Consider the following 140,080-nt stretch of genomic DNA (forward strand, 5'->3'; position numbering starts at 1 on the left):
TTTATAATTGTTATGATTTTCCGGAATTGGGTTTTTCATCGGCAAGGTTCCGAATCTCTGAAGTCTCTAAATAGTCGGCGAGTTCATCTTAATTAAGATAAACCTAGAGTTTTTGCTTTACGACCAATCTAGATTTATAGAGCCATCTGGATGGAAATTTATTTACTTGGTGAATGAGTTGACATAGGAATACATAGATATAATAGTTTGTATGCAGTAGAATCCAAATTCTAGCTGCCTGATGCCCCTGATAAACTTGATGATGATTCACTAACAGTGATACTAAATTAGTTGAAATCAGTTGAAAAAAAAACGATCTTCTCTATATGTGATTAACTTAAAAAAAAAAGATCTTGATAGTTTCTCATTTGAATTAAATTTCTATACATTCAATATATCTCACGCATCTACAGCTCATAGGCATGGGAATTATTGAATCAGTTATGCATCAGTTCGTATAGAACATGTGATAGTGTGTTACTTCAAACAATGGAAAAGTAGAAGCATTTACATTCTAGATTTTCTAGTATGGTCACAGGAACAATTATACAGTGTTTTCTTCATCACTGCATGTCCTCATTGAGAATGAGAAGCTCTTACTGAGAAATTGTTCTCCCTTGCATTTATTTATTTATTAATTCTGGGAACAATTATAGTGTCGGCTCGCTTAGCCGAACCCAGCTCATTATTGACCTATTCACTATATACTAAAGATGAGTCTATACTTATCCACAGTTTCGGCTCACTTAGCCGAGTCCAGCCCATTATTGACCTATTTACATTACTTAGAGTTTGGTGCAGCTGTGTCGTGGACAAAATTGTTTTTGAGTCTGCTGTGCCCAGAATTACTTTTGAGTATGTAGCCTTTTATCTTCTTTAACTCATATTTTGTTTATTTTCTACTATCATGAGATAACGAAACCCAGAATATTTTTCAATATGAACAAATCTAAATAATAAGGGCAAAGAGTAATCCAACAAGAGATGCCCCTTACTTCTCTCCTCTTTCTTCCCTCATTACCCAGATCGATTACCATAAACTAATTAACAAAGAACATGAGCTCTCTCATCTTTCTTCCTCCACTAACCAGATCACCATAAATTGGACTCATAAGAACACAAGGGAACAAGGATGGTGGAGGACTGTGAACAATCTGAAAATCCAAAATTAATCAATACCAACAAAGAAGGATCTAATTCAAGAACCCAATACTTTATCATGACACCCAACATGCTCAGTGAGAAATAAGTGCTATTAAAGAAGAGATTTAATTCAAATAAATTTAGTATATGGAAGAGAATTCGGTAGACCCAGTGAGAAAGAGAAGACATAGAACTGTGCAGGGACATCTTATATAAATTTGATTGAACATTGAGGATATATTTGGTAGTTTATAAAGTTTCATTTAAAGTCTATGCATCTCCGCAAAAGCAAAAACAAGAAGCAACCCATACCTAGCTTTTGAAATCCAGCTGTTGGGAGCAGCACTTCTACCCAAAAGCATCAATTATGGAGTTACCAAACACCGTTTGTTTCACTCATAATCAGTGTTCGAAATATCGGATATATCAGTCGATATATCGCCGATATTTAGAATCCGATACGATAAGGGCATATCATACCTACTTTTTCTATTCATTTCTTGAAAGGTTTCTCAATATACATATAAACATCTTTAATTGTTCTCATACTCATAGTTGCGCGCGTTTTTATGCAGCTATAACCTACATTTTATTTCATACCTACGTTATGTTTCATAGTTGCTTTTTCATACTTGTTGGCTATATACTAAGGTTCCACAAAATATATGAATCATGCTTAACCACGTTTTGGATTGCAGAGCTCTTGTAACAGTGCTTGTAAAGAAACTAATTATTAGATAGAGAATGATCGAGATGATGGATGAAAGAAAAGGTAATATATAGTATGACTCTCATAACCAATATGTTTGAGTAAAAAGAACGCAGCTATGAGCCTATTGAGTAGTGATTAATTAAAGATACGTTTACATGCCAAACAGAGGAAACATGGAAATCTTAATTCAACTACAGATCCTCGAAAATCTAAATTTTAAAAATGTTATGAAACATAGTGTAATCCTCCTTTGGCATAGTCCCAAATGCGGTAGACGAAACTATAGACTCAACCCTCCCAACTTAACTTTTCATGGGGTCATTTGTGTCTCTTTTCTTCTCTCAACCTCTCCTCCCAAACTGTAGCGGCGGCGGCCTGTGAGAATGTGTGGCCGGTCTGGTGGCACGCCTTTCCGGCGTGGTCGTTGGACTGGTAATGGTAGACCTCGTGTTCCTATGTGTGGTGGTTTTGGAGTTTGTTTCGCCGAGGTTTGGGAGGTGCGAGGGTGGATTTTGTCGACGCTGTGTGGGGAGGTTTCGGTGGAAAAGGGTAGGGGGAGGCAGATCGGAGGCGGCCGGTATCGGAGTGGTTTTCAAGGTGGTCTTCTACTTCGGAGAGGGTGGGGTTGGTTTTGATTTTGTTTGGGGTGCTTGGTCCTGATCTAGCCTTCTTGATTATCCAAAGACAGATTGAGGGGATCAACATCAGGATTAAGAACTTGATAATGAATCATGGAATAAAATTAGTTATGTTCAATGATCATTGCCCTTTGAAGTTGCTTTCGGGTGCTCCCACAAGGCTTTCATCTATGATTATTATGTTTAAGAAGTTTAAGGCAATCAAGAATGGTTTGCAACAAATGGTGATTAGCCCAAAGTGGGATGATTATAGATTAGATGATCAACTTAAGGCAGCTAGGGTAAAGGAGATGTTGTTGGATGATTTAATGTGGGATGATATTGACTACATTCTTGCTTTTACCGAGCCTATCTATGAGATAATTAGAAAGGCGGATACCGACAAGCCTTATCTTCATTTGATGTATGAATGGTGGGATAATATGATTGTTCAAGTGACAAATTATCTATAGGAAAGAAAGAAAGAAAAGAACTTGAAGAAGAATCTCTCTTTTAGAATGCGGTTCATAAGGTGTTGATGGCTCGATGGACCAAAAGCAACACACGTATCTTCATTACTTGGCTCATTCTTTAAATCCTAAGTTTTATTTGTTATCTATTTTAATTAGTGCACTTTATATTCTTGTTTAGTAATTTTATAAAATATAATCATATTTCTTTAATTGGTTAGTAGAAGCTTATATATATATATATATTTATATTTATATTTCAATGTTTAGGTATTATAGTTTGGAATGGCTTAGTGAAGCTACTCATTGTGTTGCCCCCTACAAAGATTTGGAGATTACAAGAGAAAAGAAAACATGTCTCATGCGGTATTTTACCGATGAAGATGAGAGAAGAAAGGTTAACATTGAATTTGCCAATTTTTCTATGTGTCTGCAAGAGTTTGGAAGTTGAGATGCTATGAAGGATATATACTTATTAGAGCCAATTACATGGTGGGCAATCCATGGAGCTTCGGCACCTACTCTTCAAAGTATAGCCTCCAAGGTTTTAGGTCAACCTAGTTCTTCATCTTGTTGTGAAAGAAATTGGAGTACATACAATTTCATTCATTCTTTAAAGAGGAACAAACTACTCCCACAAAGAGCGAAAGATTTGGTATTTGTGCATACCAATCTTCGCCTCTTATCTATGAAAAACCCAATTTACAATAGCAGTACAACTCTTATGTGGGATGTAGGAGGTGATCAATTTGAATCCTTGGAAGACTTGAGATGACCAACCTTATACTTGATGAACCACAATTGGAGGGATACTTATTTGATAATGTTGATGATGATGATTTTATTGAAATGGAGAACATTGGAGTTTGAATGAACATTAGAGTTTGAATGAAGTTATTAACTATCACCAAATGAATTTTATTATGTATTTTGTTTAAAGTTTGAAACTTTGTTAGACTTGTATTTGTATTTGATATTTGAGATGATCTTGTTCTAATTTAATAAACTATGCTACTTATTTTTTAAAATAAGGTATAAATATTTAAAATAATATTTAATTAACGTGTCCAAAACGTGTCTGTATCCAATAAAAATTTCATTTGGCGTGTCCACGTATCGAATTGTGTCCAATACGGATACTCGTGTCCGTATCTGTGCTTCTTAGAAAATATACATATAATGAAACTCATAGGTTTAACATTTGTTACACTGTGTTCCAAGGTAAGCCAAAAACAGCCGATCAGTCTTGAGGTAATCGTCACTATTTCGGTGGTAGAGATATGTTCTTCCAGTCTTGGTTAGTTTGATGGATGAAGTATCAACATATGTTTATTAATTTGAAATCAATATGCTGCGTAATTCAATCAATTCAAAAAAGCTAAAAGAGAATAGAACAATCATATAAGAGGAAGAGTCTGATTATATTCGATTGAGTTCTCCACATGAACAAGACAACAAAAAGATATCTTCCTCTAATAAAAATAAATGAGGAAGTAAATGGTTTATTCTAATAACATGTAGCGAAATGCTGGCAATTTCATGGTTATATTCATGTTCCTGTTGGAGGGTAAAATCTCGTCGTTGACTTCGACCTCCAATTAAATGTAGACTAGAGCGGAAGCGGATCAGGAATCATCTAGGACCTTCGAATGTCCGTTGACTTGATCTGGCGTTGACCCCTCACTTTCTTCGTCACCACTTAATTGATGGTTGAACCTTTGGCGTCGCTTGAGAAATCGTCGAGGATGAAAATAATGGGGAGGGGTACCTTTAGAAAACTCTCTAGCTCTCAAGTCAGAATTGTGCTCAAGACTATTTGGAATAGCTCAGATTGAATGATTACCTTGGCATCTCCACCTCCCTTTTATAGGTGTTGATAGGTCGGTAAGCATTTACTCTTCGACAATTTCAGACTCATTAACTTTCGTCGGTTACACTCAATTAATCACCGACAAACATTTATTCGTCGACAACTATGTTGCATTTACTTGTCGACCGTTACGTAACATTTATTCGTCGACCGTTTCGGTTTCGTATTAACTTTCCACTGAGCATTCATGTCACCTCTCATTAATTCTTCTTCAACCATCATTAACTTTTTAGACGACTTAGTCCAAATGGAAAACTTTCAAGTTCCTTTGTTTCTCCTACAATGTCATCAAGTACTAAAATACATATAGTAATATGTTCTAACCTTATTTAATCTTTGGGTCAATGCTGAGCTCTCCCATGACATCAGTTTGTCCCCTTTTCAAAGGTGTTTCATTCATGCATACACGTGGCGATAGCATTTCATCGTAAAAATTGTTTGTTTGTCGGAGTTCTCTTACCCATCGATAGACTTGTACTCACTAGTTGACGATGTCCTTAAGGATATTGATAAGCTTTTTCATGCCTACCAACGACCTTTCTTCTGCCGACGCGGCTTTCAACGATGCACATGATATCATTGACCACGTCTTTCAAGTTAACCCTTCTCATTAAAGAGATCGTTGACCATGCTTGCGAGTCTTCCCTCTTAAGATACAATCGATAAACACTTTTGAGCTCCTTTAGATATTGCTTTTGAACACTAGAGATATCGTCATCAACGCGTTTGAGCTCTAAAGATATCTTCGACAGCGCTTTTGTGTTCCTAAACCTGTCGACAACACTTTCATTCCCCACAACTCGTTGACAGTGTTTTCAAGATCTAAAGACCTTGTTGACATGCACATCGATCTCGAGCTAAAACCTCGTCAACATGCACCTTACTATCAAGCTAACAAATTCATCGACATGCACCTCGCCCTCGAGTTTAATAACCCCGTTGGCATATACATCACCCTCGAGAGCTTTCACACACTGGTCTTTCTTTTAACTATCAACGAAATTTATTTCCACAAAATCCAACTTCTCTGAAAAATGTGCTATTGACGACTTTATATCATAGTTTTTCATTTCCTCCTTTTTTTGTTTTTTGACAAATACTTCATCCCTTTCGACGAGTGATTTCCCTTCACGTTTTCTGATTTCGTGCTTCTGTTTTTCTTTCTTGGACCTAATAAAATTCATTCCTCTTGTGATGCCATTCAATGACCCCTCTTTGAGATCCTTTGGTCGACAACCATTAAGCCTCGTCGACAATTAAAATGTCGATGGTACTTTTATATCATTAGTTAGCTTAGGTTGCATCGAACACTCCTCTTTTACCCACGGGGAATCTCTCATTGCCCACCTTTTCTTATGGTGCTTTCTATATCTTACATGGCCCCTTGTTTTCCTTTGTCATGCGAAAAATTCCAGACGATGAAGGAAAACAATCACAATGACACACCCCCTTACCACATGGAGAACACATCTCAACGAGAAAATGTGGCACGATAGTTCAAACAACCACCCGTTTGTTTCATCAAATGGTTATCAGTCTTTCAAGGTTGGCCTATCAGCCTTTCAAAGATCGGGCTATCGGCCATACAAGGTCGGGCTATCAGCCATACAGGATCAGCCCATCAGGCATACTGGATCGGCCTATCGGGCAACAAGGTTGGCCCATCGTGGGCATACAAGGTCAGCCCATTGGACATACAAGGTCGGGCTTTCAGCCTCACATATTCAGGCCATCGACCATATGTCATTGGTTGTCACATTTTTCATTCATAATGTTCGCCTCATAGTAAAAATAATGAACTTGCCCCCATACTAAAATGAACCCTAAAATACCTTATTTAGAGAAAATGTTCATCTTTAACTTACGTATATGACGAATCTTCAATGTGGCCAGTCAACGCATGCACATGTTGCAAGCTCTTACTCTGTCTCAAACACGATTGACGACACCTTACTTGTTATGGCTACGAGTCTTACACATGATTCTAGCCCCACAAAATGTTGGCCACCGGCTCATTTTGTGTTACTGGCTACATGTCCGTTTATAACGTTATCATTTAGGTTGCCATCCTGACTCATGATTCTCGCCATATGCATTGTTGGCCACCAGCTCAGTATATGCTCTCAGCTACATGATCCATTCACAACGTATTCATTCAAGCGACCATCATGATACATGATTCTCGCCATATGTACCGTTGGCCAACGACTCAGTACTTGTTCTTGGCTACATGTGTAATTCTGGTAGCGCACAAGGGCATAACAGTATGTCAACTATCGTTAATGCTACTCGAAGTTACCATCGCTAATATTTCTTACATTTTTTATTCGTCATACTTTCCACAATTATAAACCTCATGCCCCATTGTCTCGTAAATAACATAATATGAAAGTTCTCACCGTAAAAATGTTTTTTATCACTCGAGTCAAAATTATTTCGTCACTCCATTCATAAGCAACAAAAAATGGATTCCATAAAGTGCAGCGGTTACAAGCACATTGAGGTCCATTTCATCACCTCCAGCGGTTGCAAGAAATGAGATTCCATTTTATCCAACTTCCGCCATCACTTTTTAGGGAAAATTGTTTCTCAAAGACAGTGCCAATTGTTGGAGGGTAAAATCTCGTCGTTGACTTCGACCTCCAATTAAATGTAGACTGGAGCGGAAGCGGATCATGAATCGTCTAGGACCTTCGAATGTCCGTTGACTTGATCTGGCGTTGACCCCTCACTTTCTTCGTCACCACTTAATTGATGGTTGAACCTTTGGCGTCGCTTGAGAAATCGTCGAGGATGAAAATGATGGGGAGGGGTACCTTCAGAAAACTCTCTAGCTCTCAAGTCAGAATTGTGCTTAAGACTATTTGGAATAGCTCAGATTGAATGATTACCTTGGCATCTCCACCTCCCTTTTATAGGTGTTGCTAGGTCGGTGAGCATTTACTCTTCGACAGTTTCAGACTTATTAACTTTTATCGGTTACACTCAATTAATCACTGACAAACATTTCTCCATCGACAACTATGTTGCATTTACTTGACGACCGTTACGTAACATTTATTCATCGACCGTTTCGGTTTCGTATTAATTTCCCACTAAACATTCATGTCAACTCTCATTAATTCTTCTTCCACCATCATTAATTCGGGAGATCATTTTTATAGCCCCCACAGTTCCCAATCTCATGAAGCAAGTCTAACATCAACTAATACTTAGAGGCTCCATTTATCAAAGCCATTATGTCTGGTAACATTAGGGTCTTTGCTGTGTTTATATAAGCTGATTTTGCTTCTTGGTGAATCCCAACTGGAATTTTCATTAAACAATGTATGTAAAACATTAATCAGATCACAAGACAATTCCCTAAATCACAGACAATAATATGGAAAACATTGCAGAGTCTTGATTAGTATGTCAAGTAATGAGTAAATTTGCATACCTGATTATGTTCAAAAGGATCAACAACACTGTATATACTATATAGTACTTGTCAAGTAATGGAGAAATGAAGTCAATGTAGCTTGCTTCTCGGACGGTTTTTCCGGTGAGGATTATTCAGGTGCTTGGTTCTTTAGGCTTATGGATCTTGATGCTCCGGGGAAGACGCGTTTAGGCCCTTAGGGCGATGTAGTTCTGATTGGGTTGGGGCTGGAATTGTTGCCGATGGGCTTCGGTCAGAGATCTCAGTCTTTGGGTTGGGTTTGTGAATTTGATCTCTACTGGAGACCCAGAAAGTTACCGAATATTGAATTTTCATGAGGACTTTTCATAATTACCCTGTCAATCTATCAGAACAACTAAATACAGGGGTTACATGTAACGGTATAATAATTAAGTAAATGCATAATCATATATTAAAATTAAATAAATATATACTGGCCTGAATGGAAACAAATAATGGATTTGACGTGGGGATAATATCAATGGCCATATTTGGCATCAGGTAAGACCATATTTGTATAGAAACAGAGTGTGCACAATTGTCCCTATTATCATCCGAGTTCCTTATACAGAACAGTGAAACATGTCGACCCTTGCAGTCCCAGCACAAGTTCCCTCTCCGGCCGAAGACTCCGAACAGCTCAAAAAAGCCTTCAAAGGTTACTCCCTTTCGTTTTTAATATCTCACATATCGATTTCATTTCCTCTGCTGATGCTTAATAATTGACCTAGTCACCGATCTTGTTGTTAGTGATGAACACGACGTGAACGATCTGATAATGCTTTGTCAATGTTCGGATCATCGGTGTTTTGTGTTTCATGTACGTATATGAAAATTGAAAATAAAATGTGATATCTTCAATCTGAATATTAATCCAGTCTGTACGTACTCGTACGTTGATTATATCCACAGAAGATCGATTATGCAAATTAAGATCGATAAAGATGTTTGTAGCTACTTATAATAACATGAATTGATGATGATGTTTATATGTGCCATGTATGATGTGAGGATAATAAGTCGTTTAGTTGTTTCAACCAGAATGTATCGTGCGTTTGTATCATTAAATTGATCACTTATGTTTTAGTTATTTCATTTCACCTAAACTTTGAAACTTTAATTGATCAATTTGGATTTCAAAGGATGGGGAACCAATGAGGACTTGATCATATCCATCTTGGGGCATAGAGATGCTGCTCAAAGAAAGGCTATCCGGATATCCTATGCCGAAACTTATGGAGAAGATCTTCTCAAGGAACTGGACAAAGAACTTTCAAACGACTTTGAGGTGAGTTTTGTTGTGTTGTTAATTTCTTTTGCAATGTTGAGCCGATTTGACTGCATGTTTTAGCGATGAGATAATCTATTCTGCAAAGACAAGGCAGTACATACATTAAGCTGGTCGATCAGTTTAATCTTTCAATTGTTCATCGTTGGATTAGAAGCTTAAAATTCACTAGATTTTTTAAGCTTATTGTTTAGGATTGTAAGAGGAGACTTGTTTTCCATTTCTCAGAGGATTGTTATGCTTTGGACTCTTGATCCTGCTGAGCGCGACGCATTTTTAGCCAATGAGGCAACAAAGAAGTGGACATCAAGCAATCAGGTTCTTGCTGAAATAGCCTGCTCTAGATCTTCACATTGCCTACTTTTGGCAAGGCAGGAATATCATTCTCGTTATAAAAAGTCCCTTGAAGAGGATGTAGCGCATCACACAACTGGGGACTTCAACAAGGTACATCTTTTTTAATAAAATTCTTTCAGCCTAAAACGGCTGATTTTTCAATCAACAAGTTTAATCTTCTCCATGTTTGTTCAGGTCTCCATTTATATTTGTGATGCCTTGCTGAGCAAGTTAATATGAAGTTATCATATCAGAATATTAGATCTATCTGAATTACCGCCTAACTATGCTCCTCTCAGCTTTTGGTACCTCTTGTCAGCTCATATAGATATGAGGGAGATGAGGTGAACATGACTCTGGCAAAATCAGAGGCTAAGCTACTCCATGAAAGGATCTCCAACAAAGAATACAATCACGAGGAGATCATCAGGATCTTGGCTACACGTAGCAAAGCGCAGATCAATGCAACTCTCAATCACTACAAAAATGAGTTTGGGAATGATATCAATAAGGTACGACAAGTCGGTTTCTATTACTATTACCCAGCCAGGCATCATCAGAAATCTTTTCCAGCTCCTTGCATGGTTCCCTTATGAGCTTAGCAAAAATGCTTCAAATAGCACAAAAGGCTGTTGTAATCCAGAACTTTTAAGTAGTTTACTTGGTATGATATAGAAATCAAAATGCTTAGCCAAACTCAGGACAGTTCTTAAATTTTAGTGGATTGGACTTGACGAGTGTTTCTATTATGCAGGACTTGAAGGCTGATCCCAAGGATGAGTACCTTGCAATACTAAGGTCCACAATCAAGTGCTTGGTCCGCCCTGAGAAGTATTTCGAGAAGTCTCTTCGTCTGGCAATCAACAGACTAGGAACGGATGAAGGTGTTCTCACCAGAGTTGTTGCCACAAGGGCTGAAGTTGACCTGAAGATTATAAAGGAGGAGTACCACAAGAGGAATAGTGTCACCCTCGATCAAGCCATTAAGAAAGACACTCGTGGAGATTATGAGTCAATGCTACTGGCCCTGGTTGGACATGAGAATGCTTAAACCGGCCAGTAACCAGTACTGTCTTTTGAGGACACATTATAGTTTATGTGTTCTGATCTGTTGTGTGATCTCTTATGTTTTATGCATCTTTGAGTAAAAACTATCTGGGGAAATATGACAGTACAGATTCATATTTAAAATAAATAGTTGCCTTCAGTAACTTGAATTTGTTAAAGTAAATGGAGAGCCTTCGGTTAGCTATCTATCCTTGTTTTCAGTACTTCAGGGCATCTTTCTTGCAGCTCAAGTTACTGACTGTGTAAGTTATAGCCTTTTAACCATCAGTGCATTGATGCTGAGGATCTTTGCTACTCTTGCTTTAAGTTTTCTAGGTGAATTTGCATTCTTGCCTTTTCTTGGAAATTCTTGTGTATCTCACATTCACACAACAGAATATAACTGGAAACTATAACAACACACAAGAGCTGGTACCTATATATAAACTATCTCAACTTCAACAAAGCATATCCAGGCATCACATTTATACAACATTGAATCAGATATCCACAATCATAACAGTGGAATATCCTACATCAAACGTTGTGATCAAGATAAAGACACAAAACAACAGAATGATGTATTACATCATAAATAACTGGAAGCAAAAACTCTGTTATAACTGCTTCAGACTTCTTAATGCCTTCCAGAAAGCCAAAAATTGCACACTTCACCTGTGAATCATAAGACATGTAAACAACCATATCTCATATCTTAGCAAAGAAGCCGAAGACAGAGGAGTTATTAGTAATAAACATAGAGAACAACAACACTTCTTTCGCAAAAACACATCACTTCTTCAGGAGGTCCTTTGTGAAAATCCTCTTGCAGTATGGGCTGTGGCGTAAGATAGTATGAGGCGTAACTGCTTCAACCAGTACAGCATGAAGAGGGCCCTGGAAATGAAGCGAAAGATTTAGGACATATGAGAACCTCATTCATAAATTACTTGGAGAGATGTGCTTTTTGTGAAAAAAAAATTACAAAATTGAGGAGATAATTGGAGATGTTAGTTACTAACCTTGGTAACAGAAAGAGCAGATTGAATCACGTAGTTAGCGTAAGGGTCTTGCAACAGCTGTTCGAAGTGAGAAACTGAAAGCAATTCATGTATGACTTTCACTCGGCTTTCTTCATAGTGCTTGAGGCACTTTTCAACTACATGACTACTGCATTTCTGCATGGAGAGGAGTACAAAGTGTCCCTTCAACTGAGAGATCAATCTGGCCATGACAGATGGGATCTTCAGCTCTAAGACATACTGAACAACATAGTTTCTGTGGCAAATAAAACAAAATAAAACCATACTGCAGTCAGAGAAACAAACAAATTGTACATAAAAGAAAACAATCATGAAATAGAACAGGCATATGTAGGATTATTTTTTATGAGGCATATCTAACTAAGATTACTATCATGTCATTGTAAGGACAGAATATTAGAATTTTTTAGAACCTCAATCACTCTGCTATTTCTAATCTGTCACCAATAAGCACGAAATATAAATTTATAAGTGATTAGCCATGTGTGCAATTATCTTTTACTTCTGAACCAGAGTAATTGCTGGTAAACAAAACTTCTACTTCCTCAAGAAAAAGAGTATTATACATATGCAACTATTGTGGATGATAATATCATTTTTGGGGGTTTAACATCCAGCAAAGAAAACTCAAGATCATTACCCATAACGATCCTGGGAAAGAATAAGCCCATTCCTTGAAACTTCAGTGAGCAGCTTATCTCGATGTCTCCCACTGGCATGTGCAATGCATTTTTGTAGCACACAACATCCATGACGCTGAGTTGCAATCTCAACACAAAATCTTGCAGCAGCATCAAATATAAACTGCAAGAAATGATTACCAAACAAATGGACGTTTAGTGCTAATTCTTTTAAACAGATCAAGTACTTATCAGAAAGCGTTTAACCAACAATCAAACATTGTTGGACTTCTGCAAGTTAGTTTCAGTTTGGTTAATGCTAGTTTATAGTTTATTTGAAGGCATAAAATCACCTCCTGATAAGTTTTTTTTGAATTTCCATAATGTGAAACATACACAACATAGGTCATCTATTTGAATTTATCAAGCATTTCTTTACTTGATTCCTAACTATGTAGTTTTTAGAGTTTTCAGATGTCAGTCAAGCTCTGTTATGTTTGTGTTTAGCTCTAAAACTCTTCTTAGTATGCAGGCCAATAAAGCACAATTACCAATCAGTTAATTGCATAAGGAAAATATCTGACTTTTCTTAAGAAAAATTAGAGGGAAATATATCTGACAAATCATGGACATTTAATGTACCAACAGGAGATCATTTAGTTGAAGTTCTTGGTAACATCTTGGAAATAACAGAGGACTAATTGATTTAGTAAGAAAAACGTTTAGATAAGAACTAAAACAGTTCAACAATCAGACACAGTTATCAAGTACTTATGATTCAAGTATTGATGATTCAGTGGATAGGTTATTGAGCATATCTTGACAGTTGCACTAAAACTCCCCTCCCCTCCCCCCCCCCCCCCCCCCAAATGTTACATACAAAGTTTGGACGTCTGACAGCAGAAATTAAAAAAAATTATAATATATATCAAATTGTCAAATGTTATAGGGTGATAAAAAGCATTAACTAGGGAAGAGTTACTGAGATTGTTTATTAACATATATTGGTTTCTTCCAGGTAAATGATCATCAATAGGTTAGAGTGCAAGGTTAACAAAGAAACATAACTAAAATAGTTGGCCATAAATTGTCAGGACACAGATATCAAACCACAAAACTTTTGGTTTAGCATTTTGATTATTTCTTTTTTAGCTACGCCAAGCTTTAAAGGAACATTATTATCATCTCATCAGATGTTACACAATGAGTATGCATTGGCATTACTGGTTACTGGTTACATTTGCATTAGACAGAATAAGCATTTGAAAAACATGCCAAGCTCGAAATTCACTTTGCCAGATACACTGCCTATAGCAAATTGATCACTTGACAGACTATCATTTGCATGTTAATCATCCTCTAGAGAAAATTGTTGACTAGAATTCACCTCAGAAAACACACACACAAGGTTACCACATAATATCTAATTATTACTGAAGCTATTTAGCTTTTGATATATGAACAATCAAACTAACAAGAAAACATACCCTGTTTGCTTCGATGCTGAAGCAGTCCAAGCAACGCTGTACCACATGATTGCCATTTGGATCCTTAATTAGATTAAGAAACCCACATTCAAGGGATGCTATGATCAAAGACACTTGTTTCCCATTATCCACAGTCTCGATCAACTTCTGCACCACACGAGTACTGAAACCACAACACCAGTCATATTCAGTGACAAGGAAGCAGTATTAACATATACTACAGTTGACATAACAACAATAAGTATAGTATAAAGGATATACCCATGTGTGTCCAAGGAAACTGTCACAAGCTGTCCTGGTTCTTTGGTCACCTTGAGTACAAACTGCATTCTTTGCTGTTCATTACACATATCCAAGAACTTTTGCATGAGGTAATTGCCAAACGGGTCTGTCATAAGTTCAAGAACATGATTGATAATCCTATCAAATATCAGTTGCACATCTTGGCGGGTTCCCTCATCGAGCATTTTCTGTAAGAAGCGGCAACCATGCTGATCCTTTGCTAGGAAGTATATGTATCCCTGGACATCAGTCAGTGAACCCAAAGCAAGCACTGACTTCAGGGAGTCATTACTGGTCTGACTACATTCATTTCCACTATTTCCTCCATTGTATGAATCCAAATCTAGTCTAGAGCTTTTCTCTCCTTCTGTCCTCATTGCCATCTTACTGCAAGAGCTCTTCTTGTTAGCCTTTGAAGACTTGCAACCCTTAGTGACACCATGATGTAAATGTTTTCCTTGTACAGCAAGACTATCCTCACCTCTAAAACCCTCTGGGTGCCCTGCACATTTCCTAGTTGGGTTTCCTCTAGTCCTTTGTTTTATCACTGGATGATAATTATGTGAGCCATTATCCACGCACAGCTGAGCAACCGAGGGGAACTGAGGGGAGCTCATCGGATACATAAGACCCTTACCGCCATGAGAATCTGTTCCACATAGCTGTGAGTAAATAAATGCATCATCAAGGTAAGGTCTGGCGAGATTCTCTACTTGAACATTCCTGTTATACCAATCATCTCTCAGCTCCTTTCTTTGCTCCAACATGTACTCCATTTGGTTCTTCACACCACTAGGACCACAACACAAAGCACTAGCTTGCTGCATATGATTTAGAATACCCCCCATTGAATCACCAACAACATATTCTGGCCCCAACCCAAGAAACTCAGGCTCCACATAACCATTAAAACCACCCCTACCACCATAATGAGAGGACTGAAAAGCTTCAACATCAAGCATATTATTCCTAGAACTTTCAAACAACCCATAGTTCTCAACACCCCAAGGAACATTACCCCCTAAGAAACCACCACCACCACCAAGCCCAAACCCATTTGGGTCTCTTTCAAACCCCCTCCTCTTAACACCACCACCCTCATACTCATCCCCAATATTCATTCTGTAAAAACTCTCAGCCAAACCCAGATCATCCCCCAAAATCTCATTGAAATGAGACTCCTGTAGCTTGGAGTCCAACCACAGCCCTCCTACATTCATGTAATGCTTAAGAGGTGCATGACACTTAGCCTCCTCAAATGGAGAATAAGGAGAGCTGTCCCCAGAGGAATAAAACCCATTTGAGTAAGAACTTGAAGATGAAAACTCAGACTGCAGAGAAGCTCTGCTAATGGGTGAACCACTCACATGGCTGTGGTGGTGGCTAGGCTGAAGCAAAAGCTGAAACAGATTGGAATTACAATAAGGATTATTTGGGTTCATGTTGTTGCTGTTGTTATCAGTCTTCATGTTCAACATCACCACAAAAAACCACAACACAGATGTGACAACAACACACTCTATACAACAACAATATCAAACTAGGGTGACACAAAGGTCACATATTTATACAAAACCCAGATTCAGATTCCCAAACCCCCACGTCAGGAAAACGATTCCACAACAAAAGGGTACTAGTATCAAACTCAAGAACAGAGGACCAGAACCAAAGCACTGATTTTTATGATGGGATTTCAACACACACACATTTTCAGTGTTCCTTTGTAGATTTTGGTGATCGGTTTTTTTTTGTGGAATGAAAAAAAAAGGAGGAATGGGAAATCAAAACAGGGTCTTGAGGCCTCTCTCACACAGTAGTACACTGCTCTCTGTCACCATTAAAATGAAGAGTCTTGCCACTACTGCACAGAAGAACACAAAAGCGCAGAGAGAGAGAGAGAGAGAGCTCCTGACTAGGCCTATATGTATTTTGCTTACCAAAATTTTTATTTACTGTTGGAATTTTGTTTAAGTTAAACAAGGGTAGTGATTTTGCATAGTAAGAAATATTAAACACTGTTTAGTTATGTGGGAGTATCAACTTCGTAAACAGAGAGTTCTAAACCTGCAACTAATCGGCTTGATTTTCTCGGATTTTGAATAATTCTGGGTTGGTTAGTTTGCTATTTACTGTTTTACCTTTCTGACCGCCTCCCTGGGCTATACATTTCTTTGTCGATACGTTTTTTACCGGAAATAGATGGAGGTAAGTTTTGGGTTTCAGGGGTATGTGACAGTTTGGATTGCAGCTAATAATAGCAAGTGATAGCTTCTTCAGGGTGCGTAACCAATTTTGATTTTCTTTTTTCAGAAGACTCGAGGAAAATTACCATCTGCGGGTGGGGTCCACTTTTGAAAATGGAGGATTCTAATTGGTTCTAAGAAGTTGGCTTCTAGAGTTCTAGTGCAACAATTTCTAATTTTTTGGCTATTGGTGAATGAGATGAAAGAAATGACTGAATTAAGAGGAGAGGGAAGGAGACTATCTTGAATCAAAGGTTCAAGAGCTTGAGCTGGAATTTGGGTTATGATCTTATCTAGGAGAGGCTAAATTGATGGAACTTATTGTTTGAATAATCCGTTATAGTTGGTTTCACATTCGATAAATTATCAATTCTAATAATATGTTTTTGTTCAAATTTCCTTTCTACGTATTTGTTTAACTAATAAGATGAGCACATTTGCGCTATTAATCAAAGTAAACTAATTTAATTGAAGTATGTTAGTTATCTTTGCGTTGCTCTTTTAGCTCAATTTTGTTCCAGATTTTACGATTTTATATAATTATGAATTATCTAATTTCCATTAAATGTTTGTCTCTTTCGAGATGTGTTTTTTACTCCATAAAAAAGTGTGTTTTTTACTACTTGGGTTAACAAACATAACTCATGAACTAAATTGGCTACATTAATATCACTTGAACCTAGCTAAAGAAGTAAACAACAAAGAAGAGTATTTACCCCAAAATAATATATGGTCATATCCGGAATTTTCATATATGCCTAACACTGCAAGTGGTGAGGTTGGAAGTAGCTAATATTTTGCTCCATCTGAATTGGTCAGTCTTCAACAGGAGCATTATGAGCAGCCATGAGCCCATGAAGATTCTGAGCCTACCGTCCACTCTTGTTTTTATGCCTACAAATAGGCCATATCACACCTCTTGCTGCCACAGTTTTCCAGTGTCTGATCAGCTTGAACCACCTCTGGCTCTGGCACACACAGATTTCTGATGCACATTTCAGCTTTAAAGATTTTTTACGCACTTCTAACTTCAAATGCAGAACTTCCTAATGGTAAAAAATTTCTATTGCATTTCGGGTAAAGATCTTGGGTTTTACTCCATTGTTCTGCTTGGGCGTTAGCATGGAATTAAGGCAACAAAAGAGTCAACCAGTCTGAGGCTCTGAGCTCTGACATTGCTTCTGTGACTAATGTCCCCTATATCGCAGCCTGTGTAGCAGACTGGGCAGCCTCCTCCAACTCCATTTTTTTTTGTTTGGTTATACAGTTTCTTCAGAGCTCTTGCTCCAGGTAACTCCAAAACATTTTGAATCTCAAATAAAGATCCTAGGGACCCCTCGGTGATGCTACATTATTTCAAACTCTCACCAGGTATTTCTACAACCACTGTTTTGTCTGCAAGAGTGAATGTAACATAGTTGTCTCTGCAAGAGTGAATGTAACATAGTTGTATAGCATTAGTCATTTTAAAAACGGTTGTTCTATAATTTTGGAGCAGTGGTGCTCTATGGTTGATGGTTAATAGCAACAATGCTTTGGAGCACTACAATATTGTCTCAAGGAGAAGGAGACGGTCTTCAGGAGTTGGACACTGAAGCACAAACAAATGATGCAAAATCGATGATCATGAGCTCAACAAATGATGGATTAAATTAAACCCAGGGAAACAGTCCAAGCACTTCATTAAGACAAGCACTGGAAGAATTCATAAATATGGACACAGACAACCCAATTAGCAGAGATAGTCCATAGCTCTAAGCAGACCCCATTTATAACCTAAAACATGACTCCATGAAAAATCCACAATGAAAAGGTCAAATTATATAATAACAATCCTCCACCACTAAAAAGAAAAAGAACAAAACCAGAAACCATGTGATAAAAATATCCAAGTTAGACCACCTAGCATGTTAAACCAAGGCAATGCTGCTCTCACCACCAGGAGGTTTGCGTACGCCACCCAAGTATTCTCGAGCCTCTGCCTTCCCGTCGGCAAAGATGTTGCTGCCACTCATCTCCCGCAGTTTTGCCACACTCAATGGTTTCTCAGCAGAGGACGGAGGAACATCGCCCTTGAATATATCGTTTCCTGACAGCTCAGAAAATTTCTTCTCATAAATCTTCTTTGCCGTCTTGGACACAGGTTCCTCACCTGGTATAACATTGATCTGACCCCCACCAGGCTACAAAAAGAAACCAAATTAAGAATCAGTTACATGCTTATAAAATTGGCACAAGAACACAAGAATTCGGATCAAGAAGTCAAACAATTCACTCACTTTAGACACTTTAGCAGACTCATATACAGGTGTAGTAGGTTCTCCTATTTGAATGCTTCCTTTCAAGGCCAGTTGTCGTGGAGCGGTAGTTTCCCTTGGTACAATTTCAGGAGGAGGTGCAAATATGTCATGCCCACTGAGCTCCTTATATTTAGAGTCTGAAAGCTGCTTCTTCAGCCTTGCCTCTGCCTCTGCCTCAGTTTCCAAGGTTCCACTCAGCTCTCGCAGCTTTGCAACTTCAGCAATTGTAGTAGGCTTTTTAGGAGCAACACCCTCTTCCTCACCAAATGAGATATGACTGATTCCAGCAACCGCTTGCTGGCATTTGACACCATCAAAAAGACAAAGTCACAAAAGGGTTTTGTGCCAAAATGACACGCCATACTATACGATCTCCATTCTTTCATTGTTCATATATGATCTAAGATATAGTAGACAATCGTAAATGTAGCACGTATTGATTTGGTACCTGGTACAGTCGGATTCCGGGTTTGCTATTTGGTGTAGGATTAGCACTGCCAGGTTCTGAAGCTTCATCATCTGCTCCACCAGCAAAAATGCCACTCCCCGTCATCTCCTTCATCTTGTACCCTGAACAAGGCTTTCTGGACATTGCAAAGTGAACAACGTTAAAACTCTGATAATTTTATCTTGAAATGGCATAAACTTTGACCGATTCAACTTCTGCTTTGAAACAAAATGGCATAAACCCAATTCTTCAACAATATTAAAACACAATTAATTCTAATGTAAAACATTAAAAATAACAATCTAATCATATTTGGAAAATTAATTTCTGAGATGTGGAAAATCACATCGGATTCAAAAATGATAAAATCCATCAAATTCCCAATTTTTCAACGGTCAAAACACAAAATTATATTCCGGATAATAATTAAACCCGTCCTAGACTCTAGAAGACCAATTTCCCCACCAAAAAATTTCAAATTTCAAATTTAAATCAAAGCAAAATGACAAATTATCCAATTTAATAAACATAATTCCAAAAATAAAGAAAACTAAAGTTCTTCAGAAACATCAATACATGGAAAATAAGCAGATCGATCACAGATCATTAACAAAAGAACACTCAATCTTCCAGTTCTAATCACATACTTTCTTTCAGAAGAAGAAGATGAATTCAACAACAAAAACAAATTGCAGGTCCGCTAATAAGTCCACTGAAAACCCGAAAAAAAAATCAAAATGGGATGAACAAGGTGAGAGTAGCCGAATTAGAAGACGCAGATCTGACCGTTTATTCAAGCTCTCGACCTCCTCATCCGTCACCTGACCGCCAAACACCACTTTCCTGATCCCATCCGACGGCTAAACACCAAATCAAAACCAAACCAAAATGAGTAATCCTCAATGAAAGCGTGTCTAATAATAGCGCCGTGAGAGAGACTCCAACTGGACTACCTGGTGAGGCCTCGAAGCGGAGCGGGCCGCGGAGGAGGAGAGGGCGGGGGAGTCGGCAATCGGGGTCTCGGACCAGGTGAGCAGATCCGCGGTGGACGTGTGGGGCTTTCTGACCGGAGTGCTCATAATGCGGGGGTGAAAAGACGGGAATGGCCTCGGGTGAGGGGAGGATTGTGGCTCTGTGGTGGTGGGTTTTGTGGGGATTTTAAGATGGGGGGAAGAGAGGGGAAAGAGTGGAGTTGAAGGGAGATAATAGTAGAAGAGAGACTTGGAGTAGAACTCTACTCTCAGAGCTGGTTTCTTAAAGAAAAGAGAGAAAAGATGTGAAACCGGGTCGGGTTTTTCGGGTTTTGTGGAAAAGACGGAAAAGCCCAGCGTTGGGGGGATTTTGAATCTCGTACCGCGTACGGGATAGGCTGAGACCGGTGAGACGCGGCCACGTCGACGTGGAAGTTACGGAAATGGCCTTGAGGTGTTTGGAGTACGTGTGGAGTGGGGATTGGGTAGAGAGTTTTAGGGAGGGTTTTAATATTTAAAAGGTTTTTGAATTGTGGAGATAAATTGCGCGTGGGATTATCAACGATTTTAAGGAGATTATGTTTTTTTTCCCAACGGCTTTGGATTAATTTGGTGATATTTTTGTTTTTGTTTTTGTTTTTGTTTTTGTTTTTATTTTTGTTTTTGTTTTCGTGTGAGAAGATAATAATGGAATAGAGGTTGTAATTATCAAATTATGTTCACCGGCTTAGAACAAAAATTTGAATCTTTATTTTAGTTACTAACAAAGAACAATCGTATGGTAGTAATTTGTCGATTGGATTTTTTTTAGCTCTATTTTTATTTCAGCCTATAGAACTAGGGTGTGGCTTTATCTTGTCGACTAGTGACAATGCTCGAATAGGGCTCGAAGAACTTAGTTTTTTGTTTGGTAAAACGTTATAATCTCCGACGTACATTGTTCTTGTTTTCTTAATATTTAGCTTGAGTGTTTAGGCTTTGTTTTTTCCTAAAATAGTGCTTAAACTCATTTTAGGACGTGTGTGTATATTATGTCTATGCGTTAGTTGTTGTTATTTATGAGGGTATTGCTAATTTTTTTTATGAAGGTGCACCAATGGTTGAATTTGAATCGATACTTAACTTTGAAACGTAACACTTCTCTAATGATACAAATAGTAACATTTTTGTCTATTACTCTTATAATTACTCATTTCGTGCAATACTTAATTTGTAGAGCAACCCTTGTTTGAGTTGTTTCAATCATGCTGATCGAAACTAAAATATTTAGTCTCTTAATTATCTCTGATTATTTTTGCATAGATTGCAATCACTTGGTGATCACGTTACATGTTGGAAACTAGAAGACTCTAGCAGACTTCTTGATCTCCTATTACTAAAGCTCCTCGTGATAGATCTAAGCTCATAAATTCGCAGATATCATAGCAAAGTCAAAAGTCTTGCTTAATTAGCAGAACTGCGGCTTCGTTCCATAGATTACAGATCGTACCAGAGACACATGCCCCCAGCTCATCTTTTTCCTACAGGATAACTGCTCCCTTTAATCTTTTGATCTTTTTCCCCAGAAGAAAATGAATCATAGTTTTTCCAGGTCTATGCTATCCCTTGTCCATGTGAGACATCCCCCCAACAACACCAATTAACCCAAATTAAAGGCCAGAGCAATTCCTCTCTCTCTCTCTCTCTCTCTCTCTCTCTCTCTCTCTTATATTTCCTTCTCTCGTAGGTCATACCCTTCATTCGTGGGTCACGTCCTGCCAGATTTTCACGTGTATATCTTAGCGTAAAGCCTCTGTTATATTCCTGTATTCTTTTTTAGTTTCTCACCACCCCCACCTCACCCGGTGGTTCTCTATTCTAATCCCGGCCAGGGTGCTTTCGTCATTTACTTTCGTCAATGGATTCTATACGGCGTTTAGACGTAATTGTCAAGTATCCGTTACATACCTTATACGGTACTCATTTCAAAATTTTGGTGTGGCAGAATTACAGATGTGGCCTCTCGCCAAGAACTTTAAAAGGAGAAGGTGCGATCATGAATGTGGCCACCCTCTTCGAATTCAACACTCATCAGTCATCACCCCGGCCATGCCCAGCTCAAAGCCTAGTAACTTGATGTCTGTTTTTCTCATCATTATCTACTAGATGTGTTGTACGAGTTTTATTGAGTTATTAGTTCTTTTTTTTTAAATAATTTTGGAACCCAGTTTAGCTGAGAGGCTTATCTCCATACCTGGTTTCAATTATTATATTAATAGATATATTTTGCAACGGGAGGACATAGAGCCTAAAATTATTGACGTTCTTAAATCACATCAATTTTTTTTTTTAATTTATATAAAAATAAAATATAACATAATGTCAATTTGTATTAACAAAAACTTTGCTCCACAATAGTTACTAAATCATCTTCTTCTTCTTTTTGCGATTAAAATCATCTTTTAGCTTGGTCAAATTCATTGTATCAATAGTTACTAAAATAAGCAACTTCATAATTCATGCTTCCTAGATTTAGCTAGGTTGGTATGATAATGCGATTTCACTTTCCAGACATGGTTAGCTGACTTAGCTCCACTAGACATGTAACCAACTAATTAAACCAAGTGGAATCTAGGTTTGGATGATCGTATCAAAGAAAACAAAAAAGGTTTGGATGATAAAGAGATTTCACCTCATGTTTAGCTCCACTAGACATGTAACTTAAGTGGCATCTGATCATTTGCCAAAATATTTTCAAGGGGACATGCATGTTATACATAGTATTGCTTCTTGGGTTGGTGACCCATGTAATGCATATAAATCATCACCAGCAAGTTAGAAGTTTAGGTGAGCAAATTAATATTAAAAAATGGGAATGAAAGACATGGACCCAAACCCTAAGCAAAGGAAATAATGATATGTCCCACGGTGTGTAACCTCTCGCTTGGAACATACCCAATGTGATTATGTAAGGTATCTTTCCTAGGTTAAGACTTATGGATCATCTTTTTTCATTTGAATAATATACTTTAGGTGACTATCATCGTGATTATTTATGAAACATATAATATTGCTCATAAGCAGTGGAGCTGTCAATCACTCATAGAAATGGTATGTGATTAACTAGTTAACTAATGCATGTTGATGCAAAGAAATGCAGTTGACAATTATTTTCTTTACAAATACTTTTAAGACGGGCAAACAGTATAATGTACCAAGTACATTAACGTACTTGTCTTACTTAATATGCTTTTCCAAAGGTGATCCCTTGTTCTTTATATAGATATTCATCTAGGTCCTTCGTGAATGATTTATGTGTATATATACACATATCCTAATATTTGAAGAAAAATAAAAAGAACAAGCTCGAGAAAGAAAACAGGGAAAAAACTTGGCAAACCACAGTTGGTCTGCTCTAGCACCTATAAAATTTACAGATTAGTTTTCTTTAGGCTGTTGAAATCTAACAGAAGAGACTTCTTCTATAACGTGAAAACTCCCCCAAATCTCATGTTCTCTTCGTTCTTTTGTAAACATTCCTCAGCAAATTCATGGCAATTCTAGATGACAAACAGGTTCAGCAACAAAAGATACTTTTTGAACAGCTAATTTTGGCTACTGAAGTGTATGATTCTTATCAATTTTGTTGTTGAAGTTGATTTGGCCCCTTGGATTACATGATTATATCATGTAGGAAGTCTGAAGCTCAAATTAAATTGATTTCAACTGCTAGTATACCTCGTAATAATGGTGGTAGGAAGAAGCCAATCCATAACAATTTAATAGCAAATTAACAATGGAATGGCAGCAGTCAAGTTTTGTGGGTGGTCATGGCCACACCATAAGACATGATTCACATGAGAATCAATGCGGAACATATCATAAGAATTATTTTGTTTTGTACAAGATGAGAATTTGTAACTAATGACCTAGAAATAAGTATAAATTTCCAGGAGTATTGTATGTTTTATAAAATTCAAAGATCTGAACATAGCAATTGTCTTGTTTTACTTGCAGGGGTGAAAGGGTTGGATACATATTACAGAGTGTTCATCACTTCATCTTAATTAACTTCGATTCCAAAAGTCTAGAAGAAGAGTGTTTGACGATGATTCCACTAAGATTGGTTTGACTCGTCTGACCAGTTCGGGGTTCGACCTTTCTGATCCCGCGAACTCGTGATTCAGCAGCTGCTTGTTTCAACTTTCAAGTTCATATCGGAATGTGAATGTCGACGTAGAGAGATAACTTCACAAGCATAATGAGTAACGCCGTTTGTTGGTTTTAACCGCTGGTCTGCTACTCAACAACTTTGCCGGTTAGGTATGGTTAGTTTTATCTAGCTAACCATGGCTCGTGCAACTCTTTACGAGTACATTAGATTCTAGAGATGAGTTTATTGGTGCGGCAAACAGTGGATTAGATATAAAACACCTTTAATTACGGCTCAAATCATCACTTTATTAAGGGTGTTCTAATTCTATCGACTACAGCTAGCTAGGAACTTCCTACCAACTCTTTTCATCATTTTTAAATACCAACCTTTTTTTGTGCTTGAAGATTATCTCTTCAGTAAAAACATCAACAAATTTATTACACGAGGTACTGCATGATGTAGTCGATTATAGCTATTGAGGCCGTGAAAATCGAACGCATAATCTTGCACTTAAATGAAGGGCAAATATATACTTTCTCCGATCTAATGATGGAAGAAAATCGAAGGCAATAGCTAATTTCTTCAAACCTAGACAAAATCGAAGAGCAGATAGTCAGATTGTCATTGAGTTCATGAGATGTGGCTGAAACCATTAATATGAAAAGGAAGCAATAGTTATCGCTAATCATTCGAAGAGAAGAAAATCACTGAATTGATGATAACGATTTAATAACTAAACATCACTTGTCAATCAGCTAATTCTGGGCCAAGTTAGATCTGTCGGCAGAGGGACAATGACACTTCAAATGCATTTCAATTTTTAAGTACATAATAAGCGCCATTTTTATTTTAAACTTCCTTCGAAAAAAGGATAACCGATTTTCATTGTTTCATTAAGTCTAATAGAAAATTCTATTATATTATATATCAATGCATGGTCTCCAAATCTTCACCTCTTAAAAAAAATGTATATCAATTAATGCATGCATTGGTAATTATTTTTCTGATCTCAATCACAAAACAATATCAGTTGTTATACATTGTGAGTGTCGGCGGCTAGCATCTTAAAACATGCAGCCGATATCGTTTTGTGAGTAAAATTAGAAAAACTATAACAAATACCAATATATGGTTGGGTTTGAGATGCATAGCATGCATCGATATATAATAAACAAACCTGAGTCTAATGCTAGATTGTAATGATGTAATCTTTTCATATTAGTAATGGGATTCCATTGATGAGATGTATTTTGTGAATACATGGCTTATACTTACACATACGTTCGATATTAATTGAATATATTAAAATAACATGCATACGTACGTGGGAAAGAATAAATTATACATACACAAACGTTCAATTTACAGTATAAAAAATAATAGCGACTTTATTGAATAAATGCTTGAGAATTACAGATATATCAACACCAAAAATTAGAAAGCAACATACTGCCATGTCTTTTGGCACTAACTATTACAATGTAATGTATCAATGATACGATACATTACGTGTTTATTATCAGAAAGCAAGAAAAATAAATAAACTAATTAAAAGACAAACATTTGAATGCGATTATGATTAAATGGATGAGGCGGGCAATTAGACCATGTTCTCAGCTGGTTGCATTTCAATGGCAGGCAGCTTCTTATTGTCATCATCAAGCTCTTCAACTTCTGCAGGTTTGCTATTGCGGTAGTATATCCCATATATAATCAATTGAATTGCTCCAAGAATAAAACCGAGACCGTTGCTGAGAAGAATGAAGTAGTCTACTTTCCCTATAAGAGCATAGGACGCCCAGCAAGCACCGTTCAGAGTGTTGCAAAGAGAGAGCCAAGGTGTCATGTATTCCACACTCTTTGTTTTGATGACTTTCTTCACGATGAACAAAGGAGACATGTACATGATGACATTGAAAATATCACAGATGATTCCAACAATGAAAACCCTCATACGTCGATCCAAAAGCATCTTATGAACTGGTATCCAAATCATAGTTGGAGCCGCAACAATCGCAAAAATAACAACTGCTGCTGAAAAATATTTAGCAACCGTTCTTCTTCCTTCTTTCGAAGCATAATAGCAGAATATGGCAAGATATATTAGCTCCATGATCAGCCCCGCTCCATTGATAGTCACTACTAGAATACTGTTTGGATTAACAAATGGCATTCCGTAGAAGCACCATAACAAACAGTTCAACACCGTACAAAGGTAAGGTTTTGGATCAAAACTTTCGACATCTTTCTTCTGGTATATTGTCTTGAATGTAGGTACTGGAGAGAGGAAAAGACATGCAGAGATTACGTTCCCTACGACTCCCAGAGTGGTTCGGGTTCGACCCGAATGTGCGTTCCCCATCTTCAAAAGCCTTGGAATGAAAGAGAAAAAAAATACTTGTGTTAATTTGCTGGAAGTGAAGGAGAGATATCGGGTAGTGAATGGATGAGATTTTGAAGAAGTGAAGGCTGCTATTTATAAGAAAATTATGTCTCTAAATGAAGCTCTATATTTGTTCTACTAGTAATGGGATTCTCATTCTAAATGTAATGTGATTCTCGTCATATTAGTAATGGGATTCCTTCTCTAGTAGCAAAAATGATTCCCTGTTAAGAGAATTAGTAGCCTCTAAACGAAGCTCTGTACTTGTTCTACTAGCAATGGGATTTATATGCGCGTGGTAGCTAGTCAGACTTCGTATAAGCTATCAGTAATGGACTAATGGGACTCTTGCCCTGGTAGTAATAGGATTCATATTCCAGTAGTAATGGGATTCATAATCCAATAGTTAACTGAGAAATCCACAATCTGTTTGACCCGTTATTTGATCTAAACCCGGCAAATTTGAGTTTTGCCTTACGCAGTAAACCCCTTTTTCAACAGTTCAATATTTTTCTGCGTACATGAATCTTTCTTGATAAACAGAGTATATGAAGCACCTCTCTCTGCAAGAATCACCTACTTCAGAACCACACGGAACTTAGTACCACACTGATAGCCGAAGCTTTTCCCGAGCAACTGGTATCAAGCTAACTGTATGTTACTTCAACTGCACGGCATTTCCAGCACAAGCTCAAGTTGTTAGGTCTTGCTTGTTACTTAACTGACATCAAAACAAGATGAAATGGAAAAAAAAAATCTCTATCGACATTACTTATCAGTTCGACTTGTGGTCTTCTAAGTTGAAACTTACACAGATATATTAAAAACTAAAACTAAACTGATAGAACATTATGTAAAGAAAAACCGAGATTCTTCTTTGGCACCATTAAAACAATAAACAATCTATACGACTGAGGAATGAGGGATAGATTATAGACAACTAAAATGTGCCAAGTCAAGTTCTAAGAGTATTTTAGACACCACCACCCTAGCCACCAATCGAAAATTCCAAATAGAGACACTGAAAACCTTCTTGACCTAATCTATATATAAAAAAAAAACCGGCGCTAGCTGGTATGGTGGGTTTGTATTGTCTGCAAAAAGTAAACCGATACTCAAAAATCAAGATGACATCTTCATGAAGTGGACTAAGAGATATTGGCTGGAGGGAGATGAGCTACAGCACCGAATTCTGGATTTGAGTACTTCCGGTAAGCAGCTTTAAGATCACTTTCTGCAGCCTCCGATTGTAAACCAACCAAGATCTTAGCACATTCCCTGTAACATTACAAGCAACGTACACATCTGAAAATAGTATAATTCTTTCCTCTATCAAAAATAATATGCAGACTGCAGGCATAGTAAGAAGACATTATTATTACCTCAACTGTTCTTCCAAGTAACCAGTGTGGTGCTTCAGAGTCGCAGTCCAGAATGGTATCTTCTTGAGGGTACAACGGGCTGCAGCAGCTATCATGGATGGAGAGTACGAGATGATTGTTTGACAGTGCATGACACCAAGATCTGCTAGGAAGAAAACCATATTCTTCATCTGCATTTGGAAAGGTAAGAAAAGCATACTGGTATTCATTTCTTCACAAAAAGAAAAGTTAAAAGCATGCTTACACTTTCTCAAAAACCATAAAATATTGACTACCTCATCATGAGGTGAAACAGAAGCTTTGATATATCTAGCAAGAAAGACATAAGGTGTTGGAACTGTCAGATACCACTCCAGCTTCCCCAAGATTTCCTTCTCCAGGTTCCGTACCTCATCATCCATACATGTATAAGCTGAAATGCATACAAAGTCATTGACCTGCATATTGAACCCATTTTAGTATAGATAGTGTTTGATATTATTTCAAGCAAAAAAGAACTACCTGAGGAGCCCAAATTTCCTCATATTTTGATGCTATCACCATAGAACTAATGCCAAGTAGCTGAAGTTTTTTCCTAGGAACAATCTTCACCGAAAGGTATCTGTCAATTATCCTCACAGTAAGGTAAGATGTTACCGGCATCCGTTCAAACTTCCTGTGAACTTCGATCAGCTAGTCTATGAGGATTGATCTCATTTTCGCATTGACTTCTGTCTGTGAGTGCAAGTAATCTCCAACTCGGTTCCTATCCTGCATTAGTTAGTAGTATACACGAGTAAGAACAGTTGAAATAGGATAAACTTAAAACCTAAAAGCCTAAAAGAGGAGAAGAAAGTACCTCCTCAAGTTTGTAGAACTTGTACATATCCTCAACAACTGCTAATTCATCTTTAACATCAGCTGAGTCAAAGTCCACAATGTATTGGCTTGTAGGTGGTTCCACCAGCAATAGCCTGCAGTGAACAGAATTCAGTACCCCAACAATGAAAAAGAAAACGCAATTTCTGAAACATAATCTTTAGATTTCAATTTATATGAACACCAAACTGACCTTGCTTCGAGCAATTAGAATCGAAGTGAGAGTCTTCACTTCTTTCCTTGACCCTTGTGATGGCTTGCTTCTATTGATAGGTTTCACCTCTTCTTCATCAGAACTTATCACAGTCACATCTTCATCTACGGCCTTCTTCTTCATGAGCTTCTCTGCAGGGGCACATTTTCTATCGACGGCTACCTTGTCTTGAAGACTAGGCACTAGCACTGGGATCTACAAGGTCACAAATTACATTATTTCCATATGAAAGACAGTAGAACACTTCCCATTAGAAAAAGCAATGAAACTAAGTTATTACCACATTGTTCAACTTTGCATTTGCTAGCAGCTGGGCTGCCTCTACATTGGTCCTATCCTGAGGAGCTACAGGCTGGTTCATTCTTGGTACTTTTCCATTCCATTCAAACACATGAAACATAACAAATATCAACTCCCCCCCCCCCAACAAAGAATCATCACACAAGCAAATCAAAATGATAAAGATTGAATCTTGTTTCAAATCATAACCAATATAATTCATTCATAAACCAATTCAAACTACAATCAAGGAGAACAAGAAATAACAACACCCAGAAGCATTTTGTTCCAATCAATATTATATCATCCTTAAACCCCATTAAGTCCAAAGATGAATATATTCATACGAAAATGACAAACCCACAAAGATCAATCGATCAGAAAAGAAAATCAAGTGCTTAAATGAGATTAAAATCAAAGAATACCTCTGGGTTGTGGAGCAAGAACTGCTCTGTTCTCCATGTCCAAATCTTGACGATCAATACCTTCTGGGTATTGCTTCCACAGATCAAACTCTCTCTTTTTTTTTTAAACTCTAAGCTTTTTTTCTCGCTCTCTTCTCCCTCTGATTTCTCTGTGCTTTGTGTTTATGAGGAACGAGAATTGAGAGTACATATTAGAAGCTGTGTGAACCGACGTAAGAGCAACGGTCACATTTTTTGAGTTGCAACGTGAACCGATGGATCAAAACGAACGGCTGTGATTCGTGGTATAATTGGCAAGTAAATCCTACTTGGAACACACAGGAATTAACGCGGTCTAATTTCTTACCATGTATGTTGGATCATCATTCATTAGATTGGTAATAGAAATCATTTGAAATGTTCGAACTTCAGTTTACCAAATAATGTAAGTGTTAGGTTCTAGTTGTTTTTACATTGCATTTGAATGGTGAAGTACTCTCCATAATTTTCTTTGATCTTCCACCGGAAAGATTCATGTACAAAGAAAAATATCGAGTTATTAAAAAAGTGTATAGTGAGTAGGCAAAACCGCAAAACTCAAATTTTGTCGAGTTGAAAATTTAATTAGGCCAATTTTTTTTTCTCAGAATGCCATATTAAGAGTCATAAAAATTGTGAATGGTATAAAATGGTAATGAAATTCACATTTAATCCAAATAGTGTTGTATCAAATTATTAATAAACATGCGTCGTGCGTGTTTTGTAATTTTAGATGATGATATTTTGTAAAATTACCATGATTCTTCGTAACAATGTGAAAAATACACTCTTTAATCTAAGCCACAATTTTCCGACACATGTATGTTTGCCGTCCAAACTATATGCAATCGTCCACCGTGTTTAACCCAGTGAGACCACGTCACTCAAAATGGCCCTTTTCTCTTAGCAACTCTTAATCAAATCTTCATTAGCAACTCCCAACGAACAAAACCACATCAGACAACAAAAGACGACACAGAGAGATAGAGAGAGCTCATGGCATTGGCAACGACAACCCTCATCAGCAACCTCTCTCTTCCGAGTCAACTCGGCAACTCGAGGCCGGACTCATTCAAGCTCAATAACCCTTTCACCGTTAATCTCAAACGCTTCTCTTTATTCCCGGCAGTCACTGTTCGAGCTTCTTCCACCGCCTTCGTCGAGACCATTCCATCTGTAAGTTCCAATTCAGTCGGTACAAATTGGCAAACCCAGTTTCAGTTTCTATTGGGAATTCATAAATTTTTAAGTTTTTTTTTTGTTTTGGCTATTTTGACAGAACCCAGTTTCAGTTTCAGATTGTTGGGTTTGTGTTGTTGAGATATTAATGATAGGACCCAGTTTCAGTTTATGGTCAGAACTCGAAAGCTTTGAGCTTTTTGATATTAACTTTATCGGGTTTGTGTTCTTGTATGTAATTGATTAGGACCCAGTTTCAGTTTATGCTTTGAGTTTTGAGTTTTTTTTTTGTTCTAGATATTGATAACATTGTTGGGTTTTTGTTGATAGGACCCAATTGAGGTTCAGAATGAAGCCAGTGTCTGCAACGACCTGTTAGCTTGTCCTATATGCTTTGAACCATTTGCATCAAATGGGTATGAATTGCATGAATCTAATGTGTAATTCGAAATACCAGCGGTTAGAGTTTGTGAATTAAGTTTCGGTTTGATAATGATTGTGTGGTGTTGTTTGGATTTACAGCGAGTCTGGTTCTGCCGCTAGTTTAGAATGTAGCACTTGCAAGAAGACTTATTTGGCCAATGAGACACATTTGGACCTGACAGTGGCAAGCGGTGCCAAAAACTATGGTGAATCAATGCCGGCTTCAACGGAGATTTTCAGGTACCACAATGCTATAGGTTTGCATTTTGAGTGTTTAATATTCTCTCGCAGTGTGGGTTTTGCACAATAATAAAAGAAACTAGGTTCTATGCTCAGGGCTTATGATGGAGGATAGCATCTGATGTTTATTTATTTTTGCTTGCCTGATTCATAGGTTCCTGCTGTCATGTATAATCTGCTACTGTCTTTTAGTTTTCTTTTCCTATTGTAGTGTCAATCAAATGGCCATGGTACCATCAAACTGTAGAGCTTTAATTTGACATTTGAAAGAATGTTGAATATGGTATAGCTTCTAATGTAGAATTTTATGAAGGATATTTATTATCTGTTCACTGAACAAAAAACATTTCCTGCATACATAATAATTTACATAGGTCAAGCTTGTTACTTTTGATCTCTTTGCATGCACTGAGCATGCTTAGTAAAATTGATTTCACCTGGCATGTTATAACGTCCGAAATTTTTATTTCTGGGATCAGGACTCCATTGGTATCTTTCCTCTACGAGAGAGGCTGGCGTCAATCCTTTTCAGTATGGGGTGGTTTCCCTGGGCCAGAGAAAGAGGTGACGCGGTTTTTTTAATTTTTCTTTTACATTTTCCCTTATCAGATATCTCTTTTCCAAACTTTGAACAGTGTATCATGGTTGATTGTAGGTCTCACCATCTTTAAACAGTGAAACGTGTGCAGACAGATAATCTACATATACATACACATATTTTTACATTATTTATATATATGAAAGGTTCATTAGAGTATTGGACATTGCATGGAAACTAGTAAAATTTTGTTAGCTCTGTCATATGAAGTGAAGATATGCCTTCTAGTATCTCCATCGAAAAGAAAATATGCCTCCTATAATTACTTTATTCGGTGGTCAATTTATTTATATAAATTAGAAACCCACCACCAGTTGGATAAATTATTATAAGAAAGGAAGGCGAAAAGAAGGAAGATAGTTGTTTTACTTATTTATGATCAGTGCATTGAAAATAGATGAACTGATCCTGTTTCTTCCAAAATTTTCTCTTTTCCGGCCAATAATTGTAAGTTTGTTACTCATTAAAATGCTAAAATTGCATATCATCCCTTTTCAATTGTATACTTGATTTGGCAGGCCAATTGAAGTGAGTTGTTAACAGTGTTATGGTTTTGGCTGCAGTTCGAGTTGGTTAAGGATTACTTAAAACCAGTCTTGGGTGGAAGCATAATTGATGCCAGTTGTGGGAGTGGGTTATTTTCTAGACTTTTCGCCAAGAGTGGATTGTTTTCTCATGTGGTTGCGCTGGACTACTCAGAAAATATGTTGAAGCAGTGCTATGACTTCATTGAGGAAGAAGAGAACTTTCCCAAAGAGTACAGGATCTGAATTTTGCATTACAATTTAAATGACCCTGAACTGTCAAATCTTATGATTACTTCCCTATTGTTACTATTATAAATGACTTATGCATGATCACTTTTTTCCTCAGGAACATAACTTTGGTCAGAGCTGATATTTCTAGGCTTCCCTTTGCTACCAGTTCTATTGATGCTGTGCATGCTGGTGCTGCCATTCACTGTTGGCCTTCTCCGACAGGAGCTGTAAGTATTTATCCCTGTATGGTGTTGGCTAATTGTTTCTGCTTGCTGCTGCACTTGTAAGGCGTACATCTTTATGAATCAGGCAGCAGTGAAGTAAATCACATGTACATGTTGATAAATAATATAATAGTTATTGAAGGAGCACATTTCGCGAGATACTTTGTGGTTGAAAATGACACTATTTTTTTATACGGATAATGACTTTGTATGTATAGTTCTTTTTTGTAGTAGTTTAGCCTTGAATTGAAATGGGACAAAGCTTCCTATTGCTTTAATGTTTTGATACTGAAGTGCAGAAGTTAATTTTTCGGTGATTTATCGTTTCCTCCATCATCCCTGTTCCTTTCCTCGCAAATTTGTAATGTTGTCTTTAGCCAAAACACATCATCACTGTGTAAACTTGATGTTGTAAAGATAGTGCTGAGAGAAAATGAGCTCCATTGCAAACATTTAGTCATTTAGTGCAAATTCTTTGAATGCATATACAACTGATAGTACTATTATCTCCAGATTAAGGTGCTAATTGCACAGATTTCAATTTTTGGGAAACTGGATGTATAATAGTGTAGTTATGGAATGTCAGTCTTGAATATCAGATTTCTCATTCTTAATAATGTCAATTTTCCCCTCCCTTTACAAAATTGAAATTTAATGGAAATTATTGAGGTCGGTATTTTCTCTGAGCAGTTTGGCACCGGTGGTTTTGTAGGTTGCTGAAATTAGCAGAGTGCTGCGACCTGGTGGGGTGTTCGTTGCAACGACTTACATACTTGATGGTGCTTTTGCCTTTGTCCCATTTCTGAGGGAAGGAACCAAGGTATCAACCAGCACTGTTTAGGACTCTCTCCTTATAGTCGAAACTGTTTTTGTTTTTTTGTTGATTCTCCTCATAAAATAACTTCTTTTATGAGTGTTGAACTTGCTCTGTTGTCTATTGTTTAATTATTACCAAATAACAAGAAAAGTTTACAAACCTTGTAAGACCCTCAATTAATACACGACATTCTAACGTATTGAATGCGATTCATCTATATATTACTCTCTGCAAGCATGTCATTTGGCTTTTGTTGATCTGTAGTTTATGATGTTGCTTTTATTGTAGAGAACAAGGCAAGTATCAGGCAGCCAAATCTTCCTATCCGAAGGCCAGTTAGAAGACATCTGCACGGCATGTGGGCTAGTAGGTTTTACAGTTGTGAGGAATCGGTTATTCGTGATGATCTCTGCCACAAAACCGAGTTAAATCAGCATTCTTTTGCCGGGAGGATCTCCCCAGTTTGTATAGGGTAGTACAGAGTCGGCATTTGATGTGAGATGTGTTTCTCTGAAAGTTCTCTGAAGTTGTCATAAAGAAACAACGACACTATAGATACCATACCAAACGGATGATATGCCACCTCTATTCTTGCAAGTGTATGAGGTTTCAGTCTGGAACCCAAGTTTGTATAATCGTACTAAAGTATTTCAAGTAAGATACCAGTCAGTTACCTTACCACAGTACTGAAAGGAGGCAATTTTTCTTCAATAATTTGTTCCGTAAAATTCTATTTTTCATTCATTTCATAAAACACAAGGCAACTATGCCAAGAAAGCTCATTACACAGAGAACTGTGGAACTGTAGTATACGTCCCCACAGCAAAAGAACAGTCAATAGAAAGAAGTAACAAAAATCTCCAGGAAATACCAAGATGTATTACATCTTGAAATAACCATAGAAAAATCTGGATGGACATTTTGTCTCTGTACATGTATATAGATCCCTGGATGTGCTAAATAATGGAGTTGTAATGTTCAGTCCATTGCAAGAAGTGTGTTGTAGTTGTAAATAGATACCCATTAAAAGCTATGAGCTATCTATCTTCGTGTATGCCGAGCCATTGTCTGTATGCCAGATTATTCCGGTCCCATATTGGCGAAGGTTAACTGGCGGTACAGCAATGTCTGTTCATCATCCTCAGCATCACCAACAAGGCCTTGCTCGCCCTTGTACTCCATGTCGATGACAGTCTTACCATTCACAAATAGTTCTTCTGACTCAGGAAACCGCATCTGAGAATGTTCTCCTCCTCTAGGTGAATTTTCTAATTCTACTTGTTGCATCTCTGATTCAATCAAAACCTCCATTCGAGCACGCTCCCTGTCTCTCGGGTAGGTGCAGTATAGGAAGGAGTAAATAACACAACAGAGTGCCATCGGAATTCCTATTGCTGAGTATAGTGCCTTTGCCAATGATAAAGCATTCCCTCTGTCTGTTGCTATCTCTTCAGATGCACTGGATCCTGCAGCAACTGGTTTATAACCATAAACATGCTGAGCCAAAATCCCCACCGTGGGAGGAGCGAATGATGAGAGTATGGACTCAAAAGATCTGTCCAGGGCATACACATTTGTTCGGGATCTCTCGGGAACTATCTCAGCAAAAATTGGACTGCATGGAAAAATATCATCAAATGCAACACATTAATAGTGTTTTGCTTTCCAGGAAGGTGGAGGGACAGTAAACACCAGAAAACTGTCTTTTCTTATTTCTCAAGAAATACTTGCCGTTAACGTTTTCATATTATAAATGTACAGTAGATATGTAAAATTACTCTTATTTCCAACAATTGTTACTCATGATTGTAAGTAATACGAAAGGAAAAGCCTAACCACATTGCCATTTGTGCATACTTTAGAAGCTATATTCTAGATTAAAAGGAGGGTTTGAAAGACTTACTTGTTCGTAGCTGGACCGTTCCAAGATATCAAGAATCCCATGATGAACAAAACTAAACCATGGATGATAGCTGAGGATGGATCATCAGGCAATACAAGCAGAAGAATTGCTGCGAGAGGTATTGCAGATGCCGAGCTTATCTGTGCTAGAATTATCCTTCCAGCATTTGGAAAGCGCACTGATAAGATATCCCCCATTTTACCTCCGAAGAGACCCCCAAGAGAACTACCAATCACAAACAAGGCAATGAGGAAAGCGGATCTCCCATGAGAAAATCCGATAAGTTCCAGCCACATTGGCGCAAATGACAATGCCGACCAAGGGAACGAGCCAGTAACACCCTGTGCCACAACAATCTGGAACGAGGGAATTTTCATAACCGATTTAGCTTCTTTAGCCAGCTCCTTTACTTCTGACAAAAATGATCTACTAGGACCCTGGCTGCTTTCTTTTGTTGCACCCTCTGGAAAATGCGGATCAGTTGCATATATGCGGACTAAAAGACCGACTAGAACACTGATTAGTCCAACAAGATGAAAGGAAACTCTCCAACCAGGCATTCCCATGATTGTCAATGGAGCTATCAGTATGGAACAAAGACCACCAATTATCGAACCAAAGTTGCCAGTTAGCTGCAGCCACCCAAAAGCCGTACCCCTGCTACTATCATCAGTTGAGTCCGCCACAAGTGACTGCATAGCAGGAGCAACTAGAGCAAGGCCAACCCCATTCAAAGCTCTGGATATAGCCACCTGATCAGTAAACACTTAATAAACCAAGTCCACATGCTAATTACAATGACACTACATCAAAAGTAAATTTAAACTAACTTAATTCCTATAATCATAGACTAATTCGAGATCAAACTAAGCTACTTTACTTGATGTATTGATACATTAATGTACCGCCCACCCCGTAGTTAGATAATAATTGAGTAACTAGATACATGACATGAGTTTAGAATGCTGGGTATAAGGTGGGCAAATGAAGAAAAGTAGTCGGCAAATTTACTTCTTATCATATACTTGATACATTAATATACCACACACATCATAGATTCATAGACCAACTCGAAATCAAGCTAAGCTAATCTGTTGATATATTAACGTACAGTACACGTTTTCACTAACTCGAAATCAGACTAGTGTACAGATAGATGAAGCTCGTCTCTACTTGATGTATCAATACATTATTGTACTATCGAAATCCAAAATACAATATTAAGTTATACAGAATAATGTCACATATCATACCGAATTACTGAATTGGGCAAACCACAAACTGAAATTACAAAAAGGAATTACCGAGCCTTGAGATGAATCAAGGCAGTAACTTTCCCTGGGGTAAAAGATAGAAACGCGGTAAAATCCAATACCTGATAGAAAGTGGAGGAAAACGCGACGAGAAAAGTGGCGGCGGCCCAGAGGAAGGCGCCGAGGGCGATGACGTGGGCCCGGTTGTGACGCACGGCCAGGTAAGCGGCGATGGGGTAGCACAGTGACTGGACTATGGACCGGAACAGAGTGAGCGACCCGAGCCCGGTCGGGTCGGTGTGGAGAGCCGCGCCGACCTCCTTGTAGACGCCGGGAAGCAAAGACTCGTCGGCTCGCTCCATGATTCCGGCTAAGTTGACCAGAAACAGGGTCAACGTCTCCGGCTCCATTTTCAATCTCATTTTTCTTCTTCTGGGTCGTTCTCTATTTCTATGATATTTAGGGGGGGGTTGGAAAAGGAGAGAGTTTTGGGTTTGTGATGAAGACTTAGGGGCGCGGAGGCGCGTGAGTTACACGCGGATGGGTTTAAGTGGAGGCGGGGTGGGCTTTGACAGCTTGAAGCGCGGTTTGGCGGGCTTTACGGTTATGTGAATTGCGAGCAAACTTTGGACCTAATGGTGACGAAAGCATAGACTAAAATATCGATAATAGCGGAAATATCGACATTTAGATGGAAATATTAGAAATATTGAAAATATAGTTTAAATAGTGTTTAGATAAGGATGTATAAATAAATGTATCTTATAACTATTAGTCTACACAACGGGAATGATTGAGGTGTTTGACTCTCATAAGAGATCAAATGGTCGATTGTTGCAGACTACATTTGGGCCTATTTTTACTCGCAAATTCTAAGCTCACATGGGCTACGTGGTAGTTAAAAACAAAAATATCGCGAGAAATTAGAGAAAATTTCAGTATTTCGGAATAGTTTCGGAAATATAGCGATATTTCTAAAATATCCCCCGAAATTATGATAGTAAGGAGAATTTTTCAGTCCTTGGACGAAAGGGTATTGGGAAGTTTTTATATGCACCATAACATTTATTGAAGGCACCCAACACCTAAAAGAATATTGCCGAGTTTAGGCCTTAGGATTTAGAGTTATTATTTTTTATATAACTTATCCTAATCGTCATATAATCACATATAGCGTGCTGTCACTGTTGTGGCTTGTAAGTGAATTGTAGGATTGTCGATCATCATCGTCTACAGCTTTTGATGTTTTTGTTTTATAACTTGGTACAAGTTATGTGATAACTAGACCATACCTAGCATTCAATATTTATAAATTCTGATTTGTGTAGCTCAACTACCGCTGGTCTTTCATCAATATTAGCAAAAAAAATTGTTGACACTCGAAGTTTGAGGATTAATTAATCACCGGCGAATATTTGATCACTGAATCCGGATATTGGTTAAATGATGAATTTCAACACCAAGAACATTCTATGTTTGTTCTAGTCTTCGATGGTATGATTTACGTGCAGTTGGGATGTTTTGATCCAAATTTCTCACTCATGGCAGTTGTACATATCTCTACCCACTTACTGTACCTGATCGATATATATACTGAGATTCTGTGTGTAATTTACAACCATCAGGAAGCTAGCTGCACAGTGCTGCAGAGAGGGACTACTCACCTCTATCCATGGCTGGGCAGTTGAGAACTTGAGATGTTTTACAGGATAGAGAGGAATAATGATCTTTGGGAAAACCCAAAATCTCCAGGGGGAATTGAACTAATGATAGCAGCTCATAAAGAATATGATATGATTGCCATTACGTACAACTATAGCAAGTGTATGTAAACAGATCACATCATTATCATCATCATGATCATCATCACAGCTCCCGGCCAATTACTCACGTGGAAAAGCCACGGATCCACCGTACACGTGTACATCCACACCTTGTTTCGCGCCTCCTTGCCGGTGCCAGTCTCTCTCAGGCACCCGCGCACAACGCCTCTGATTGCGTTTTTCAAGTATGCCCTTTTGCACATTGCCTGGTTAATCGGCTCGGAGGTTGAAGATGAAGTGGCTCTGACGTCTACTAGTGCGTCACATGCTGTGAGTTACAGCCCAGTCATTTTACCTAGCTAGATATAATGGTTTCACTTTCTTTATGAATTCTGTATCTTTGTAAGTATCGCCGTATCGGAATCAGTGGGGGTTCGTTTTGGACCTTTGGTGAATCTACAGTTACGGGAGCCCTAACTGTGATGGCATGCCTGTTATATATAGGCGTCCTTCATATGCACGACTCCCATTCTGTACTCAATGAAAACCTACTTTCTACTGTGCAAGAAAGTAGGTGTTAGCAGATTCAACCAGCAGAACTAAAAAAATATGTATATATTTTTGTATTTACGCACGTACGTACATACAGTTTGGGGTAATTGCAATTGTTTACGTTAATTTTAATTTGTATAATGATTCAAATTCGTAATCCAAATACGATCGACAGGAAGATCGACAGAAAGTTTGCACATATATGTTGCATGTGGGTTTAAAAGAGACATAACATCTCAACTCGATCTGAGTGGCTTTTGCTGGCTTACCAATAATCACCTACATAATATCTTCTACAAATCAGAAGAGATGAGGAAATATATGTAGTGGGGAACATGTAGGGTTCATGAGAACCACTGAAGACCCGTTGAGGCAGACATGGATAATGTTTCCATGTCTGATTATGCAGTGAAACTGAAATTAATCCCCAATATCGCAAACAACAATGGTACCCATAATTGGAGATCTGATAACCACATACGCAATATTGAGTGATTTCCCAAACAACACTGGTCTATGTTTTAAGTAGAGAATTATCAACATAAATAGAGCTAGCTAGAAAATATGTATTTAAGTAGAGTCTATACGAGATATAAATCATCAACAACATATACTTCTCCTTCGATCAGCACCCTAGAAGATATAATAATTTTGTACAGTTGAACGTATAGTAGCCAGTTCTAGGTACCAGGAATCATTTAATTTTAGATATTTACTAGCAGATTGAACAAAATATTTGAGAAAAATCACCACTTAGATCATCAAGCAAGTTCTATATTAAAATGGTATTAGTCGTCTGTTTTTATGTTTTGGCTTTGATCTCATTACACTTCATCCAGCAGCAGTGCTTCTATTGGAATGGTAGAGTGAAAAAAGCTATTGACTCGTAGTTTACAAGTGGCCGGTAACCTTCTAGAGTGCCCTAAGTTTATCAAATGTTATATCAAAGGAGTCATAGCTAGTAGTCATCGAAGCAAATTGTATATAGCTAGGTATATAATTGAAACCTTAATACATTTCTGGAGAATAATATCAATGGTAACGTTCTAGAGATCTCATATATAACTATTATGACTCAGTCAAGGATTGGATCTTGAATTTTCAGCCATAATTCTAGATATATATGGGAAATCATGCAATATTTTGTAGCTTTATAGTTTGTTAGTGTTCTTGCTCCAAAGAACTGACTTTTTTATAGTGGGCTATACCTAACTGGAACTGGAAGTACGAGGACAGAGACTTGACTAAGAATCTAAGTAAGATGCCAATTACCATTCATTATACAAATCAAATATGAAGCATCATCTACTTAATTATTGGGTTTATAGGATGTTTAGCAGTTAGCCCCTCCACTAATACGTATCACAATTGCTATATACGTCCAAACTATATATAAATCTTCTACCGTTCTTCTGCATGTATATCAAGTTATCAACGATGATCTAGCATTTCCAGCTAGCTTCTATATATCAGTATTCTAAGCCACGCGTTCTTCGATGGAGTACCGAGTCTTCAAAGACTCGCTTACGTCATGTTAGGATTTTCACCGTCATGGCTTGCGTAGAAGCCAAAGCATGAATCACAAAGAAATTGATTGTGTTTAATTAACTAACGAAGAAGAAGGAAAAGAGATTTGTAAAGAAAAATATTATAAGCAGAAAAAGGAGGCACCTTAAATTAATAATTGTTTCTTACAAATGATTGACTCTTTGATTGTAAAAGAACAAGAACATGATCATTCGGAATTCATATGTACGTAGCTCTTTATTGGCGTGCCAGGCACACAAATTAATCCAATAATGAGCTTATAATTAACACTGACATCTTTAATTAATTAGTAATAAAACCTTAAGCTAGCTAGCCTTTAGGGTATCTCTAGTGAGTTAACGTACTGTAACTCATTGGAAGCTATTATGGCCACTAGACAGCATCACGGTTTTCTTTTTCTTTCAGATGGTGAATTTGGATCATTTACCAGAATTTAAACAAGTAATTAAGCCGATAATAGTTAACAATAGTTTTTTTTGTACGTGCTAAATATATACATGCAATTTCATTAGTGAATTCGATTTGATGTACGATTAATTACAGGACTTGCGATGTTTTCGTAGTTAATTAGAAACTTCTTATAGAGTACGTACGTACGTACATGTGTTTTTTCAAGTTTCAAACTTGTAATGTAGCGGAAATTTAAACCATAAATCTTAAATCCTAAATGATCACATAGACGATGTGGTTGGCAATCGCTGTTCCCCTAACATCGATCATTACTTCATTAGTTTTAGGATGTATGAATTGGATTTGAGGAACGAGATCGTTATTGAAACTTGGTGGTGTGGTAGACTTGTTAAATGAAGTGAGATTTTTTTTTTTAACGAGATGGTGGTGAGAGTTTACGGCAGGGTTTGTAATGTGAGGCTGGGGATTGATGAGGAAGACTATTGAGGAGTGAGGACAAGTGGTGAGTAAAAACGTACATGGAGGAGATATGAGAGATGGGCACGCGCGGTGAAGTGAAGAAATCATTGCTAATTGCTGGAATATCGTGTTATTATCTGGCATGGGCCATGATTCACCATAATTCCAAAACATACGAGTCACTTATCACCACATCGATCTATCCTTATGATCATAACAATTTTCATGTTTCTATGTCGAATATTTTTTTTGGGATTATTATAGCTAATTTATCAAAAATGAGGAAACAATTTGCAAAGCTAATGATGATGCTGTTATTTCAACTCGGTAAATGCTGAAATTTTATGTAAGAATCTGGGGGCGGTCTTTCACATTGTTAATTTAAAAAAACAATCATGTAGTTTCTAACTTTCTCAAACCCTAGCTTTTTCATCAGCCCTCAACAATTACCAGTTAACTTTCTTATACTTCTGAAATCTCAAATAATTTTAGCATCAATTAAGTGATCTTCAACATAGTGACAAGCTAATAATTCGTACCTTATAGCTTAACTAGATAGGTAAGCAGAAGGTATTTACCTGAAAGGGGAAAGGGGCAAGGAATTGCAGTAATTCATGAGCATATAGGTCTTGTGAGAAGTCTTTCATTATCTACTTTATGCTTGCAGCAGGTAAGGATTGCCCGAATCTTGCCACCAACACTACCATCATATCAAGATGATCTATGCCTCGAAAGTGAAAGTTAGCTAATTAAGGGATCCTCAAGTATCTAGAGATGAACGACCAAATCGATCAACTTGCTACATATTCGATCGTTAACAGGGTTTGTAAATTATACAAGCTACAACTTAAGGTAACAAAATGAGGTAGCTAATGAAATAGTGGAAAGTTGATGTATAATTTAGCTCAATTATAACCAATCAATTAAAGATCGATCATTCCAGTTAAGAAGACTGGGCACGAATTTTTTTTTTTGGTCAATAAGACTGGGCACGACGCTAATGGCTTTTAGGCCTATAAAGTCCAAGGGCCATATGGTCTGCAGTCTGCACAGTCCCTCTCAACTACCATTTCCTATAGATAAAGACCTTTGATGTGTGTATTAGCTAGATTCAAGCAAAATTAATATCCTTAATTTGCTAAATAAGCTTATTTATATCATACGCACACACGCACATATTAATTTGTACGTGTGTATATATATGAAGTCGATCTTATTAGATAGTAGATACTCATATTCAACTTATGTTGAAAACATATATATCAGGTCAAGTTTATGTGATGAGAAAAATACAAAGCACGTCGAATATTAAAAGAGCTTGCTAGCACTGGCTTTACAGTTCTGGAATGGAATTTGCTTATATTCTGGTGCTGTAATTCGTACATACACTAATAATTAAGCACACAAAGGCTTGAAAGTCGAATCAAAAGTAATTAAAGAATAACAATAGGAATGGGGATATATACTTGTAGACTTGTAGTATATAAAAACAATTACACACTAATATTGCGGGCGTTAACGATTATAGTACTCTCGATTTTATGTATATATAGTATAATTAGCATATATGCAAAATGCATGCCTACATTCTACAGTAGAAATAGAATATCAATTAAGCACAATGATATTTATGCGTCAGAATATATTCTGTGCTTGAGTATTCAACAATTTCATAACATGCATGTACGTAGAAAACTGGATTAATTTATAATCATTTACAGCAAAATGAAAGGAGAGGTGCATGGCGACTGATTAATAAGGCTAATTAAGAACAAAAATTTGCTAAGGTATATAGCTACCTAGCTTCTCCATCAATTATCACCACCACAATGACCATAACCATGCCATCTCCATCTTCATTATCTACTTATCTAGCTAGCTAGCTAGAGGGTCTAGTCTGAAGGGCAAATCCATGAATCAACCGTAGCCTCATCTCTGGTGTTTGATCTTGATGAATTAGTTATCCCAATGATCCAAATTAGGCCTCAATTGGTGATTTTGATCTAGTATTCCTCTCCCATCACTGACGGCGCCCAACCCAAGTTCATGATCTCTCCATCTAACATTACGATCATGATCACTCCTCAATGGCAGCAGTGTTGACCCATCAGCAGTACCAAGGTTTGTGTTTAAATAGCCATGGCTCATAGTCACACCGAATTGATTTTCAAGAGAATGTAAAGGCAAAGTAGTACTGTCCCCATTAGGCTTTGCCCCAAAGTTAATTGAGGAAGAGTGGAATGGAGGTGGCTGCTGCTGCTGCTGCTGCTCATGATGATGAGGAAGAGAAGATAACTGAAATGCACTGAGATTTGGAGTTTGCATGTTTACCATCATATTATGATGATGAGGCAGCTGTTTCCCAACTAGGTTTTGATGGGTGAAATTGAAGTTGTTCATATCATGACTAATACTACTAGTGGCAACATTAGGAACATTATTAACCATACCAACACTATTACTCATCAACAATGAGGAAGAAGAAGAAGATAGAAAAGGGGTTTGTTGGTGAACCTTTTGAGCTGAAGGACGTAAAGGGTAGACAGATCCAGACCCGAAGATACTATCGAGCCTTCGAGAATAGGATGATGACCCTGCCGAGAACGGCGGTGCTGGGATCCCAGTGAATTCCTGCACCATTGCTCGGAAATTCGAGGTGTCGGTGGTCAGAACAGTTGTGGGCGCCCTTCTAGAAGCTCTCGTCCTCTTCTTCGAGTTTCGGATCAAAGAACTGGGCTTTGCAGACGAATAGCTTCCCCTTGGTGTATCCGATATCGATGGAGCTTGGTGAGCTGATGATGATGAGCCTGGTAGGTTTACAATCGAGTTGGTGCAGTTGGCTTGTTGATGATCTGATCTAGTATTGGTGGCAGCGTTTGATTGATGATCGGATCTTTGATTTAGCAGGAAGTTGTGGCTTGTGTTTGGTGACTGAGATTGAGACAATGCCTGGAGATAATTGGATGAAAGATCGAAAGGTGTATTGGGTTGGTGGTGGTTTTGGTATTGCGAAAACAGAGTCGGATTGTTGTCGGAGGAGCCACCAAATTGTATAGTAGGATGAGAAGAAGAATTCACAAACCTTGAGACGGATTCAGGCCGTGAAACAATATCAAGTTCTTGATCACCACCACTTGAAGACATGCTTCCACTATTACCAGAATCCATAGCTGATTAGCTTGAAAAGCTTGATACCAAAGAAGGTGGGTAGATGAAGCTCAAGAAGCCAATAACTATGATGAGAACACTGAAAAATTAAGAACCCGTGAAGAGGACGTGTGTGTCATGATGAAGCCCGGATCTGCAAAATGGAAGCAAATCTTTTCCTTGTCTTTCAGTACTTGGAGATACCAAGAGATTTTCTATTAAAAGAAGAGAGAATATAAGAGATCTTCATTATGATTACTATATATGTGAAATCCTGAAAGAAACAGATAGGAGGGGAGGAAGTTCACCCCTTTTCTGCTCTGAGAGGTAGCTGCTAGGGTTTCAGAGAAGCAAAAGGGTAATGAAAGAAGAGGAAAGGTTATTTATTTAAGCTTTTCTTCTGGGGATCAGACAAATAGGACTTTATTTTTAAAAACGAAAAAGAAAAGGTTAATTAGAAGGATCGTCTAGATGAGGAGTGCAGCGTGGGGTCGCCATTGGAGTAGGAAAGAAAGAGGTGCCGGTGGCTGGCACCAGGTCAAACTCAAAGTGAAGGGTGAGAGGGATGGAGAGAGAGGGAGAGAGAACGAGAACGAGAGGGTTATGATTATGAAAGGAAGAAAGCGATAGTATGATATTATGAAAGGTAAAGGTAGCAAATTGTACCGTATATTTACCAAAGAATGAAAAATAATTGATATACAATGACAAAACGAAATTGGAAGTACAGAAAGAGAGGTAGGAGGTGGCTAACAACTACATGGGAAAAACCAAAGTATAGCTAGGCTCTACGACTAATTACTATGTTGAAGACTTGAAGTTTCTCCATTGGGGTTTTGGTATTGAACTTTCTCTTTTGGTTTTACACTAAAATGAAATACGATTAGGAAGATTTTGTGACTTCATATGATCGAACTGTCCGGGGTTCTGGAATTGAATATGAAATTTGGAGACTCAAGGCGAGTTTTGACAATTAGTGGTGCTCTCTAATGGTCATACAATAAAGAAACAAAAATCAACAGCTAGTTTATAAAATATCGTGTCACACATATCTAAAAATCTCTCGTAGATATCCTATTTCACCTTTTGACCTAGTTGTTAGCCTTTTCAACGTTCATCTCTCATTTAGCAGTTTACATGTGTCTTCTTGGCGTACGTTCTCTACACTGACGTTGGACATGGTAGTTTTGTAATTAAAACCAAACATCTTTAAATTGATTTAAGGGGGTTTATTCATTCATTATTTTGTTAGATTTTTTTGTATTTTAAAATTCTTTTGAAATATGATGGTATTCAATCAAGATTTTAAAAAATCTTTACAAATTTGATGGTATTCGATCACGATTTTGAAAACTCCTTACAAATCTAATAGTATTGAAATGAGCAATGAATTTGAAAGATTTTAAGAGATGATTGATTTTGTAGGATTCTAAAGTGCTTTGAATACATACCAAACCTCTTCTGAAATCTAACCTTCATAGGTGAGATTTTGTTGTATTCTTTTTCTCTCTTTTTGAGTCACCTTGTTCCACCACAATAACTCTATTCTCTTCAAGTTTCATCAATCATATGGTACCCAAATCTGCTTCCTTTGACCACTATCCTCTCAAAGACAAAATTTATGGTAAAAAACTTACTATTTATTTGTCTTGGTTATTAGTTCAACTGAAAATGCATATATCAATTTTCTTTTAACTATCTTTCTATATGGTTCTTTACTATTGATTTACCAATCGGGTCTTGTTTAGTTTGTGAAGTTGATTCAATTTGAATTGATTTTACTTTCTAGGTCTTATGGAAAGATTAATTTTGAATTTGTTATATATTGTAATTTAGCTTTTGGTTTATAACTATGATGATTTAGCATCGGGTGTTTTCTATTTTGCCAATTGATATATGCCATAGTCATATACTCATATTAGCTTCCAATCAAAGAGAAGTCAGATAATGCCTCATATTCTATTTCAAATAAGAGAATGCCTTAAATTATGTTATGGTCTCTCAAAATAAGAGAAAGGTTGAGAAATTCACTATCTTCTTTAATCCGCATACATGGTTGCTCTCTAGTTTCACCACTACATGCCAGGTTGTGGATATGGCTCCCAAGAATTTAGAGGACACTTACATTTTCAAATGTACATGAGAAAATCGGTTGAAATCCAAACAAATCTAGTCAACATGATGCGACAGAATCTGTTGAAGTCTATATAAAATTATAACAATCCGTGGAATTTGCCAAAACTATAAGAATCCACAGAATATAAAAAATCAATTAAAATATAGATTGAATACACCCCCCCTAAGTTATGGCAGCGCCGATACAATGATGGATTACGTGTTTAACATGATATCAGAGCAAGTCTCTCTAGAGTTGAATACATCCCCTCTGTTGTGATATTCTAATGCTTCAATCAAGGATATGGAGTCAACAAGGGTACATCTGATCAATTGCGAATTCCTAATATTTGAGTACCGCATTTGCTCCTTTAAATGATTAAAATATAAAACAGAACCTAATAGTAGAATCGTCTAATTTGGATTAGTACATTTAACTGAGATTTGAGAACAAGAATCGTGTAAATGGAATGTGAATTGCATAGAAGTGCATTTCTCTCTTTCAATATTTTGGGCTGTTGCCTAAATGACAATATCAGATTTAAATAATCAGATGGCCCAACTTTAAGTAAAGGCCCAATGGTCTCAACTTTCAATACCCATCAAAAGACTCCGATTTGCTCGGCTAAATTTCGCAGCCAAGAACAAGAGTGAGAATCTCTTTATCTATTTCGTTGAAAGAAAATTTGACAATTCAACTTAGGGTGATTTCTGTGGATCTAGAAGCAGTATATTTTTTGCTGACCTAGTTAGATGCATGAAACACAACTGAAACATATTCTACTGTGCGTATGAATTTTAAACAATCTCAATGGTTAGGATGCAATTGGAGGAATTCGAAGTAGTCGATCGGCCGGCCATGTTATTTGCCAAGTACGTGTCTATTTTATTGTCTTTTTCAAGATTTTGTGTCTTTTCTGCCCTTTGATAAATTGATACTTGATCAATAATTGTTAGAATTAGCTAAATGGATGGAGTTGGGGCATATCCAGGTCCCTTTTAATTAGTTTGTTGCAGAATGTTATCATCACGATCTAAAATGTAAGGACTGCATGCGTCGAATAGGTGAGTGCCGGATCTCTTTCATCCTCCGATTATTTTGATCTCTATGAATTACAAGAAGATAGTTGTTTAATTAGTTATTGAAAATTGTACAAGTTGAAAAATGAAATCATATGTGTTTTACATGAGGATTTTAGTAAAATGCTTGTAAGCGATCTGTGTTTGACAGATGCGCGCATCATGTAAGTTTAGTATTAGGGTTCCATAAACCCTAAGCGATCTGTGTTTAAACTGTTATTAGTACTTTGATATCAGGCTACGAAATATATTAATGATAATTTTACTGCGACCTTACCCAAATATAGAGAATCAGTGTACGTGTCATATATTCAAGTGAAGTTGCTTAGGAAAGGCTCTAGGGATATATAATTTTTTTATGGAACTTGGGAAGAACCAATAAAAATAAAAGCCCTGTTATAATATCATAAGCTAGTTGCATGGATACAGCAGTAGCCTGCAGATATAACTTATAGAGTTATAGGCTAAAAAAAAGGAAGCTAGAAGCCTAGAAAGGTGTTAATTGATGTTCAAATAAGCGGGGGAGCTAGGAAGAAGACTTCTCTGCTGAACCATATAGTGATTCTTGGCAAAATGGCAGATGAAAATTTATGATCATCAATAGGCTAAATAATACTAATAACTATAGAGCAGGAAAATACTATCGACAGTACGTATTCTTATGAGAACCTCAGTAAATTACATATGAAATGGAGCATAAACGAATCGAGTCTATGACTCCAATAAACGGCATCACCTGCTACTTATATGTATAATTAAGTTCCCCTCCCCAGTACAAGAGAGTAGCTATGATATCTTCTACTGTAGAATATTTTGTGGAGAAATTAGTCCAGGCTTTTCGCGTAAGCCGTTGACTTTTGTTGAAGAGAAACCTGATCACAAAACTCGCTACTGCAGAAATTGCATTCGGATATAAAGTTCTACTTCAAGCTTGATCTATAAATTACTACCAGTGTTCTATGTAACCACCCTGGCCTGCAGCTAGGTTTTCAACTGGCATTGGATGATTTGGATCAGTACGTCCAATTGATCCGGCAGGAAGAGGTTGCATCACTTGCATGTATTTGAAGATTGGATTGTTTTGAGTCTTTTGACTTTCAAGGAAATTAAAAAGGAGAAAGCTCATTCCCAAAACTTGCATTCTAAGCGTACCAGTGAATATTAGTTTACTTCCCCACTTATACCATCACACCCAGAAATGAGATGCTATCACTACAGATAACATGAGCAACGGGCACATTCATAAGTGGCTAGTGGGTGTTGATGTGTGGCCAATTCCCAAAATCTCATAAAACCTCCCACAAATGTTATTATAATTAACAAACCACATTTATAGGGGCGTTTTGTGAGATTTTGGGGTTAGTCGCACTATCATCACTCACACTTGAGCAACATGTGAATGTACCCATTGCTAATGCCTTTTGTAGTGTATATCGAGCATGCAATATACACATGAAGAACTGTAGAAGAGAACATTTCCCTCTTCAATTCTGCTTATATATGGCGTATTTATATCCTCAGCCAGTCGTCACCCAAAGCTTAGAAACTCTCCTTCCTTTCCGACCACATACTTGAATAAGAGGGAATCGTGAAAAATTTTGGTGCATAATCACAAATACAGAATCGTATATGTCACGCGCATCTATACGCATAGGAGAATATTATTTTCTCTTTCCATTAGATGATCACATAAACATGTGATTTTATGAAGACGAGGTGTGTGATTTAGTTCAGACAAAATATGCATAATTGGATAGTATGTCAAACACATGGATTGTTTCATACAATCATACAGAAGAATACATGCATGTACATAACGTTAAAACAACGTTGAGATCGATATGTCACCTGATGCAAACAACATTATCCACTAGTTTGTTACGTTTGTCAATTCAATTATCTTAGGCCAACGCTATAACCTATGATGAAAACTACAAACTTCTAAGAGAATTCGATCCCTAATTCCATACAGAAATAAGTGGATACTGCTAATTGGAATGTCTTGTTAGGTCTGATCCCTATGCCATTGCATGTGAACCAGAACCCACAACAGGCTAGGGTTTCTGGTTTCCGATGAGATTGTATATGCTTGAAGCTGAAGATTACCCAGCTTTCAATGAGCATTGGATCACGTGACCACCTATTGTCGTCTTTACTTAAAGTGCACGTGCCATCCTTTCCGGAGATAAAACCTTTCACTTTCTCTCTACTCGATCGATTCGAATCAGCCTTGAGTCCCAAGCATGCAGCTGATCCAAATAATCTCTAAATCTCTAAATCTCATGCAGCAGTTCTCTCACTTTTCAGCTTATACGTCTCATTTTTTTCCCCTGAATCCCAGATCCTCTTAGCCTTGAGTTCCAAGCTACGTGCGTACCCTCCCTTCTTCTCTCATTGCTCCTCATACTGATCTATCTAACCTATCATTCGATCTCTCGTCTTTCCTTTCTAAGATTCCAACGTAGAGAAGAAGTTGTATGAAAGTAGTGAACTTGCTAGTAAGGCTTAGAACTTTTATCAAAGTCTCACAAAAGAGGGAAAATATTTGTCCTCTTTTCAGGGTAGTACATTTCTCCTATATGACTTTGGTTCTTGTTTAGTTTGTGAAATGCTATGTTTCGGAAAAGAAATTAAACCGAGAGGACATGTAACAGTTTTCGAAGGGCTCTTTAGATTTTTTAGAGGAGAAATAATATATTGAGTCGATATTCTGCGATCCGACAAATGATTGACAATAACAATACTTTGGTTAGAAAGATTTAAGTTTCAAAGTTGACTCGGATCGACGAACATGGAAATTAAACATTACTACTATGCATGTGAGCTGGATTCGATCAATATTTTCGAGATGATTTGGTATATGGATTAGGTAGGATTCTTCACTTCTATTTCTAGCAAGTTCTTTTTTGTTGCCAATTGGTTATGCTGTGTCTTGACTCTTGATAGAGATGTGCATGCGCTTATGCTTCAATTTTTATTCGAAAAGGCCAGCTGGGAAAATTTGGATTTTCCCCCAACCAAAATGGTTTCCCCAAGCTAGTCCTACCACACACCAACCTTCACTTTAGGCCTTTTCATTTCTCTATGTTATCCTCCTTTAACATTTAACCATCGTGCCTGATGGACACACACTAAATCACTAATTATCTTTCAGTTTAACCAGTAACAGGAAGCATTTATGTTCATATGAAAAATTTATACCAAAGATATCAATTAACCGTCTATTTCTGCGTACAACAATACAAATGAGACATGCATCATTTGCATGATAGATGTAACAGATCGAAGTTATAGCTAGCACAGGAATATTTTCACTAGGATTGCTTGTGATTCAGGACATGTCACAGGTGCAGCATATGGGCTCTTGGCTTATGTATGCAGTCAATATTCACGTGTGGAATTTAGATTGTGTCAATTTGAAGGCATATACATGGATACATACATTTTTGTTGGCCAAACAATAAGAAAACGTGCATCTGCTTTCAACCTCATCCTGCATTTTAATCAAACAGATTTATTATTCTATGCTCGAATCCAGTCATAGATATTCCTCATGTTATCAACAGCTTGTATTAAACCCCTCATCATTCATTCCAATTAAATCTTGGAACATATTTTTTGGAATGTGACCGGAGGACTCCCTTAAATTAATGATGAGTATAGAGATGAATGCATGAGGGGAATTAGAAAATGAGAATCGAAGTAGTAGGGCCTCTGGTGCTACATAGTTGTAAACTTTGACTACATTGTTAGCTTTTAGTGTGGTCCGAATTCGAAAAAGAGTATGTGATTCGATCTCCAGGAATTTTAATACTTCTGCCCACTTTAAGCTGTCTTCCTCCAATTTTGAACACAGTGACAAAATTGCCTGGTGTGTCGGCAAATAAAGCGTCTACATAATGTACTACTTGATTCATAACAAGAACAAGAAGAACACATTTTGCAATGAGGTCTTTGTCATTTTATACATATCAGTTTTAGCTACAATGAGTACAATGTGATATGTTATGTTGTCACCTTGCCAATCTTGATCATTGATCGACTAAATAGTTCTTATTTCTGGTACGTGACCAATATGTTATATCTAAAGAATACTCATATTGTGTATCCTTGTTGCAGGGTCGAACACTACGTATGAGACCTGACGGGTGCATTTAGTGTGTATGGTTTGCCGATGTGGTATTTTTCTTGCTGACCTTCACCTGATTTCTTATTAGTTGAATACCTAAATTGTCTGCAACGAGTATATCAAAATTCTATTGCAGTTAATTTCTAATAACTCATTGGATCTTTAAGATATGACAACAATTCCTAAACCAACTATATAGAATTTGCTCCATCTATCATTGCCTTTGCACATTTGACCAGTTAGGATTCAAGTACTTGTGGCTGGTTAAGTGTAGCACATCAATCATAAATAAGAATGTGTTGTATACTCATATATATGTGTATTTATACGGTATATCATTCTTTTGGTGCCGTGGTAGAGTTCAATTGTCTGAGAATTGTGAGGTGGTTGTTGGGGGTTTAGAAGCTAAGCCGGCACCGACTGGATTTCTGACATACGTCAACAGACATGATGTATCCAAATTCATTGACATATATTCTTGCAAATTATCTTCGAAAGCTGTTGCATATATTGGTCCTACAAACTGGTATATGTTTTTTCTCACTTTAAAATGGAAATCAAAATAACTAAAATAGGATCAACAATCGTCTCATTAAGTTGTATATGTGTATTGCTTGTTATTTTGCATATTAATTTTGGTCGTCTTTCACTTATTTCATGACAATATCGAGCACATAAACGGAAATGAAAATTAAAGTATGAAAATGGTGTATGTCCGATGTATAATATATACCATTAGAAACAAGATGATGTGACTAAAATAGTGAAATGAAAATTTTGTGATGCAAAATCTGAAGTTTCAGGTAATGGATCGAATCCAATTGTCTTTATGCATAAAGAAGAACAAGGGCTTCACAAGCAGACAGAAAATAACTTCTACCAACCATGTTCTTTGCACAAGCACCAATTTATAAATGCCCATCAAATGCAAGGTTTATCAAGTTGGTACACACGTAGTTCCATTGGTGGAGGTTGTTACGATTAATCTACTGGGCTAATCACACCATTTTTTTTCCTAAAGTTTTTTCAAGTTGAGGAAGACCTTTGATATCAAGTATCAACGATCTGATATGAGTATTATATGTTCCAATAGTGCCAGTATTATAAAAATATAATTCATTATTCATATAATACTGAAAGTTTCATTACAGTTAGTTTAATCAATAATATTGTTGGTTTGGTGAATGGCCGCGTTTTATACATGGCACCCAGTAAGAGCCTTCCTCATGCAATCATGGTTATATATCTACCTGAGTTGGTGTATACCACAAGCTATTAATTTTGGTCAAGTATAACATTTGATATAACTAACAGCAAAGTATAACATAACATTTGATACTAATTCTACCTACAAAGTTTGAATGTGAGTAGAGGTACCCTTTTTCATTCATACTAAAATCAAATGTGTATTAGTTTGATCAAAATCTTAAAAGATGAAATACATTGCAAGAACAAATCAGAGGTGCAGTTCAATTGGGGCATGACTCATGAGTAGTTCTACATCTGTTAAATCAAGATTTTCCAATTTGTCTCATACTTTGTAAGTATACAATTGGCTTTGACATTCATTGTTACATGTCATCTTGATTACTGACAGACCCAGGAGGTTGAGTAGTCTCTTTATCAATAATGTATTTTAATCATCAAGCATATCTCTTTCAGCTGAAAATTTTGAACAGTTTTGCTGCATCTTTTTTTTTTCTTTTCTTTTTTGATCATCTCATATCAATTGGTCACAAGTATAAGATTGTATTGGAAATCCAGAAAACCAAAAGCCCTGCTAGAATTAACCTTTTTGTTATGCAAGTTAAATTTGTTTATAGTTTGACCCTACACTCTCTTGAGTACTCTCTTCCTAACAAAACCCCAAAAAGATAAAGTTGGTTTCTTGGAAGCCACTCTAGGAGCCTCTGAGTTTATATATAAACACTGTCCCTTTTGGATAATATGCTATCACATAAATAATCCTTCATGACCAAGCCATCTCTTTGATTACTTCACATCCTTCATATATATTTACAGGTTCATTCAACTAGTTATCCTGAGCCATTCTTTCATTTCATTGTCATATTCTGCTACGGCACTATACACATTCTGCATATTATAATTGCTTGATATGATTTCTGATATCTCCATCTGTTTTCAAAATCATCATTAGCTCATCTATCAATCTTTTTCTATAAGTGTATATCTTCTGCAAGAGGCATCAGTAACTAAAAGAGCAATGGCAGAGATGGCCAATTATAAGGTTGAGAATAATGACTTGCTTTGTGGTTTTCTATCTGGGATTTTTCAGTGCTCAAGAAAATCTCTTGTTCATTCATTACCCTCTAATATTAGCCAAAATCATTTGAAGGCACAAGAGAATGATGTTTCCAAGAATCCTAAGGAGTCCAAAGAAGTTTCTTTCGTCATCTCCACCATTTCGTCTAAGCCTTCTCCGAATCAAGAAGTGAAGCACACCAGAAAGCCAAGCTTGGAACATCCAAGGTCTCCTGTTACAGGTACTCACCAGAAGGTATTTCAAGGAAGAAGAAGCTCTGATGATGGAAGAAGCTCAACATCTTCCGATGGTTCTAGGCAACTCAAGGTGTTTGTGGCGCCGGAGGAGAATAAGATTCGAAGGGCATCTACTACTAGCTCGGTTGAGCTAAGTAGGAAGATCAATGATCACCATCAAGCCAATGAAAGCAAACCACTAGTCCGAGCCAGTTCAGGCAGTGTCATTCATTCAGGACAGTTTGGAAACTTGAGGCTGCAGCCTGGAATTTCGAGTCTGCTAACAAGCAGTAGTACTCCCAATTCCACACCGAAATGTAAAGCTGCTGTGATGGGAAACATAGTGAAAAAGAATAGTGATGATCATGGAGTTATTAGTTCTGTGAATACATTAGACCCTGAGGCGTTAAAGTCAATGGGAAATGACGCATACAAAGAGAACAGATTCGAAGAGGCCTTGGCGTTATATGATCGAGCAATTGCTTTGGATTCAACTAAGGCAGCTTATCACAGCAACAAAAGTGCTGCTTTGATCTGTTTAGGCCGCCTTATTGAGGCAGTTTTTGAATGCAAAGAAGCCATCCATATTGAGCCTTCTTATTACAAAGCTCATTACCGACTAGCAACAGCATATCTCAGGTACTAAGAAGTTTATTCTGCTCTAAATTTTGTTGTGCAAGAGTTAAATAGTTGAACTTGTATGTAACTGTGTTTGTGATTACTCTGCTGCAGACTAGGCGAAACAGAGAAAGCATTAGATCATTACAAACTTTCGTGTCCATATGCGTACTCGAAAGACATAGATGAATGCCAGGCTCTTCAAAAATGCCTCAGTAGATGCATTGAAGCTCAAAAATTACAGGAGTGGAATGTTTTGTTAAATGAGACCCAACTGGCAATTTCTTCAGGTGCCAATTCAGCTCCACAGGTTAGATTTTGTTTGGTCAACCCCTATGGTAGTTAACTAATTGGATTTATTACCTAAAAGTAATCTGATGGTGTTTACATTTGGCTAATAATGATTATATAGGTCTTTGCTCTACAAGCTGAGGCCTTATTGAAGCTTCACAGACATGAAGATGCATATTCTACCTACCAGAACAGACCAAATTTCAGCATTATTTTGTGCACTAAATTCTTTGGCATGGAAAACAGTGCTTATCTGTTAATGATTAATGCACAAGTTTACTTGGCTGCTGGCAGGTTAGTCACTATTAATCTAATCTTCAATCACATATAAATAGACTTTGCAACCACCATTTGGGGTCACTGATGACTCCGCATTAGTGTTAATTACTTTTCGGCCGACTGTCTTTCTTATTGCAGTCAGATATATTAATTTACACTCCTAATATGAAAGATAAAACTCATCAAGTGTATTAATTTGGAATGAAAAATGATAAACTATGGTTGCAGATAACAGTTTTGTCTGTTGCGAATATGTTAACGGAGTTATGGAATTACAGGTTTGAAGATGCAATGGCAGCAGCTCAACAGGCAGCAAGACTAAATCCTGGTCACAAGGAAATCGGCACGGTGGTGAAGAGGGCTAGAACTGTTGCATCTGCCCGATCGAGTGGTAACCTTCTCTTCAAGGCATCAAAATTCGCAGAAGCTAGTGTAGTGTATAGCCAAGGACTAGAGCAGGATCCGTACAACTCGGTTTTGCTATGCAATCGAGCAGCTTGTCGTTCTAAATTAGGCCAATATGAAAAGGCTGTTGAAGATTGCACTGCAGCCCTTAACCTGCAGCCCTGTTATAGCAAGGCTAGGCTGCGACGGGCTGATTGTAATGCCAAGGTGAATGTTAATTTCCTTTCACACATTTGTGCACAACATTTTTGTCACATTTCAACCTGTCACATGCTGGCGTGACAGATCAAAATATTTACAACGGTTCCATCTCAAACTTTATGCATGTTTTTGTTTTATGGAATCAGTTAGAAAGGTGGGGAGCTTCAATTAAAGATTATGAGTTGCTAATAAGAAAAACTCCAGGAGATGAAGAAGTTGGGAAGGCTTTGTATGAAGCTCAAATGCAGCTGAAAAGACTACACGGTGAAGATACTGGGAACATGAAATTTGGATTAAATTTGATTTCCATTCCCAACAATGAGCGTTTCAGACACTATGTGACCTCTCCTGGTAAATCATTATTCATCTGTGAGCTCTACCTTACTTATTTGGACTCAAGAAAGACTAACTGTTTGAGTCGATAACAGGGATGTCAGTGGTGCTCTTCTGTAGCAAATCTACACAGAAGCAAGTGTTCCAATCCCTGGAGCAAATCTGCAAAAGATTCCCCTCTGTCAACTTCCTCAAGGTTTGTAATTCATAAGAACTATAAACAACTTTCGGTGCAATAACTGTTTAAGCTGATTTACGAGAACTAATCAAAATAGTCTTGCATTTTATGTTACAAAGTTTATCAAATTTAGCCATACACCAGTTGTATTCTTGCTCAAATGCGTCGACAATTTGATAATCTTACAACAAATAGTGTCTGCCAGACATTAGAAGAAACGAAGTTTACAAAACTCTTGATGAGTACTAGGATTAAACATCATTTGCCTTATGTTCTGATGTGTTCATAAATTCAGGTGGAGGTAGAAGACCACCCTTACTTGGCAAAACTGGAGGACGTGAGCACTATTCCAGCCTTCAAGATTTATAAAAATGGATCAAGGGTCAAAGAAATTCCAGGCAATCACCATGAATTATTAGAAAGCTCAGTCAAATTATATAGCGGTTCAGGATTATAAATCAAACAAAAACAGCACAAACAAGAACTGTGCATATTGTGCATATGCCATATGGGTGACCACAAAAGGAAAAGGCCTACGATCACCAATTGGGCCAATGGGAAGCAAATCAACGATCAACCCAATCATAGAAATAGAAAATCTCAATAATCTTTGTATCATATTTCCTTCATAATGTGTTTTTTAGGGCTTAGTAATCATGTTTAGTACTTGGAAGTGAGAATAGTTGACTTGTTATGAATGGTGTTTCAATTTTAGAAAATGAATTTTATGTGATTTTTTCTCAATTGTGCCGTTGTGCGGGTTGTGCCTGAGCAGAAGGATGTTGGACCTTTTATTGGGCCTACTCTCTTGAACCGTCAACTACTATATTCACCCGGACAACGGTTTTCACTTTAGTTTCCTTTGCAGTTGTAACTTGTAACACCCTATCATGAATCTTATCTACATTCTACCTTGCTTTGATAATGGCAAATACATTCATATGAAACAGAAATGAAACGAGGACCAAAAGGCAAAACTAATCAGATTTGGAAGTGAAACTTGTATTATCTTATCATGATTAGAGGCATGTTATCACACCTTTATGTTTAATAGATACATGGGTTCCGCATCATCTAAAATAGATTGTTTACATGTATGATTTTAAATTACGACCACATGTGTGGGTGTTCATTGAGAATATTGATCCCCTTAGAAAAATGATGACCTTGAATATGAGTTTACAAATATTTTGGGTTAATCCTTCTTATTTATCTAAGACATAAATAAGTGAAAACACCTAACCAAATCGCCACTAACATAGTTACACATGGGAGCCTCCTAGAATTTTGGAGCAACTCTTGAACCTTGAGACCTATTTCGAGTCGGCGGCGACGCATCACCTCTTAGATCATGGTGGGGTGCGGTTCAACCGTTCAACAAAGGCTTCGGTCAACGGGATGACGACTCTGAAGTGGAGGCACTATTCTTGGTTTCTCTGATTGTGGGTAAGTGGGTTTGAGTTGTTGCTGTTTGAAGTGGAGGGGACTGGATTTTGCTTCCGGCTTTAGTGCGACCGGGCTCGATTTTCAGCAGAGGTGTGAATCGGCTGATCTTGAACTTGAGGCAATGGTTCGAGTTCTTGTTAAGGCACCAAGTGTGGAGAGCGAAGCAGCCATACAACCACACTAGTTAAACATGCTTACAAATGGTTTGGACTAGAGATTAATACTTTATTACTATTATGTGATGTCACTAAAATTAACTCTGTTTTTTTTAGGAAACATGAAAAAGTATTGATTCCAATTAAGGTAAAAGATGAATTTTTCGGTTTGAAAGATATGTAAGATGCTATATCATCAATATAAAACCACCATTCACTAGAAAAAAAGGCGATCTCTCTACTAAAAAACCTTCGTGATTAGGTTTCCACTTCCTCGAGCTCCCTCTTTCTCCCCATTTAACCAGCGGCAGAATCATGATTTGACGTTAGGGAGGGTCCATAATATAATCAGTAAATAATGATATTATTTAATACATGAATCTACAAGAAAATATAATATCAATAACATATATATAATAAAGAAAAATATCATAACTAATTGTAATTAGAGAAATAGTTTTTCACTTTATTAATATTGCATAAGCTTCTTTCATAGCTTAAAACATGATTATGCATGATTATAATTGATGAATGCACGTAGAGTTTGAAAAAATAGAAGGGGTCCGAACCCCCTAAGAATAGCTAGACGTAGGTCCACCTGCACTTAACCTCGATAATGTGATTGGGATCTTTGGCTTAGGAGCAAGGGAGTGTATTCAAGGCACCACGATGCTCTTGAACCAGCAACGTGCATTAACAGATTAGACAAACATCGTTAGTGATCAAAGAAATTAAATGACAGTAAACACCATGAGGAACCCAGAGGCCAGAGCCTCTCCATCTTCCATTCTTCCTGAACGCCGAAACTAACCTTAGAACAATCCCAGGTTGTAGAGATTTACATGCCCGTCACCATAAGCGAGGTCGCCATCGCAAATGCAGTCCCTCCGCAAGTAGACCTAGATTCTCTCACTTCGTCTCCTACTGCTTTCCCTATTTCCCCCACTGCTCAAATCCGATTATTGCAACCACCAATCTCTAGTGACGGAGAAATCATGCTCGCCTGCTTTCCCTATATATGCTTTTTGTTTGATTGATATTTTTTTCTATCGATCTCCATCATTGTTGGTGGTTGGCTCATTAATTGAGGTTGCATCATTTCTGAACAAAAGAATTAGAGGCTGGACTTGTGATGATTGATAAGGTATAGCAACACCCTAAACAGAACGCTGCATGCCCAATACCAATTTATATAAGGATGAACGTCAAGTTTGCTTCTGGTCCTTTTATCGATCAATCCATGTTTTGGTAATTAATCAATTATTTTAGCTTTTATTCAAACGACACTCGGAAAATTTATATATGTTTCTTCCTCCTTTTCAACATCAATCTCAGTTCCAATTGCTTCCGCTGCTCCTCTGACCTTTCGTTCTCCGGCTGGTGTGGGAACAGTGGCAGCGGAAGCTATTTTACCATGAATTACCAATCCATGTTTTGATTTTCTCGTTTTTGTTGCCTGTCTTTCAGGTTTTGGACTCTCCATCCGGCAGCGGTAGTTGTTTTTCCATATGGCTTGGGTTTCATTGAGATCAAATCTCCCTTCGTTCGACTTTGGGCTGCGCACTATTGTTGGTGGTGTGGGTGGTCACCTCTATCCCTAGTCGTCGGTTGGTTGTGTTGTTGTCGGCGTGCCACTTGCAACATCAGTCATCGGTGGTCATCAGCTCTCTAGTGGGCTCGAGTGGTCATGTCTGCTCTTACAAGGCGGCGAGTGCTTGGCTTCGTTTCATGGACACAACTTCTTACCAACAGGATGAAACTTTGCACTAATATTATATTCCCACGGCGTATTAGGAAAGATGTGCTTCACTTTGCAACAGATGGCGTAGCCATTGCTTTATGTCTCATTTGTATCTTTCCAAAATATCGGCCTCTTTGAAAAGCAAATGTAGTAGCTTTTATTGCACTTTTATTAAATTGTGCGCGTTAAAATGCATAGATTTGTTGTGACTCTTGTTATTCTTGTATCCAGACATTGCTTCGAATTGTCTTCTATGGTTTCGTTAATGGTAACAATTTGACTGTGTGAGAGTTACCGTTCTAGCCATTTGGTAAAAAAAATAATTTAAGAAGAAAACTAGCATTCACCTAAGATAGGATATAGTGTACATATGGACAAAGGGACATGAAATCATGTTTGCTATGCAATTGAGCAGCTCCGTTATATGCAGTCTTGGTAGAGCAACGGTATTGCAATATGCATCAATGAGTTTTTACAACGCAAGGTGAGTATATTTTTCTCGCAAATTTGTGCACACGTATATCTTATCTCGCATTTAAGTAGGTAACCCACTAAGTTCAAATCTAGGAAAAATTAATTAAATAAGTTCAATCTATAATTTGTGAAAATTTATCATAATAATAGTACGTATTATGAATCTACACTTAGGGATGTATTGTATATATGTTTGTGTTGACTTAATTTAATTGACAATTTTTTTGAAAAGTCCACAGACTATTTAAAAAACACACATACTCTCATCGAATTGTTAAAATCACTGATTTTAACCACATACTTTTGACTGATTTCTACATACTTTTATTGATTCATGAAATCCACATAATTCATATTGATCGACTTATATAGATTTCTCAGTATTCATAATGTATGTGCATACCATGTCTCTCAACTACAAGCCCACGGTTCTGTGATAATTTGCTTCACTCCCGGCTACACCTTAAGCATCTAGGTTGGTTTTATGGGTTATTTGACGCCTCATGGATGCTATTGGACGAGGATTTAATGCGTGCTAAGAAAAAAAATCTACGGAACAATTTTTTTTTGTTCTAAGAAAATTTATTGGTTGTATAACTTGTATCTATTACAACAAAATTAGAAAATCTCAATTATTTATAATAAAATAAAATAAAGCCTTCAAATTTAATATATCGACCAATAGGTACCAAAGAAATGTAAGTAAATAAATTGTTCTGAAAGTTTTAAGCTACAAAAGTCGGTGTTCATAAAACATCAATATGATTATTATTCTCCTTTCTTCTTACATACTTCTTTCATAGTCATTGTTTTCATTGTTAGCATTGGGCATGTGTCCACATATAAAAATCTCAGTATAAAGATACAAGGTAAGAACATAACATAAAGAATAAGAGAATCAGCTTCTGGGTAAGTTTGGAAAACAGAATAAGCTTATGTCGTCAATTTATCTAATATTTCTATTGTAAATTTCCGGTCTTTGATAAATATTATTCCTGGGGATTTTGAGCAGAAGAAAACTATCAGAGGTAGGTCCTTTCTGGATTTCGCTTTCCTAGTCAATGAAAGTCCATGTCGATCTTCTACTCCTAGTTTCCCTTTCACCTAGTTCAACTATTAGCTAATTTAGTAGTCTATAGTATTTACTATAAAGGGACCATGAACCATGTATGGTTTAGTTAGGGTTGTCATTGTCGTGTAGTTTTGGATTATATATCTATAGATTACAGAAATGCAATATGGAAGATTAAAGGAGTTTGTGGCCATTTTTACTGTGTAGTCATATAAGTTTAATCATTCTGCATATTTGATAGAGATGTCTTTGTTTCTTCCTTCATTACTGAGTTTTTATTTGTCTTGTGGTGTGCACCCCTAATCAAGGACATGGAAGCAACAATTATCTCTCTTTTAGTCTTTCGTCATAATTAATGTGTAATTTGAAGCTCTTTCCAGGTTTGACAAGTTATATTCAACAGTTGACCGAGCGCTTGTCAAGAAACTGAAGAGTACATGTGCATGGAGTTGTTGATATGTGAATGTGAATGGAGTTGTTGGACATGTGATAACTAGTTACTGCATTATGGAATGTCTCTTGATATGTGAATGTCTATAAATTCCAAATTACACTTTTAGTTGCTGGATATGTGAATTCATTACATATATATATGGTGTTGATCACTTGATATTTGAATTTACTATATTTTTGTTACTTTTCAATATGATATGGATTATGATTGACTTTGTCATGGTAATTAATTATGTATTATAGTCCGGAATGGCTATTAGAAGATAGCACCCAAAAGGCTCCTCATCAAGATATTGATATTACTAGAGAAAGAAAAAACTGCATCTTAAAGTATTTTGGTGATGCAGATCAGCGGAGAGAAGTTAATGTGGAGTACTCCAATTTTTCCTTGTGTATGGATGATTTTTGTAATATTGATGCAATGCATGATAGGTCCATCTTACACCATTTGAAATGGTGGGCTGTTCATGGAGCTTCGTCACCAAGGCCTCAAGCCTTAGCATTCAAGTTGCTTGGGCAACCATCTTCATCCTCTTGTTGCGAAAGGAATTGGAGTACTTACAAGTTCATACATTCGGCAACAAGAAACAAGATTAATCCACAAAGAGCGGAAGATTTGGTGTATGTACATACCAATCTTCGCCTTGTATCTAGATGTAGTGACTCTTACAAGGAAGGTCCGTTTCACATGTGAGATGTTGGAGGTGATCAATTTGATTCATTGGATGAAACTTATCTTGGAAGGCTTGAGTTTGAGGATCTTTCTCTTGATGAACCGACTTTCGAGGCTGTTTTGTTTGATAATGTTCAGGAGAATGTTCATGAGGATGATGTCGTTGATGTATAAGTAGTATTGTCTTTATTTTTATTGAGTTTATTTGGTTGTGTAACAATAACATTGAATTTGCTATGAATCGGATAATGACTTTGAATTTGCTATTTTGTTTTTGTTTTTGTAATATTATATATACAGGTTAATATCTTTAATTATATATTATTTTATTTCGCGCTTCCGAAACGTCCCCACTTTCAAGAAATTTTGAAAAAAAACTCTTCGCTTCCACGTCCCCGCTTCCGATTCCATGCAGCCTACGGGACGATGACTCGGCAGGAGGTCAAAAATATGTCGAAATAAGTTATTTGACTCGACGAAAGTAGGTCTAGCCCTTCATTTAAAAAAAACATAAAAGACCTTTATTTTTTGGAAACTAGCGTTTCCAATTCGGAAACTCGTGTTTCCACCGCGTTTCCAATTCGGAAACTCGCGTTTCCAAAACACATTTTTCTGGAAACACGTTTTCGAGCGTTTCCGAGTGTTTCCGGCGCATTTCCGGGCGTTTTCGAGCATTTTTAGACGTTTCCGTCGCGTTTCTAGAGTGGTTATGTTTCGAAAGCGGAAAACGTGGGTGTAGGCACGTTTCCGTGCTTCCTAGAGAACAACGATGAACAACAAAAGTCCAATAATAAGCTTCTTGTTATTGCCTGCTTTTTTGGCAACCTCCGGTGCCATTGTTGAGAGTTGTGTGGCTAGACCTTCGCTGCTTTAACAAGTCCGGCCGGCCACACTAACTCGCAACAAAATGGAACAACAATGCGGGAAGAGATGCAGATAGGGAGACACCGGCCAAAGTGTCCTCGTATAATCTCTCTGTTCTTATGTTTGGAATTTGAATATCATTTATACTTTTAAAATTGACATAGGTTGTATGGCCTGGAGAATTTTTAGGTAATCTATCAATTTATTCTATAATTAATTGAAATGTAATCTCCAATCAAAATGGTGTGTACAAAATGTATCTCCCAATGCCAGCGTGACAAGACAAGCATGTAACAAATTTTAATATTTGTAAATATTATCTTTAATAACTCTCCAAGTATTTTGATTCAGATCTTTACATTGAAACACTTCAGTAGTCGGTCTAGTTATGAGATTTTTTGTTTAGTAAAGAAACATACGACGGTCTTGATTAATGAAACTAAAATAATAAAGATTTTAATATTCCTTGTACAATTATAAGATATAATTCCAAGATTTATGTCCAGGCTTCAACCCGCAAAGTCTTCTAAAAAGATCCGCCAGTATTGTGGGCATGCATCGGAATAAGCACTACTAACAAAGAAGGGCAGCCGTGGCCGTATGCAAAGATGACAGTTTTTGTGGTACGTGATGCCAGATTGCATTTTTCGTAGGTCGGCAGAGATCAGCTTTGTGATATCTTTATTACTGCTCTCACGGGGATAATGATGTGCATTTAGGTGGCCGAGATTGTGGCGCCTCGATCATTAACGTGTGGCATCTCTGGGTTGTGCGCTTGTGCCGGTGTTGTTTGTTGGAGTTGTGTTGGAGGTGGTAGTGGGGCATGTTGGACCGGACAACGTCTTTTTAGAAGATCAAATTTGGGTTAGTGTTTGTTGTTGGCCAAATACTATATAAGTTTTAAGTTAAAATAAGTTAGTTCTCTGTATCAGGGATTTTGTGCATTTCATCTACTTCTAGCGCTTGTGGAGTAAAACTGAAGTAGGACCCCGCTAAAAGGTTTAGTGATCGATTTTATCGTTTGTATATACCTGTGTTCTACCACTGACTCTTTGTCTGGCTATGTTTTTAAATAGAAGTGGTGACTCCGGCGAGGCACGTAACGACCAATATACATGTGATGACTATATCAATCCACCGTGTGGGTTTGAATGTATCAAACCACATTAAAATTAAGTTCACACTCCTTTGGAATAATGTCGTTCGTAATGGTACTTCTTATGTATGAAAAAATATAAAAAAACTCACTGGTAGTGTTATTAAAAATCATTAATTGTGCTAGAACGAGTCACTTCTGAGTCAAACTTACCAGTCACGCTTTAAAAGAATGACTTATGTTACTAAAACAAATAATATCAGGCTATAACAAAGCAATAAATTAGATAAACTCAAGTTAATTAACAAATTACTGATATTGTTCCGGGAGAATTACTATTCTACCCTTATGTGTGTCTTAGCCTAATAGGTTTCCTGTTAGGAGATAGATTAGCATCTCCGTAATAGATTAGGACTCCGAATCTTACGGGATTGTGGTTTTGTAAATGCCTATATATAGGTCACCATATCATTCAATAATACACAATTATTTCATCCGGCATCACGTTATCACGCACTTTGCCCTAAAACCCTGAACTTTTAGAGCCCTATTTTTTTTCTTTTCTCTCTCTCTTCTCCTCCGCCGCCCGCTGTCGATTCCAAGTTCCGGCATCTCCTCACCGGCGCACCTCCTGCTCGCCGCCGCATCGGTGCCGCCGCATCGCCGCACCTCCTGCCCGCAGCCCCCCCTCAGCCCCGCAGCCCTGCAGCCCCTGCACGCGGCCCAGCCTCTGCAGCCAGCCCCGCAGCCCCTGCACGCAGCCCCGCAGCACCGCGGGGTCTCCTCCGCATTCGCTCCGCAAAAATATCTTTTTTCCCCGCAAGCCCCCGCATCAAAGCATTCAAAATTGCTCCTCCCGCATATTCACGCAAGAGACGTGAAATTCACAAGCAAGGACTTCGCTCAAGAGAAGCTACTCCCGTATACTACAAACCTTCAAAGGTAAATTTTTCATAAACGTTCCCGCTTTTGAACGTATAGATATATTATACCGGGCGCTATTAGCCTTCTTCTTGTCTTACTTCCGGCCTTTCTTATAACGCCGATGAGACTATAGAGGGATGGGTTTCCCCTCTTCGTCGATGTTTTCTGTGTGACGGTCCTGGGGGAGTCACGATTGTTTTGAAAGGGAAGTTAATCGATTTTCGTGTGGTCGCCTGAGTGCACCGCTATTTTGGGTGCGATCATGAGTATCGCCGCTTGCATCGATTTTTCTTGTGACCATATACGTCACCCCTTCTAATTCCTATTCTACTTGAATCTAATCGATTCCGTATTCATTTTGTAGATGTCATCGCCATCTCGACCGGAATTTGGCCTTCTTGATCTAGAAGGAAAGGAATACCGCCGCTGGATTTCCGACATGGAACTCGCTTTCGAGAGCCGAGGGATTGAAGGCATGTAGAGGAAGGGAAGATCCGGTCTTTTGCCGACTTAATGGCACTCTTGGCTAAGAAGGAGAGACATTCTGAGATTCTCCTCAACAACAACAATAGACATGTTGGCACTAAGAGAATTTCTACGCCACAATCTAAATATGGGAAAGCTCCTAAGCAAAAGAATCAATCAAGGAACGCTCCATATCAGCACCAAAATAACAACTCTCGTGATGGGAGGCAACAAGGCCGATCTCGGCCTCGGTCCAATACTTGGACCTGTGATGGTGGCGGCGCCGCACCCTCTGGGGGAGGCCGTCCCCGTCCCAAACTCCAAGGAGGCCGTGCGCCTCCTAATGCCTCCACTTCCGGTAATGGGAAGTCTCCATGCTTCAAATGTGGCTCCTTCAAGCACTTTAATCGCGATTGTCGCGCTAGCAAAGAGATGATCAAGGCTTACTCCGCCTACAAGAAGTTTCTACAACCCGAATGGAATCATGTGGATGAGGACCATGAGATCGAGACTCACCATATCTCCATGAAACCCGAGCCCCTTGCTTCTAAGGCTAGGCCTCCGGTTGCTACCATGGATACTCCCGACTTTGATTAGTCGTTTTAGCTTCTTTAGCTTTATGATTCAAGTATTGTTATGGCCGACCGCCATTGTTATTTTCATTGACTTTGTAATAGTCTTTTGATTTTGGAATTAGAAGTTCATGTGTGATGTATTAAAGATTGGCATTCAATAAAATTTCTCATTTCTTGCTTACAAGACGATCTCTTTGAGAATTTTATTTATCCGACACTTAGCATGATGATCAACGTGTGCAACTCACGTGGTTTTTAAATTGGATGTTTTTTGGGTCACATGGGACCCCATTAGCACTACATTGTGAATTTGGAACTTAAAATTCGGAAAACGAACCTCGGAACGTCGAAAACGACATCGTTTTGCCTTGGCCGGACCCGGTTACTATTCCGGCGTTTCCGGCACGTTTTTCCGGCGTATTCACCGTCTTACGGCCATTTCCTGGAGTTTCTGGCACCGCCACCCGGTTCCTGCCGGCGTCCCCTATCGGACCTGAAGTTCCGGCCTCCATACCGGCCAGTTCCGACCGTCGCCAGCTGGTTTTCCGGCAATCTGTGCCGCCGGTTTTCCAACGAGTTTTTTGACGATTTTTTCCATCGTTTCTCGTCATTTTCCGGCATATTGCAGCAGTCCCTGCTGCCACGTTTTCCTCGTCCAAATTCACCCGGTTTTGAGTTCTTTTGACATGGTTTTCCGTTTTTTTTTTCAGTTTTCTCCAAGTCCGTTATATGCACTCACCGGTACTCTTTGTGTGTGTTTTCCACACCATTTTTGGATGGTTTATACCACCCTAGTTTACTGTTTGGTATTTCACTGCTTTAATACCATGATTTCCAACTCTTTAGTTGAAGAATGTAGTACTATTGCCATGTGATACATTCGATGGGATCGACCTTTGTTCCGATTCCCATTCTTACAATATCCTACGGCGTATTGTATAGAATTATTCCCGTGTCGCTGACTCTCTTAATTGTTATTTTGTAGATGTCCCGCGGTGAAATCGAATGTCTAGCTGATTGCGGAACCACCCACACTGTCCTACGGCACAGACAGTTGTTCACAGATCTAGTGTTTTCGACTTCTTCGATGACTACAATAATTGGCTCGAAATCCATCATTCAAGGAAGAGGCACTGCTTCTTTCATGTTGCCTAATGGTACGACTCTTAACGTCGTAGACGCTCTTTATGCGCCGAAGTCTCCCCGCACCTTGCTAAGTTTTAAGGACATACGTGCCAATGGTTTTCACCTCGATACTTATGTTGAGAATGGAGAGGAATATCTTTGTGTTACGTCTGAGAAAGCAGGCCATCGCCGCATCTTAGAGAAGATGAAGAGTCTTCGGAATGGTTTGTATCTTACTTCCATTCGGGTCTTTGAATCATATGCGGTTGAACGCAACTTTTGTGATTCTGACTCTTATATGCTTTGGCATGCCCGTCTCGGGCACCCTGGACGTGATATGATGATTAGAATTCTTAAGAATTCACATGGTCATCCATTTTTCAAGTCCCGGAAGCGATTGGAGGATCACCTCACCCGTGCTCCGCACGGTGAGGCCGTGCCTACCCATGCACCGCATGGTGTGGCCGAGCATGCCCCACTCGGCAGCTCCACGGCTTTCATGCCGTCGGTGGCGGCATCCCCTCCTTCACAGGAGCTTGGGATGCCTCCCGTGCTTTCAAATGCCTCCATGGAAATTTCAGATGCCCATCGCTCGTTTTGCAAGGCTTGTTCTCTTACTAAATTTCAAGGAAGTCATTCTTTTGCTAAGGCTTCAACCGAGAACATTCCATTCTTACAACGTATCCAAGGTGACATTTGTGGACCTATTCAACCAGAATGCGGACCTTTTCGATATTTTATGGTATTGGTTGATGCATCGACGCGTTGGTCACACGTCGCTTTGCTATCCACAAGGAATGCTGCATTTGCTAAGTTATTAGCTGAGATCATCAAACTTCGGGCTCACCACCCCGATTATCCTATCAAATCCATTTGTTTGGATAATGCTGGAGAATTCACCTCCAAAACTTTTGATGATTACTGCATGTCTATTGGGATCGAAGTTGAACATCTCGTTCCTCATGTTCATTCACAGAACGGTCTAGCAGAGGCTACCATCAAGCGTATTCAGCTTGTTGCTCGGGCAATGGTTATGGGTACTAACCTGCCGGTCTCTGCGTGGGGATATGCAGTGTTACATGCAGCGACACTTATTCGTTTCCTACCCGCGGCTAACCAAGCGTTTAGTGCGTACCAGATGGTAACTGGTTACGAACCCAATATTTCACACTTACGCATCTTTGGTTGCGCCGTTTATGTGCCTATTACGCCTCCGCTGCGTACTAAGATGGGTCCTCAGAGACGATTAGGTATCTATGTTGGCTATAATTCCCCAACGATTGTCCGCTACTTAGAACCAACCACCGGAGATCTCTTTACTGCAAGATTTGCAGATTGTCACTTTGATGAGACATGCTTCCCGTCGTTAGGGGGAGATGGGAATGTTATCATTCCAAATGAACGTCAGGAATTGACGTGGTGTGTCCCCACTATGTCTCATTATGATCCCCGCACTACTCAAAGCGAGTTAGAAGTGCAACGCATTATCGACCTCCAGAAAGTCGCGGATTCGATGCCCGACGGCTTTGTAGATATTGCTAAAGTGACGAGATCAAACATACCGGCTGCGAACGTACCGGCACGGTTGAATGTCCCGAAATATGGGCGTAGAAGACAAGCTCCTGGACCTAGCAACGTTGGCACCGCCCCTGACAGTGGGACGGAGGCCGGCGGCGGCACCACCGTACGCCGTGGTGTTGCCGGCGCCCCTTGTGGCGACGATGCCGAGATGGCCCGGCATGGAGCAGCTTCGGTTTCGGCTCCTCAAAGAAAAAGGGGGAGACCGATAAACTCTAGGGATTCAAAACCTAGAAAGAAGCGAATGACTAAGGCACAGCGCGTCATCAACGATGAATCACCATCGTATGAAGTTGTCTCTGATTACAGCTATATCCATGAATCAACTCAAGTGTTACCGTGGGACGCTATGGAACCTTGTTTGATGCCAGAGAACAACGAAATCTCAGTGAACTACACAAGTGAGCAGTCGGTCCGAAACCGAGCCACTACATGCATTGATGATGTTTTCGCTTATTCCGTCGCACATGAGATCATATCTGAAGTCGACGTTGAACCTCGCTCTGTAGCTGAATGTGAACGCAGAGCAGAACTTGACTCATTAGCGAAGCGAGAAGTCTACGGAAAGGTTGAATTGACTCCAAGAGATGTCAAACCTGTTGGACATAAATGGGTCTTCGTTCGTAAGCGTAATGAGATGAACGAGATCGTGCGCTATAAGGCAAGACTCGTGGCGCAAGGATTCTCACAACGACCTGGTATTGACTATGAAGAGACTTATTCTCCTGTTATGGACATCATTACCTTCCGCTACCTTATTAGTATGGTAGTGTCTAAAAGACTAAACATGCAGCTTATGGATGTGGTCACAGCTTATCTCTATGGGGATCTCGACTCAGAGATATACATGAAAGCTCCAGAGGGACTACCTTTACCTCCATCAAGTGCCTCCAGACCACGGAGTGCTCATGCAGTCAGATTACGTCGTTCATTGTACGGGTTAAAGCAATCCGGAAGAATGTAGTACAATCGGTTGCATCAATACTTGGTGAGAAGGGGTTACAAGAATGATGAACTATGCCCATGCGTGTTCATACGAAAGACAAATTCCGGATTCGTCATCGTTGCGGTCTACGTTGATGACATGAATATAATCGGTACTCTTAATGAGATTGAAGAGACCGTGTCTTATTTGAAGTCGGAATTTGAGATGAAAGACCTAGGGAGGACGAAATTTTGTCTCGGCCTTGAGCTTGTGCATAGGGCCGACGGCATCTTAGTGCATCAGTCAAATTACACGCAGAAGATGCTTCGACGTTTCAATATGGATCTATGCAGTCCATTATCTACTCCCATGGTCGTTCGAAGTCTAGATATCAAGAAGGATCCCTTCCGTCCTAAAGAGGATGATGAAGAAGTTCTTGGTCTTGAAGTTCCATACCTTAGTGCGATTGGGGCACTATTGTATCTTGCTCAATGCATTAGACCGGACATATCTTTCGCAGTGAACTTATTAGCTAGATTTAGCTCCGCACCTACGCTACGTCATTGGAATGGAATCAAGCATTTGTTTCGATACTTGAAAGGTTCCATTGACATGGGATTGTTCTACCCCTATTGCAGAGAGAACACCGCCACGGTATCTCCCCACACCACCGCCGGCCGCCATGTCGTGGAGACCGTGCGCGGTGCCGAGAGCAGCAACCGGTCTCATGTAGCTCTTTCCCCCGATGCAAAGACTCCAAACAACTTGTTAGTTGGTGATGCCGACGCAGGGTACCTCTCTGACCCTCACAAGGCTCGTTCTCAAACCGGTTATGTGTTCACCATTGGGAATACGGCGATATCTTGGAGATCCACAAAGCAAACTCTTGTTGCTACTTCTTCGAATCACGCGGAGATCATCGCTCTCCATGAAGCAGTTAAAGAATGTGTTTGGCTACGATCACTTGTTCGCCATATTTGTGATTCTTGTGGATTAGTCTCTACAACTGATCAACCTACGTGCATTTATGAAGATAATGCTGCTTGCATAGAACAAACAGAGTTAGGTTTCATCAAGGGAGACAACACCAAGCATATTTCGCCTAAGTTCTTCTACAACGTTCAACAACAGAAGTTCTTGAATGTTCAGATCAATCAAGTGAGTTCAGAATCCAATGTTGCGGATTTGTTCACCAAGTCTTTGCCTAAATCTACTTTTGTGAAACATGTGAAGAGCATTGGCATGCGTCGTTTATCGGAACACTAGAGTTTGGTAGACTTCAGGGGGAGTCTACATCACATGTTAAGATCCTTAAGTAGTTGGTGCGTTGTGCTCTTTTTCCCTTCGATCAAGCTTTTGTTTTACCCAAGAGGTTTTTGTTTTGCTTGACAAGGTTTTTAACGAGGCAACGATATGTGCACCATGCAACCTAGGCATGCGACACAAGGGGAAGTGTTCCGGGAGAATTATTATTCTACCCTTATGTGTGTCTTAGCCTAATAGGTTTCCTGTTAGGAGATAGATTAGCATCTCCGTAATAGATTAGGACTCCGAATCCTACGAGATTGTGGTTTTGTAAATGCCTATATATAGGCCACCATATCATTCAATAATACACAATTATTTCATCCTGCATCAGATATGTCTTTTTAAAGAAGAAATTATTGATACCATGAAGGGTGAGAGATGTGTAGATAAATCAACTGAAAATTCTTCTATGCACTAATCAAAACATTTATTTAATTACTTATGCTAAATACAAAAAAAAAAGATTTCTTTTACGTTAAAATATGCATATTGCCTATACTTGATCAATTAAAATGACCATATTACAAACTATTTTACCATCGAGAAAACAATGATGCCTAGTCACACTCCTAAATCATTGATTTCCCGTAGGCTTTTGAAACTACACTTCAACTTAATTAGATTATTGTAAAAAATTAGTATTTGAAAGTACACTTAATTCAACTTCTTGGCAGCACCAGAAAATTTCTTAACCAATTAATTATGCTGCCAGATTACAAAAACAGAGTCAAAAAGATTTCTAGAGTATTTTGGGATGAGGTGAAGCCCGACTTTCCCAATAGTTAGATGACTTAGATCCTCCGGTACCCCTTGACTCTGGTGTTTGTAACTTCTTAGTGCTTGAGCCTTTCCCTCCCTTTGCGGGTGGTGATAAACCTTTCTTGCCTGCAGCAGTTTTGGCAGCTTTGGCAGCTTTGTTTTTCTTCACAACAACGACGACGACGATGATTATAAGAATGATGACGGCCACTGTGATTCCAATGACAAGCTTCTTCTTCTTGCCTAATTTTTCACCGAGTCCCATTGTTGAGAGAAGAGTGTAGCTCTACCCCTTGGCTGCTGTTTTGACAAGTTCGGCCAGCCACTCGCACAACGAAGCGGGAGACACAACGATGTGGAAAGAGATGCAAAGAGGAAGACACCAACCAAATGTCCCCCTTCAAATCTCTCTGGTTTTCTGTTTGGAATATGAGTCTTATTTATACTCTGGGAATCGACAAAGGACGTCTGGCTAGGAGAATTTTTAGGTAAATCTATTTTTTCAATGGTTACTTGAAGATGACAGCCAGGTGTTTTTTTACTTCTACAACCGCAATTAGACCGTAAATTATGTCCCTCACATTATAATTTCTTGAGTAAACATGTTACCTCCTAATAGGTAATAGCATTGTTCATATTGCTAATGCATGTACTCTTGGCTCGAGCTATATCTATCTACACATAATCATATGATTCATATGTTGATTTAAGATGGATTACGTAGTCATCTAGTACCGTAGAATATAAACATGATTAATTTATTATATATATGTAGTATATAAACTAGTGATCGTGATCCTTTTTTATTTATTTATTGTATAAAAAAGTATATAATTATTCACAGGGAGCAGTTCTAAAGCCTAACATACATTTATTTATACATCCTGTTAATTGAATTTACATTTCGTCATATTATTGCACCAGATCCGATGCCGAAATCTTACGTAGTATGTCATATCATCTTACTAATTAAATAAGAAAGTCATGAATCTAGACATATTTGTCATTAGGAAGATTACCATTGACATAATTGTATTAAATATGGTATTAATTAAGATATGTATACTCTAGGAAAAATAACATTTGTTACCTTACATATCCCCTTAAATCGATTATATCATAACAAAAGAATATTTCATTTTAGAAAAAAAAAACCAAACAAGGAATTTTACCAAAAGTTTTCATCTAAATATAAATGTTATAATTACCTTACATCATCTGAAATTTAAAAATAAATATATTTTGTGCATATATATATATATATATATATCGCACGTGTACACACATATTTCAAACATATTTTCGTAATTTTCAATTTTTTAAATTATTTTAGAAGTATTATTGTGATGAAAAAGAGAAAATGATAAAAAGAATAAATAAATATTTTATAATAATTTAGAACCGTTAGATTAATAATGATATAATTGTCTTTTCATTTAAAATGATATAAAAATATTTTTATATCATTTTAATTATTGATGTGGAATGTAATGTGATATGACACTTAAAATTGCGGCGTCAGATTTGACGTAATATTATAGTGCTCTGGCACTCCTCTTATTTATGTTGAGAATATAAATCCCACATTGGGAATTGGAACCTAACCTGTGGGTTTATAAGGGTTTGAGCCACTCTATCCATTGCCAATTGGTTTTGGATGTGAACCCCAGATCACTTTATCATGGTATCAGAGTGGGTTACCCACGTCCACGTGTGAAGCCCAAATGGCCACACGGACTCCACGTCACCCAAAATGTTGTCCACATGTATGGCTTGAAAATTCGCAACACGTGCGGGGGCGTGTTGAGAATATAAATCCCACATTGGGAATTTGAACCTAGCCTGTGGGTTTATAACGGTTTGAGTCACTCCATCCATTGTCAATTGGTTTTGGATGTGAACCCCAGAGCATTTTATCAATTTATACATCCTTGTTAATTGAATTTACCTTTCGTCGCTATCGACCAAATTTAAGAGGTTCATGACGTTTTTCTATGTACTCTGTTTGGCGAAAAGGAGCAGCTTTCTGGGCATAAATACAAAACGGACGAGCTTCTTTAGAGAATTCAGATCAAAACCCTCTTTGCACGCAGTTGTGCTCAGAACTGCTGAGTTTTTGCGATACAATTCTGACCAAATGACAGCTCTTTTCCAGAAGTAATATTCTTGTTGGTAGGAACAACCACAACAAATAACATCTGTCACACTCAATTAGCAAAATCTTATGATATGGTCGAATATGTACATTATCTATTAGACCACCACGAATATGGAGATGGCTGTAAAATCTTTTTCCAGGGAAACAAGAAGAAAAGGAAAGCTTTAGTGCTGTACATGTACAAATCTATGACAACAAGAATCAAAACCAAAGTAAAGGTAAATGAGCTTTTACATTTTCCAGTTCTCCAAAAAAGCTCAAAGAAAAAAAATCACAAAAAAAAACTAATAACAAAAAAGAACAATGAAAGCTCTGAGGATGATGATGATCTTCATCATCTCTTCCAACTTCGACTCCTGGAGATTGGATCTTTCATCCCACTAACAACCCATGTCTCCTTGGCAATTTCAGTTGAAATGTTGTACAAATCAGAACCGTATGTCATCACCACCAAGTTCTCGTTCATCTTCCTCATCTTTTCTTGATCCATTAAACTCTTCAGAGTAATTTTCCCTCTTCTGTCTTGTTTTTCTGATACATTTTCTTCCCGGCATTCTTCTTCCTCTTCATGATCATTTTCTTCTTCTTCTTCTTTCTCTTCTAACCAGCTCTTTGCAGGAGCAGACCTGCACCTCATTAGAAGCAGAGCATTTGGTGGCGAAACTGAAGCTACTGCAGAAGTCGATCCGTCGTCTTCGAAACTAGGCCTATCATCTCTCTTAACGCTATCTTGTTTGCTAAAATCATCACTCTGATTTTCCTGTAAAACCATATACCATTTCGAAAAAAACGCTCTCGAGTTTTCGTCAGTACCTTCACTGCTTCCTTCAATACCCGCATGATTTTCTTCTCTGTCTTCCTCTTCTTCTTCTTCATCGTCAGAGGTGATATCTGGTTGTGGAAAGGACCCAAAACATCTAAGGTCGAATCGGATTCTTCGCAAGCATGTAAGGAAGTGCATTACATCTTTCTTGAACCCCAGAGCCTCGGCCCAACTCGGTTTCCTCTTCTTCTGCTTCTTATGCTTGTGAATCCTCTCAATCTCCTCCATCACTGACTGCCAGCTTTTGATCGAGCCAGTCTTGTGCCGGACCTTGATCTGTCCGGCACACGTGACTTTTGGCGAAGTAGGCTCGGAGATCTCCGAGCTCATCGCCTTGGTTTTTGCCCATAACATGGGACTAGCCTGGCCAAAGCTTTTGGTCCTGCCTCTCTTGATGAGCTGCATGCTGTTATTGTCGTGGTGCTTTTTGGCTTCTAAGGACCTTGCAGGGCTGCAAATGGATTTTGGCCTAAGGGTTAAGCTGGTTCTTGAGGGAAAACATACCAGTAAATCTGCAGAAAGAGCTCCTTTGGCATCTCTTGCCTTCATTCTAGTTGCTTTCGACTCTGTTTCTGTGTTCTGTGTTGTGTTTTGATCTCTCAGATTTGTGTTTTGGTCTGGTGATGGTTTATAAAAGAAAGGAGGGAGGGATGGACAGCTTTTCTTTGATTTGCCTTTGCTCAATGTATTTCCTCTCTATATGTAGCATCTCACACCATCTTCTCTACACTCTTCAACATCTGTTTGATCATTTTCCCCGACACTCCTTTTTGCTTCCCTCTTTGAAATGGGGTCACAGGAACGTAGGGATAGACCTTATTTCTTAGCCTTTGCTTTTCCCCCAATTCTCCCTAAAACAAATTGAAAACAGAAAAGAATTGAAGAAAGTTGCATGGGAAAGTTGACGCCCACGAGCCTTGTTTCATGATCCAATCATACCACCTCACAACTGGTGAGCCCATGCCAGTTATGACTTATGAGCCTTGCCTTGTCAGCTAGTGCCCACAAACCCAAGTGAACTTCTACCAAACCTTTCACTTGAATGGAACCCACAAGAATTTGAGGGTGTTAGGTATATAGTTTAGGTCATGCTTAGTGATTTTCATTCAGTTGATCCCATTTGATATCACTATAATTGCTTTGGTGATTATAACTACCATGTCATTGCATACAAAGCACCCCTAACATTGTTCTAAAGTTAGGCAAAACCTTCTTTCCATAAGTGGTTAAATTATTGACTCCCTAAGATTGGTAAATGAATTGAATTCGAAGAAATGTAATTATGTAAGTATGTAATAGGTGCGTGATAGAAATGACAATGGTATTTCATTACTTCAAAAAATTCGCGTTAGAAAAAAAAATGTCTGGATTTTCTTTTCAAATTCTAGTAGCTTATGTCATCATTATGACAATTCCTAGCTCCAAAATATAAATCTTCTAGCCTAACCAAACACCAAATAATGCATATGGTGTATGAACAAACACTAAAATCCATTACATTCCATGCTTCAGTTGTAAAGTGAGAAGCGGAAACAGATCCCCTAGATTTCTTCTTAAACTCATTACTCTGTGAGATATATGATGGCATATTAAATTAACATAGCTTATAGAAACCAAAATACCCGATTTAGATTTTCGTTAGCAGTTTGTTCTATCTAGGATCACACGTACAAGTACAAAACCAGGAAGAAATACTACTATATCTTGTGGCGTCAGGGTGAGCTATGCTGTATTCAATTCATGTAATATATAAGCATGCAATACATTGCTTACCCTTAATTTCCTTAAACAACTAAAAAAGAAGATGAAAGGCATACCGAAAGTGTTGAAACAAAGGATGGGATGCAGAAAACTCATGATCAAAAGAGGTATAAAGGATCAAGTATGGTGAGGTTGTCATGATGAAGTGAGTAATGCACTTGAGGGGATGTCAAAAAGATGAACCCACCCCCCCCCCCCCCCCCCAACCACTAATTGCATTTTAGTTAAAATTAGACTTTCTCTTTATTGGGCGGGGACATGTCTACTCTAAATAAGTTTTTTTTTGTTTATGCGGAAATTGATGACTTACTTCTTCTTTTTTTATGCGCTTCGCAATTATGATGTTATCGGTATTATAATGATCGGTCACAAGTTATATTAGTGTGAATAAAATGAAGTCTGCCTTACATGGTGTTGTATACAAGCAATCTGACACAAGTTCATTCTCAAATAAATTATTTTTTGTTTGTCACCATTGTTCTTCTTCTTTCTCTTCTTTAAAGCACAATTGTTCTTCATAAATCATAATCATAAAAATTTTGAAAAAATATTGTAGATTATCTTTGTTAAAATATTCAGCTTTGATCAACTGAAAAGGTATGTTCTCTTGATATCTTATGCACGAATCCTTTGTAAGGTGAAGTGAACATGGAGAGGATATGGTTTTTGAGAGAAAAGAAGAAATGTTCTAATCGTGGGAGGTGGATGGATGTTGATGTCAACTGGCATAGGGTCACCGGTCGCAAGCACACAAGGAACGGTTGCATCACCCATATGCATATAAGCCCTCGTACTTCTCTATCTGCATATCATTCTCAGTCTCACTACCCTACCCCTGTGTCACGGTCCTATAATGCACCTCGGAAATTTTCTCTCTTTTTGACCAAGTATTTGACTATTTACACTAGAAGTGGCAAGTTGGCCAAAAAAACATGAGTCCCGCCCGTTAAAAATCTGTATGGTCTGATCCTGTTATTTTAAAGAATCGGATTGGGTCTAGATATTTTAGCCATAGACCCGGCCGGCCTGAATCCTTTTTAGGCCCGGGCATGATAAATTCATGGGCCGGCCTGTTAAACACATAATTTTATATTATTTAAATAATTATAATAATGAGAATTGAATATTACACTTTTAACTACATTATTTCACAAATATCATCAAAATAATAATAAAAATCCATAGTTTTGACATATATAACGTTTTCTCAATAAGATTATTAAATATATTATAGTATTTTTTTTATATTTTTTTTACTATTCTAAATAGTTATATAAAATAAATATTTTAATTACACAAATTTTTTTATGTTAATTGTGTTTTTATAATGATAATGGGCCGGACCGGTCCGCTTCTTGGCCCGACATGGGCTTGGGCTGTGGGTCGGACCAGACTTAATTATTAAGAAAATAGGCCAGTCCGAGTCCGACACGAAAATAAATGGGTCGGTTTAAGCACGATACAGACACAGTTTTTGCCAACTTAAAATGGGCCAGGTTGGCCCAGCCCGGCCCATTTGCCACCTCTAATTTACACTAAAAAACGGCGAAATAGCGCTATGCTATAAGGCTCAATCTAGCAAAGCCAATCTTCCCTCAAACACCCTCAATAAGGTGTGTTGACACTTAGTGTTTAATCTCTCAATCCCTCAAGTGGAAGTCAAAGCTATTTAGTATAAAGATAAGCAATGCATAATGTACAGGTAAATGTCACGAGCCTACTCTTTTGCTATGTTACTTGTGCAGCCTTAACAAGTCTCTTATGTTAAGTCAGTCTAATTCTCACAATACCTGGCTAGAACAATTGAAAGGCAAAGAGAATATCTCTAAAAGAAAACTTGTATTAAACAAAGAAAGCTTACAAGAGTGTTTACAAGTATGCTAATTAATGGCTTCTTGCTTGATGCCTCTATTTCTCCATCATCTAAATGGGAATGGTGCCTCCCTAAAATTCTAGGGTATTCTAGGACATTTACAAGTATAGAGTGTTTTAGAGAATTCTATGCAAGTCTAAGATATACCTTGAGTATTCTAAAGACTTCCGGAGTTGTTTAGGTCTTTGAGCCTCTCCAAGGTTCTAAAGAGTTCCATAGATGTCTAATGGGTTCCCGAACCTTCTAGAGACTTCTAAGACTTTCCAAAGCCTTCTATAAAGGGTTCCCGAACCTTTTAGAGACTTCTAATACTTTCCAGAGCCTTCTATGACTCTCTAGAGACTTCTACAACCTTTCAAAGTTTTCCATGATCTTCTAAAGGTTTCCATAATCTTCTATAACATTCCAGAGGGTTCTAAAGTCTTCCGTAGTATTCCGGGTTTTTCCATAATGCTCAAGTGCTCTCTAACACCTTCCTTGAGCCATACTTGCCTTAGAAATGCCAAATGAAAATTCTATGAAAATTGACGGGGCGTGACATAAAAGTTAACTTTCATTCCATTCATAAACAAACATAGAAAGGACTCTGTGTTTGAGACCCCCACTACTTCGAACTATCGACTTAGTTTGGTTCTCGCCCATGTACCACTGAGTTGTACTTACAATTGACATTCCCAACCTTCAGCATTCTTTATTCATGCAGTCTCCTCAAGCATCAACGCCGCTGGTGAATGTGGACAACATTTCTAGGTTAAAACAACATGTGTTCATGGGGGCTTATTCTCTGGTGTAAAGGGATCGAAGATTCGAAGTGTGAGTGCGTGTTGTGGAGACCATTGTTGGAACTTCCTTTCTCTATGAAACTTAGCTCTTTCACCATCAGGATGAGCTTCGGAAGGTTCCAGTGTTCCATGGTGTCCTCTCACGTTTGATCAACATTAAGGTTTTAGTCACTCTTAAATAAATAAGGTGAATTGACACTCCAGTTAGTTTTTTTTTCGGTTCCATTTCGAAAAAGAAAAAAAAAGAATTATCACTCTATTTAGTTCGTTCTTCTCTTTTTGATTTTTTGTAATGTTATGAACCTTATATCATGATCGATGGACTAAGACACTAAGTTATGTATTTCCTATTTAGACACCAATCTCTTATGTATTTCTCATTTCTACGCAAAACCCCCAACAAAACACTAATGGCACTATGTCAGAAGCTCGTTGCTTTTTCCCAGGCCCTGTTTCAACCCCTCACTCTCACTCTCCCTCTTCTTCTACCCATTCACAACCAAATTCCACAGCTTATTACCTAATTACCCACCACCAGTTCTCCCCAGAAGTTGCTTTCAAGGCCTCGGCAACCATCGCACATCTCAAAAACCCAGCAGACTCTGACTAAGTACTTTCATTTCTCAAGAACCACGGTTTCTCCAAAACCCACATCGAGGGAGTGGTTCAAAACCTCCCCAGAATCCTATGTTCCATTCTCGACACTATCAAACCCAAAATCAAGATTTTCCAAGATTTGGGGTTTTCGGACTCCGACATTCCCGACATTATATCCTGTGATCCCTGGATTCTGTGGCATAGTGCCAATAATAAGCTCAGTCCTGCTCTCTTGGTGTTCAAGAGAATTTTGGGTTCCAATGCTCAAGTTTGCAAGTTTCTATAGATAAGTAGGCGTTATCTCCATAATGATTTGGAGAAGAGTCTGAAGGCTAATATGGAGTTATTACAGGGTTTCGGTGTTAGTTTTTCGCAACTAGTCAAGTACTTGTTTCAATTTCCTAGTTTGTATCTGCATAAGCAGAAGGCTATTTTGGGATCATGAGTTCTTTGAAGGTGGAGACTTGGGAGCAGAAGATTAAGCTTTTCCGGAGTTTGGGGTTTTCGTCAGATAAAAAAAAAAGTTTGGGGTTTTCGGAGAAGGATGTTTTCGCTTTGCTTAGGAGGTCGCCTTTGGTGTTACGTATATCTGAGAAGAAACTTAAGGAGTAAAGGAGGTAACCGAGCTACTGATCAGTGTTGGGCAGTTTGACATTCCAGTTGTGAAAAGTAATCCGAAGTTGCTTATGTATAATGTTGAGAGGAGGTTGAAACACGGCTTTTTCTAGTTTTGGAGATTTTGGAAAAAAAAAAATTACTTGAGGAAAGACCCACGGTCCCACATTGATTAGAGCCTGCAAGTTATCCGACCAGGAGTTTGCTAACAGATTTATTCCTTATGCAAGTGAACTTGGGAAATATACATAAACTATGAATGATGAATGGGGCACAGTTTTTGCAAGTGTACTTGACTAACTTGAGCGCGAAATATGTACTATGAAGATCCTTTTTTTTTGTTGTCTGAATAACATCGATTAAAGGCACAAAGGCCAAAAGGAAAGGAGCATACAACAAAACCCAAACCATGAAAAGCAAAGCAACGAAAAAAATCAAAGGTCTAAATAAGCTAAAACAAACTCCAAGCAATGAGGGACTAACATGAAGATTATGGGGTCCTGGCAGACCATCATTCCTTAAAAATTAAATCAGGGAGGTTGGAGGCCGCGAGACCCAATCCATAGAGCACAACCTCACAATAGCAAGTTTTGCCGATGCATCCGCAAGACGGTTTGTTTCACGAGGAACCCAGTTCCAAACCACTTCCGAAAAACCTATCGCCAATTGCCTAGGCTTTTTTATCATCATCCAGATTCTCCAATCACACTTGGACCCATCACCTTTGAGAGCAGGAATGACCTCTCGGCAATCTCCTTCCACCACAATCGAGTTTAAACAATGAAACTAGCAAGTTGAAGGCCACACACCACTGCCTCTGCTTCACCCCCGATGAGTTATGAGAGTGGACTAAAGAAGCACCAGCCACTGATTTTCCCAAGTGGTCTCTGATAATCAAGCTCATTCCACTTTTCTTTCCCGGACCATGCCAAGCAACATCCACATTCACCTTTGAAAACCCAGTTAGAGGAGCAGTCCACTCACTAGCTCTTTCACTGGGAGCCACTGAAGTCTCACCATTACAAAACTTTACTGCCTTGGCCACCTCATGGGCTTCTTCCCACCCTACAAAAGCTCTCTTGATATTATCTATTGTGGTTGTTGGGTTCGGGTCTTTCCCGTTTGCCACTGCCTCACATGTTTGCTTCCATATTTCAAAGAGATGGAAACAAATGTAGGAGAAAAAATCAAACTGCCCCTTAGCCAAAACCTCAGACTTCTTATGCATCTCCAGTAACCAAACATCAAACGTCGTGATCGCTTCTTTCACCGGAATATAGCCAAGAGGCCTCCCAAACCACACCATTGAGGTCCAGGGGTAAAGCAAAAGACAGTGCTCTACTGCATGTTCACCACAAATAGAGCACATCAGAGAAGAGATGATTATCCTCTTAAAAGCACATTGCCCAATAGCAAGAGAATTCGACACCGCCCTCCATAAGAAGTTGGAGACTTTTGGAAGATCCACTGAAATCCAAATGCTCTTCCAGACTCTTGAATCAATAGAGTGAGAGGAGGATGCCTTATACTTCAAGACTCCCTTAACATTTGAAAAGATATACATGCACCCACTCTTGACTGTGTACTCCCCATCATTGTTAAGAGGCCAAACCGAAGAGTCACTATCATTAGCAACTCCAATAAGGATATCCTTAATTGCTTTAGAATCTGAATCCAAGATAAACGGCTTCAAATGATCCACACTCCAATTCCCATCTTCATCAATTATCTCAGACACCTTCAATGGGGTAAATCTTTTGCTTGTGACCGTAGGGAGAATAAGGCTACCTTGACCATTGGGTACCCATTTATCTGACCAAATATCAATGCTCTTCCCATTTCCAACTCTCCACAAAGAATTTTTCTCAATTACCTCTCTTCCTGCCAATAAACTACTCCAAACCCAAGAGGCTCTTAAACCTTTTTTTGCTTTGAGGAAGCTATAGTGCGGAAAGTACCCGGCTTTTAAGACTCTACACCAGAGGGCATTCGAATTTCTCAACAACCTCCAACATTGCTTCCCCAACCTAGCTCTATTATGAGCTTGAAGGTTCTTGAAACCCAAACCCCTTTTGGCCTTGTTCTTGCACAGAGTGTCCCAATTTTTCGAGTGAACTTTTGACTTAACATCCGAGAACCTCCACCAAAAATTACAAATATCTGAGTTTATGGCTTTACTTTGGGTTACCGGGATAAGAAAAATTGACATTGGATAAGCTAGCACCGCCATAGCCACCGCTTTAATTAAAACCTCTCTCCCGGCTTGAGACAGGACATTAGCTTTCCACCCTTGACGCTTTTGATTGATTCTTTCACGAATGTAGGCCATTTTACTTAGTTTCGAATTCCCCCAAGTTGTAGGCAAGCTAAGATACAGACATGGCCTTGCAGCAACAAGAATGTTGAGGGTCTCAGCAATCTGAACTTTGTGGTTGTTCGGAGAGTTGGAGGAGAAATAAACTGATGACTTCTGATAGTTGATAGCTTGTCCCGAGGCCTTGCAGTAGTCATCAAGAATTTCTTTCAACACCAGACAATCATTCATTAAGGCTCTATTGAAGAAAATTTTATCATCGGCGAACATTAAATGAGACAAACCAAGGCAGTTAGGGCTAAGCTTTATCGGAGTGAGCTGATGAAAATCAATTGCAGCAGAAACACTTCTAGAAAGGACCTTCCCACATCAGGAGGAACAAGTAGGGGGAGAGGGGATCCCCTTGTCTTAAGCCCCTTGACGATTTGAAAGACTGTCCATGGTTACCATTCAATAAAATTGAGAAGGAAACTGAGGAGATAATCCTCAGAACCAGATTTACCCACTTCGGCTCAAAACCGAACTTGAGAAGAGTGGCCTTAAGGAGTCTCACTCAACTCTATCATAAGCTTTGTTCATATCCAGTTTGAGAGTAAATTCAAAGGTCTTCTTAGTCTTATTTAGCTTTAGGTAATGGTAAGCTTCATGAGCTATTATCAGATTGTCCTGGATTTGCCTGTCAGGGACAAAAGCATTCTGATTCTCGGAGATGAGCGACGGGGGCAGAGGTTTGAGCCGATTGGCAATCAACTTCGAAATGATCTTTATAGAAGTCATAGAACCATTGCAAAGACTTATAGGTCTGAACTGGGAGGGCAACTCCAGATGAGGGACTTTGGGAATAAGGACAATATTCGTCTTGCTGATATTCTCCATTGAGACATTACCTTTTATGAACATCGAAACCACTATGTTAACATTTTCTCGCACTACTTCCCAATTTTTCAAGTAAAACAGCCCCAGAAAGCCACCGGGGTCTGGAGCTTTCAAGTTGCCGAGCTGTTTCATGGCGAGAAAGATTTTCTCCGTAGAGAAAGGCTTGGACAAGGAAAGATTCTGATCACTAGTAATCTGGCCTTGAATAGCATTCAGCGAGTTACCCCAACTTCTTGGGCCAATAGAAGAATAGAGCTCCCCAAATAATTGGGAAAACGCTGCCTGAATTTGGGAGTCTCCACTGATCCAACCCATTGTCCAAACACAAAGTGCTGACTCGATTTATGCTTATGCGATAAATGGTTGTGAGGTGGAAGAATTTGGAATTCATGTCCCCTTCTAAAAGCCAACTAACACGAGATCTCTGCTTCCAGAAGATTTCCTCCATACTCCAAACTATATCCAACTCAATTAAAACCTCCATTTTCTTCGTGACAGCCTCCTCTGAAATAGCACCGAATTGCACTTCCGTCAATTCCCAATTCAGAGCATCAACGAGCAGGCGATTGTTAGGGAACTTTTGTTTGCTCCACCTAATTAGACTAGACCGGCATCTCCGGAAGTTGGCTTCCCAACACTTAAAAGGATTGAGGTTATGATCATTATTCCTCCAAACTTAGGCCACCAGCTCGAGACACTTATGCTCTTTCAGCCAATTTGCCTCCAAACGGAAAGGCTTAGAACTCCTCTTGCCTTTCAGATGAGAGAATAAGAGAATCACGGAGTAATCTGATGCAGCTCTATGCTCATGAACTACAAAGGAATTAGGCCAAGCACTCAAAAACTTCATATTGGCCATTGGCATCCAAGAACTGCTTGAGGAAACTCACATGATTCCATCTCCATTGCAAACCTCCCTCCTTGTCACTCATGGACACTACCTCATTAAAGTCACTAACACAGACCCAAGGCAGTGAGAGAAATAAAGCCATATTTGTGACCGAGGACCAGAAAGTCCTTTTCTCTATAGAGTAAGGAGGCCCATAGAAAAAGGAACATCTGATTGTAACATTGGAATTAGTGAATTTGATAACAGTATCAATCAAATTCTTACTCGTAGAGATAATCTCAACCTCCACATCTGGCCACCACCACAAAGCCAGACCCCAGCTCCAAATCGAGTCGACTCCACTGTGATACCTTTATAAAATGTGAGCTGACGCCGAAGGTTATTTATTCTGAATTTATATTGCTTAGTTTAACACAAGAAACCACCATTGGGGAGTGGGAGCGAACTAGCTCCCCCAGATGTCGAACTGTCATGGCCCGCCCCATGCCTTGACAATTCCATGAAAGGAGTGGACTCATGGCCTCGATGTGGCTGTAAGCCAGCCACCACCGCCCTGAAAGAGAGACTGCTCTCCCAGCCATGAGGGTTCATTTAGGTCACCTACACTCACATCTGAAGAGATTTCCTCCACTTCCGTCTTCTTCTCCTCCTACACATGTTCCCAGATCCGGACACAGCTGCCATCTTACCACTTATCTTCTTCCCCAACTTAGTCGATCCTCTCCTAGGGTTCGTAGATGATAACTTTCCCTGACTTCTCTTCCTTCCGCACCTCTGCCTAAACCCTGAAGAATTCTCACTCCCTTCATAGGTATAAATAATTGAGTTCATCGATCTGATCTTCCTCGGGCCCTCGTCATTGGATAAAGGGTTATGAAGGTGGCGAGGTCTCTTGCTTGAAGACGGGATATAAGGCTCCTCATTGACCGATATGGCTGGAATAGAGATGGGATTGGGATTTTAAAGAGAAACCTCAGAGAGGATGGAACTCGGAACAACCTGAATGGATTGAAGAGGACGAAAAACTGATTTCCCAAAGAGAGGGTCTTTTCCCCTAGTTGGATCACGAAACTTTTGTTTGCTAATTGGTCGGCCCACCAAAGGAGGGGACAAGCAACATTGACTGGCCCATTTACCGACCAAGCTAGACATAGGAGCTAATGAGTTGGGCCTAGGAGGCTTATGAGCAAAAGAAGGCCCAAGCAGGGACCCCGAGGCCACCTGGGATTCATTCACACCCTACTCCAATAAGGTTTTTGTCGCAGTTACGGCTAGCTTCATCCAGTTAGGGCTGCGGAACGGAACAGTCACATGCATCTATTTCTATGGGGGAAGCAAAAAAGAGAGAAGCAAAGGCGCTCTGGTCCTGACTCATCACGAGTTTAACCGACACCCTTGACTTCGTTCTCACGTCTCTTTCATCTCTGTGCTTCACCAAGCTTTTAGCACGTCTTGGCAAGGGAGCCCAATCACGGGTCTAACTATCTCGAGACACCGAACTCCCTCCGACTTTTCCACTGAAAAAGCAACATGAGGAAGGTTTCCGACGCGGACCACGCTGGTTATCTAGCCACGAAACAGGTTTGGAGTATGAGACCTCTCTTCTCATCCAAGAACCATACTACAGCGCTGCTCTTTATTCATCCTCCTCTGGATCTGGGTTAAGGAGAGCCAAATTCCTGCATTCATCCTCTTCATGCCCTAGCCGTCCACATTTGAAACATAAGTCATTTAGGCCCTCATACACATACTCGACCCTGGTCTTTAAGTACTCATCTAGAGGCAACCAGAATCCAGTAGGAAGTGGATCTCTTGCATCGAGCCCTCACCTTCACCCTAAGATACGTTCTGAGAGTGATATCTTCCTCACTTATGTCCTCCAACTCCATAACTTGACCAATGTCAGCCCCAATACGACCAACATTCGCATTGTTCAGTTTTTCCTTAGTCAAACCCACTATTTTCCCCCAGTACCACACTTTATGAAAGTGAACATCATTAACAGTCAAGTTAGGAAGCCATTGTACCACATTGAAGCGTTTGTTGTCAACGTGCCATGGCCCTCCCTTAAGCACCTCCTCAGCACCATCATGAGAAGCGTAAATTGAAAAGACGTTCCGATGCAAATGAACAATCTTGAGGGGACCAAAATTCTTCCACGAAGCTCTAAAGAACCCCTTTATACCTCTGATGTTTGGAACAACATCGGAAATAAGGGCACCAGTAAGAGAGACCCCATTCTCTGCAATCTCCAAGTTGCAACTGTTCTCCAAACTAGAGACAAGGTTGTTGATTGACCTCTTTCGAGGATACATATTTTCAAACCACTTCAAAGCGAGGAAGGAAGACAAAAATGAACTACCACGTGTTTGGGTAGACCTCCAAACTGGAGGAGAAAACCCACAAGGTAATGACCAGATTGTGGGAAAAGACATGCTAGAGGTTAACCAAAGGAACATAGGATTATGGAAGGGATGTGTGAAAAAAAGAGGGAAGGAAGTCTAGAGAGAATGGAAACTCTCTCTAACCACATAGAACTCATGGAACCGCTTTCTTGCCTCAGTTCACACTGACTTGCTTCAGAGGGGTTTTGTTGTAAAGTTCACCATGTTTTGGTGTCTCGGGGATTTTGATGAATCGTGTTGGCGTGAAAGAGCCAATAATTGAGTTTGAAGGCCAAAAATGTTGGTGGAGGTTTTTCTTTGTTGTATACTTGTATTTCTCTACTGCCCTCCATAAGAAGGCCATTGATTTTACAGTGATGGTGCTGTTAATCAGGTTATAATTTGCTCATTGTATGGATTTTTCTTGTAAAATTTGAATGCACTAAAACGACCAATGCTTTAAATGGTTATGTTAGGCTTTTACTATCCAATAACTTGAACTAAGACTGGTCCATTTGCTGCAATTATCTGCTTACACAATTTGGCTTCTATTAATCCCTTTTTGCATATTGCAGGGGTACAATTGTCTTTTTACACCAACACACTCAACTTTTTTCCGGCCTGTTTTCGGGCCTTTCCTGGCCTTATTAGACGAGTCTTTTGAGGGTGTAATATCTCTGTACCCAAGGAAACGTCAAGAAACGAGCCGTAAATAGTCGTATTTGCGGTACAAACGGTAAAAAACGCTCCTGATTCAATCCGGAAATACAATTATACCCCTATGATTATTTTTTTAAGAAAAAGAGGGTATGCGCTACAGTGACGGGCCTCTCTGTGGGTTGGGCCAGGCCGCAGAGCCGAACCAGCTGGTGTTTTATGTTGTATATAATAAGATTAAATGATTTATCAGAAGGCTTTTAAGGTTTGCTTATAGTATACCCTTTGTAGCAATTATAAAAACCTATCAAGCTATCACTTTTCTCTTATAGCCTTTATGGTTAATTTGTTTGAAAATATTACAGTTGGTTTTAGACTATAAATGTAGTTGCATAAAGATTGGATCCATCTGACAGGTCTCTGAAGTAAGAACAAAAGTTTAAGAATGGGGAGACAGTGTTGCAGGGTTTGTAGGTGGGAGTAGTCTCATATTGCTACTATAACCTGATGGAATTTGTCCTGTGGTGGTTGTTTATTTTTAAGTAGAGGGAACTGAGATAGCAGTTGCTACAAATTCTAAAAATGAAAAATTGGGTCTGGAGAGAAGGAGGGAAAGGGTCAGATATTGTTGTTCTTATCAATCATGTTGGTATTATCCAGATGGTACTGAGTAATGATATCTGACCTTACTCAACTTTGGATTGGAATGATGAGTTGTATTGGTTCAGTCGAGTCTTTCATTTAAGAGTTAAGTCCATATCCATAATGAGGCTGATGCTTCAAACTTGGTCGAAACATAAAGCGCAGAAGAATTGAAATGTTTTATGACAGTTGAATCAATTTTAAAATTTAATCAAATAGTGGTCGAGTATAAATGATCGATCGTTCCATATACCATGTGAACGGACTGAACAAACCGTAGGAGTCTATTTCCATAAATATTTGATCAAATTACAACAAGTATGTACAGAACGTATCTAAAATCTCAGGCTACCACTGCCATTAAACAAACACAAAAACCTGAAACAGTTTCTGATTTCCTGCGCGGCAATGCAGCTCAGAATGAGTTCATTTCGAGCAAATAGCTCCTCGCCTTGACCAGCTTCTGCACCACCTCGCCATACACACCATCCCCAAACGCCTTCAACGCCAATTCCCCATCCTCGACCGCCAAATCGCCACCGCCATAACTGGGCCGGACCACCACGAGCGTGGCGCCCTCGACCCAGAGCCCGCATTTGAGCTCCAATCTCGGCACATGCCTCATCCTCATCCTCACACTAGGCACTCTAGTCCTGCACCTATCCAATCCTTCCTCATTATCGTCACCTACCACCTCACCTTCTTCCCTACATTCTCTCAGCCCGTCCTTCTCCATAACCACCGCGCCCTCCGCCTCTCGGTCCCTCAGAACCAGACATTCCAGCCCGGCCTGCTCCCTCACCACCTCCTTCAGCAAGTAGTGCCTCGCCGACGCGGCGATCAGCGCGCTGATCGTCCACACCACCCGCACCTTCATCCCGCCGGCGAAGTCGGCCTCACCTCCGGCCGCCGGGGACGGAGCCTCCCCGACGGATCGGAACCCTAGGATGACGCAGGTCCGGAGAGTCTTCCCGAACTCGGCTCTCCACTTGAGGACGGTCCCCTTCTCGAGGCGGAGGTCGCCGGAGGGGAGGTCGATGGCGAGGCGGCGGACGCGGTGGAAGCAGCGGAGGATCTGCGCGGGGGAGTTGGGGATCCGGGTCGGGTCGTCGGGTTTGGTAGGGGAGGAGGAGGAGAGTAGGAGGCTGTGGAGGGACTTGAGGATGAAGCGGAGGGCGGAGGAGAGGAGGTTGGAGACGTCGTCGTCGGAGTCGGAATCGGAGTCGGAGTCGGCGTCGGAGGAGATGACGCGGTCGACGGTGAGGACGAGGGAGTCGGTGTGGGGGACTAAGGAGTTGAAGCGTTTAGAGACGGCGAGGCAGCGAATGAGGGTCTTGGTGTCGGAGACCAAGTCGAAGATCTGGAGGATCACCGGGTCCGGCAGCCGATCGAAGCCGTCCATTTCCATTTCCATTTCCATCTCCATTTTTTTTTTCTCAGAGAAAAGAAAGAAAGAGAGGACTCGAACTTGTAATCTAAGAGAAGAATATAGAGAGAGTTTTTGCTTAATTTTAGTGGGGGAATGAGGGAGTGGGCTGTGGGCCCTCGATTTGACCCGATTGGATAGGAGCCAGAATGGCCGGTCGCGTTTAGATTACGTACTGCCGGCTGCCGCAGTTGTATTGTGTGCGGAACACTTATTTCTAAATTTCTACCGTGCTCCGGAGTACGACGAGAGTCTCCTTAACTCGGTGAGTGAATTTGTGTGTGACCAACTCTTGAGTATGAACTATGAAGCTCTTTTGCGTTGCGCCGTAAATGATGAGCTGATCTAGTTACGTATGAGTCAAGTTTTGATACTATGTCGGCTAATGGTTTTTTTCTTCTTGTGTAAGGTATTGTAAGGATTTGGTGGTAATTAAACACGGGGAGAAAATCTGGCGTGCCATACAGGAACGAAAATAAATTTCTTTGGTGAGGAAAAGGTCCACAGACTTTGGCTTTGGCTTTGAACATCTTGAAGATGTTAAAGCCAAGATCTTTTTTTTTCAAAGCCCCCCTTCCTTCTTTTATTTCAACTAGACCCTCTTGCATATAAATCATTAAATATTAAACTTTAACTCAAAATAATTTTCCGTTAAAAGTAGATGGGATTTTTGAGTAATAATGTTAATGACTCGATTCCATATGGCCGAGAAGCGCTACGCTAATGAAAATCAAAGTCCATGTGTATGCACTACGAGTTTGTATCATTCTTTTGTGATTTTCATTTGATAGTGTTTAAAACATCATGCATGTCTTTATCTGATGTGGTTGAGTGAGACCACTGATATCGGTATTGTGTCATACTAACAATGGCCACACTAATTTCATTGTTCAACAAGATTTTCGACAATGCTTCCTTGATGATGATCTTCAAGTCCGGCCATATACGATCTTCAAACTTTTGTTTCAAATCTGAAAACAAGGAGAGAAGCTTAATTTTTTTTTTTTTACGAAATGTCAATAATCATTGATAGGTTAAATGAAGACGGCAGTCTTCTAATTACAAAGCTCGTAGTGTAATTGTTCGGGATCTTGTCAACTTATTTGGTTGAAGCAATGAAGCCTTGAAAGCATGAAGAGTTCGCTTGGTTCGTTGGTGGAGAATGGAGATGAATGGGTGAGTAGATAGACTTTAGGTTGAGTTCAAGGCCTCAAGTATATATTGTTTGTAAACTAATGAGATGACGTTCAAACAACCACAATTGCATGTTCCGACAAATTAGGGTTTTCTTGTATAATTCAAACCACAATTATATTTCTTGTATTAGTTGTATGAGTTTAATTTAGCAGTAATTTTGTTATGAATTAACAGTTTGATATGAAGAAGACAATCATGCATACAGCTGAATGAGACCAATCCACAACCAGTTTTTATTTTTATTTTTGGACATTACATTTCATATCAAAATTTACTATCGGGATAACCCTTCAATTAGTTCAATACTGTTAAACAGCGACAAGCGTGGCCCGTGGACCAACTGTACCGATATTGTCCCAACTTAGCCACCTCACAGGTGTTAGGTTTTAAACACAAAAGGCCTCGATACAATTAGTTATTATCCACCCACTTATAAGTTTTATTTTCTTTGTCACTTCTTAGATGTGTGATCTCTCCTCTCCAACACGCCCCCTCACGTGCAACCTAATTTTTAGGTCTGCACGTGACAGATTAACATCCCACATACTGGGATGAAAGAAACTAAGGTCGAGTAACCAACGACACTTAGTGGCCATCCAATTGGAAATCTTCCGATGGCATGACAAAGTGGCACCCAACTCGGGCCCACGAAAGATTGGAGGCGCGACTGGAGAGGGACCCGCTCTGATACCATGTTAAACAGCGACAAGCGTGGCCCGTGGACCAACTGTACCGATATTGTCTCAACTTAGCCACCTCACAGGTGTTGGGTTTTAAACACAAAAGGCCTCGGTACAATTGGTTATTATCCACCCACTTATAAGTTTTATTTTCTTTGTCACTTCTTAGATGTGAGATCTCTCCTCTCCAACAAATACTTCCTCCCAACTCTTTTTTTTTCTTTTGAAAGCAGGCCGAGGTTTTTACTAGTCAGGAGCCCCATTAAACCTGTGATTATTATTGATATAAAGAAAATTCAACGCGGGACGTATTGCCTAAATCTCTAAACATCTATTCGAAATACAATGCCTCCCAACTTAATTAAGAGTACGTAAATATTTTGACATTTCCTTCAAAAAAAAATTGACATTTAAGAGTACGTAATGTGGGTTTAGTTCTTTAATCATTTTAGGCTTTGACTTTAGGGATTGAATGACCTTATTTCATAGTTTTTTTTTTAAATTTAGTTTTGATGGTCAAGGATTTGATTCTTATCCTTCATATTCAATTTCATTTATTAGTTATTGTCCTAGAGGAGCATATATAGAATATTCAACTCCGACCACAATTGACGATCCATTCAGATTTGTAGCCCCGGAGAAATAAAGGAAAATGCGGAATTGATTTCTCTTGTTTCATCAGTTTTCCTACGAACATATATATCAGTGATATAACACAGGCAGCAATTCGGAGTTTAGACTACTATAAGAATCGGTAAACCATGCCAAATTGGAATATAAAACATTTTGGCTAGCTACTTCTCCGTCGACGTACTCACCCCACCTACTGTTCTCAGTACATTTCCCAGTCCCATAAACCTGAGAAATGCAACAAATTAAACGAAGCTTCCCAATTATGAACTAATCGAAGAATCGAATTAAACCGCGCATGCAGCCAATCTTATAGAGTAAGCACCGATCATAGTCCAGATGATTAGATCCACAAATGAAAGAGTCTCTCGATCATAGAGTCGCAGATAAGGCTGATGTCATTTCTGATATATAGTGCGTTCTCGAGTGTTCATTCCTAATAGAACAAGGAACAAAAATGTCGCATCAGAAAATGATCGACAAACCGACCGCGCACGCTACATTTTCAGTTATTCTATAAAAGGAGGTTTATTCATCGTGAGTGAAGTCATTTAAGAAAATTAAGAGTATGAAATATATGCCACTCACGCTCGATCTCAGAAACCGACTTTATGAATGGTTGTTGCTGAACAACATATATATGCTCTAGCTAGCTAGCTTGTTGGAAACATGAGATACTACATTCTGGTCAATTAGCAATTGACTTAGTGCAGTTACTCGCCGGTTCAATTGATCTATAGTCTGTGCAACATACTATATATAGAAGTAAAAGAACTAGAGCAAAAGATGAGGATGGCAAGCGTACGAATGATGTGTGCGTGCAACTGCAAGTGCAACTCTCAACCATATATGCATGGTCTTTTGTTTCTTTTTCATATTTTTATATTTTAGAGTGTATTTTTTTTCCATGATAAAAAAGAAAATGCACATTTTAATTTGTTGAATATGGATATTCCGTATGGCGATCGATCAGTTGATGACTCTTCCTGACGTTGTACTGATTTTCTGGGTTTTATAGGTGTTAATTGTTAAATAGTTGGTTTTGTAATAATATTCTCTTTTGGGTACGTTGTTGTTTTGGTTTTAGTACGTCTTCTATATATTCTGGTGTTGTATTGTTGATGCTCTGTTTTGAAACAAACAGTAGTACGTAGCTGGTCTAAGCATTTACAGTTTCAATAGTCAAGAGAATACCTTGCCCTAAATTCTACTCACAACTTCCGAGTTCTAGTCTTCATCGAGAAAAACTTCCGAGTTCTAGTCGATTAGTTCAATTATTTTGGGTGAAACAAAAAGCAGACAAACCATTACCTATATATCCCTTCATTTCAAAATGCTATTGACCTCTCGTAAACAACTTCTAATTATAGTGCGACTTCAAAATGATCTCCTTGAAAAAGGATTAGATAGGTAATCAACTGTTTTTTTTCTTCTCTCTCTCTACCTCACAACCTCTCATTTGTCCTCCCTGCCCTCCCTCCTTTCCCATGCAATTTTCCACCCACGTCCAATCTCTCATAGAGCAGATACACCACCCTCCTTGTCCTCCGCTCCCCATCTTCCTATGGCGGAGCGGGTCCCACCTCCCCGCAACGGCAAGGATGAGTACTCCGAACAGCGACCTAATGAATCGGCAAGGATGGAACCAACAGCTTCATCTTCCACATCTAGGGCATTAGTACCATCATCCCAAGAGTTCGTCCCCCACAACCAATCTCAATACACAACATTCCGGGCCGGCACTTACGTCGTCCAAGTCCCCAAGGACCAAATCTACCGCATTCCTCCCCCTGAAAATGCCTCCATCGTCCAACGCCACCGAGATCCGTCTAAAAAGAAGAAACCAATGTGTTGTAACTTTATCTGTCTAGGAATTCTTTTTTTCTTTCTCTTATTCATCATTTTACTCATCACTGGGCTTTACGTATCCGTGATCTTGTCCAAAGACCCCAAATTCTCTGTCCAACGGCTCGTCTACAACAACAAAACCAGGTCAAATCGACCAGACTACACCATAACGTTGCAGTCCCAAAACCGGAATTCCCAAGCGGCCGTTTTATACAAGAACGGCGGCGACGCCTCCCTTAATCTTAAGACACAAGAAATCGCCACCGGTAGTTACCCGTCTTTCGAACAAGATAGTGGAAAATCGAAAGAGTTTGCTGTTATCTTTCATGGCTCTAAGATTAAGTTGCCTACAGATATTCAGAAAAGTAGCACGACTCAAAAACCGCAAGTTCATGTCAAGTTTTCTCTGAGCATGGACATCCCGGGGAGAATGCGTAGGGGGGCCTTGAAGAGAAGCATGACATTTCATGTGGAATGTGATTTTACGGTGGATACATTGGTGAAAGGAACTCGAGTTCTTAACCAAGAATGTCAAACAAACAGGAAATAGCAATTACAAAAAAAATGTGATATTACGTAGGAGCGAGTTTGGCAGCACTCGTCATGTAAAGTTCGTAGAAGTTGATGCTGATCTAATTTCATATTGCTTTACAAAATTTCCTTCGTTAATTCCTTTTTTTTTCCTATTTTTTATTCAATTTCTTCCCTATCTACAATTATCTGGAGGATGCAAGTCATGAATGAAAGAATGGGGAGTCTGGTTCATGTATATTTTGTATTATGGAAGTGTAATTTATTTAGAGCAGAAGTTCGATAAATATTTCGTAAGGCATGCCAATTAATGTAACGAAGTTCTTTCTTTGTCATTCATATTTGGTGTTTGTAGAGTTCCAATTCTTGACTTCTTGTTGCATGAGTTTGTAAATCCCTGTCGGTGTGCTTTTGTTTCTCATTGATTATCTGGTGCTCCACTGCTTAATAATTTGGGTTATGTGGCAACTCGCCCCTAATTTTGGTGTTCATTTTGTTTCTCTAGTTGGTTTCTTTGCAATCAAAGAAGGCCTCCTGCTTCTTGAAATAATGAAGATTACGAATGCTGTGGTTGAGACTGACTGCATGGAAGCCTTGGCTGCTACTAAGTGTCAAACTTATGAATTAGTATGCCTGATGGTGCCATTGTTGATGGTTTTAAGGTGCTATTACAAACTTTTCTTTGCATATATTTCCCTTCGATCAGCATGTCATTAGAGTTCGCAATAATGTTGCACATTGGCTTGCGTTGCCCTAGCATATGAGTAAAAAAATTGTATGTTTTTATTTGGTTCCATAATTCTCCAGAGTGTATTCATGATCGATCCTGATCTGGACTTTGATCGGGTGCGTAACTTATTTTAACCGTCTACTCGATCAACTAGTTTAATTTGAGTCTTACTCTCTCAACGGTAGCTAGTGGCCATGGGGTTTGGTTTGCAAGACTCAAACATCAGGTGGTCAATTTTCCGTCTAACTTTGAACCTTGACAGACAATTGCACAAGTTGTGAACCAGTTCAATCGATTAAGAACTATCTTCTTTTTTCTCTAGTGTACACTAATTAATTAATTTTTATCCTAAAATTAGTACCGATAGCTTCTTCTTCTCTTAACTTACTTACGTTCTTTATTTTCGTCTCAGTTTATTTTCGTCTTTCAGTTTCTTCCCTGTGCATGTTATCTTTTTCTTCAAAGCCATGTATTTTAGCATTTACATCATTTAGCAGAAGGGTGATTTGTATCGTATAGAGAATAGAAGTTGGGGATCATGATCGAATAAAATGTGTAGAGTCCATATGACATGTTTTCCTGCGCTGTAGAGTTTATATAGGCATACGCAGAAGCCCATTTAAGAGCACCCCTACTTAATTAGTTGGAATTCTCAACCAAAATTCTGTACTATTTAGGATATAATCCGCAAAGGATTAGATCCAAGCTACCTGCTATGCGAGCACCAGACGCGTCTGCTCCCTCTAACAAGATCATGATCGATCTGTTCTACTGTTTCTGCTCACATGCATAATCCAATTATCTAATCGCAAACACATGCTTACTGACCTAACTAAGTACGATCGATCACATCAAATACTATATAAAATGATCAGTCTATTAATTACTATTTACGTACATCAGTACATACATATATGATTTCGAGTTTTCGACCACCCTGATAATGATTAAACTCGTTAAGCTTAGCTCCAACTACAGCTTCTATGCAGGCACCAGTTTCCCTACAGGATTATACAGCAGCTGATGAACGACACGTTGAAAGAGAAGACCACTCCTTTTCTGCTCTTCTTCTTTTCTAACGCACATGGAAACCACAATACAAGACATCACGTACATGCACTACTCTTAAAGGTCAATACGCTTTAATCATCTACAAAGGTTTTCGCATCTTCAAGTTTTGGTTTCTATATTGTATTTGTTCCCAGGTGTTGTTTGTTGGGACCTGGATGTTGGGTCAGTGAGAAGTAAAATGCAGCAGAATCTGCCTGCTGCATCCAGAGGCTTTTGTTTTTTTCAGATACATCAATTGTCATGGTTGATGCTCGATGATGATGACTTGGAGTGAATAAACTTATCACAGGCTAAGCTAGCTGCACGAAGCATAGTGTGATACAGAGAGTTTGAGTTGGTTGCATATGTTGTCCTGCAGGAGAGAAGAAGTGGCTCTTTTTCTTTCACCAATTATTGGGGGCCTCTAGGGCTTTATTTATTTCTGTTTAAGGTGCCAATAATGGATGCAATATAGTGGGAAGCTTTCTTTACACGTCTGAATGAGGCAGAGGTTTTCTTTGGCATGCAACCGTGCTCGGTGTCCCCAATAGCAATGCTTTTAGGGTTACTAAATTTGCTCATCTCTAAGTAATGTTTCATGATGTTTGTGGACTGGACGTCTGGACTTGTCTAGATACTCTTGATCAATTATTCCGTGTATACAAGGGTAAAATATCAAGTTTGAGGATTAAACTTGTATGGTGAAATCCTACTTTAAATATTTAATATTGAAGTTTAAACGTTAGCCACATTTCATGCAATAGGGCACAAGATATGTTATACTTAAAGACTGTATTAGGGGCTAAACCCTAGATATATCCTAAACTGCTAAGCAATATTGTAAATTTTGGCTGTACATTGCGCCAAGAGTGAAAGGATTACATGATATTTTAGATCTTGCTGGATTCTATTAAATAAAAACAAAGTGAAATCGGTTCTCTTCCTTTGACAAATTGTTCGAGAATGATGTACTCTAATTGTAATACAGATGTAATAGAGTTCTCTCTTACTCATACCAATTTAACTTAGCAATACATAAAAGAAATAATATACGTATTGCTACGTTACATTGGTTCTTCCTTTCAAAAATAAAATAACGTAGCAATACATGAGTGATATGATACATTTGATACAATGTATCCTATATTACTAGATATATAATTAAGGACAACAATTGAGTTGTTAACCAAATAATTAACATATGTCACTCTTATATGTGAAATGAAAAAAAAAAGATAAATATTGAGGAGAACAGCATAAAAGAAACCCCATTGTCTTTCTTCACATCAAGCACTTTAAGTGGATTCCAACTCCTCTTCCAACCATATGGAACCCCCCCCCCCCCCCCCCCATGTAGCTAGCTAGTGGCTTTCCCTCTCATCACCGAACCCTATGAAAATAACCCATTTCAATATTGACAAAATGAATCCATTAAACTACTACTTTTAAGATTCCATTAATCTTTTAATGTGGGCTCTCCCAAATCTTGGTGCCCAATGGTTTAGGTCTATATATCTCTCCTTCTGTTCACTCATTTAACCATCTAATATCTTAAGCTAGCTCCTTGGATCTTACTTACATTTGTTTAAATAGATACCAATTCATAATTGGGATCAATTATCCATAAACAAATTAAGGGAACTTGGGTTATAATGTGCGATCGCTTAGAAAGCATTAGCTCTTTACTTGCTTTAGCTGTGTAAAGTCATGTTCGATCATATTCAAGATCATAGTAATAATATATATTTCTTATTAGTGCCCTATAATGGTGCCACATCTCTTTCTGTGAAATTTATTGTTAGCCTCAGCTAGCTATAGCTCTCGTGCGTGCTCCTCTCCATGATCTCTTGTCTGATATAAGGGTGAAGATAACTGGTATCTACGAAGGGAAGCAAATAACACGGAGCTAGCTAGCTAGCTAGCTACGAATAAATTGTGACCTAGCGCTACTCCCTTCTGCTGCATGTGTACTTGTTGCTCAAGCACATCACCAGTCAGTTCACATTCCTTCTATCTCTCTTCTGTTCCATCCTTCAATTATTGGTAACCATATCACTGTTTCCAGAAAAGGCTTTTCGATCTCCGGTGATGGAAATGTAGAAAATAAATGTTTACCTGATACGTCATTTCATATGAATCCTCCATATGTTGTACTCAATTATCCAACCTACAATTTTCAGAGGCGTGAAGTTACCTGCTAGCTAGTGTCAATAAGATATGTATGTTCCTTTGAACAATTATATCGAAAAGAGAAGCATGTATTGAACCTTGCCATTTACTAATCCTAAAAACAGTTGAATCTTCATCTAGCAGCTCAGCGAATCATCAGAATTGCCTTGTTAAGTGATGCAGCCAGTTAGTTCTGGTTATCATTTTGCAAATTAAATCTGTTATATTGCTGATTGTGATATCCGTATATTTATAGTATAAAGATGCAAGCCCCTTGAACATGATTTCTATAACAAAGGAATCTTATACAAGAATCAGTATTCACGAGTTAGGTTTTTTTTTTTCTTTTACCTTAAGAATGTTATGCCTGGATGCACATTCCGTACTAACATGCACAATCATGCATATCCTTGACGAATGAAGACAAAATTATTAACGAAAACGGGAAAGAGCCAATAGATCGGAAGTGTAAGAAAACTATTGGGACTCTGAGTTGTTTTGGTTTAAAGGAACAAAATTGTGCGTGATTCCTCGTCGCTGAATTAACAAGACACTTACTGAGTTAGTGGTCACCACAGAGTAAAGAGATGTTTATTGAATATATACCTTCTAAATGCAGGAGAGAACTTAAGATCAAACATGTCATTTAATTACTATAGCCGAGCAGTGAATAACTCATCCCAATAACTAATACAGATTAATTTAAACACATGTCATCCATATCTCATCAACTTGTATATAATTCTGTTGGAAATCATGAACATCGATCAACTTGGTATATATAGTTCAATTTTGGGTAGTATTTTTCGCGGCAATTCATATATATTGTTATAGAATTCCTAGGGTTCTTCATTTCCTAAAAAAAAATCATAAAGTCTACCTTAACTCAAGAAAATGCTTGTATTTTAGTGTTCACAAGAGCACCTCTCAGCTTAAGTATAGCTATTTGGGTATTTTGCCAACTGTACTTGCAGAGATGCTTCCCATAATTGAGGTTTAGGTTTCAACATTTCCTTCAAGACATATATATATATATAGAGCTTTGGTCATATGAAACTCTCACTCCAAGAATTGACAATGTGTTAATTTGACTGCTGCATATAAGTTAATTTTGATGTGGTATTATACAAATATTGAGATATTAGCAACAGAGTGAACAGACCAATAGATTTCGAAGAGGATCAAAGAGCTCTGCTTTCCATTTATATACAATAGGCAATTTGCAACAAACTTGATCTCCATTCTCCGAGCTCAGTTCTTGGATTCCCTAGTATATGCGAGACAGCTTTATATAGGAAAATAATTAAAACATAACCAGCAGTTAAGAAAGGATCAAAACTTTTAAGCAATAAAAGAAGTGTAACTTTTTATGCCAACCTAGTATATGATCATATATGTTGACTACACTGTTCAATGACTTCAATCTCACTCGCTCGCAAAGTCTCAATTATTGGAATGAATTATTAGTAACTGAATGTTGGTTAATAATTAGAATGCATTATTAGTGTACAATTGTTTAGTAAAAACATAGTCAATGTATTTTCATCTCTGCCCATCTTCGGTGGAGGGATCATATATATAGAGTTATATACTCGATCTTTCACTCTCGTTCTCAATTATTGAAATGAATTATTAGTAAGTACATGTTAAATAATTAGATTAGAGCTATAATGGTGATTCTTTGGAGTAGCTAAGGTCTAGATAAGTACTGCCCTTCTAAAGAGACACGTATATATAGATGGCCTAATACAATTGAAGAAAAAGAAAAAGGCATGCTCTTGATCAAACTGTCGTGAAATAAGAAAAGGAAATCATTTGTCTTTTCCACATGTGAAGAGGAATACTAATAAAATTATAAACGTAGCTATGTTGATGTCCTATAATTATTAGCATGCATTTGGTGATTACATGACAAGAATTATGTACTTTTGACGGCGTTATCCTACTAATCAAACAGACAAATTAATGAGAGTCTAAAATCTTTGCCAATGCCTTCTTTTTACTTAAGTATGTTATTATTAATCTTATGGGGCACTAATCTTATATTTCATATGTTTACTTTTATTGAAGAAGATTTTAGTTTATGAGCCTGAATTGCCTCTAAAGGAAAAGAGAGGAAATAAATTAATTTGAAAGTAATATAGGATTTTAAAGAAAATAATCTTAACTCCGTCGAGAATATATATGTTAATGAAACTGGAGCTCCCGATGATTATTTCATCCCATGCACCAAAGAACAGACTATTTCTATCGATCATTTATATCATTCTACATTTCTACGTACATTTCTACTGGTTCAATACTTCAATCAAAGATATGAGAATAAGTTTACGTACCCTTTTATAATTAAGCTGATGGGGGTATTCAATCTGCTGCCGAGGAAATTATTATTTTTCTTGTTGAGATAGACAGGTAGTGATAAATAATGAACCCAGTGACTCAGTGAGGCAGTGATGAGTCCTAATGTTCGAGGGGATTTATGTTGGAGGCTTTACCTCATTCTAATATGCTGCGTTTCTGTCATGATATCGTTCGAACTTCGAAGCAGAACGAGTTGTAGTGATTGGATAGGTTTAAAATATAACCAAAATCTGAGGATACAAAAACTATTTACGTCAAACTTTTTAACTCGCATTTCTCTGAAATTAGCTAAAATATAATCAAAGCTAGTTTGCTTGATGCGTATTATTATACCTTTGCTCCATTCAATACATCTTTAATTATGATATAATTACTGGTACGTACCCAGGAAGATTGATTCACTTTTTAGTCTTGACTAACTTCTTAATATATATATACAGTAGAACCTCATTAAATTAATATTCAATTAATTAATAATCTCATTAAATTAATATTTTACTAAATTTATAAGATAATAGAAATTTGAGAATTCATATAGACCATATCGAATATATAAATTAATAATGACATAATTAATATAATAAATTTTACATTTATGAAGATTTCATTGAAGAATTTAGTTAATTTAATTATCATCAAATAAAATAATACAATAAATCGGACAATATAATATTTTGAACAACGATATCAATAATGTGCTGCATATTTACTTTTTGTTTTATTTGAAAAAGTAAAATAAAATATTTATTATACATTGATAAATTAATAAGTTATTAATTAATCGATAAATTAATAATATCTCGCTAAAATAATAAACTTTTCAGTCATTTCTCAATCCCAAACTTATTAATTTATAGAAATTTTACTGTATTACTATATTAGATCAAATTGTAAAGTTTGTAATTTTCACACAAAATTTTCAGTTTATTTGGAGTGAGTAAGTGTACTTGCATACATGTTTTTCATCACAATAAGTGGCCATGCAGGACAACTAGTGCATACATACATGAGTAAAAAATAGCTAGCTAGATCGCAAGAAAATGGGAGATTGCGAGAGAGACGAAATTTATATACAATTTCCAAATTAATTCATTAGGAATCCAGTAGTTCAATAATTAATCATTAGCTAAACAAGAAATTGACATAACACTTAATGACACCCTTCACTAAATTTTTAGGGTGGAATCTATTAATTCCTTTTATACGCTCTTCCATCATCCACGATTCAAGCCTTCGCTACTGCAGCGTCAATCTTTTCCACTTCACCAGACGTCGCAAAAAGTCCTTGACCTGTGGGAAAACAAGACAAAATTATACACATACACCATGCTAATTAAATTCACAAACAAATTAAGTTGAAAAAGGTGCCAATATTCCAGGTTCACGTACCTCCGCTGGTTCTTGCAAGGAATAAGAAGCATTTGTTTCTTTTGGAACTTTAGAAACAAGAATTCCGAATCCTTGTCCTCTATCACGTAAAACCTGTAGGAACATATAATTTATACGTATGAAAAAATGTTCAAAATACAAGACTTGTTGAAAATACAAGAGGGCATTATCAACTCCGTCATACCTTGAAAGCATCTTCATCTGTTCTATCATCTCCAATATAGACCGGTAAAACTTCACTTGAGTTGGCATATCCTAAAGGAACAACATTCTTAATTAATTAGATAATAGGACTAAGGTACGAAATAATGATCACAATCGATTGATATGAGTTTCTTAATTTGGAAGATGATGGATTCAAAAGATTGTATCAAGGTTCAAATTGACTACTCAGGAGTCAGGACGCACCTAAAGACTCTAGCAAGAATTCAAGAGCTTTGCCCTTGTCCCATTTGATGGTTGGCCTGATCTCTAAGACCTGTTAAGACCAACAAACACAATTAGGAAGTAGCTACATACAAAAAAAGTAATTAACTATAGCCATGAAAAAAATCAATTAAGAACTTTAATTACATCTTAAAATTTTACTTAATTACCTTTCTCCCTTGAGTCAACTTCAGCTTTGGATACTCACTGAGCACTAATCTAACTTGCTCTGCCAGAGCAGCCCAACTCTGGATATCAAAAGAGTTCAAGACAATTAGGGAAGAAAAAAAGAAAACCAAATTATCTGATCATATTAATTATAAACATACCAAAATGTAACTATTAAATTGGGAATTGATGTTTACCTTCTCCTCAACACAACGGAAGTGAACAGATAAACAGAACTTATTATTCTCCACCCTAGCTCCTGAGATGGATTTGGTTTTCTCCACTAGAATTTTGCAGACCTGCAAGGAATTATATAAATTAAATTTGTGTCCTTCAAAGAGTTCTTTTTTTATCATATATTATTCATTTCTCTTTGCTTGTTCTTTAGAAAAGGATATGAGTGAACAAACCTCATCAATCATGGGTACAAATTCACTTGCTGGTTGGAACAGAACTGCTTGATTAGCCTGAGGAATACAACAATGAACATAAATGACTTTTAATCATTATAAAATTAGTCAGAAGAGCAAGAATATGGAAGAACTTTGTATTATATTGGCACACTAGCTAGAGCCACTCACATTCTTGTACTTGTTACTTTTGGATGGTCCTTTGATGTCCATTCCATGGCTTCCTGCATAATAAAGCTCTGCTAGTTTGACAAAACTATAAACCTGCAAAGGAAAAAAAAACTGCAGTAATAAATAACTCTCATAGCTATGGTGAAACAGTGTACCAGTAACATTTCTATTCACAGAAAAATAGAAAGCAAAATTGTACCTTGTCTCGACATCTCCCACTAACTATGGCTGTAGGAAAATATCTAGCAACTGCCCTCACCGCTTTTCTCATCTGAACAAAAATGGCCAAAGCAATTCAGAAGCTAAAGTCAAAGAGACTTTGAATGATGAAGATGGTACACAAGTATTTGAAAAACATGTAATATGGCTAGGATAAAACTAATATCAGTAAAAAAATCGATAATAAATTAAACCTCATTGGACATGAAAGCTCTGTCGGGATCTTCGACAATGGGTGACAGGGTACCATCGTAGTCGAGGAACATAACAATCTGCTTCCCCTTTGAAGCATTTGTGATCTCCTCAAACATGTTTATAGCTGATGGGTGACGAAGCTGTTCACAAAAGCATTTCATCAACTCATTCATAATCAAGAACCAGGAGAAGAGGTTTGAAAATAGAGATGATACAGAGGCCAATGCTTACATTCCAAGAGTTTTCTTCATCCACAGTTTGAGAAAGAGTGGAGGGGGAAGTGGTGGTGGATTTCACACGCGGCGGAGAAGAAGCTCTCAGTGTGTCCACCCAAGCATTGACTCGGGCAGCTCCACCACCACCAACCTCTGCAGTCTCAACCTTAAAGAGCTTAATACTCCTGGGAATGGTGAAATTACACCCTGAAACTCCTCCTGACTCAATTGTGGTACTAGCCACCGATGAAGAGAACAGCGAGTGGTTCTTCATGGCAGCAACAGCCATGGCCACGCCTTTGACATCGGAAACAACCACATTTTGGTTGGTCATTTTTCTTTCCTAGCACAAGTTTCTCAACCCCTGCATACATACATAAACAAAGCATGAATATTTCACACTCTGGCTTCATCATAGAGCATAATAAGCAAAAACCTGAAGTGTTCATACCTCGAGAGAGAAGAGTAGGACTGTAAAGGGAAACAGAAGAAATAGAAGCAGAGGAAAACAGAGAGAGATGGCAATGTGGGTTTTGAGTGAAGGTGGGGGTTTTAAATAGGAACAGAACCTGGGGAAAAGGTTGGAAAATCTCACACGCGCGCACTACTGTTATCTCTACAGGAGTCAAAATCAAACTAAAACTCTAACCTCGAACAGGTCTGTGAGGGAAGAAGAGGCCTAGCTGTGTGAATTTATAACTGCGATTCAGAGATGGGGTATTTCACTGGCCGACGAGAAAATCACTCTTTGGGTCTTTGGCTGTACTTTTCGACCAAAATATAATAATTGAAAAAAAAATAGAGGGACTATTGGTTTAACCCCACCTAAACACACATGCACACAATCAAACCTTCTTGTCATTAGCTAACAAACACAAACTCAAAATGCTTAACAAAAGCTAAGGTGCCCACGAAAATTGACATTAATTAGGCATGGCTAATTTGGTGATTAAGTATAGTAGAGGAAAAATGAAATTTTCAGATTTATTTAGTGGTGGAATTACTAATTTGTTTGTTGGAAATGAGAACCATATAGTAATTAAACTAATATTCTTACGCATCTATAAACAGAGTATGTTAACTAAAATACATGTGAAAATACATATATACCCTTACACCATATGTTATTGAAAATTTAAATTATATAATTCCGGGATGAGAATGTAAAAATCAAAATCAAAATAGAAAATAAAAGGATTATTTCATATAACTTCCCAAATCATAGATTAGATAGGTAGTTATCCTACAAATCCATCTAACTCTATGTACAGTTAAATTTAAAAAAAAAAACAGTTTTCTACACACAGTATGTGTGAAAATACATAAATATTTTTTCACCATATGTTATTTTAAATGCGATTATATAATTCAGAGACAAGAATGTAAAAAATAAAATCAGATCAGAAAAGAAATAAATAAAAAATATCCAATAACTGCCCTCTCTGCACACACGTATTGGGTGGTAGTTGCTAGTATTAAGAAACCAAAGCACATCAAATGTGAAAAGAGTTATTATCGTACTTAATTTATCAGGTTTTTGAAATAGATTACGTTACAATTACTGTTTCGGTTCTTATCCAATATAATAGTTGGTATTTAATAGCAGAGTATCTGGCATGTATTGTGATCTCCCTTGATTTGTAATGTTTTCTATGCTATTAATATACATTTTCTTTTCTAAAAAACAAAACCTATAAGGCCATGCCTCATGGCCCACAATCTTAATAATGCTCCACAAGTTAAAAAGCTACAAGTTTGCTATTAGCTAGATTAATTATAGGGGTGGGCACGGGACGGGATGGGACGGGACGGAACTCATCCCACGTTCCGTCCCACTCTTTTGAATCGGGACGGGACGAGGGTTTTTAAGAATGCATCCCACTCGGGATTAATCCCGGTTGGGACGGGACGGGATCGGGACGGGACGGGACAAATCCCACCTTTTTATGAAGTTAAATAAAAACCTATATTTTTATTTTTTTCATAACAAAGTAACATTTTATAATGAAAATTTAATAAAAATAATGCATATTATGTTCAAAATATTATAAATTACCATTATTATTTGAGTTGATATAATTTTAGAGTTATTAAGAACATAAATTAGTTTCATTTTAATACAAATATATAAGAATTTTTAAGTTTTCATTAAAGGTGGGACGGGACGGGACGAAGCGGGATAGAAATTATTCGTCCCACGTCCCATCCCACTAGAATGAAGCGGGACGAGATCGGGACGGGACGAACATTTTTAGACCTCCGTCCCGTCCCGTCCCTATGAATTTCGGGACGGGATCGGGATTTCCGTTTTTTATGCCCACCCCTAATTAATTATAGAGGAACCACGCACAAAACTGTTCTCGTACGATTCACTGTAATACGTTACACAACATATGTTTTTGATTGTGTTCACTAATCACTATAAGATGGCGAATATCATTGACTAAAAAAAACACAGGTTAAGAACATTGTAGATCGTATATGTATTATAATCTAAACAATGTATTTATTTTCAGCAATCTTATAAACTAATGTTTGAACATAGCCTTTTTTTTTATAGTTAATATCTCCCAAAAATAAAATATAGAGAATACTCCTAATGAAAGCTCTTGTCTTTATTTTTTCATGAACCTGTAAAACGGGTGAGATTGAAGATTTGAAGGGATCAACCTAAATCTGGATCTGTTTAATATTTTAATCTTTGATATCAATCTAATCTGCAACCTGATGGATTATAGATGACTCAATTTAAGTCTCTAGAGCATCTTTAATTAGTAACGCCTCTGTGACGCTTGGTTAAGAAGCTAGCATGCAGGTAGGTCACGGATCTTACATTGCCCGTGGGAGAGTAGAAGTTGTGTTTATATGAGCATGGTCAGCTTCTCATAGTGTGTTTTGAAGTGTTACCTCAGGAACAAAACCGTGCAGGTCAGTGGGCTCAAAACGAACAATATCTCAGCTATGTGGACTGTGCTGTTACATATAGTATCTGAACCTATTCACGGCCAGAAGTGTGCGAGGATGACGAATGCCCCTAATGAGGGTAGATTGTGACGTCTGATTAGGAAGCTAGCAGACAAGTAGGTCACGGGTCCCACATCGCCCGAGGGAGAATGAAAGTTGTGCTTATATGAGTATGGTTAGCTTCTTATAGTGAGACGCGTTTTAGGACGAGGTTCTGTTTCAAGAACAAAACCGTGGTGGTCAGTGGGCCAAAAAAGAACAATATTCAGTTATGTGAATTAGGCTGTTACAACTTCTATGTTTGGTTTTTTAGCTGTTTTTGGAGAGCACATATAACCAGGCTTTCGATAATATTTAAGGAGCCAATATAGAGAGGATGCTAATGATGTTCTTATACCTACTCTTCATTTTAACTTGTAATCATCTCACTCCTAAGTATATTTTAATTGTAAGAAACTTGTTGATAATCATTTGTAAAAACCAATTCAAAGTGTTCATCTCCATTTTACGAAGACGACATATAATTTTAGCTTTTAGATATCACATTAATTGAGTCTAGCTAAAACTTCCTTGTTCTTACACTTTCGTGAAACGAGATTGCGTAAATTTCCCAAGTTTTTGCATATTTCAATTTTGCATATAATTCATGTAATAAGTGCTTTGACAACAAATTTCTCATCAGAAGAATAACACCAAGCCCAGTACCAATTGGTCTAGCAGTACCAATCTCTCATATATAAGTGGAAGGTCGTGAGTTCGAGTAATAACAAACTCGTTGCAGTATTTGAGTTATTTATCCCATAAAAAAAAGATCAAGCTTAAGACATCTTTGATATGCAAATAACTGCTATCCGCAATTGGCTAACAACCAAATGAAATATGTTGCAAATTTAGAATCACACATAGAGACCGGAAGCCTTTTTAATTTGATTAAATACCACACATTGCTCTCATGAGTTATATAATACTCACAAGAACAGCACACACCCGATGGATATGATAAGATTTTTTTCTTTTCAAAATAATTAGATATTTATTGCAAAATAGTGGGTGGTTACATCATGTGGAAGTTATCAGCAAATGAAAATAATTTTCCTTTTTATGTTTTTATTTTTATTTTTACCTTTTTATCCCTGGATTATTTCAATTGATTTTAAATTAGTATATGATGTAGGGACATATACATATTTTCATAGGGCTTTTAGTTGACAAACTATGTTTTAGTTATAATAGTATAGATGATTACATTTCATTTTACACTAGATATTACTTGTGTACTTAATTTCAGCCGGGTTGAGGCTCCATTAGATATGTGTCCCGATTCAAGTAAACTTTTTCTTAGCATTGAAAAAAAAACAGTGTTCTAGCATTATCTTCGAGCACTAGCTACTACATGATCTTAAAAATAGCCAAGGACCTCTTCAAGTTTGATAGCATAAGAAACACCTTGTTTGATACTTAATTTAATTATTTATTTATTTTATTACAGTTTTAATTCTTAATTTTAACCATCCATTGATTGATTTGTTACAATAAGAAATAATATGCATTTGAACAAGAAGGAAAATAATTGTAATTGGCAAAAAATATGTTGAACAAGTTTCCAATATTTTGATTTTCACTTAGGAAGAAATCGAGACAGAAAATCTTTTACATATGAATAAAAAAATTACAAATTATTGGAGACCAAATGGCGTACAAAGTGCATCAACCATCGATCGACCTTACCCACACGTACTTCTCTCAAAACCAGCCATATTACAGTAGGAAATAACTAATATGGTTCAACTACAAGGCTGCAACCATACTTATTTCCTAGGCTGCACGGAATTGGGTACGGGTACGTGGAAGCGAAACGTTTAGAAACGCGGAAGCATATTTTTCAAATTTTTTAGGAAGCAGGTACGTTTTGGAAACGTCGAAAAAATATATATAAATTATACAAAAAATAAATATAATAACAAATTTTTAGTTTAAGTAATTCAAAATCTCAAATAACTTAAATAACTTGGTGTTCAACATTCGAAATAATACAAATATAATGAGAGATCTAGGTATAACAAGATAGAGGGAGGGTCGGCGACTCGGCGGTAGGGGTGACATTCGGTTCAAACGGTTCGGTTTTGGGCTCAAACCGGAAACCGAACTGAAATTAAACTTCGGTTCGGTTCGGTTCAGTTCGCGGTTCTCTGATAGGCCAAACTGAAAACCGAACCGAACGGTTCGGTTCGGTTCGGTTTTTTTTTTAGTTTTTTTTTTTTAATTCTAGTTTCAAAATATTGTCGATCGACACCAATAGATGTGATTGATATATATATTTAGGGGCCATGTAAAATTTCATCAATTTTGAACATGGTTTGACCGTCCGTACCAACGATTAACAAAAAAAAAGCGTTTTCACATAATAAAACTCCATTGACCGAGGATTTGCCAAATGAGTTTCCTTATTGCGACCACGCACGTTTGATGAAAAAAATTATGTGATTTCAAATATGTAAATAACTTTTCTCATTCGCATATTAGTAATTGGTCCTCCCTTAGGGTATATTAATGTTGTTTTTGGTTTACCAGAAATTCCGACGGTCAAACGAGGTCCGAATTGGATGAAATTTTAAAATGATCACTAAATATATATACTGATCACATCGGATGGTGTCGATCAATTTTGAGAAATTTCATTCCGCTTTTTATAATGTGATAGTTTTATTATAACCCTAATATAAAGGTTATGATACATTAGTGGACACTTCGGCGATCGACAACTCCAGTTCAAAATATGGTTGATCGACACCAGTAGATGTGATCGGTATATATATTTAGGGAACCCATAAAAATTTCGATCGTTTTGAACATGGTTTGACCGTCTGTACCAATGGTCAACAAAAAAACAGGCGTTTTCACATAATAAAACCCCATTAACCGGGTCTTTGCTAAATGAGTTTCCTCCTTGCTATCACGCACGACAGGTAAAAAAAATTAGGTGATTTCAGATATGCAAATAGCTTTCGGCGTTCGCATATTTGTAATAGGTCATTCCTTATGGCATATTAGTGGTATTTTCGATTTACCGAAAATTCCGACGGTCAAACAAAATCCGAATTGGATGAAATTTTTATAGGGTCACTAAATATATATACCGATCATATCGGCTGGTGTTGATCAAACCCTAAAAGTTTCCTTCATATAGCCGCTTCATAATGCGATAGTTTTATTTTAAACCTAATACAAAGGTTATGATACATTAGTTGACACTTAAGCGATCGCCAACTCTAGTTCAAAATATGGTCGATCGAGACCAGCAGATGTGATCTGTATATATATTTAGGGACCCCGTAAAAATTTCGTCCGTTTTGGACATGGTTTGACCGTTCGTTCCAACGGTCAACTAAAAAAGAGGCGTTTTGACATATTAAAATCCTCATTGACTGGGGCTTTGCCAAATGAGTTTCTTTGGTGCGACCGCACACAATTGGTGACAAAAATTAGGTGATTTCAGATATGCAAACGACTTTTGGTGTTCGTATTTTGGTAATTGGTCTTCCCTTATGACATATTAGTATTGTTTTCGGTTTATCGGAAATTCTGACGGTTAAACGATTTCCGAATTGAATGAAATTTTTACAAGGTCACTATATATATATATATATATATATATATATCAATCATATCGACTGGTGTCGATTGATCCCGAGAAGTTTCCTTCATATAGTTGCTTCATATTGAGGCGGATTTAGTAATTACACATCCTCTTGTATATATACAAGACTTTTCACATAAGGAGGTCCTTATCTTAGCTTAAGGTACTGATTTTCATTTTTGACCAACTTTTCGATCGAGTTTTCACATTTCCACCGTCAAATATCTAAATAATAACGTATAGATCATCTCCACAAAATTTAAGCCGATTCCATAACCGTTAAGGTACTCATAACTTCGATTTTCTACTCAAAATATGAACGGTTCAGGTTCGGCAAATTCAATACGTCCATTGATTTTGATTAGTTCGATACCTTAATGATCATGAAATCGGCTGAAATTTTGTGGAGATGATCTATACGTTATAACCTAGATATTAGACGGTGAAAATGTGCGGAGCTTTTCAGGTGCGGAGGTCCGTACCTTAAGCTAAGGTACAGATTTTCATTTTTTATCAACTTTTCGATCGAGTTTTCACATCTCCACCGTACAATATCTAGGTTATAACGTATAGATCATTTCCAAAACATTTCAGCCGATTTCATGATCGTTAAGGTATCGAACTAATCAAAACCAATAGACGTATTGAATTTACCGAACCTGAACCGTTCATATTGTGAGTAGAAAATCAAAGTTATGAGTACTTTAACGGTGATGGAATCGGCTGAAATTTTGTGGAGATGATCTATACGTTATAACCTAGATATTGGACGGTGGATATGTGAAAACTCGATCGAAAAGTTGGTCAAAAATGAAAATCCGTACCTTAAGCTAAGATAATGACCTCCTTACCTAAAAAACCCCGTATATATATATGTTTGTTATAGCAAACTTATTTGAAACATACATATATGGGCATACATATAAACATAGATGATTATATATACATATATAACACTACAAAAGAGAAATATATAATTATATATAATATAAACCTAAAATCACATTAATCAAATCAAATATTCGGTAAGATAAACGTAAAACGAAATTATTTTATGAATAGTTCGGTTTTTCGGTTTGGTTCGGTTTCTTATGTGCCCAAACCGGAAACCAAACCGATTTATTCGGTTCGGTTCGGTTTTATAAATTTCGGTTCGGTTCGGTTTTTTCGGTTTCGGTCCGGTTTTTTCGGTTCGGTTTTTCGGTCTTAAGTGCCACCCCTACTTAGCGGGAGGTCAAAAATATGTCGAAATAAGTCATTTGACTCGACGAATATAGGTCTAGCCCTTCATTTAAAAAACAAAAAAAAACATAAAAACCTTTATTTTTTTTAAACTCGTGTTTCCATTTCGGAAACTCGCTTTTCCAAAACACATTTTCTGGGTGTTTCCGTCGCGTTTCTGGAGTGATTACGCTTCGGAAGCGGGAAACGCGGGTATAGGCACGTTTTCGTGCTTCCTATCTTATTTCACAAACCTTGATAAATCTTACAACCACCCGGAAGAAGACACAGCGCTTTCAAACAACATATTTCAAAACTGCCAATATATATATAGAGGCACCTCCGATGACATTGACAGCAAGAAAACAGTGATCGATATTATAGCCATAGGAAATCAAAACCATGGGACATCCACACAATCAACGACAAAACCTACCCCTTTTCTCGCTCAAAGATGAGGGAAAACTAAACTCGAACAAAAAAAGAAAGATGTCAAAACCGTGTTTCTTTCGTTCTTACTTAAAATTTCTTATTTTAAGAATGTGTATAAGGAGTTTGTGAAAGAAAAACGACCATATTGTTTCCTCTGAGGAATAAAATTTAAGATGTAGAGAAGCTATTAGAGCTGTTCTAGATGCGGCGTAACTGTTCATATTGACATGTGAAAATGAATAGTTAAGTGCTCATACATTTATTTTATATCTTTATTTCTATAAAGCGAGCACTTAAGTATCAAAAAAATACAAATTTCCAAAAACACTATTTTCATATCTCATACTGACAAACAAACAAATATGGGTATTATGGTCAAAATTTAAATATTTTCATAAATAAACCATAAACTTCTTCACATTAATAACTGCCCACTTTTCCCACATTCATAGGGTGTGTGCCGTTTATAGTTTCATTAAAAAAACACGACGATATACATGTGTATACCCTGTCAATCATATTATTTCATGGTGTGGTAACATACACGTGGTGAAAATAATAAAAAATTATTTAAATATGACTAACTAATCAGAAATAAACACAGTAAATAATAGACCAATAACATTAAGAGGGTACGCCGTACGTCACGTGAAATATGTACGAGTATATATAATAATTTCTCATAAGAATCATATATTCCGTACCATTATGGAAGAAGACTCGGGTAAAAAAAAATACAAAACATTCAAATTAGGGTTTTAGATTGTACAATTTGAACACCACCTTAATTGTATTTTAAACTCAACCCTCATTTCTTTGACGACAAGCTAGTGCCCATGTTTTAGATGTTCTACGTTCTGTACATTTTGAACAGATCCAACACCTGCCGTCACAGAATAACCTTGAGTTTATTTCAATATATAACAATGATTCAATGAATAAGAAAAATATTGAAATCGTACTAGATACAAAAGGAAAAGGGTACTCGTCATTCGTCAAACTTCACCAGATTTTAGGCATCTTGTATATATACACCTGTTCTATCAGAACTTTTTTCACAAGAAGCTGGAAGCATGAATCCAAATTCTTACAAACATTGCATATATAATGCCAAGAACTTCTCTACCAGATTCATCACCCATTGTAATATATTGGTGTTAGTGCCCAGAGTGTTGCTGAAACTACAAAACTAGCAGCAGCAGCTACGTAAACCAAACCTTTAATTTACCACAGTCCTGGTTTCGAACGTAGTTTGAATCAAAACCAGCTGCGATAATATCATAATAGTGATCGAAATCAAATAAAAATTTCTTGTATTCTTGTTCTATTCAGTTTCTTAAAGTTCCATTGCACGGTGTGCATATTCCAAAATTATTCTGCAGTCTGCGGAAATATTCATAATTAAAGAAACTAAGGGCATGCATTGCCCTGAATAATAAATTTGGATCATGGTCGACATTGTTGAACTTACAAGATCGACTTGCACTCATATGTCAAAGAGTGGTCTTAGAATTAACATAAAGATGTTAGATATATTCGTGTATACGCTTTTTCATTCTTTTAAAAGCTGAGCGTTTTGTTTTGGCCTGAAACTCAAATTCAGGTGTGAACATGTTGGGACTTTAGGTTCTCTTTTTCTTCATCTTTGATTATAATTATGTTGTTTTGAGAAAGATGTTTGTGCTGTGGGTGTCAAGAAAGATGACGGAAGTTTCCTAATTAACTATCTGTAGATTAAGTTTCATAGTTTGCATGGTGACCTGGTAATGCCTTCATCATATATATGACGTCTTTTGACGAAAGAGAAAAGCCACCTGACCCCAATTCCACACTATTTCACTCGAACAAGTTGTAGCTACCTGACCCCGGCCAATACCATACCATGCCATTTCACTCAAAGGGTCGTGAACTTTTAAGTGGAAGGAAAATTAATTCAAAGCATTAATATACACTTGCATCAATTCAAATGATAGAAAAGATGATGACTACAAATATTGAGGGCACTGATCACCTAATATGTGTCGGTACAAGTGCATTTTAGTGTATAAAAGAAACGTGATTCTATAAATATCTTTCTTTTGACAAATTGCGAAATACTCGTCATTTAAGTTCACTTATAGCTCAGCAATTTTGAACCGCATGGACATATATTATAGTGAACATTAGTCTACGCTGGGCACTTTGCATATCCTCGTTTCAAAGGAAAAACTAAGCGCTGCTCACAAAAATTCATTGCACTAGGAAAGTTTTCCGTTGAAATCTAACTAAATTAAAAACAAAAAATGTTAAACGTATACTATTTTACAAAAGAAACACAACCGATACTGTGAAAATTATGAGTTTATATCTCACTAGCACTGTGAAATAAGTGGGTGGAAAAAGAATAATGTTTTTCTCCACCAATCCCAAGTTCCCAACCAATAAGCACCAATATCAGATATAAAAAAAAGTAATTATTTGATCCATATTAGAAAATACAAGTGACGATTCATGCGTGGTAATGACTAATGACCACGTAGAATCATTCAAATGCTGAACCTTCCTAGTCGTGGACGATCGATAAACTACAAACGGAAGGATCTCTCTGATTTGAATACTGCTATAGCTCAGCTGCTAAGTCTTTCTGATTCCTTCTGTAAATTTGTTTCTATGGCCATTTGTAATAGCCATTAGTCAAAGTCGGTGCAAATAGCTAGATGCTTTGAAGTTTGAGCCGAACGTGATGGACAAGTACATCAAATATTCAGGTAGCCAAAGATCGTCAAAAAAGCAGATTAGAGTTAGGCAGGCATATACGTACAAGGACGATTAAAGACATGTAATTAGGCCCTTGAATGAATATTTGAAGAATAACTTTTTGGCTAAGCAACCTCTATTATTTTGGGCAACGATTTAATCACTTTTCTTTTTGTCAATCTAATATTCGATCTCCCGTTTCATTGTTTTTTGATTCCCCAAGGAAGCTCAGCAATACAAAGGAAATGATATCCTAGCTAGTCCATCAGTATCAAGCACGCAACTATCGCAGAATTATTCACCTTGTAAATCTGCACATAGAACTTTGTTAAGAATCTCTTGCATAGTTGCATTGAGAATATTCAGTCTAGTCTTACGTAAAATATATGGATTTCATTGATTACTTGTGATAGTCAGAGAAATATGACCACTCTTGAATTGATTATTTTGTTTCATCTTTGTTAAAAGTTGAGAGAAGCTAGATCTATAGCAAGGGTTTTAGCATGATCATTTGGTCATATAATTGGGTTTTGAAAAATAATGTGTATCCTGTTGTCTTGTACGTTTTTTACTTTTTAGACTAAATTTCGTGTGAACGTAACACAAAATTCTTTTACATTAATATAAGTAGAAGAAAATTAATTTTACACTGAACGTCTTGACTGATATCAAAATTCTGAAACTTTGGCATCATTCTGGAAGTACAAAACTACAAATCTTTGTTAAGTAGTCTAAAGGCTATGAATTAACCTATAAACGTTCGTGTGTTATATGCGATTCTGAATAGAGGAATACCATCATTTTTTTTAAAAGAATGACAGAAGATGAAAAATGCTAATCTTAAAAGTGGATTATTATTCCATTTACACCTAGTCTCACCTGGATTAAGTCCCTCTTGCCAATGGGAATATCTGTACGTTCGAATAATTTGACTTTGCTCTTTAACATAAGAATCGTTGCAACATCACCATTATTCACTTTAATGTCTTGACATCATTACTGATGATGCAGCTGACAGAAAAATTTAAGGAGAATGTTTTTTTGCGGAAGCGGCCAACAATCTCACACATACGGCCTCGACATTAATGTGTGTGATATCAATTCTTATAATCTAAGAATGACTCTTCACCTTTTTAATGTGAAATTTCAAATAGCTCAAATGTAAGCCAATCAATTTCCAACATATGTACTCAAAGTCTAAAGTAAAATGGCCTACTCCAAATTAATTGAAGTAATTTTTTAGTTTCATTATCTAGTTTGGTAGTTTGGACGTGGATTAAGCGATTGTGAAGATCGAAGATGTAAATCAATCACTAATAAGCTATGCTACAGGTGACATTAGGTTGTGTTGATGTCATAATTTGGTTTGGCAATTAAACTTGACTTTTCAACCTAGTCCACATAGGACGCGTTGAAATGTCAAAGAGCGCACGTAACACTCCGACCTTTCAATGCTCGTAAATCTTTATCCGTGAGATAAAGAGAATCCTGAGACATAAATAATTGTGAGTTGCCTAGCTTAGCATTTCACGTCTTTATCCTCGGTATACCAAGTCTTCAACCTTGGGCTACCACCAAGATATTAACTCACCGTATGATAAGACTATAGCGTAGTCGAGTCTAGAAACTCAAGCTCCAAGGTCAGTAGGTCGACCTTTAAGGCTAGAAGGTCGAACTTTAAAGTCTAGGTCATCGATCCTCAGCGTACCTCTCTTGGATGACGACCAAATTACTTGGTGACATACAATCAAGAGTCGACCGACTTCTTCATGTGTCCGAGTCTGACTCGAAACATGGCTACTCGAACATAAAGGTGACGTCGGGCACTTATCGAGAGTGACGACATGAAGGTGACGTCGGTCACCTCTACCCCAAGTGATGTCATGGTCGTGACATCAACCGCCCAACCACCCACTCAGTCAGCCCATTCCTTGTCAGACCCATCCTTAGTGTGTCAGGGTAGGTGGCTGACACCCTGATTTTGCGAAAAGACCCATACTTTCCCTTGCCACGTCGCCATACTCTCCTCTTTTAAATACTAAGCCTTCCCAAGGTTGAAGGGAGGATTCACTTCTTCTCTTCTCCCAAAAATCATGCCAAAGAGCATAAGCTCTCTCTCTCTCTCTCTCTCTCTCTTTCATCCTCGATATGTCGAGGATTCTCTGCCCATGCTCGGTATGTCGAGGATAATTCAGGTTAACCCTGTCCTTCTCAAGCATCATATATTTCTCCTCACATCTTTATTTATTGTTCAAACACATCACTGACTTGGGCGTTAGAGAGTGTTTGCCAACCTAGAGCTGGTCCTCCGATGACGTTCCATCTCTTTACTTGTGCAGGTCACTACCACGATGAAGCTTCACTAAAAGAGCCAGACGTCCTCCAACAATGGAGTTGGGAGTCCACTACCAAAGATGATCGGTGCTCATCATCAGACGGAGGATGACCAAGACCAACATATCATACCTCCACCTACCAAGGACGATCAATGGCCATCATCAGCCGGAGGACGACCAAGGCCAGCATATCAGACCTCCACCTACCGAGGAAGGTTAACGCCTACCATCGAGTGTCAGACGACCAAGGCCAAACGTATCAGTAGTACACCTACCGAGGAAGGTCAACGCCTACCATCGAGTGTCGGACGACCAAGGCCGAACATCAACTTCGCAGAGTGTGAAAGACCAACATCAGTCGATGGAGATCCGAGACGAGATTATCCACTTCATCAAACAAGACAGTCGACACTTATCATCAAGCGGAGAAAGCCTTCCACCACATTGAAGATTCCATCTATCAAGTGGTTGACGCCCGCCATCGAGTGACGGATGTCCAAGGCCGAACATCAGCTTTGCGCCATAAAGAGAGGGAACAACAATGGTCGTGCTCTCACATACGCCACTGATAGAACGAAGGGGAAATGACACATTTAACCTTGGCATGCCTTCAATCACCCAAGGTAGACGACCCTGATCACACATGAGATCAAAATAACCGAAGGGGAAGAAAGGCCCACTACGAGAGAATAACCCCACCATTTTTCACGTAGGATATCAACAAAACTATCGTTGACCCGTTGGTGCTAAAAATTCGGCACCAACAGGTTGGTTCTCAAAACTCCATTTTATTGTTTAGGGGAAATCTAGCTAATTTCTACGTTCATTTTCGAATTGTCATTTGAGACGAATTGGAAATATTTGTCACGTACTGTTGGAATGTTACGAGTTGCTACCAAGTCCATGCATGGGGACGAAACAATAGGAGGTAGATATGTCAAACTTAAGGATATATAAGTTCGAAACAACTAATTTAGATATTTTCGTGATGTTTTACAACTGATTTTGCCGAAATATTCCCATCTTTCTCATGGATTTCAATTGAAAGTACGTGATGAAAGAAACTCCCACTCTTTGCCAAAGAAAACACGAAAATGGAAGTTTCCAAATATATTCCCCCGCACCACTTGTCACTTCACTTGCCAAAGTGCTCTTCTTTTTCAATTCAGAGTCATCTACACATGTATTTATGTTACTTTAATATAAACTAGAATACAACACACCCACCCGATGGGTGTGAATGGATGATAACAGATAATTCAATAAATAAATATGAAAAAATAAATTAAGAAAAATGGGGAGGTTATAACTGTGTAGGAAAACTGAAATACTGATTAGTAGGTAAGTTAGTTGTAATTAGTGGATAAGTGGGAAATTACATATTTCATTTTTTTATTTTGTTTATTTTTAGTTTGGATATAGTGATTTATCTTATTATCTCTTAAATATTAAACATAATTTTCTGTAACTTAATATATAATGTATGGACCTATATGTATTTTCACGTGCGTTTTAGTTGACAAAAATTGTTTTAGTTATAATAGTATAGATTAATATATGATATAAGGATCTATACATATTTTCACATGCATTTTGGTTGATGAATGTTGTTTTGGTTATAATAGTATTGATACATGAATTTAATCAAATGAAAGCATGGGGAAGTAGTAGGGTTAGCTAATACTCCCGTTCAAGCCACGGTAGTAACAAATTTTAAAGTTACTCGTACATGTATATATATATAAGCCCTAGACGGAGTATATATATTGTGCGGTGGCATAAGTTGGCATAAATCTGGTGTTCAGGTTCAATGATCTAGCTTGACTTGGCCATTTATCGACCGCGGCTTGTCTCAGAAAAGCATTTGTCATTTGTTGCAATTACAACTTTCTGTCTATCTTTTCCTTTCTCGCATTTGTTCCTTTTTTTTCTTCTGAGTATCAATTTCTAGTCATGATTCGTGTCTGTCTTACTTTGTTAAAACATCTCCAACAACTCATGCAAAAAAAAAAATCTATTATAAATGATGAAATCACAAAATCTCTATATAAAAAAGTAACAAACTCAAACACCTCTTCTATATTATTCGACAAAATTAAATGTAATTCTACATAATTGAATGAATATATAAAAATATTATATATTTGTTCCAATTTAAAAAATCAATATATGACTTTATTAAGGTTTTTCCTTTTTAGGGGAGAGAGAGAGAGAGAGAGAGAGAGTTGTAAAGACAATTAATAAAGTTTATGTTCCGGGAGAATTACTATTCTACCCTTGTGTGTGTCTTAGCTTAATAGGTTTCCTGTTAGGAGATAGATTAGTATCTCCGTAATAGATTAGGACTCCGAATCCTACGGGATTTTGGTTTTGTAATGCCTATATATAGGCCCACATTACATTCAATAATACACAATTATTTCATCCTAAAACACGTTATCAGCACGTTTCTCTAAAACCCTAAACTTTTAGAGCCCTAGAAATTTTTTCCCTTCTCCACCGCCGGCCGCCGTCGTCTCCGGCCTCCGGCATCTCCTCGTCGGCGCATCCCCTGCTCGCCGTTGTTGCAGCCCCCGCATCGCAGCCGCATGCAGCCCCGCACGCTGCCCCTGCACGCACGCACGCAGCCCCGCACGCAGCCCTGCACGCTGCCCCTGCATCACCCCTGCAGCCCCGTACGCAGCCCCTGCACGCACGCAGTCCCGCACGCTGCCCCTGCATCACCTCTGCATGCTGCCCTGCGACCCCCCAACTGCCCCCCGCAGCCCCTGCACGCACGCAGCCCCGCACGCTGCCCCTGCATCACCTCTGCATGCTGCCCTGCGACCCCCCAGCTGCCCCCCGCAGCCCCTGCAGCCATCCTTGCAAACAGCCCTGCAGCCCCGCACGCAGCCCCTACGACCCCCATGCAGCCCCGCACGCAGATCCTGCCCTGCAGCCCCTGCGATCCCCCTGCATCACCCCTGCACGCTGCCCCTGCACGCACGCAGCCTCCGCTCGCGACCCCTGCATCCTGCCCCGCTGCCCTGCAGCCTCTGCACGCAGCCCCCGCAAGGTCTCCTCCGCATTCGCTCCGCAAAAACATCTTTTTGCCCCGCAAGACCCCGCATCAGAGGATTCAAAATTGCTCCTCCCGCATATATACGCAAGAAACGCGAACTGCACAAGCAAACTCTTCGCTCAAGAGAAGCTACTCCCGTCTTCTCTACCCTTTTGGGCCTATGGCTTGCCGCGCACAATAGCCCTTTGGGCTTCATACTATATTTTCTTTTCCTTTTCCTTTTTCCTATTTCATTATTTAAATGTTCATTGGCACGTTTTTATTTCTAACGATATTTCACGTGCTCGTATAGGTAAAAATCATTACTCATCGTACTATGGTGATGACATTCATGCTGAGATGGACGATACTTTTGCCATCTACATACGATTTCGATCGTATCCTCCCAAGATTTTTATGTCATCGGACGAAGATCGAAAAAGGAATTCAACAAGCAACTTCATGCATGACGATCGATTTGCAGAGCAATTTACTTATATGCGGTCTATTTGGCAGACCAACAAGTATGTTTTTCTTAAAGTTGCTGCTTTTGAAGATATATATATAAATTATCGGGCGCTATTAGCCTTTTTCATGTCTTCTTTTCCGGCCTTTCCTATAACGCCGATGAGACCAAAGAGGGATATGATTCCCCTCTTGGTCGACGTTTTTCGTGTGACGGTCCTGGGGGAGTCACGTTATTATTTAAAAAGGAAGATATCGATTTTGTGTGGTCGCCTGAGTGCACCGCTGTTTTGGGTGCGATCATGAGTATCGCCGATATGCATCGATTATTTTGTGACCATATACATCACAACCCTTCTAATTCCGGTTACATACTTGAATAGTTTCGATTATTCGAAACCTATACAACCCTCGTTTCTTATGGATGCGTCGCCATCGCGACTGTTGTTTGAATGTTTGAGTTTTCTTAAACTCATAAACGATAATCCCAAGGTCTACGTACTCATTTATTTGAGTTGATTCATTACTCTGATGCAGCACTATTTGCTGACAAAAGATCTCAAAAATAACACATTCTATGAGACACACTTAAAGTGATTTAATAAATGTCTATGACGTATTACCAGAGTTGACCTTGAAACATGCTCCACATCTGAGAAACACATGTTATTTTTGGCACCTGTATCTATTTCTTGAGGGCATTTTGGAGATGGAAACGTAACATTCTTCAATTCTCAAGTAAGCACATTTTTGAGCCTCAGGCTAAGGCTACGCCCAATCCGATATGCAAGATTTTGTTGCTACGGACTTTTGATTAGTCACTCTATTTTGACTATGTCTTCTGCTTACTATTTTTCAAGTATGACGTTGGCATTGCCATGATTATTGCTCGACTTTATCTTAATTCGTCTATTGGAATTGAAAGTTTGGTTGTGTTGTATTAAATATTGGCATATTCTATAAAATTTCTCGTCTTTCTTGGACTCGTGAGAATTTTATTTGCCTTGGCTTAACATGCATAGTCAACGTTTGCAACTCACGTGGTTTTTAAATTGGCCGCTTTTGGGTTACATGGGACCCCAATAGCACTACATTGTGATTTTGGACTTTGAAATTTGGAAAACGGACCTCGGAACGTCAAAATTGACGTCGTTTTTCCCGGAACATTTTTTGACGTTTTACCGGCGTATTCGCCGCCTTCCGGCCATATTCCGGCGTTTCCGGCACCTCCATACGGTTCCAGACGGCGTTCACTGTCGGACCTGAAGTTATGGCCTCCATACCGGCCAGGTCCGGCCACTGTCGGCCGGATTTCCGGCAATCGGTGCCGCCGGCTTCCGACGAGTTTTTCTGACGTTTTTTTTTCGTCGTTTCTCGTCATTTTTCCGGCATAACTCATCAGTTCTTGCTGCCATGTTTTCCTAGTCCAAAATTCACCCGGTTTTGAGTTAATTTGACATGGTTTTCCGGTTTTCTCCAAGTCGTTTCATAGCTCAAATGATTTTATTATTATTGGTGACCACCCGCACCAAATGGAAGGTTTTACACCGTAATTGGTTGGTATTCAACTGCTCTAATACCATGTTTTTTCAACTCTTAAGTTGAAGAATGTAGTTCTATTGCCACGTGATACATTCGATGGGATTGCCATTTGTTTCAATCCCCTCTCTTACAATATCCTATGGCGTATTGTGTAGAGAAGTTCACCGCGTCGTTGACTCTCTTAATCTTCATTTTGAGAATGTCCCGCCGTGAAATCGAGTGTCTTGCTAATTGCGTAACCACCCACACTGTCCTACGGCGTAGGTAGTTGTTTTACGGATCCTGTGCGGAGATTGTGTTCTATATCTTCGTGCCTTGCTAAGTTTTAAAGGCCATTCATGCCAATGATGGATTTTCATCTTGATATTTGTGTTAAGAATGGAGAGGAATAAATCTGTCTGATTTCATTGATATTATCTTTTTCAAGCTTCGACAGTAGCTTTGTTAGCTTGCAGACATAGTTTTGCTTGCCTGCAGCAGTAGTTTATGTAACTCAAGATTCTTTGAATCATGGGTTCGGGTTTACTGTCTTCTCAGTTTTGACATGATCATTTTTGGTCATTTTGAACAAGATATGATGATTCGAGTTCTTTGAAATTCACATTATCATCTATTTTTCATGTTCACGAAGCGATTGGAGGACCACTTCACCCATGCTCCACACGGTGAGGCCGAGCCTATCCGTGCCATGCACGGTGAGGCCGAGCCTGCCTATTTCGGCGGCTCCATGGCATTTAGGCCATCGGTGGCGGCATCCCATCCTTCACAGGAGCTTGTGATGCCTCCCGTGTTTTCTAATGCCTCCATGGTAATCTCTGATGACCATCGCTCATTTTGCAAAGCTTGTTCTTTTGCTAGATTTCAAGGAAGTCCTTATTTGCTAAGGCTCCAACCGAGAACATTCCATTCTCACGAGGTATTTGAGGTGACATTAGTGGACCCTATCCAACCGAATACGGACATTTTTATGGTATAGGTTAAGAGCATCGACGCGTTGGTCACACGTCGCTTTGCTTTCCACAAGAAACGCTGCATTCGCTAAAGTTTTTAGCTATGATCATCATACTAAGGGCTCACCACCCTTCCCATCCTCTCAAATCTATCTGATTGGATACCGTTGGAGAGTTCACCTCCACGACTTTGATGATTTCGTTTTGCATATCTACTGGGATCGTCGTTGAACATATTATTCCTCATGTTCATTCACTGCACGATCTAGCAGAGTTCGGACTTGGTTATGGGTACTAACCTGCCGATTTTTGCATGGAGATATGTAATGATGTTGCATGCAACGACACTTATTCGTTTCAGACCCACAACTTGCCAAGCGTTTAGTGCGTACCAGATGGTCACTGGATACGGTCCCAATGTTCTTTTCACTAACGCCTATTTGGTTAAAGTTAGTTATGTGCCTCTATTGTAGTTATCTTAATGGGTCTACTTGAAACGATTAAGTATTCTGGTTGGTTATGATTTATGAATCACCAACACTTGTCCGCTATTTCCAATCTACAACCGTTGATCTCTATCCTGCAATATTAGCAGATGGTCACTTTGATGAGACATACTTCCCGTAGTTAGGGGGAGATATGGAATGCTCCCATTCTGGTTTTAACGCCAGGAATTGACGTGGTGTGGCACTATGTCGCATTAAGATCCTGCACTACTCAAAGTGAGTAAATGTGCAACGCATTATCGACCTCCAGAAAGTCTAAAATTCGATGCTCAATGACTTTACCGATATTGCGAAAGTGACGAGATCGCACATAAATGCTGTGATGTGCCGGTAAGGTTGGAACTCTCAGAATATGAGAGAATTTCATATGACCTGGTCCTAGCACCATTGGCACCATCCCTGACAGTGGGAAGGAAGCCGGCGATGGCACCATCGTACGATGTGGTGTTGTCGGCGCCCGTGGCATTGCACCACAAAACAAGGGCGGCAAACGCAAAGATGGACTAGTAAGGGTCATAGCTTCGGTCTTGGCTCCTGCCTAGATGAGGGGGAGACCATTATTCTCTAGAATCAAAACTAGAAAGAAGCGAAGTGCGTAGGCACAAGTATTTCGCCCATCATCAAGAGATATTCTCTAAACATGTGTATCAACTAAGTTTCTGTGGGACGCTACAGACTCCTTTTGTTGATGTTAGAGAAGAATAGAAATATCATGAATTGATCGTATACAGCGCGCACATGTGTTTAATGTACTGATCTCCCATGATTGATGATGTATTCGCTTATGCTCTTATTCCGTTGTAAAGCATCAACGATGAGCAACTTGACCGAAGTGGAAAGAATCAATACAGGCTGAACTAGACTTGTTATGTTGGTCGTTGTTCGTAAGTGTAATGAGAAAGATGAAGTCATGCAATATATGCAGGACTTATGGCGCAAAGATTGTCTCATTATCCTAGTATTGAGTACGATGAGTTATATTCTCTCGTTATGGACATAATTGCTTTCCGCTACTTGATCAGTAGTAGTGTCCATGAAAACTGATTTGCAGCATATGATAGTGGTCATAGAATATCTGTAAAGGGATCTTGACGCAGATATGAGAGTGCCCGAGGGACTTTAAATGCCTCCAGACCACGGAGAGCTTATGTAATCAGATTGCGACGTTCGAGAGAACGTAGTACAATCGGTTGCAAGAACTCATACCCATATGTGTTCATATGAAGCTAATTCTTGATTCTCTATTCCGTCTAAGTATAGATGATGAAGAGATTCAATGAGCTATACATTCATACATGTTAGTGTTGTTGGGACACTATTGCTTTCATTATGACGTGATTAACTATGCGCCTATGCATTGTCATTGGACTTGCATTGCTTCTTTGACACGGGTTTAGTTCTACACTTAGTGAACCAACACAAATCCTATCCACACCAACGCCGCCAGCAGCTCCAGCAACATCAACGTACGCCTTGGTGTAGCAGTCGACACTGGTAGCGTAGAGGATGCGTACGGTTCTGTCTTGGACCAAAATCAGTCCTTCATTGGTCTATTCCCCCATTCTTTTTGCGAAAGACACATTAAATGTGACAAATCAGAATCTGTCCAGTTTCGTAGGTCAACTTCAACGAGACCTAAAAGATAGCTCGCTCGAGGAAATATGGTTAAATTGGTACCGTTGGAAAGGTCTACGTGTCTACTTTCCAGGGACATCAACCATTCATTCATAGCTATAATATTGAGTGAGTTATGGCCATTTTAGCAAAGTAGGACAGTCATGTCCAGAAATTTGCAAGTCAGTCAACTTCGACAGAGCATTGTGAACTGCTCCGATCGGATGAGCTTGTGAACCTTATGTCACTAGAAAGCCACGGGTGTCTACTTTTCAGAACATTTTACGGTTCACTGATACCTATTTTGACGAAGAAGTTATGGCCGTTTAAGTGAGTAAAGGTCATTCTACCCGAGAATCTGATTTTCATTGTAAACTCTTGTTTTGAGTTGTTATGCAATCTTATTTCCTAAGATCTAAGTTTGGCTAAGTATAGCATGTATGATCTAAGGATGTGTGGCTAGATTAATGATTAATCATTGGCCCAATTTGAGAAGCATGTAATGAACGTTGTATACGTTGTTTTTGTATTCCATGATTATGGCACTAATCAGGGGGAGTTGTTTCGTAGACTTCAGGGGGAGTCTACCTCACATGATGCTATCAAATGTAGACGGTGCGTTGTGCTCTTTTTCCCTTCGATCAAGCTTTTGTTTTTACCCAAGAGGTTTTTATTTTGCTTGACAAGGTTTTTACCGAGGCAACGATGTGTGCACCATGCAACCTAGGCATGCGACACAAGGGGGAGTGTTCCGGGAGAATTACTATTCTACCATTGTGTGTGTCTTAGCCTAATAGGTTTCCTGTTAGGAGATAGATTAGCATCTCCGTAATAGATTAGGACTCTGAATCCTACGGGATTGTGGTTTTGTAATGCCTATATATAGGCCCCCATATCATTCAATAATACACAATTATTTCATCCTGAAACAGTTTAGAGATTTTTCAATACATTATACAAGTTTTGAGACTTCTATAGATGTAAATATTTTCATTCTCTCTCATCCCACTCTGTATAATAGATTATGATTTACATAAGTTGTTTAAACAAAAATAGTGTTTTTCCTCTAAAATATAGATAATTTTAGTTTTACACCAGTTGTTAGAGATGCTTTTTTGGCTTGCTTTAAACTAATAGTCATGTATCCGGTCATTTCACGTTGATTGTAACACTTGTTTGAATGAATTAATATTTCCCATATTTAGTCATCTATTTATCTATTATCTTATGCACATTTAGGGGCAAAACCAGGAATCCAAAATGGGTATGGCTGGTTTTAAGAAATTATTTTTGTAATAGAAAACAAAATAGCTAGAGAAATTACTAGGGCTGTAAACGGTTCCAAAACAACCAAAAATATATGGAATCGTAAACCGAACTGTGTTATTTAAACGGTTCGGTTTTTGTATTTTTCATAATAGGAACCGTTTGGTTCGGTTCCTAACGGTTCCATTACGGTTCCGGTCCCAAAATGGTTCAAAAAAAACCTGTAGCTGAAACTCTGTATAAACTCTGTATAAACAATTAAACATCAATGTTTCTTGATGATATTGGCAATATGCAATTGTGGAAGTCTGTAACAAAGTAAATCAACTAATACTGCTACTATCTAGAGTAATTTGCTTCATGATTACAAATTTACAATCATTCAATCAACATTCAAGTTTTCTTCATAAAGTACTAAACTCACTCAACTCAGTCTCAGTGGTCAACTAAGGAGAGTTAGGAGATTCACCAGATTACAAAATAACAAACCATAGTACCAAGTTCATCAAATAGTCAAGAAAGCATAGCAAATTACAATGTTAATCATCTATAACATTTTCAGTTCATACCTTCCCAAATGCTTATGATTCTCCGCATTTAATTTTTTTTCTGCCTTTTCTTCCTGTTGTTGGTAGTTGTAGGGGCTCCGAACTTTTGGTAGTTCTCACACTTGGTGCGGATGTAGATGCACAAGCAGCACTAGTTGGAGTAGTTGCCTTGTTAAGAGCCTCTTTTATATGTTCTACACCAAGAAAAAAAACACATTAATGAGAAGAATGAAGAATGTAAATACTAAATACATATCAACTTCAAGGCATTAAATAAACAAAGTTGTTCTTTAAATTGTTAAGAAAACAAATCAGAATCATACCAGCTTCAAGGGCTTGATATGTCTCCATTTTCCCTGGTTCTGGAACGTATTGCAGCCCCATAATTGCATCAGACTTCAGCCAATTTTGAAGGCAAATAAGTTTTTCAACAGTTTTAGGTAGTAGAGAGGCTCGATACGTATCTATCACCATTTTTCTGGTACTGAAACTTGACTCACTTGCAACTGTAGACACTTGTATTGCAAGTACATCTCTTGCAAGTGATTGCAAGTTTGGATATTTATCTCCATTCACCTTCCACCAATTCAAAATCCCCCAATCCTCCTCTTCACCGGGTATTTAAATCGGTTTTTCAATGGGGTCCAACAAATATCTATCAACTTCATGTCCCACAACAATTTCCTCATTCTGTTCAAGCTCTCTATCCCAATCTTCTTGCATAGCAGCCATTCTCCCACTCACTGGTTTGATTGTCGTTTCAGCCATACCACTTGCTTTCCTCCTTTTCCCCCTTGATGCACCACTATTGGAATCACCATACTAGTCACATAATTCTACAACAAGCTGCCTCACTGCCTCAGATTTCCTTTTGATCTCCTAAGAAGGTAACTTAAGTTGTGTTTTACATACTCTTTCTATGAACTTCAATTTATACCTAGGATCCAGGACCACAGCAACAAGAAATATATCATTCATATTGTCCAACTTACCAAAATACTTGTTGTACTTAGCCTTCATCTTCAAAGCCATCTCATACAAAAAATTTTCTGCCTCACTTGAATTAGGCCCTATGCCAAAAGAACAAAGGTCTTCAAGCTCAGTTTCAACAGTAACAATATCTTGGAAAGCCCTATGAGCTGTTGGTTTTATTGAGGCACTGATATGCACAGTGGCTTAAAAAAAACACCTTCAGGAACTGTATAAACACAGCTGCATTGTCCCAATCTTCTACCTTGGGCGGCCCAATTCTCTTCACCCTCTTCACCCTCTTCCTAGTAGTAGGCACAACACTCTCACTCGTCATAAGTGTCTCATCTTCATCCTCAGGTTCATCCTCGTCCCAATAATTTTTATACCTTATATCATCATAATACAATCTGTCAAATGCTTTGCTATACCCCAAGCCGATTCTAACATAAGATAGGTGGAATTCCACCTTGTTGGAACATCCACGGTGCAAACCTTGTTGCAATCAATTTTCTCCTTCTTGACGCACTTTCTACATTCATCATTTCTTGCACTAGAACTCCTTACATACCTCACAACATTTCTTATTGCAACCACAGACTTCTCTATGGTCTTCAAACCAATCAAGGAGACAAGATTCTAAAACCTGACCAATAGTCACACCTTCATGATTTGGTACCAAACAAAATGCAAGCACTCTCTTATGCATATTCCATCCCTTATCAATGAAATAGGCAGTAACAACCATATAGTTAATGTTTTGACAAGACGTCCAAGTGTACGTCGTCAAACAAACACTACGAGACTTCAATTCATTCCTCAAATCCTCCTTCTTAGAATCATACATCTCTAAAAAAATTTTAACTATAGTCTGCCTACATGGAACATCAAAAAGAGGCACGACTTGTTTGCAAAAGTAATTAAACCCAGGAGCATCATTGTAACTAAATGGAAGCTCATCAACGACAATCATATGTGTTGCAGCTCTAACACAATTCTCTTGTATCCAATTAACCATCACGGCAGTGCTCTCACCATTTACCACATTACAGATCCTACCTTAACTCTACCCGGATAAAATTTACAAATCTGCTCAACATGTTCCTAAGTGTGGAAGTACCATGAGTTGCTGCATTAGCAACAAAGGATGTGTCACAATACTTACAGTGGAGTCTTTGGAATGAGCCAACTTGCTTGTGAACACCATCAACATCCCCCATCAATGGATGACTCTTAGTTACGAAATGAGGATACACATCTGCTTTTCGCACTCCTTTTCTTCCTTTTTTACAGGTTCAAGCCGTTCAGCAGGTTGAACAGCTTCATCACTAACTACTGCTTTCTTTCCACTCTGAGCTTTAGCTACTTCCTCCTGCCTTTGAGCTGTACCATCAACAACCTGCATATCATTGCAGTCATCACTTCTAGAGTCATACTCATTAGACTCGTCAGAATAGTAGCTCCTCTCTGATCCAGACATTGAATACCTGTAAATTACAATCAGTACATACAATCAATTCAGTTCATGTCCCAAAACACTTGGAAACATACACAATTAAGCACATAAACAGATCAAAATGTAGACACAAGCATAGGGATCAGAGACATAAGGATCCCTAGCAAAACCCAACAACATGAGAAATTTTCTGCATAGGGATCAGAGACCAAACACAGAAGCTAGGACATCTGAAACTCACAGTGACTAATATTACAGCATTACTGGCGGCACTGGGCAGGGGAATGTTTGATGAAATGTCTGGTTTTTTGTAAACACATGTTATCAATATACATAGTACAACTACAACTCTCAAAGTGGATCATTTCTGTTTAATAATATTGACAGTAACTACTAGGATCAACCATAATATTTGTTAAAAAAAAAGATATAATTCGTAGCTTGGTTGATGTTGCAGCTGGCCGGGAGATTTGATATTTATAGTTTGGCCTCTCAATCTGTGCTTTACCTCTCTTTAATTTGAATAAAGACTACATATGGTTCTGACATTGTTAACTCTTAAAGATTTATTCGTTAATGGTTAATCTTATGAAGTATACTTTGTGCTTGAGAACATGAAGTTGTGGTCTATCATCATTTATCAGCTGATGGAAGTTGTGGTTTATCACTGATGAGCATAATTACTCATATAAAGTCATCTGATCAGATTAGGAATCGAGAACCACATTACTAGAAAATTTTAATGAATCTAAGCAACCATTTGAATCCTAGTTAAGGCTAGTTGAATTTACGCATGCCTTGCTTCATCAAAACAAGACAAGCTAGCTGAATACAGATATATATAATTGATGCATAGCGGTAAAAAATCAATTGCTCTGCTGCTCAATAAAAGTACTGTACAGTTCCTATAGCTTAAATGTTGAATAATGAGATTAAATCCTTTCAATTTCAAGATGATCCTTAACGAGTTAACGTTAGGCTCCAAGAGAAAATATTTGCTATTTCTCTTGTTTGATTGTGGATTATAGCTTTGCCTTGCAATTAGCTAATCAAACATCTCAAAAAGTACAGTATTATTAAAGATCATTATGATACTTTTAACTCTGAAGGTTAATGAAGGTGTCTTGGCCTGTAAAATGAAGGTTTTCCATAGGAGAGACTCAGAGTGGAGAATCTGGAACTATAATGTGTAATGTCTACTGTTGTAATGACCCTAGTCAATCAGTCTTATTATTCTGTTTTCACTGCTTTTCTTTGCTGCATGTAATATATTGCATATTCTCTGGATCCTAATTGCATATTGATATTTCTGTATATATACACTTAGCATTTTTCTAATAACACTGTTGTCTTTTCAATATACAACTACAGCTCTCAAAATTTATGGTATATAAATTTGCATATGGCTACATTCTTGATAACATAAAGATGTATAGACTTGCATATGGCTACATATTTACAGAGGAGTGGGAAACAGTACCAGTAATAATCAATGAAGGAGGCAAAGATGTGAGGACACCAATTAATTACGGACAGTCTCCTCCTTGTGATCCCTAACCTTCCTCTTCGACTATAAAACACAATCTGACAGACAACAAATAAATAATCAATGATCAGAAAGCAGCTAATAGATCAACATATTGGACATCAAATTCGGTAAAAGAACACCTATTAGTTGACTAAGAAACCAAATATGATTACCATAGAGTAAACTAAATCTCTAAAGATTATACAGTGCATTGAACAACAATTCCCAACAGGAGCAGAACACAAGAACTCATTACAAACCAACAATTCTGAACTCATTACAAACCAACAGGAGATGCAATTATTGTGACAATCGATCCAAAACAATATTAGTATAGACCCCTACGTGATATCATAATTAACATCATTTTCATCTTGCAATCACAGCAAACTTCAACCTAAGGGAACATTTGGTGGGCTCAGTTTCAACAAGTAAATCAAACAAAAGTAGCAATCTTCCAAATCAAATAGCTCCAGCATCATAGTAAAGAGACTAGAAATAGGTATTCACTCGTGGATTACCTTCAAAATGAGCAGAGAAGGTTCATTTGTGGAAGATTAAATCTTGTCCAAAGGGTGGAGGTGGATGAGGGAGGTGGGGGCGGATGAGGGAGGTGGAGAACTCGGAGTCAATCCGGCGGTGCGTACTGAGCGGTCCTCTGGCCGGTGCAACTGGGCGGCAGAGGATTGAGAGTTTGGGTCTTCGTGGCTATGGGCAGACTGCAATCACTGTAGAGGGCTGAGAGTTTGGATTTTGGAACGAGATCGAGAATTCGAGAGTGAGAAAGACATATACTCAGATAGAGAGTTAGAGAGTAGAGACTGCGGAAGTGTGGGTTGCGAGACTGCGGGGGGAGATTGCGGGAGTGCAGGCTTGAGGCTGCGACTACTCGATTAGGGTAAGTGAAGAGTGAAGGGAAAGTGGGTCTAAGATTAAGATCTAACGGTTAGTATTTGTTATACTTAAATCTAACGGTTCCTATGCATTTGAGAATTTAGAACCGAACCGAACCGAACTGTTTTCAAACGGTTCGGTTCTACTATTATACCTTCATTTTTTCCCTACAAACCGAACTGAACTGGTGTTAATTGGTTCGGTTCCAACAGTTTCTTTAAGAACCGGAACCGATTAACAGCCCTAGAAATTACATGTAAAAATGTTATGTCTAAAGAAAAAGGAGAAAATAGAGAAAGAAGACATATTTCTTACTAGTAGAAAATATTGTAAGATTTTTTTTAATACTGGTTTAAAGAAAGAATTGGAAAAGAGAGATTCTTATTTAAAGAAATAGAATTAAATAGAGAAAAATGATAGAAAAAATAGGGAAAAATGGTCAGTAGGGAATTCGAACTAGGAATTAAGTCCTACCAATGGTAGTCACTCAGCCAATTGAACTACCTCCAGTTTACGTCTGGCTAGAACATATAATAGTTAAAATAACTGACTGATTTTCGATTGGACTATAGCTAGACCAGCCCGCTATGTGGTTCCGCCGCTGCGCACATTCATGTACTTATCGGCAAACTTCATGCCACAAGGTACTTATTGATCATTAACTATTAATAGTATTCTTCACTCTAGCTAGTTTTTCTCTTGGCCGACATGTTTACTCCGGAAAGGGATCGGAATGACTGCATAGGGATTAGTAAATGTGCCCTAATCTATTCCACTTCCAAGTTCTTGACCGCTGCTCGGTCGTCATTCCACCCCTCGTTACTATTTCACATGCTGCTGGCTATATTGCCCTTAATTTGAAGGGTCATTTTCGATGCACTAGCATTATGTCACTCAATAACTCTCTTCAGTGATTAGGAATGAGTTATATATTTCATGACACGAAACTTCTGAAAATCTTTCACTTACTATACGTTGTACGGTATAATCAATATTATGGGTCAAACAAGATCTCCAACACGGATTAGTCTCGAAACTTTGGAAAACTCGTGTGATCTTGATTAGAAAAAAGAACCTATAATTGCAACAATGAGGGAAATGTTTTAGCTACATATTATAATATACATAACTGTATTTCTTATGTTATAATATTGTTATCATATATGTAAGTTTCCGGTGAGATTCTGTCATTACACATCTTTCACTTGTCAAGCCATAAAACTCAAACAAAATCAACAGTTATCATGCTAAAAAAAATAGTTAATTAGTAGCTTTTACTATAGACGTTGCTTATTACCTATAACCCTAATTATATATACGTAAGTTCTTCATAATGAAACAATAGCTCGTTGGATGACTATATGACATTACGATGGTATCATCAATGTCTACCATTCTTGGTCATGTTACCTACGTACTTTGCTAGTAGAGTGCATGTGTTTGGTGGGATGGCATTGTAATTAGGTATTTTATTTTTCAAACAAATAAAATGTACCAGAAAGTCATCCACTTTTAAAAAAGAAAAAACAACTGGGAAAAAACACAAGAAGAAGAAAAAGAGGCATTCCAAGTTTTACATGTCGATCAATCAGCTCACATAAAAATTGGACCACATCGCACATGAAATGTAAAAGGAACATGTATTTGTTTGACAAGAGACTTCCACACATGGAGGTCTCTTCAGCTTTTTAGGTTAATTAATCTGAAATCTGAAATGATAATATATAAGACTTTCAGATATCTAGAACTAATGTGTCAAATATTCTTTCAAATAATGGAGGGTCAAAGATTCTATTGTTGAAAAATGAAAATGATTATGCGTGGAGTTACATGTTTGTTGTGGTATCATAATTTGAAGGTTGAAGACAATATTATTCCAGTGGACCAAATATTATAGACTCGTCGATCTTGTTCAACTATAGGTAGTTTTCTTATGGGCAAAGAAAGCTAAGTACATTGAAGCTGATAAAGCAGCTCCTTCGACACGTACTGAGTAAGTGTAGAACAATTAGCTCCATCATAAGGACCACAGTTGTATAACCATTCATCAACGGAAGCCGCTTCCCGTTTTGGGTAAAAGTGCAAACCGATAGCTGCAGAACTAGGAATATAATGGAACCATATATAAATCATGTTGTTTCCGTAAAGTTTAGATCCAGTTCAAACTTCAACGAATACCACGTCACATTTACCAATGAAAGTTTTCTTAATCTTTGTTGGTTAGTCATTGATTTGAACTGCAATCGATCAGCAGTTGATTGATTAATTAGACTAGCTAGGTTGCTTAATTTTTGCTTAATGAATCGTTTTTGGATACCGCATTGTATTATGGGATTTCATTCCCTGGCTTCGGATGAGTTAGATTAGCTAGTTCTTGGGGCTAAATAATATGTTGGTAGGAGAGTTTAAGGCTTTCTGTAGGACATTGCCACAATGCTACTTAGTATGTTGGAATCAATCCTCCCATTCCTAAATAAAATTTAGAAAAAATTGCTCGTGCGCACGTAGCTGTTTTAGTTAGAGCAATCCTATTTCGGTCCTTTCTTACATCGATCGAGTACAAATGTCTCTGAGCAAACAACTCTCAGTAATGGATCGGAGGAACCACCGAGTTTGTTCATCTCCTCCGATCTCTACCGGAGACCCGGAGTGATCGAGCTAGCAAATTAATTAATTGCCAGTTTTCCGTGCACGATCTCCTTCCTTATCACAACGTACCTTCTCGATCATCAAGCAAAAACACAATAGCAACACCCCTGATCAACTTACACTAGGACGATCATACATCACATAATGATCGTAGTGAAATTGTCGTCGTGATCTCTCTCGTGTGATCAACATTTTGGAAGTAAAAGAACATTATCGCAGTCATGGAATGCTGCAAGCTAGCTAGCTTCACGAGTATTACATAACCACTTAGCCAAAAACAGAAAGAAAAGTGGGAGGGGCGGCAATCCAACAGTAGCACACATAACCTAATCGGTAATGAGCCAACTGAAAATCCGACACAACAACGAATTGGGTTTTTAGGGTTCCCGCACTCGGAAGAAAAAACCAGACGACGCCTGCCGCTGATAAAGCCGGGCCCCACTAAGTAAGTCCCTTTCCTGTGATGTCACTTGTGGAGCTTAATTGGCTTGGCAATGATTCATCACGGGGCCCACAAATCATAATCGACTAGTGCCCACCCCACTGATGAAGCCCACCACTACTCTCCTCGCTCCCACTAAAACCCTAATTCTTCTCCTTTGTATTGGACAGAAGAGAAGCCAGTGTTCCCCACCGAGCAGTAGAAACCACCACCTTCGATCGAGATCATGTTAAAATCTGGGTATCCTCTCCCCTCTCTTTTCTTGATTTCTCTGGAGTTTAATATATTGTTAGAGTGGGGCGTTAAGAACCGATTAGTTAATCAACTAGCAAAGATAGTTGGATCAAAAGCTGAGTGTTGTTTTCTATTCAACCTATTGTGATTTTAATTTTTCTGCAAGTTCTTAGTGGGTAGTTTGAGCTGCATGCCCATAAATAGGTTGTTTTCTGTGTTTATATGATCTATCTAGGTCATGATTCTGTGCTATATACTCGTTTTAATTACAGTCTGTATGACTATATCAGATTATCAGATAGTTTTACTATGTTCAACCTGTGAATATATACTTGCAAAACAATCATGGTTAAATGAACTTCTGAAAAGAGGTGACCAGCTAGAGATCGAGCTCTCCCGACTCCCGTTATCCATATATAAACCAGCTTTCTGACTCTCAGTTGGTTGTTATATATCGAATTACTTTGATAAGGTACGTAATTATATGACTAATACGATCGAACTGATCGGAAAGAAGAGATCGAATAGATTTCGATCCCACTTGATGTGCTAATGATCATGAAGGAGTAGAAAGACTAAATCAATTTGATAGCTATTAATTAATTATTGTAGAAAAATCAAGGTACTTGAACGAAAAATGGAAACATCCTAAGACAGAATCATGGCCATAAAATTATTCGTCTTTATGAAGTTAGGCTAAAGATAACACATCAAATCCCCCGGCCCTTTACTTGCCAAGATCACAAATTGCCTTTGTAAACCGCTTATTATTCTTAGTGCCGTGGGCACTAGCTAACAATGATGTTCCAATGTAGATTGATTGCCACGCAGCAATTACATACATGCTACATCTTAAATCCATTACCCTCCTATGATAAGGCCTCATTTGTTTCTATTTATTTGTCTTTTACGTTGTGGGATATTGTTTGTCAAAAGCTATAATAATGTTTGTTAATCACTTCAATCTCTTTCTTGTATATTTGGTTAACTAGCAGTTACCATAATTTGCTGCAAAACGTCATTATCTTCATCCATGCGTTTTGGAATCCACTTTCATCCCTAGCTAATCATCTTAATTATGTGTCCTTCATTACCTCCACCCATTACTTAATGATTGAAGTTAATGAAAAGATGGAGAAGATATTTGGCATGATTATAATTCTTCATTTAAATAAATTTGGTCAGTGGAAAATTCGGAATTTCTGTTCGTAAAGGTCCGAGTCAAAATGATTCACATCCAAGCTAGCCAGGAACTAAAAGTTGGACAAAAAAAAGTAATTGACAGTACAATCATTGTACAATTGAAGCCTTTTGTTTATAGTCTTTTCCAACTCTACGTTTCCAAATAAAGCTTCATATTGCACATAATAAACGAAATTTACAATTTCATATAGTTTGAAAAACTTGTCCTTAGTTTGATAAGATATATGCGCACCCGAGATCGAAAAGCAGAAGATCAAGTAAACGCAGGAGTGTAATGAAAATAAGATAGATATATGAGCAAGTCGATTGCGAATTACACCCTGATTACAATTGAGGAGAAATTCGAGATTAGGTTGAAAAACATTTAGAAGAGAGCCCAACTTCTATCTTGGACTGTGGAGATCGATCGAGATAAGACCATTTTGAAACACAGAAATTTGCAAAACAATATCCAAGCCCAACAATCCACGATCAACATTATTAAGAACAGTGTTTTTTATAGGTATCCAAGAACAAAGGTTTGATATGCAATACTGCAGTTGCTGGCATTATATGCCGACTGTGGTACAGTCACTGGAATGGTAACAAAACAATCCAAAGCGCAACACAGATCGATGCTACTAGAAAGAAAAGAGAACACCTAGAGATCAAGAGTGGTTTGGTGTATACCTAAGTCTGTGGAACAGCTCAATAAAAGCCTAGAGTACGTATAACCCATATATATTTTTTATAATCAAAACCCATATTCATTGAAACTGTTAATCAGTCACTTCTTAACATGCATTTCGGAGTAAACCGGGTATCGCCCCTGCCCGGAAATTTTACTAATACTCAGGGAAGGGATGAAAATGCATTCATTCGAATAAACGAACTAAAGATGTTTATCAAATGAGAGAACTACGACGAAGGAGGGTCGTTGATATTTTCCTTGGGATTTCGCCATTTCCTTCGGTTAGGGTGTTTTTAAATGTACCAGCTAATTATTTATATTTAATTTAATCATTTTCTCATTATGCCACTGCTAACCATTCATCAAAATAGGGTTAAAGATGAAAGTGAAAAGTTCAACCAACGTACTCAAACAATTCGACTTCAACTGATTCTCAACCGAGAAAGAAGACGGTAGCGCAGGTCAGCCATCTCCTTCACCTCTGTTCTTTCTTTCTTTCTTTTTTTTTTCTTTTTTTTTTTCTGTTCTTATATGTTCACTTCAGGGCTTGATTGGATAATCTTCAGCTAATTTCGAATGCAGTTGTATGGCTTTGTGGTATGTTTTGGTTTGATCTTGTCTGTTAATTGACGCGTTTATGCAGATTTGTTGATGTTACTTTTAACAATGATGTAATAGATCACTGGTTCACCGAGGTTTATAACTCACTGTGTTATTTTTACAAGTTACCAAAGCTCTGAGAGCCATGTTGACCTGTTTTAGCTTGAAAGAGGTTAAAACCTTGACAAAGTTTGCTACTTCAGTTGAATATATAGTTGGGAGGATAAAGGTTCACTTTACTGAGTCACTCTACTGTAAGAAGCATATTCGATTTGATAGCTTGTTGATGCATTTGTAAGTCTAAGTCATCCAATTATTGCTACCAGTTCTATTGAGCTGCTACAAATTTCTGTAATGACACTTGCCAAAAAAAAAATTCTGTAATGACAGAGCCATATATTCAACTGAAATATATGGATCAGAGAATTTGAAATTTTTCCTTCTCTGCTTATTTTGCTCTGTTTGTATACAGATTAATAGCTCTATTCTGGAAAATGAACTTGATAGCACTGCTGGCTTTTTGTTTCTAATTTTTTTCGGTAAGTTCATGATAAACTAGAGTTAGGAAATATAGAGGTGAACCAGGACAGTGATAGATGAACTTGCTGTATTTGAGTTCTTGCAATATGCACCTTGCAAACGAATATTAATTTTTGTGCATGTAATAACCCTAAATTTACAAACAATTTTTGAGTGATTGGAATTCTATGAAATTGTGAAATTTAAATAGAATGAATGTGATTGGTTACAACGTTACGAAACGAGTAACGGACATGTATTCGGAACGTTTAATTCGAAAAAACGTTACGTTTCCGAACGAAATTATCGACTTTTATTCCGTCGCCCGTTTGTGAAAACTTCCTTCATGAAAGTTGTAGAGCTCGTTGATACGAGTTCGTGAGTATGTGACGCGTTCGAATCGGACGTCGTACGTAAAAGTTATTAACGATAGAAGTTAGTTTCCGATTTAGAAAAGGGGTAT

General features: G+C 38.2%; 14 protein-coding genes and 1 pseudogene across 16 annotated transcripts; 5 read left to right on the forward strand and 10 right to left on the reverse strand.

Annotated features, from left to right (window-relative positions):
* Nucleotides 1-8,763: 8,763 nt before the first annotated feature.
* On the forward strand, nt 8,764-11,081 carry LOC126795237 (annexin Gh1-like). Its single transcript, XM_050522081.1, has 5 exons — nt 8,764-8,912; nt 9,397-9,542; nt 9,771-9,989; nt 10,178-10,390; nt 10,633-11,081. Exons 1-5 carry the CDS (start codon nt 8,837-8,839, stop codon nt 10,927-10,929), a joined length of 951 nt encoding a protein of 316 aa, XP_050378038.1. The 5' UTR covers nt 8,764-8,836; the 3' UTR covers nt 10,930-11,081.
* A 636-nt stretch (nt 11,082-11,717) lies between these two features.
* LOC126795226 (putative pumilio homolog 7, chloroplastic) lies at nt 11,718-15,835 on the reverse strand. Its single transcript, XM_050522071.1, has 5 exons — nt 14,337-15,835; nt 14,076-14,238; nt 12,609-12,772; nt 11,948-12,203; nt 11,718-11,822 (listed from the first exon to the last, which is right to left on the reverse strand). Exons 1-5 carry the CDS (start codon nt 15,833-15,835, stop codon nt 11,718-11,720), a joined length of 2,187 nt encoding a protein of 728 aa, XP_050378028.1.
* A 2,514-nt stretch (nt 15,836-18,349) lies between these two features.
* On the reverse strand, nt 18,350-20,534 carry LOC126795235 (uncharacterized). Its single transcript, XM_050522079.1, has 5 exons — nt 20,302-20,534; nt 20,135-20,208; nt 19,349-19,484; nt 18,880-19,197; nt 18,350-18,783 (listed from the first exon to the last, which is right to left on the reverse strand). The coding sequence occupies exons 1-5, from the start codon at nt 20,425-20,427 to the stop codon at nt 18,511-18,513; spliced, it is 927 nt and encodes a 308-aa protein (XP_050378036.1). The 5' UTR covers nt 20,428-20,534; the 3' UTR covers nt 18,350-18,510.
* A 5,520-nt stretch (nt 20,535-26,054) lies between these two features.
* Nucleotides 26,055-26,816, reverse strand: LOC126795874 (bidirectional sugar transporter SWEET7b-like). Its single transcript, XM_050522607.1, has 2 exons — nt 26,508-26,816; nt 26,055-26,330 (listed from the first exon to the last, which is right to left on the reverse strand). Exons 1-2 carry the CDS (start codon nt 26,814-26,816, stop codon nt 26,055-26,057), a joined length of 585 nt encoding a protein of 194 aa, XP_050378564.1.
* Nucleotides 26,817-27,927: 1,111 nt separating this feature from the next.
* Nucleotides 27,928-29,665, reverse strand: LOC126795230 (G2/mitotic-specific cyclin S13-7-like; annotated as a pseudogene).
* A 1,293-nt stretch (nt 29,666-30,958) lies between these two features.
* Nucleotides 30,959-34,976, forward strand: LOC126795232 (uncharacterized methyltransferase At1g78140, chloroplastic). The gene is made up of 8 exons (XM_050522075.1): nt 30,959-31,189; nt 31,523-31,608; nt 31,715-31,855; nt 32,335-32,419; nt 33,017-33,210; nt 33,327-33,438; nt 34,148-34,255; nt 34,541-34,976. The coding sequence occupies exons 1-8, from the start codon at nt 31,010-31,012 to the stop codon at nt 34,679-34,681; spliced, it is 1,047 nt and encodes a 348-aa protein (XP_050378032.1). The 5' UTR covers nt 30,959-31,009; the 3' UTR covers nt 34,682-34,976.
* A 139-nt stretch (nt 34,977-35,115) lies between these two features.
* LOC126795225 (uncharacterized) lies at nt 35,116-37,930 on the reverse strand. Of its 2 annotated transcripts, none has more exons than XM_050522069.1 (3): nt 37,531-37,930; nt 36,156-36,907; nt 35,116-35,867 (listed from the first exon to the last, which is right to left on the reverse strand). In XM_050522069.1, exons 1-3 carry the CDS (start codon nt 37,828-37,830, stop codon nt 35,333-35,335), a joined length of 1,587 nt encoding a protein of 528 aa, XP_050378026.1. In that variant the 5' UTR covers nt 37,831-37,930; the 3' UTR covers nt 35,116-35,332. The 2 variants fall into 2 exon arrangements, with proteins under 2 accessions (XP_050378026.1, XP_050378027.1); XM_050522070.1 differs by having other exon boundaries at nt 36,156-36,893; nt 37,531-37,675.
* Nucleotides 37,931-43,829: 5,899 nt separating this feature from the next.
* Nucleotides 43,830-45,630, reverse strand: LOC126795227 (uncharacterized). The gene has a single exon (XM_050522072.1). It carries the CDS (start codon nt 45,307-45,309, stop codon nt 44,098-44,100), a length of 1,212 nt encoding a protein of 403 aa, XP_050378029.1. The 5' UTR covers nt 45,310-45,630; the 3' UTR covers nt 43,830-44,097.
* An 8,846-nt stretch (nt 45,631-54,476) lies between these two features.
* Nucleotides 54,477-57,920, forward strand: LOC126795224 (TPR repeat-containing thioredoxin TTL1). 2 transcript variants are annotated; one of them, XM_050522067.1, is made up of 8 exons: nt 54,478-54,860; nt 54,969-55,750; nt 55,844-56,039; nt 56,142-56,314; nt 56,578-56,911; nt 57,052-57,256; nt 57,334-57,434; nt 57,712-57,920. In XM_050522067.1, the coding sequence occupies exons 1-8, from the start codon at nt 54,837-54,839 to the stop codon at nt 57,871-57,873; spliced, it is 1,977 nt and encodes a 658-aa protein (XP_050378024.1). In that variant the 5' UTR covers nt 54,478-54,836; the 3' UTR covers nt 57,874-57,920. The 2 variants fall into 2 exon arrangements, with proteins under 2 accessions (XP_050378023.1, XP_050378024.1); XM_050522066.1 differs by having other exon boundaries at nt 54,477-55,750.
* Nucleotides 57,921-75,533: 17,613 nt separating this feature from the next.
* Nucleotides 75,534-76,750, reverse strand: LOC126795233 (uncharacterized). Its single transcript, XM_050522076.1, has one exon. It carries the CDS (start codon nt 76,577-76,579, stop codon nt 75,542-75,544), a length of 1,038 nt encoding a protein of 345 aa, XP_050378033.1. The 5' UTR covers nt 76,580-76,750; the 3' UTR covers nt 75,534-75,541.
* Nucleotides 76,751-78,439: 1,689 nt separating this feature from the next.
* Nucleotides 78,440-81,655, forward strand: LOC126795875 (uncharacterized). Its single transcript, XM_050522609.1, has 3 exons — nt 78,440-78,551; nt 81,058-81,311; nt 81,500-81,655. The coding sequence occupies exons 1-3, from the start codon at nt 78,440-78,442 to the stop codon at nt 81,653-81,655; spliced, it is 522 nt and encodes a 173-aa protein (XP_050378566.1).
* Nucleotides 81,656-84,521: 2,866 nt separating this feature from the next.
* LOC126795876 (uncharacterized) lies at nt 84,522-85,163 on the reverse strand. The gene has a single exon (XM_050522610.1). It carries the CDS (start codon nt 85,161-85,163, stop codon nt 84,522-84,524), a length of 642 nt encoding a protein of 213 aa, XP_050378567.1.
* Nucleotides 85,164-89,653: 4,490 nt separating this feature from the next.
* Nucleotides 89,654-91,059, reverse strand: LOC126795234 (F-box protein AUF2). The gene has a single exon (XM_050522077.1). The coding sequence runs from the start codon at nt 90,805-90,807 to the stop codon at nt 89,797-89,799; it is 1,011 nt and encodes a 336-aa protein (XP_050378034.1). The 5' UTR covers nt 90,808-91,059; the 3' UTR covers nt 89,654-89,796.
* Nucleotides 91,060-94,878: 3,819 nt separating this feature from the next.
* LOC126795236 (NDR1/HIN1-like protein 13) lies at nt 94,879-95,712 on the forward strand. Its single transcript, XM_050522080.1, has one exon. The coding sequence runs from the start codon at nt 94,879-94,881 to the stop codon at nt 95,710-95,712; it is 834 nt and encodes a 277-aa protein (XP_050378037.1).
* A 7,379-nt stretch (nt 95,713-103,091) lies between these two features.
* Nucleotides 103,092-105,796, reverse strand: LOC126795229 (probable trehalose-phosphate phosphatase D). The gene is made up of 12 exons (XM_050522074.1): nt 105,648-105,796; nt 105,213-105,560; nt 104,981-105,121; nt 104,767-104,838; nt 104,568-104,660; nt 104,397-104,453; nt 104,184-104,285; nt 103,989-104,066; nt 103,801-103,870; nt 103,577-103,647; nt 103,393-103,485; nt 103,092-103,293 (listed from the first exon to the last, which is right to left on the reverse strand). The coding sequence occupies exons 2-12, from the start codon at nt 105,528-105,530 to the stop codon at nt 103,240-103,242; spliced, it is 1,149 nt and encodes a 382-aa protein (XP_050378031.1). The 5' UTR covers nt 105,531-105,560; nt 105,648-105,796; the 3' UTR covers nt 103,092-103,239.
* Nucleotides 105,797-140,080: the final 34,284 nt, after the last annotated feature.

The sequence above is a fragment of the Argentina anserina genome, chromosome 5 (assembly GCF_933775445.1).
Source record: "Argentina anserina chromosome 5, drPotAnse1.1, whole genome shotgun sequence".
Taxonomy (NCBI): Eukaryota; Viridiplantae; Streptophyta; class Magnoliopsida; order Rosales; family Rosaceae; genus Argentina; species Argentina anserina.

Excerpts from the sequence above, each read along its gene's own strand:
- LOC126795236 (XM_050522080.1), top strand. The coding sequence starts at position 94,879 with ATGGCGGAGCGGGTCCCACCTCCCCGCAACGGCAAGGATGAGTACTCC.
- LOC126795229 (XM_050522074.1), bottom strand. The coding sequence starts at position 105,530 with ATGACCAACCAAAATGTGGTTGTTTCCGATGTCAAAGGCGTGGCCATG. Across the intron at positions 105,122-105,212 it reads ATGAAGAAAACTCTTGGAAT|CTTCGTCACCCATCAGCTAT; the intron begins GTAAGCATTGGC and ends TTTTGTGAACAG. Across the intron at positions 103,294-103,392 it reads CCTTGCAAGAACCAGCGGAG|GTCAAGGACTTTTTGCGACG; the intron begins GTACGTGAACCT and ends GTTTTCCCACAG.
- LOC126795875 (XM_050522609.1), top strand. The coding sequence starts at position 78,440 with ATGGAGAGGATATGGTTTTTGAGAGAAAAGAAGAAATGTTCTAATCGT. Across the intron at positions 78,552-81,057 it reads TCGCAAGCACACAAGGAACG|TACTTTCATTTCTCAAGAAC; the intron begins GTTGCATCACCC and ends ACTCTGACTAAG. Across the intron at positions 81,312-81,499 it reads TTTTGGGTTCCAATGCTCAA|GTGGAGACTTGGGAGCAGAA; the intron begins GTTTGCAAGTTT and ends AGTTCTTTGAAG.
- LOC126795234 (XM_050522077.1), bottom strand. The coding sequence starts at position 90,807 with ATGGAGATGGAAATGGAAATGGAAATGGACGGCTTCGATCGGCTGCCG.
- LOC126795237 (XM_050522081.1), top strand. The coding sequence starts at position 8,837 with ATGTCGACCCTTGCAGTCCCAGCACAAGTTCCCTCTCCGGCCGAAGAC. Across the intron at positions 9,543-9,770 it reads AACTTTCAAACGACTTTGAG|AGGATTGTTATGCTTTGGAC; the intron begins GTGAGTTTTGTT and ends TCCATTTCTCAG. Across the intron at positions 9,990-10,177 it reads CAACTGGGGACTTCAACAAG|CTTTTGGTACCTCTTGTCAG; the intron begins GTACATCTTTTT and ends TGCTCCTCTCAG.
- LOC126795225 (XM_050522069.1), bottom strand. The coding sequence starts at position 37,830 with ATGAGATTGAAAATGGAGCCGGAGACGTTGACCCTGTTTCTGGTCAAC. Across the intron at positions 36,908-37,530 it reads TTTCCTCCACTTTCTATCAG|GTGGCTATATCCAGAGCTTT; the intron begins GTATTGGATTTT and ends TTTACTGATCAG. Across the intron at positions 35,868-36,155 it reads AACGGTCCAGCTACGAACAA|TCCAATTTTTGCTGAGATAG; the intron begins GTAAGTCTTTCA and ends TTTTCCATGCAG.
- LOC126795227 (XM_050522072.1), bottom strand. The coding sequence starts at position 45,309 with ATGGATTCTGGTAATAGTGGAAGCATGTCTTCAAGTGGTGGTGATCAA.
- LOC126795224 (XM_050522066.1), top strand. The coding sequence starts at position 54,837 with ATGGCAGAGATGGCCAATTATAAGGTTGAGAATAATGACTTGCTTTGT. Across the intron at positions 56,912-57,051 it reads GGGCTGATTGTAATGCCAAG|TTAGAAAGGTGGGGAGCTTC; the intron begins GTGAATGTTAAT and ends TTATGGAATCAG. Across the intron at positions 57,435-57,711 it reads CCTCTGTCAACTTCCTCAAG|GTGGAGGTAGAAGACCACCC; the intron begins GTTTGTAATTCA and ends TCATAAATTCAG.
- LOC126795874 (XM_050522607.1), bottom strand. The coding sequence starts at position 26,816 with ATGGGGAACGCACATTCGGGTCGAACCCGAACCACTCTGGGAGTCGTA. Across the intron at positions 26,331-26,507 it reads CGAAAGAAGGAAGAAGAACG|AAAGTCATCAAAACAAAGAG; the intron begins GTTGCTAAATAT and ends TTCATCGTGAAG.
- LOC126795235 (XM_050522079.1), bottom strand. The coding sequence starts at position 20,427 with ATGAGCACTCCGGTCAGAAAGCCCCACACGTCCACCGCGGATCTGCTC. Across the intron at positions 20,209-20,301 it reads CCGCTTCGAGGCCTCACCAG|CCGTCGGATGGGATCAGGAA; the intron begins GTAGTCCAGTTG and ends TTTGGTGTTTAG. Across the intron at positions 19,198-19,348 it reads CCGGAATCCGACTGTACCAG|CAAGCGGTTGCTGGAATCAG; the intron begins GTACCAAATCAA and ends GTCAAATGCCAG.
- LOC126795232 (XM_050522075.1), top strand. The coding sequence starts at position 31,010 with ATGGCATTGGCAACGACAACCCTCATCAGCAACCTCTCTCTTCCGAGT. Across the intron at positions 31,856-32,334 it reads GCTTCAACGGAGATTTTCAG|GACTCCATTGGTATCTTTCC; the intron begins GTACCACAATGC and ends TTCTGGGATCAG. Across the intron at positions 32,420-33,016 it reads TCCCTGGGCCAGAGAAAGAG|TTCGAGTTGGTTAAGGATTA; the intron begins GTGACGCGGTTT and ends TTTTGGCTGCAG.
- LOC126795226 (XM_050522071.1), bottom strand. The coding sequence starts at position 15,835 with ATGTTGAACATGAAGACTGATAACAACAGCAACAACATGAACCCAAAT. Across the intron at positions 12,204-12,608 it reads CTTTCCCAGGATCGTTATGG|AAACTATGTTGTTCAGTATG; the intron begins GTAATGATCTTG and ends TATTTGCCACAG. Across the intron at positions 11,823-11,947 it reads CTGCTCTTTCTGTTACCAAG|GGCCCTCTTCATGCTGTACT; the intron begins GTTAGTAACTAA and ends CTTCATTTCCAG.
- LOC126795876 (XM_050522610.1), bottom strand. The coding sequence starts at position 85,163 with ATGGGTTGGATCAGTGGAGACTCCCAAATTCAGGCAGCGTTTTCCCAA.
- LOC126795233 (XM_050522076.1), bottom strand. The coding sequence starts at position 76,579 with ATGAAGGCAAGAGATGCCAAAGGAGCTCTTTCTGCAGATTTACTGGTA.